Source organism: Solea senegalensis, linkage group LG8 (assembly GCF_019176455.1).
Source record: "Solea senegalensis isolate Sse05_10M linkage group LG8, IFAPA_SoseM_1, whole genome shotgun sequence".
Classification (NCBI taxonomy): Eukaryota; Metazoa; Chordata; class Actinopteri; order Pleuronectiformes; family Soleidae; genus Solea; species Solea senegalensis.
In genome coordinates, this window is record NC_058028.1 from 16,442,726 (window position 1) to 16,586,320 (window position 143,595).

At 40.6% G+C, this 143,595-nt stretch overlaps 8 protein-coding genes across 17 annotated transcripts in view; 3 read left to right on the forward strand and 5 right to left on the reverse strand.

Annotated features, from left to right (window-relative positions):
- The first annotated feature begins 1,929 nt into the window (after nt 1–1,929).
- LOC122773621 (protein FAM124B) lies at nt 1,930–8,304 on the forward strand. The gene is made up of 7 exons (XM_044032417.1): nt 1,930–2,136; nt 2,513–2,562; nt 2,821–3,030; nt 3,745–4,143; nt 4,318–4,514; nt 5,198–5,360; nt 6,198–8,304. Exons 1-7 carry the CDS (start codon nt 2,075–2,077, stop codon nt 6,791–6,793), a joined length of 1,677 nt encoding a protein of 558 aa, XP_043888352.1. The 5' UTR covers nt 1,930–2,074; the 3' UTR covers nt 6,794–8,304.
- mmp28 (matrix metallopeptidase 28) lies at nt 8,193–30,449 on the reverse strand. The gene is made up of 8 exons (XM_044032416.1): nt 30,194–30,449; nt 27,343–27,419; nt 24,897–25,084; nt 16,926–17,147; nt 16,327–16,572; nt 11,363–11,512; nt 10,522–10,689; nt 8,193–9,290 (listed from the first exon to the last, which is right to left on the reverse strand). The coding sequence occupies exons 1-8, from the start codon at nt 30,305–30,307 to the stop codon at nt 8,896–8,898; spliced, it is 1,560 nt and encodes a 519-aa protein (XP_043888351.1). The 5' UTR covers nt 30,308–30,449; the 3' UTR covers nt 8,193–8,895.
- A 236-nt stretch (nt 30,450–30,685) lies between these two features.
- taf15 (TAF15 RNA polymerase II, TATA box binding protein (TBP)-associated factor) lies at nt 30,686–39,431 on the reverse strand. 4 transcript variants are annotated; one of them, XM_044032064.1, is made up of 17 exons: nt 39,267–39,431; nt 38,562–38,598; nt 37,890–37,923; nt 37,749–37,794; nt 37,119–37,176; nt 36,133–36,428; nt 35,917–36,039; nt 35,811–35,877; nt 34,277–34,311; nt 33,697–33,729; nt 33,495–33,607; nt 32,915–33,044; nt 32,706–32,831; nt 32,547–32,616; nt 32,359–32,447; nt 32,063–32,204; nt 30,686–31,019 (listed from the first exon to the last, which is right to left on the reverse strand). In XM_044032064.1, the coding sequence occupies exons 1-17, from the start codon at nt 39,274–39,276 to the stop codon at nt 30,980–30,982; spliced, it is 1,449 nt and encodes a 482-aa protein (XP_043887999.1). In that variant the 5' UTR covers nt 39,277–39,431; the 3' UTR covers nt 30,686–30,979. The 4 variants fall into 4 exon arrangements, with proteins under 4 accessions (XP_043887999.1, XP_043888001.1, XP_043887998.1 ...); XM_044032066.1 differs by lacking the exon at nt 34,277–34,311; XM_044032063.1 differs by having other exon boundaries at nt 35,811–36,039; nt 39,267–39,430.
- Nucleotides 39,432–41,290: 1,859 nt separating this feature from the next.
- On the reverse strand, nt 41,291–58,798 carry porb (P450 (cytochrome) oxidoreductase b). Its single transcript, XM_044032107.1, has 16 exons — nt 58,668–58,798; nt 55,054–55,233; nt 49,651–49,699; nt 48,520–48,648; nt 47,740–47,892; nt 47,143–47,267; nt 46,700–46,789; nt 46,419–46,517; nt 45,735–45,851; nt 45,136–45,254; nt 44,624–44,805; nt 44,343–44,492; nt 43,936–44,203; nt 43,479–43,624; nt 43,216–43,301; nt 41,291–43,016 (listed from the first exon to the last, which is right to left on the reverse strand). The coding sequence occupies exons 2-16, from the start codon at nt 55,224–55,226 to the stop codon at nt 42,872–42,874; spliced, it is 2,031 nt and encodes a 676-aa protein (XP_043888042.1). The 5' UTR covers nt 55,227–55,233; nt 58,668–58,798; the 3' UTR covers nt 41,291–42,871.
- A 1,288-nt stretch (nt 58,799–60,086) lies between these two features.
- LOC122773120 (ion channel TACAN-like) lies at nt 60,087–63,781 on the reverse strand. The gene is made up of 12 exons (XM_044031519.1): nt 63,531–63,781; nt 63,285–63,394; nt 63,042–63,158; nt 62,852–62,911; nt 62,440–62,535; nt 62,215–62,304; nt 61,697–61,762; nt 61,524–61,585; nt 61,343–61,435; nt 61,105–61,169; nt 60,684–60,752; nt 60,087–60,372 (listed from the first exon to the last, which is right to left on the reverse strand). Exons 1-12 carry the CDS (start codon nt 63,597–63,599, stop codon nt 60,259–60,261), a joined length of 1,011 nt encoding a protein of 336 aa, XP_043887454.1. The 5' UTR covers nt 63,600–63,781; the 3' UTR covers nt 60,087–60,258.
- Nucleotides 63,782–65,543: 1,762 nt separating this feature from the next.
- Nucleotides 65,544–72,978, forward strand: gdpd1 (glycerophosphodiester phosphodiesterase domain containing 1). 3 transcript variants are annotated; one of them, XM_044033003.1, is made up of 11 exons: nt 65,544–65,574; nt 66,414–66,566; nt 66,800–66,842; nt 67,870–68,005; nt 68,851–68,896; nt 69,268–69,389; nt 69,655–69,744; nt 69,866–69,999; nt 70,689–70,748; nt 71,003–71,054; nt 71,353–72,978. In XM_044033003.1, exons 2-11 carry the CDS (start codon nt 66,431–66,433, stop codon nt 71,485–71,487), a joined length of 954 nt encoding a protein of 317 aa, XP_043888938.1. In that variant the 5' UTR covers nt 65,544–65,574; nt 66,414–66,430; the 3' UTR covers nt 71,488–72,978. The 3 variants fall into 3 exon arrangements, with proteins under 3 accessions (XP_043888938.1, XP_043888937.1, XP_043888936.1); XM_044033002.1 differs by having other exon boundaries at nt 65,557–65,718; XM_044033001.1 differs by having other exon boundaries at nt 65,557–65,718; nt 66,417–66,566.
- A 1,648-nt stretch (nt 72,979–74,626) lies between these two features.
- On the forward strand, nt 74,627–88,832 carry ypel2b (yippee-like 2b). Its single transcript, XM_044032693.1, has 5 exons — nt 74,627–74,744; nt 81,847–82,078; nt 83,115–83,158; nt 83,459–83,567; nt 86,424–88,832. Exons 2-5 carry the CDS (start codon nt 81,962–81,964, stop codon nt 86,511–86,513), a joined length of 360 nt encoding a protein of 119 aa, XP_043888628.1. The 5' UTR covers nt 74,627–74,744; nt 81,847–81,961; the 3' UTR covers nt 86,514–88,832.
- A 9,989-nt stretch (nt 88,833–98,821) lies between these two features.
- Nucleotides 98,822–143,595, reverse strand: part of hip1 (huntingtin interacting protein 1) — a 48,506-nt gene continuing 3,732 nt past the window's right edge. For 2 of the 5 annotated variants that reach the window (XM_044031731.1, XM_044031730.1), the window contains exons 2-32: nt 124,644–124,707; nt 123,368–123,510; nt 123,151–123,207; nt 121,597–121,677; nt 120,083–120,159; nt 118,931–118,992; nt 117,806–117,946; nt 116,820–116,877; nt 116,571–116,646; nt 115,048–115,191; nt 114,453–114,550; nt 114,285–114,357; nt 113,983–114,166; nt 113,770–113,858; nt 112,851–112,967; nt 112,503–112,604; nt 111,595–111,597; nt 111,036–111,230; nt 110,158–110,305; nt 109,980–110,066; nt 109,383–109,490; nt 108,548–108,684; nt 107,325–107,435; nt 107,089–107,147; nt 104,694–104,787; nt 104,149–104,249; nt 102,256–102,361; nt 101,760–101,883; nt 101,555–101,616; nt 101,341–101,458; nt 98,822–101,264 (exon numbers count right to left, since the gene is read on the reverse strand). In XM_044031731.1, the coding sequence (XP_043887666.1) occupies nt 101,254–101,264; nt 101,341–101,458; nt 101,555–101,616; nt 101,760–101,883; nt 102,256–102,361; nt 104,149–104,249; nt 104,694–104,787; nt 107,089–107,147; nt 107,325–107,435; nt 108,548–108,684; nt 109,383–109,490; nt 109,980–110,066; nt 110,158–110,305; nt 111,036–111,230; nt 111,595–111,597; nt 112,503–112,604; nt 112,851–112,967; nt 113,770–113,858; nt 113,983–114,166; nt 114,285–114,357; nt 114,453–114,550; nt 115,048–115,191; nt 116,571–116,646; nt 116,820–116,877; nt 117,806–117,946; nt 118,931–118,992; nt 120,083–120,159; nt 121,597–121,677; nt 123,151–123,207; nt 123,368–123,510; nt 124,644–124,707 (3,030 nt within the window). In that variant the 3' untranslated portion in view covers nt 98,822–101,253. Of the gene's footprint in view, nt 101,265–101,340; nt 101,459–101,554; nt 101,617–101,759; nt 101,884–102,255; nt 102,362–104,148; nt 104,250–104,693; nt 104,788–107,088; nt 107,148–107,324; nt 107,436–108,547; nt 108,685–109,382; nt 109,491–109,979; nt 110,067–110,157; nt 110,306–111,035; nt 111,231–111,594; nt 111,598–112,502; nt 112,605–112,850; nt 112,968–113,769; nt 113,859–113,982; nt 114,167–114,284; nt 114,358–114,452; nt 114,551–115,047; nt 115,192–116,570; nt 116,647–116,819; nt 116,878–117,805; nt 117,947–118,930; nt 118,993–120,082; nt 120,160–121,596; nt 121,678–123,150; nt 123,208–123,367; nt 123,511–124,643; nt 124,708–136,496; nt 136,997–143,595 lie in introns of those variants that run through there. The other 3 variants (XM_044031728.1, XM_044031726.1, XM_044031729.1) reach the window with 2 other exon arrangements.

Here is a 143,595-nt window from a genome sequence, read left to right on the forward strand (position 1 = left end):
GTGCTACAAATAGTGATTTTTATAAATGTATCTGCAACAATTCTGAACATATTCTTAGATTAGAAGTTTAATATGTTATTATCTCCAGGACAGAACAAAATATTCGTGAATGTTCTCAGTTTGAGGTTTTGGAAACGACGAACAGCAATTTGATAATCAAGAAAAATGACTAACAGCGGCACAGCAGCCACTTTGTCCAAAATGTCACAGTAGAAAAATCACTGGTGTAAATCAAACGGATGATGGCTGAATTCCATTTCACTTCCTCAGTTTCAGTTTTGCATGCTGGTTCACTGTCACACTGTCCTGACATGAACTGACCAGAGCCATCGTTAATGTGATCAGACACACCTGTGCTCCACCTGCTAAAATCTGTCCAAATGTCTGCTGTGACAATAATCATCAGTCACAGTTATGAAAATTCACTGTTGTGATTTGCTGCTGCAATAGCGAGCCGTCGAGATTTTAATGCTCTTAATGGGGCCTTAGCAAACAAGGGCCGGGAGGGGACAGCCCTTCTGGACTATCTCCTTTGTCTTCTCACAATGTTAGTCCCATGCCATCTGCTGAATGTCATTATAGGTGGATTTAGATTTAAAGCTGCACCACTTGTGCTCTGTTGGCCCCTTTCACCCACATATTAGTCCCTGCTCTGACTTTATTTAACACAGTGCAGCATGTGTAGAGTCCATCTTAAAGCTGAGGACATCCCATCCTCCACTTTGTTTGCATAACCTCACAGAATCTATATTTTATGGCATGTCGTGTTTATTTGATTAAATATTACTACCTGGAATTGAGATTACCGATATTATTACAATTTAATTTTCCACAAAGACAGTAATATTTGTACTGTATGTAATAAATATAGACAAGGCAGAATGAAGATTACTAATATCTTTCATTTGAGACCATCTTTAATCAAAATTTATTTGAAGTTAACTCAATTGTTACTATTTATAATTCCATTTTGAGATTCCCTCAGCATCATTTTGACAATACTTGATTTCAAACTAGTTTTAACTGGAATTATAAGTAGCCAGAATTATGTTCTACATTCTTTTTTTAAATTAAAGACTGACAAAATATACAGTGTGAAATTAACAAATACATATCAAAGACAAGGCAAACAGAGATGCCAGACTTCACCCCATTCACGCCTCTGTCGGCCTCTGTTGGTCATATTGGCAAGTGCAGAAACACAAACACACAGACAGAGCCACTAAAAACAAGTAATAATAACAGTAAATATAGAAAAATACATATGGATACAAAGAGAATTACCTAAACACGAATAAGCAGATAAAATCAAGCCATGGGTTACATCTACAGTCATAATATTAGTAATTAATACCAAAAAAAATCCTAAATTTGGATTTGTGTCGCCAAAAATATGATAAGATTGATTATAAAATACAAATTCTGAATTTAAACACATTTTAAATAACATTTTCAGCATAGGGATCACAGAAAGAGCATCTTAAGCAGCAAGGCTTGTGAAAAGCTTGATGAAGAGCATTTAAATCAGGTGCGTTGGAGCGGACAACATCTAAAACACAACCAGGACTGAGAAACACTGAGTTAAAACACCAACAGATGAGTCACTTTTATCAGTAGAACACATATAAATCCACATTATCTCAAACCACACTGCAATTATGGGTTTTCGTTGCACACATGTACAACATGAATGGAAAAAGTGACGTCATTTGTCCCAGGAAGAATGAAGTTATGGATATTTTAAAAGTGTTCATTTTTACAAAGCAATACAGACATAAAGTATGTATGTAATTTCAAACGTAAATTAAAAATGGACTGAATGATGAGTTCATTGTTAAAACAGTTTGCCAGAGAATGTTGGCTTAACGGTGCGAGGCTGTCTGATGACGTCAGCGTCCCAGCACAGACTTCAGGGTTTTTGTCCAGCAGCAGAAGCAGCAGCAGGAGGAGGAGGAGGAAGATGAGGAAGAAGCTGTGGAAACAAGTCGACCAGGATGAATTCACCCTCAGCCCCAAGTGTTGCTCCAAACACGCTTGAAATGTGTGGCCGAAATGTGAGAGTGTGAAGCGGGGGATGTTTCAGGGAGCGGGGCTGTTGAAGAGAGCCGACCATGAGAACGTGGACTCCGGGGCTGAGTAAGTCAACGAGCGTTAGCTTCGAGCTAAAGTGTTAGCTCAACGCTTTTTGAAGCGCTGCTGCCACAATAATGAAAATGAGTCAAGAGACGATAAAAAAAACAACTAAAAGCTTAACTGCAATTTTAAGTTTTATTTAAACTTATATAACTTATGTTGTTATCTCTGAACTCTTTGGTGCATTTTCCTCGTGAAGTGCCTTTTCTTCAGCTTAATGTTGTCAAGATAATGTGTTGTCATGGAGACCACAGTGAAAGGACAGGTTTCCAAACCACTCACCACAAGATGGAGACAGATTTTTGTCTTTTCTCAAGCAGCCAGTCTAAACCTAAGAAGTGTCTCCGTGGGCTAATGTATTTATCTTTGTGTTGTTTAGATCTGACTGCAGCAGGATGTCGTCATCATCGTCGTCTTCATCATCTGTCAGTAAGTTCAAAAAGGTCTATTATGCCACATTTACTCAAGACATATACATGTGAATTACATATACATGATGTATGAATCAAACAAAAAGTTTGCTATATATGACTTATATGACAAACATCATATAATAACATAAAAATCACTGTGTTGCATCAGCAAAGCCACTCTCTATGACTGTATTATAACTTCAGATTTCAGAAGTGCAATTTGTATCTTTCCCGTCAAGACAAACAAAGTTTTCATGTGTGTATGTTATCCCAGTTGAGCTCATGACCAAGCGGGTCAGGCCACAGCGACAGCCGCAGCTACTGCCCATGAATTTACATCTGCTGGCAAACCCAGGAGACTCGCTGCTGCTGCAGCACTCCCTGGATCGCCTGCTGCGCTGGCTCTGCCCGAGCCTCCGCATCTTCCATGTTTCAGAAAGGGCCTCGCCGTTCAGGAGTTACACCCGCCTCTGTCCTGTGGCAGGTAGGCATCCTTCCTGTTTAACACCCAGGTCTCTGTCGTTCACTCTAAGCTTTGTCTCACTTGTACATTTAAAGTGCGAGAGTGTTTTCTATAATGTACGTCCAAAACATTTCCAACATTCTTTCAATTCAAAGAAAAAGCATTTCTTTCAAGATAGGGGACCTTTTTGTTTGGGTCACGTTTTAATGACGTCAACCACTTTACCATCTCTGTGATTACTTCCTATGAAACGTTGGAGTGAGGAAGGAAGTATTCAGCACCACTATAATTAGCCGGTGTGTTGTCTTTTGTTCTTCCATTGTGTGTATTTGTCACTACTGGATCACAACTACTTTGATTGCCTTTGCTGCGAGTCCTAGGTTAACCAAATTTGACAACAATTCCCATGGCTTCCAGACATCAAACTAAATTTTTTGTTATTGTTTTGACTAAGAGACCTCTAGTGGCAGAAATGACATACTGTGTGTTGAATCTCATTCCACACCCAGTGATTTTAGTAATGATTTCCATTTGTGAAAAACGACATCAATTTACACCACTTAAACTTGCGCTTGTAGTTGTTTTGTTTATATTGTATTGTGCCTTTTAAATGAATACTGCATTTACTCTGTTTATAGTATCAGCACGTCATCCTGCAATGAGCTTCCCCCTGCCAGAGTTGTATCTGTTTTCATTTAAGGTTGATTGAGAATAGCTTTGCCAAATACGTTTCAGGCTCCCCTTCCTTGGCCATCACTTTCTTTCTCCATGAGGCCTACGGAGAGGAACGAATTCTCAAAGTTCTGGACTTCTTTCAAAGACCTCCCTGGCAGTATCATCACACTGAGAGCTGCGGCGGCCGAACAGGAGTTATTCACATTACTTCATCCACAAGCTCCACTGCCAATGCCCCGCTGCGGCCCTACCTCCTGCCCAGCAGAGACTTCTATAGTTTGGGTGCAGGGATGCCTGTGTGGGGTGTCAGACCAGTGCACTGTGGAGGAGAAATACTACGTGTGACACTGTACAGTGGATATGACAACTATGAGGATGCTGTTCGGCTGTATGAGATGGTGTTGCAGCGACAGGCAGAGGAGCAGAAGACAGGATTCTGCTGGTTCACACTTCACACAGGTAACTCTACAGGCTTGTTCTTGGTTTTCTTCATGAATCTAAAATCACTTTAGATTTCTGGCTGTTTTTTTTATGGTTCATGAGTAAATATCTCAATATAAAGACAATATTGCTTGTTTTTTATGTCCTCGGCTTTATTTTTGTCTGTCGCTTTCATGTCTCCTACCCACACAGAGCCAGGGTTGTGCCTACAGCTGGCTTTGAAGCAGTTGACTCCAGGGGTTCGGGTGGAGCCTTGTAGCTCTGCCGTGCTACAGTTTAGTGTGGATGAAATTGGCCAACTGGTCCCACTGCTGCCTAACCCCTGCACACCCATCAGCAGTACACGCTGGCAGACAGAAGACCTGGATGGCAACAAGGTTCTCTTCCAGGTAAATTCAGCAATACATGCTTGTGACAGGATGCTGCAAAGCAATATTTTCTCTTTGTGGTGTCTCAAGTCCTTTAGATTTAGTTTGATCTTTTTACACTTGAGGGTGAGGTGGAAAATAAAAGTTTGATGTAAAGGAGGACAGTGGAAATGTTTTTTTGCAAATGTCTCTCCTACTTCCTTATTATGTTGTACTGGGAAAAATAGTGGAAATGGTGGATACAGTGGGCGAGAAAGGGAACGTGACCTTCAGGAGAAACCACAACATTCCTCTACTTAATATAAGAAGCAGTTATTGCTATAATAAACTGATGCAGGAACAAAACCTGACCATAAATCAACAGCTGTTGGTGACCTGACTTATGTCACGGTTCTTCATATTTCTTTCTTTTACACAAACCAACATGTGGCCCAACAAAATCCTAAAAAAATCTTGCCAAGTGGACGGGGAAGCCATGATAACTGGGGTCATTTCAAAAACAGAAAGGGAAAAATACTTGGCAAATAGTAATACATTCAAAGAAGCATGTTATCGCTGTCTATCACAGACTTAAGTCAAAGCTGTCACAAAGCCATATGTTAGGTGCGTGTACGTTAATGCAGTCAAAGTTACTTAACATGCTGAAATCTCTCTCACCGTGGTGTAAATCATAATCCCTCTCCGTCTGTCTTTCTGTACCGCAGGTGAAAACCCCAGCTCAGCCTCAGCGACCTCTGACCTGTGCTTTCCCCCTGACCTGCCCCAGTGTATCCCCTCGGGGAATGCAGCTAAGGAGCTTGGGTTACGGCCACAGCCCATCGCCCTGCAGCCTCACTACTCCCCTGCCTTGGCAAACACACAAGCAAGGTATGCACACATGAGGAAATTATGGTTCTGGTGTAAAGACACTATATTCTTTTTCTTATTTTCTCCACCATTCACAGACAGCCAGTCTGTTAGATGATCATCTTTATGTGGGAGGTTGTAAAACTGAAATCATACAGTAACAACTCATAATGAATGAAACATAAAAAGAAATTCTTGGCTAAGTGTGAAGTCTTAATATTAGAATTGAATAACTATCGCTATGTTCAGGCCAAGTAATTAAAAAAGCCATTAAGCAGCATTGCCTTGCATTTTATTAAAATAGATCAGTCTTCTGTGACAAGGTTATACAACTTTTTCCTCAAAAGACTTTTATTATCTAATCTTTATTCAGTCTGAATCACAATTTATTTATTTATTTATATATTTATCAATTAATTTAAATGTAACTGACAGATGGCAAAGGACGCAGTATTTTGATTGCTCTATGACAGCTCATAAAATATAACATATATCTTGGAAACAATTAATATCTTCAACATCTCATTCTGACATTAAAGCACAGCATGCTTTTAATTTATTACATACTGAATATCCAACCAAAGCTTTAATAAAATTTCACTGCAAATCAATCTGTCAGAGAAATTGCAATTTGATATTTTTCCCAAATCGTTGAGCCCTAATAAGGAGGCACGAAAAGATAATTAAAAACAACTGATTTATTAAAACATATCAAACACATTCTATTGCATTGAGAAACCTGTTTTTTTGTCTGCATAAATTGACACTTACAACAAATAGCCCTCACTAAATAATTACATTTATGTTTATTTCATTAGACCAGTTGAACTATTTGAAGTGTCTTTGGTTTGTTTTTAGCTCACAAACTGGAGAAGCTCCATGGAGGAGTGGGAGGAGGTGGAGCAGAGAGCTTTGGATCAGGGAGCTGCTGCAGCACGCCTCCAGGCAGCTCATGTTACTCATCCCAGCACAGTAGCCCCGCCCCACCTTCATCCTCCAATCAACCCGACTCTCCTCTGCACCCCTCCATTGCCCATTCTCTCTCCTGTCTCCTTCTGGAAGAGGACGAGGAGGAGCCAGAGACCAACGTGGACACAGGAGTTCCCGTTTCGCCTTGTTCTAACACGACAGTCAAAGCAATCACTCGCTCTTCCTCCACAGACCTTTTAATGACTTTCCAGTCTGAGAGAGCCGCAGCTGTTGGCACGTCAGCTGTTGAGAGTCTGGCCAAGGAGTTGAGAGAGTGTCTGCCACGGACTCACACACAGTCTCTGGGCCTCCCCAGGACGTGGGGCGCTGCTTGTCATACAGATAAAGCTGGGGAGCGCCGTGGCAACAGGACTGTGGCCGCAGGACAGAGCCTGTCCAAAGGTTCAGTAGTAGAGAGGACTACCACTGACCTGCTGTCAACATACACAAACAACCAGGAGCCAGCAGATGAGTTCTTCATCTGAACTCCTGCCCCTGTGCCACAGACTCTGCTAAAAAAAATCTAAAACATATCATGAAGAAGAGAAAAGGTGGACATGTAGTGTGACAAAAGAGCAGTGCTCTGAAACATGGAGGAAACCAAAGTTCATCAGCAGGAGACACTTTTCACTTAAGTGTATTCATTCTCACTGGTTTGACTACACAGTAAACAGTTCAATCCTGTAAAGAAAGCAGCACAAGGTGAGTGATGTATAAGATAAGATGCAGGTAATAACGGTGTTGAATGTCCAAATTTACTTTATAATATTAAGATCACACTAATGATTTGTGCAGCTATTAATGAAGTTAACATGTAGCCCTGTGAATAGCACACATGGAGGTAATGTATTGTATGTACGTGTTACTGTCAGGACTCTGATGCCAGTCTTGGTTCCTGTAGCATTACTCAGCTAGGAAAACTAATATTTGATTTTTAGATAGATGATGAAGGAAGCCTTTGATTGTGATTAGAAATCTGCCAAATATCCACTGCAGCACTGTCAATTTGTTACAGAGCTACAATTGGATAGTAAAGTAAGTAATAGTAAACATATAGTCTTTTGATTGCATTTGTTTAATGCACTTCAAATTAACTTGTGTTCTAATATTTAAATGCTGTAAAGTAGAAGTGGTGGACTAGATCTGGCCAATTTACTGTATTAAAGAAAACTGAATTTTCTCAGATGGTTATTTTCTCCTGTTGACAGGGTTTCCTAAAGAACCTTTCAAGGGAATATGTGGCAAATTAACCGCTCTTATGTCTGTTTCTCAAACGGCCCAAACAGAAGTGATAGTTACGGTAGAGGCTACAGTAAGATAACAGAATCAGTTGATCCAAGTGAAAACAGTAAATCCAGTATTGGATGGATCACTTACAGCAGATTGTAGCCAAACACTATAAAATATAAGATAATGTTGTATGAGGTAAATGGAAAAATGTAATAATTAAATGTCACTCTTTTGCCTTTTCATAAAAATGCTCAGTATGACATGACAGTACAGTAACAACATGGAAATAGTATGGTAATCATTTTGTAATAGGGATGATATATTATGAGCATCTGGTTTCTAATGCAGCATCCCAGCTGTTTGTGCTGCATAATTGAAAACATATTTGATCTCACATGTCTTCCATTGCTCTTCCCAATTTCTAAATGATTAACATATTGTTCCTGTACTGCAATATGAAGTGTTACCACATGTACAACAGGTGACCCACAATGTGACTATTCACTTGTGCTGGATGTGGTTTGCTTGATCAAACGCATGTGATTTAAGGTGATACAGTACATACTGGTCAACATGCAGGGCAGCTCGAAGATGAACGACTTTGTTAAACTGTTTACTGTTAATGTGTGTTAACTGGAAAAAAAAGGAAGTTTGTTAGTCTGGAAGCTTTAGCTTTGACATTTAATATTTTCAAACTGTTCAGTGATGCAGAGAAATGTCTTCAAACGTAGTATCTAAAAACACTTGAATAAAATGGTTAATGCTGTTTTCATATTATAAAGTGTATTCTGACGTCACATTACAAAGGTTTAGGGTTCACTCGTATTTTCATGTAGATTTTTATGTAAAAAAAACAAAAAACAAAACTAATGGTAATGTACCGACGGGCTGAAAAGCTCAGAGGTTTGTGATGTTTAATCACACGGCTATCCGTCACAGTCACTATCCATCACACTTCATCACTCACCTTCCGACGGACTCATCATATTCAACTGTTGAATCCTCAGTGATGAAGATTTCAGGAGAGCAGACAGTCACAGGCTAATATTAATTATTTATACAATATCTTACATACAGTATTTTAGTGACAATGTGGAAGAGCTGATAAAATCTTTTGGTTTCTCTCTGTGTGCAACTACACCACCTTTGTGGTTTCATCCCGACCTAAAACAGTTCTTAATCCCTGTTGTCTAAACTGGATTAAAATAGCCACATTTGCACTTTTGCATACAGTAATATTAATTGCTCTGCATTATAAATACAATATAAATGAGTTTGCATCTGCAAGTACTTACATAATGTGGGTTTCAGGCTACAAAAAATTGCACTTTATCAAGCTGACGACTCCATCTGCTGGTCAAAGGATGTTGTTGTTCTGAGGTGTGTTGCTGCAACCAGTCCAGCTCAGATCCTTAGCCCACCGACCCTCTCTGGTGACTCGCACCTTGACCGGGTCAAACGTCCAGAAGCGATGTTCTCTGAACAAGTAGAGGTGTCCGCCTGGACGGGTCAGTGCCCCATTGGTCCCCTGTGGCACGCCAGTCCAGTCTGTGAGCCTGCGCGGGTAGTAGGGCTCTTGGTGCAGGGTCCTGAGGTTCAGCACATAGTAGCGTGAGCCTTTGAAGAGGACCATGTGACCCAGAGGAGAGTAGTAGAAGGCGCTGTCGGGGTGGTTCGGCAGCCCCGACTCACTGCTTTTCCTGGGGAAGCCAGAGTCCAGCACGCTGTCCGTGTAACGCCACATCCGCTTCCCTGCCGAGCACGAGAGGAGAGGGAGTTACACAAACCTGAACCTGATGGTGGCCAACAGAGTCGACACTGACACAAACTTTAATTGTATAGCACCAGATCGTCAGAGAGAGAGAAAAGGGACGATGAGGGTTGAGGTGGAGACAGGAGAGTAAGAATTGTTGTAAAGACAGCAGTAATATTTTTATATAGTAATAGTGTTACTTATACTAGTGGCACAAAAAATGGGGTTAAAAAAAATTGTCCTGATATCAAATTTGATCGTAACGTAACAACAGTTACTCAAATCCTCTCACAATGCAGCCTCACGACATGATGAAGGGTCAAAGTGAATTTGTGTCAAGTGACGTGGTGACTCACAAATGTTAAGATACACTTAGATTTCTATCAAAACTTACTGTCTCCACTTAAAGTTCAAGTGTGTGACACTGAGTGACATGTAGTGGTGAGACTGCAGATTAAATTAAACTAAGAATAGCAGAAAATATGTTTTGCGTAGTCAAAACTTGGGATGGCACGATACGACTTTTCCATGTCCGATACCGACGTCACAAACTTGAGATATCAGTCTGATAATGTTCTTTTTAAACAATGAAGCTGTTAGCAACACATTTGTGCTGAGTCATTTTAAGCTATTTCAAGAAAGACACAATTATCCATAAACAATAAACAGCCCACAACATGACTCAGCTAAAATGCTGTTGCTGATTTCTGTTGACGTTTCTACAGTCTGTGCATCATGTAGCCTGTGATATATAGGATTTAAACTGATCCAGTGATTTTGACCAATACTGAGTATCCCATCTTCTCATCCCCAGTTAAAAAGCAAACCCCTGTTTCTTCGGTCTGGTAACACCACTGTGCCAGATTTTGTCCATGTTCACAAAATGTCTCTCGTAGTTAGTTTCTCAAGTCATCAATCAGCTATTAAATTCCTTGGAAGGAAACAGTGCAGTTATTATAATGAAAAGGTTCTGAGTTCATTCTTAGTCAGCCTATGAACAGCACACCCTCAGAAGTTTTATGCTCATTTCATTAGCTTCTAACACAAAGGTGAAACTTCGTAACTTCTAAGTGCAGTATAATGTCTTCCAATAGAAACCTGCTCCTTAAAGGGCACACTTAAGTCTATTTTCGGCTTTAACAAATACATGCAAATTAAGTTAGCCAGAAGGTTAGAGGATGTCTTTAACAGGGAGCGTGAGTCGCGTTAATGAGCTCAGTGAAGCAGTACCTTTGAAAAAATACCACTTGGAGTCCAGTGGGGAGAAGGCAGCGGCCTCGATGGCAGGCGGGAGGTCAGACCAGCGCTGGCGGAGATGCAGAGGACCAGTGACTCTGCCCTCAGCCGACACTGTCCAATACACACTGCCCCGAAACACCAGCACCGTGTCGTTCTGGTCTGAACGTGTGGATTAAAAGCACAAAGGTAAACACATGAGTGCAGCACCAAAGACGGAGACAGACTGATTAAATGTCACACAAGTGCAGCGGCTAGCATTGTTGCCTCACAGGGAAGAAGGTCACCGGTTTGGTTTGAATCCCGGTTCAGGGGCCTTTCAGTGTGGAGTTTACACGTTCTCTGTGGGTTCTCCACTTTCCTCCCACTGTCCATAATCATGCAGTTGTTTATAGCACACTCTAAATTGACCGTAGGTGTGAGAGGGAGAGTGAATGGTTGTTCTTCTCTGTGTGGGTTTTTTTGCCCTGTGATGGACGATGGACTGGAGACCTGTCAAAGGTCTCCAGTCCATCGGTGAGACCCACATGTTGAGGATAAAGCTGTAGTATTTTGTTTGAAAAGATGACCACAACAAAATTCTCCACACATGAACACATGTCTTTCAGATATGATATTTAAAAATGTAATATGCAACATTTCTACATTAACCTATCAACAAATGCTATTTGATGCATGTTCTGCTCATGAAGTTCTCCCTGTAAAATACAAATACACAGATAAACCAAACAGAAGAACAAATCCCATGATCCCTCAAGGCCTCCTGACATCAAACTGAGTCTCTGGTTATTGTGCTTTATGAACTACATACAGTACATTTAATATGGAGCTTTACCCATAGTGATGGCATCAAAGACACCATGGCAGTAGAAAGGCTGGTCTGTGCTTTTATGTCTGTCGTGAAGCTCTCTGAACTCCCACTCCTGCAGCGCAGCGTGTAAAACCTGACCCGGCAGCCTCATGGCGCGGTCTCCTGACGGTTTACCTGAGCAAAACACAAAAGCAAGAACCCTGTGAAATAAAAGCCACCACACAAGGTGATTATAAAACACTAGCGAAGTCGTCTTTCAACTTGAACGTCGTGGGTTCGGTTGTGCCGGCAGCGTGTGAATGTGTATGAAAGATGAAGTGATAGAACAACGCGCTGCACATACATGCACTGCATGAACGTGTGAGTGAATGGCAAAACTGTAGTGCCAAGCAGCTTCGAGTGGTCATCAAGACTAAAAAAAACGCTATATAAATACAGACCATTTACTAAATTATTATTTAAAACACACAAACCAGTCTAATTTCCCATGCATGTCAAAAACAAAAACTGAACCCTTTAAGTATTTTTCCAAAGTGAACAATTTAAACAGTGTAGACTTCTCCCAAAGCTAATGTTATGATAACGTAAACATTTGCAGTAAATGGTCCTTTACAGGATGTGGCTGAGTTGATGTATACTGATGGATGACGACAACGGCGCAGGAAATAAACAAAAATCCACTGAGCTTTCGACACTAAACCAGCAGCAAACCTTTTCATCATTCATTTATTATTGCTGTTGCATTATTATTATTATTGTTATTGTTATATATATAATGGACTGTGCAGACTCCTGACTCACAGAACAATGAAAACAAAAACAAGACATAAAATGATGCCACTTTAGACATGACTATACACATTTTGTTAGCAACGCTGAACAAACATTTGTGTAGGAGGAGGATAAAATCAGCAAACCCAGGAACAGGAGGAAAATACTGTAGATACACAGACCACAGTGTGTGTGTTATAAGATAAGAGCTGGATGTCTGTCTTCATGTTCCCTATTGAAAAATCATTGGTATTCAGATAATAATAATCTCAAACATGTGAGTATCTTTAACCAAATGTTCATTTGTATATGGTTTATGGTTAATGGTATGCATCTGGACAATGTTTTTCTCCTCTTGAAGTGAAGTTGGTGAAAAACCAGCGATGAATTCCCTTTTTCCTCTCATTCCAAACCAATGCCAAGTCATATCATTTCTCAAGACAAACATTTTTAGAAGCACTAAAATCTAAATTGCAAGAGGTTTATCTTGTTTTTTTCTACAATTTGACATTAACTTAAGTGGGTCACCTGATAAGGGAGCCATTGAAAAAACAGGTGGTTGTTTTTCTTCAGACATTTAATCAGTTTTGTTATTCAATTGAACAAAAGAGAACATTTCCTGACATAGACCACACACACATTCCTCCACAGCACATGGTGCCTTTTCCCTCTAAAGTCACTAAATCTGTAGCATTTGTATTTGTATGAATATTCCAATAAAATAGAGAGTTTTACCTTATTTGTCTAATCTCGGATAGGATTTGTAGTCAGAGGGTTACAAGGTATAGAAAACTATTGAAAATAATATCAGTCATTTTTATTGATGGCCCCTATCTGCAAGGACTGTAATGGAGAGAATGTCATTATTACTTTTGGCAAAGTATCTGAATATATCTTCATACATAGAAAATGTGAATACTTGCTTCACCACACTGCACTCCCTGAACATACATTATTTCACGAGATAAAACACATGAATGTTTTTAATTTGTGGAGTTTCTTGTCACTGGAATCAGCTCTTTCTCTGGAGACTGACATATTCGGGCTGCCTCACATCTGCTTCTTATCAGCTCACAGTGCCAACACACACACACACACGCACGCGCACACACACGCACGCACACACACGCACACATGCTTCCTAAAGCTCATATCTTTACACAGATGTAACCTCACAGCGCCTGCAGTCCTGTCAGTTGTACTTCTTGTCCACGTCTGTCTCTGGAGCTGTTTGACATTTACATGTGAGCAGCTTCTCTCTGCAGAGATCATCGCCACAGGGTAGAGGAAGGGTAGTTTCTTTAAAAATATGCTGCACTGCAATCCTGGACGACCCTTCTTTGTGAAGCGATGAAACAAGTTTTCGGGGTTCAATTTTCACTCAAATTAAAGCTGAATAATCAACCACATTCTTGGTGGTGATTACTGCTCAGTAATGCCAGTTTACTTTCAAAACATTATCTGTGGTAACATTATAAATCAAAATTGCAATAAGTGCTGCAGTTAGTGTAACTGTGTGTAATTGTGTGGTCAGGCCAGAGTAAACGAGGCAGGCTCTGAGGAGCTGAGGCCTGGATAGACGAGCCCCGTCAGCAAAACTTCTACCCTGCTCCATCTCAGGTTTAAATGATCAAAATGAGTGTGAGTCTGTCCTGCAGCCATGCAAACATTCCTTTGGAAGGCACTCGGCCCATTGTAGTTGCTTTACACCTGTGTCTCAGGGTCACAGCGGGGGAAAAGCACTTTGTGTACGGTGACTGCATCTCATAGATTCAAAAGCATGTCAGGTGATCCTGTGGCTGCTTTTAGACTGAACATGAAGAGGACAACAACAACTGTAGCAGTGAAAGCAGGTACTTAGTGGCAGAAGGAACTCTGCAGAGGCACATGTGGAAACCTGCCTAACACATGCCGGGAGGGACCAGACACTCGAACTATTGTATTTCATGTATGCGATGATCCCACACTAATAATCAATCACAACAGAGTCAACACAACCTAACACTGAGCGTGTGTGAGTGCGTGTTTGTGTGTGATGTTGACATTCACACCACCTCCTCTTCTTCCCTCACATCCAAACCTCGCTATCTCAGCAGCTATATTGACAGAACTAATCTAACATTCTTCCTACTGTTGAGGATGGAGCTAAATCACTGCCAAAACCCAACAAACGAACAATGTTTCACAAACACAAAGAAGATTACCTCAAGGACACAAATACATAATACAGACATTCCATACACAACTGCAAACCCCAGTCACACACGGTGTCCCCCAAGGCTCAGGGCTTGGTCCCCTACTTTTTCCATTCTGTACATGCTACCCCTTGATCACATCATTCGACAACACAGACTGCATTTCCAAGGTTACACCAATGATTCCCAGCTGTACCCGTCTACCAGATCCATCACTTCTGCCACTCTGTCTCCACTCTCACAGACTGCCTCACTGAAATAAAAGCCTGGATGAACTACAATTTCCTCACACTAAATTGCAATAAATCAGAAATCCCACTCTCTCCTTCAGACCACACATCAAACATATCACAAAAACTGATCCACGCCTTCATAACCTCCAGACTTGATTACTGCAACAGCAGCATCCTTTACGGCCTTCCGTCCACTGACCTTCAAAAACTTCAGTACGTTCAACACTCAGCTGCCAGGCTGATGACTCACTCCTACTCCAGAGACCACATCACACCTCTCCTACAGAAACTACGCCGGCTTCCAATAGAGTTCCAGATCAAATTTAAGGTTCTTCTCATCACCTGCAAAGCCCTGAACAATCTTGCTCCTCGGTACATCACCGACCTCCTCCGACATCACTCCCCATGTGAACCTCCAAACATCCGCATCCTGAAATCACCCAACTCAAAACCAACCTAAACAACCTTTGTTTGTTTGTTTGTTTGTAAGGTGACTTTGAGCACTATAAAAGTCTTATGCGTTACTATAATTATTAATACAATACAGTAAGCACAGTGTCATCATGTTTTGTTGTACTTAAACCTACTGTATTCTTGTTTGAGGGTGGTGAAGAAATAAAATCTATTCATTTGTGTACGGTATTTTAGATTTGTCTGTGAATTGTAAGACATTTTGTAAAAACATGAGGCTCCATGGTTTGATCATGGTCGCCAAGGACACAGTGAAATATAAAGTCACTGCAAATCACATTAATGGATGTAACTGGTGAGGATACATCAACTTTCTGGATCATTCAGTCATTTAGTCACAGCCAGGTTTAAATGACCAGCTGGCACTTTCACTCCAGATTTTGCTGTTCTACACATTTCTATTCCGCGTGTGCAGCTGGTGTCTTTGGGGGCTGCCTCTTAGGCCTTTTCACAGCTCGGTGCTATAACTCTGGATTTAATGGGCCACAGAGCAAAAATGACTCCTGTGTTTCTTCAAAGTCTGGAATTCATGTAATTGGTTCTGTGTATTATTTCAATAATAGCTCAGTCTGACTAAGTGCAGCCTCATTTAAACCCAGTGGTCCTGGACCAGACATTTATCACAGTAAGTGTTTTTATTTTCAGTTCAGTTTTTTCCCCACAAATTAAGAGTAAACTTAAAACAATTATGACGCTGCTGTGTTTGTTGAATTCACATCCTATGACAGAGTTTGATTACATTTTACTGTATTTTTTCAGATATTTTACAGAAACACAGTGAAGAGCAGTGTCTGGTTTTTATTGTCTTTGAAGACAGTCATTTAGACTTCTACCTTTTGTCAGTTTTATTTATTTTATTTATACTTCTTCTGTTATGAGACATGTATCTCAGATCCACTGTCTGATGATCAAATAACACATTTTTCTATATTTTTTTCTATATAAGTAGGCCTTTAAGGTCCAGCTTATTGGCAAAAATTGAATATACCATCATGAGTATGTTTTTTCTACATCAATAACTGCTTCCAAATAAAAACTGTTGGGGTTTAAAATATTTTAGATGTACTTTAGACAAGGGCATTACTTTACATGGGCCACCATTTTGGACCACAAGGCTTCTACAAAAGCCTGGATGGACAAACCAGCCAGAGAGCACATTGTGCAATCTTAAAGTGTGCACATACTGTGCAAACCAAGAAGAAAGAATACGAAGGCCACTGCAGTTACACACTGGACCTTTAAAATAGTATAGTTTGAACACAGGTCCAGACAACTTGAGTCTTAAAACATAAACTCAAACAGATCGATGTCCTCTCACCATACAGCTGCTGCACTGCAATGATGTCGTCCCAGCTCGGCACCAGGTTGCGTCCCAGTTTCCTGTAATAAGGCGACATAAGGGCGTGGCGCACCGGGGAGTGCTCCAGTCCCAGTGTGTGTCCGATCTCGTGGGCAGTCACCATGAAAAGGTTGTGTCCTTTGTGTCCGTTTAGCGTCCACCTTTCCGCCTTGTCGAAGTGGGCCTCGCCCCGGCGCGGCAGGAAGGCGTGAGCCAGAGTTCCCCCTGACGATCAGAGCAGAAGAAGACGGGTGACATGTGATCAAACTACTGCTTAAATCTGATGACAACCAGGTATTGTGGTTATAATCAGGTTATTGTGTTTAGTTTTTAAGCTTTAATTACTCAGTGTCTGTGGGAGTAAGATCTTTATGGTATCAACTTAAACTGCATCACCTAATACTGGCATTCCATTTTAAATTCCAGCACCTAAATAGATAGTCTCATCAGTGTGGAAAATTTCAATCACTACCCAGCCCTTATCATACCCAGATACCAGATACACATTTACTCCATCATCTAAATAATTACCGTCTTGCTTAGATATGTAGTCTTGAATCTGTGTGATTGAGCCTGACCTGGTCCATCAAAGGCATTGTTGACGCCATCATTGTGGTCTCCCTCGTAAAAAGCCAGCCGGATATCTGCAGGTCCTTCAGGGGCGTCCTGGAACACCAGGCCCGACACGTTGCTCCACAGCTGGAAAGCCGCGTGCACCACCAGACGCACCGAGCCCAGGGACAGATGACGAGGCCAGTTCACGATCTGATAAGTCAGGTGGCGTTTGTACCATTTCTCCACTGGAGATCATGTGCACACACAGACAGGGAGAGAAACGGACAGAGAGAGAGAGATTAGACACACAGGTATTAGATCGTCATCTCATTTATGACATTTTTATGTCAGCAGAATAGATCCACTGCTCATCAATAAAAAACACAAATATAGTTCAATCTTTAAAGGTTAGGGAGTATTTTCTTCTCTGGCACAGAGATTACAATTATACTTAAATTATGAACCTAATCAATAAACAAATTCATTCATTTTTCATAAGGAGATGGAAGGAAAAACATCATGGATCCTCCACTATGACCTCATTTTAAACTTGAATACCACAAGTGAAAGAAATGACTTTATTTTTCCCTGCAGAGCCACTACATCACGTTAAAAAGCAGAACTGAGACTGTACAGTGTGTACTGTACTTCTACTTAAGTAGGATTGGCAGAAATATGTCCTCCACTGAGTGCCACTGCTGTTTCCTCTGTGATTGAATGTTCAGTGAGTCATACAGGCGGAGTTTTAAATCAACCTTTGTGCTGTCAGGTAAAAAAAAAACAGCCCAGTGAACATAAGAGCAAACAGTTGCAACATTTTTACATTAAAAAAAAATCAAAAAATACTTCAAACAAATGCAGAGAGGCAATGTCATTTCTGTTAGAGCTGCAATGAATAATAACAGTTAGAATTTTTAACCATTAATACCAAAGGTGCTCGTTGACAATTGACAATTTGTGACTTGAGGCCTGATTTGTTTACTTTCAAATAATCTAACTTTACCCTAACCCTGTCATATAAAGTACAAAATATAAATAACTTGACTTTTTTTATTGAGCCTTCATGCTCGGTGTTCCTCTTTGGTTTGTCACGTTAACATTTACAGTGTTTACATTTGTACAACGCTGGTCATAATATTTCCAAACACTTTATATCCTGTATTATAAATGTGGGATATCTCATGACATTAGACGTGAAGCCGCTCCAAGATGACAGGATGTTAACCGTGTTCAAGCACAGCTGGGTAAACTATCAAGCAACTGTTTATACCTTCACACACGTGTGGTTTCTCAGCTTAGACATAATTACACGTGTCGCAAACTTCAGAAACTCCCATTTGTTCGGGGATCCAGAGATGGGGGTGGGGGGGGGGGCTGTAAAACCGGCCCCTCTTTTAATTTAAAATACTCTAATCTCTCCACATATATACACAGGATTACACAGCATAGCAATCTAGAAACAAAGCAAACATACAAGCTCTAAAACATGCAGCAGGCATTCACAACAAGCAGACAGAGAGGCTGCCTCACAGGAAACAATCATTAGATAATATGGACCTTTAAGGAGAGGCAGCTGCAGAGACTGGACACTTGCTCAGACTGAGTGTGTAAGACCCGACAGAGCTGAAGACAGAACTGGGGAAAAACATTTTAAAACTATGTGTGGAGTTCAATATAATAATCATCTATTCTGAATCACCTCTGCAAGTATTCAACTCAAACCTGGTGTCTACACGCTGCTGTGGTAACAAATACTTTCATATTGTATGGGAGTACTTACAAATATGATAAAGAACATATTCAGATACATGTGTCAGTACCTCTGACAATCACAGTTAAAAAAAACTATATACCGTTCCAGAATGTAAACAATTAGAGAGTAAACTTAAGTGTTTACCCACTGGCCACTTTATTGTGTGTGTGTTCTTCTGCTGCTGTAGCACATGTGCATCAAGGTTTGATGTGTTTTGCATTTAGAGAAGATCTTCTGCATATTTTCTTCAGTTACTGTTGCATTTCTATCATTTCAAAGCGGGCAAAAATAATGTACTAGTTTGACGGTTCAAGAAGGATGAGACACAGAGTGTTGACATCAAATTCAGGAGAAATTGTCCTTGTGCAGTCTCATGTGAGACGACCTGGTACAAGAGTGTTTTGGTTTTTTTGGGTTTACACATACTTTCACATTTGAGTCTTAACCGTAAAGTGGCATCATCAATCACACACACTCTCCGTTGTCAAAATATTTAAAAACGGAGTCGCCGTATGTCTTTCTTGACAGGCCGAATGTGAGAGGGAGGTCTGTTAACACTCGAGGTAGAATTACACACAACAATCCTACACAGTATGCTGCACTTGCCACTTTAGTCAAATTTGAGCTGCTTTGATGCCGTTTGCAGCTAAATAATACAGAGCAACGAGTCATGTGAAAGGTGAGCGTGATAAAAAGAGGTATGCACTACATACTGTCACTGGGTTTGGCAATGACATCAGTGTGTGTTTCTGTGGGAGCAACTACACAGTAACACAAAGTGGGTTTCCATCAGCCTGTCTTTATGCCCTGAATGGAACACAGAACACTTGAAAACCATCTTGGAATAAGGAAAAAAAAAAAGGAAACATGACTCGAGCTTGGAAAAATGGCTGAATCAGTGGACGAGAGGAGGAATGTGTGGACCGATGAGGAAACATTCCTCGACTTAAGCTGGAGACACATTACATAACCTTCACAGTTGTAACTGATTTTGAAAAGACTTGGAGTACACACTGACCGACTGCAGGGATCACAGACTTGTCAAACCAACTGAAGACAACTGATTAAACTGTTGCGCAAACCCTTGTGAGAGCAACCATTTCTATGAGAGCGACAGTTTTGATATTCCTGCTCCTGTTTGTTACCCTCACACACTAACAGATTTCTGCGGCCAAATAACCGGGCTGACTGTCCCCAATGAGTGTCGGCTGCTGAAGACTGTGCTCAACCGTAAATCGTGAGTAAAATCGCCAGCTTTAGTGCAACAAGCAAAAATTACTAAAATGAAAGATGGGAAGCAGCAATAAAACACTTTTTGATCACATGTGCTATTTACGTCCTCTCATAACTCTTTCTTTCACAGAATTTTCAAAAACCTCAGTGAAATAGTTTTATTTTTGTGTACACCAGGCTCTGGATTGATCCTTGATTTGTGTCACACACTTCACTTGAATTGTATCTGGGGAAATAAGTTATCCCACTGATTCACATTCATTAAAGAAAAGAAAGAAAAGAAAGAAAGGAAAGAAAAGATAATTAAGTCTCCAGGAGTTATGCAAGACCAAATTTAAAACTTTCTAACATTCTCACATAGATGAACTGTAGATTAAGCCTGTTGTCATGTGACACGAGTAGATGAGAAAGAGCTCGGGCGCCTTCTCTCTGTCCCAGACCTCCACAGAGTAATAGGTCCCCGAAGACGGCAGGGGAAGCCAGGAAGTCCAATTCACACAAGACATTCCTCCACTTCCCTTATGGAAGCAATTAACATGACGTCCTCCGTAGCAGCAGTGTAGGGAGGGAGGGTTATCACAGACATTAGGAAGTGACTAAGATCATGTGATAGCCAAAGTTATTGTTTGTGGTCGTGCAAAGAGATTCTGTCACTGGTGTCGAGGAACCCATTTGCCACACACACACACACACGCACAGATGTTTCTACTGGCAAAGATAGAAATGTGTCATTATATATATATATATATATATATATATATATATATACATATGTATATATATACTGATTATTACTTATTGATTAATCAGCCAATTGATTAATCAGTCTACAGCAAGAACTGAATCTAGCCAGCTAAAGTTGCAACCAGATGAAGATGATGACACGAAACCATAAGATATTGATTCAGTCACAACTCATCCTGAGGGTCGGGACCAGATTACAGCCCACAGAGTGATGTAAAGACAGTGGAGAGATGAGCACTGAAATGTCATCACAATCTCCCAGAGACCACGTTCACATAATCATACGGACAAACACTCTGAAAATCAAACCTAATACCTTTTCTCTATTTCATATCATTTTAGACTATCACATTTGAGAAGATGGAACTATACGATTCAGGCATTTTGTGCTCAAAAGACAAATGAAAATAATCTGCAGACAATTGAGTGTTTAAGTGTTGATGATTTAATCAGCTAAGATTTCAGGCAAGATTATGAATGATTGCAATACAATGTGAAAGCTATTAAATAGTATATACATATATATGTGCATACCTTTAAAACACACATGTACACACACACACTTTGCACTGTAGGGCGGTGGAATGTCAGTTCTGTAAATATCTATGGGAACGACCATGAGATTCGAAGTCAAGGTCTGTTTTCAGCTTTCATGAAGCTGAGAGGCAGCGATGTTAGCGCATCACACCACAGCTGCAGGTTAATAAACAGCAGCAGCAGCAGCAGCAGCAGCAGCGTCTGGTGTCAAGGACAAACGGCTCAAACTATTAAGCTCACAGTTAACGAAGGCTCGTCTCATCGAGGAGAGAAGGTAGACTGATGTGTCATAATATTACTGGTACTTGAAATATCAACATACAGATAATAATAATAATGACAATATATTTTATTAATAGGCGCCTTACAGGACACTCAAGGTCACCAAGTATAAAGACAGTACAAGATGTCAAATAAAATACAAGAAACAACATAAAAACACACCAAAATGTTAAAGATGATAATATAAAGTATATGAAATGTAAAGTCTATGAAAGTGAATAAGCTGACATAAATCACAAGGGTTCACCAGCTGATTACAGTCAAACCTAAGGCTGAGGTGGAGTCACCAGTTAACCTGCACATCTCTGGAATGTGGAAGAGAGAAAACACAGGCGTTTGCTAACCGCAGCAGTAGTGATGGCTTGATGCCACTGTTTTTGTGTCAAATACTGATGTGACCTTGGGAAGCCGTGGGGGTGGCATGAGATTGTTCATGGTAATATCAGATAATATCATGGTATTGCAGTTTCAGTTTAAACATGCCACTTCCTTCAGCCATTATACCATCAAAAACTCCTCTGACTGACGACCCGCACCAACCTGCAGGGGGGATGATCGTGTTACACTGCACACACAACCTGATGTCAACACTGTTTTTGACAAGTCTCTGGGTACAGCCCACTCCTCGTTCACGGTGCAACACAAAACTTCAGTGGTTTTGATACAATGACTTTTAAAGTCATTTCAAACGTTTAAACAAAACAACTAAGCTGTGTCACATTTTGTGCTGATGCATTTACCACATGCATGACTCACATGGTCACATGGTGGCAATGGCACACATCTCTCTTAAGCCAATGTAAAGCATTAATGTGATATTTAAGTTATGTTTCCCAATATCAGATCTGCTAATAGCAATGGAGTACATGACACATGGGTTTCTTCTAAATTAGCTGCTTTAAATACTTATTTACCAGGTATACTGTTATACTGGACAGGTCACCAGTCCCATCACAGGGCCACATAGTGACAAACAACCATCCACTCTCACACTCACGCCTACGGTCAATTTAGAGCAGGCATGTCCAAAGTCCCTCGGTGAGATTTTTTACATCCCACAGTTTTGGTTTTATAATGTATTATTTATGGCCAGGGAGGGACTTGGACAGAGAATCGGCTTCACTCGCAAGGCGTTGCTCTGTGAAACCAGAGTCCTGGGTTTGAAACCCACCTGTGACAGACAGCTATATTCACTCATCTCATATTACGTTATGTTATTTGACGCCAGATGTGAAAGAAAGGCGCTTCCTGCGTGGCTTATATTTGGCTCCATTTTCATTTAAAAATCATAGTTGTGACAATGAAATTTTGGTCTGAAGTGACCATAGGCCCCCGGAAATCTTCACATTATCAAATCTGGATACCCCTGATTTAGCGTGTCCAATTTACCTAATCCCAAGATCTGCATGTTTTTGGACTGTGGGAGAAAACTGGAGAACCTGGAGAAAACCCATGCACACACGGGGAGAACAGGCAAACTCCATGCAGAAAGGCTCTTGTTCCAAACGGGTCGCAAACCCGGCCTTCTTGCTGCAAAGGCAAGAGCGCTAACCACTACGCCAACCGTGTGGACGAGATGAATCATTAATCTCTGGAGGAAAGAGGTGGACTGAAAATAAGAAGCTTTCAAATTAACCTTTACTGCACAGGATGTACACAGCATTTCTATTTAACCAGAAAATGCAGATACTTTAAGTTTTGCCAAATGTTAGTTAAAACGTCTGAACCATGGATGAAACTCTTCCAGTCAGCATTCTTCCAGCTGCAAGCAGAAACATATCAGCTGCTTCTGGAGCACAACACAACATGAGAAGAAGTAATTAGACTAATTAAATCCATCAGTGGATAAATGAAGGCAGATCTTTAAGTGGTTTAACAAGAGGATGTTCATTAATGCCAATCTGAGTGATAATGCTACGGTGTGTTATGTGAGTCATGTCAGGAACTAACATAATGACAGAGAGTTGCTTTCTTACACCAGAACAGACCATAATCCTGCTCATCACTCAGCGAGGAAACCCACTCATCAGCCTGTAGACAAATCTGGCCACAGAGAATCAGCCTCAGCTTCAGCCTGGCAAACAATGTAATCCACTCAGTCAGTTATGGATGTGTTTACCAGAGGGAACATGTCAGGTACTGACACGAAGAGGCAAACGTCAGCCATAACTGCATTCCCTGAACATTAGCCAACCTCGTCAGTGACACGTAGGAATGCAGAGGCTTCACACACACCATGAGGCTGGAGGCAAAAGCCGTGAGCAGGAGAGAAGTCTCCTTCCACTGGTGCTGATGTCCAGCTGCTGCAGCTGCTGCTGCTCACAGAGTGGATGTGATGAACAACAGCAACAGAGACATTTACACATCGTACCAACAACCTGCCTCTAAAGGTACAGTTCAGGATGCAACTGTATAACATGATGCTGAAAATGTAAAAAATAACAATGTAGTGTTTTGTATAAGGAATTAGTTATTAGTGCTCATCTTCAGCGCACACACACACACACACACACACACACACACACACAGTCATATACTGTATACTCCCCATTCATGTTAATTAAAGCACAGTAATATACTACCACATGCACAGTGAGGGGCTGTGTGCAATATTTCAGTGGTTGACGTAAGAAGTTTTGTCCAATTTAATGTAGCATTTACTCTACATATACAAAACACAGAAATGTAGTTTGTAATTTCAGGTGTTTTCTGTAACACAGCCAGGACTGTGTGCTCAGTAAGTTCTCAGGTTCTGTGAGAAACTCGGCTGAGCTCAGCAACAATGTTAACCACCGTTAAACACTTTAAGTACTGCAGCGTGATCAAACCTCACTGATCTGCTCACAAGCAAAGCCTTTTATTGCTGTTATTACTGTTAGATGTGAAAATTACAGCACATTTTTACTTCTAAAGAACAATCAAATACTAGGTCTGCAAGCAGCAGCTGTGGATGTGCAATGGCAGAGGATAGCAAATGTAAAGCTTGTAAAGGTAATTAAAGGTGGATTTCCTGTTGCCAGTAGGTGGCACAATGATCATCGTTGACCAACTGGCGACCAACTAAAACGAAGATGAAAAAGAATAGAGATGGGGTTGAAGCTGCGTGCTAATATACTATTGGCCACTACCATGGTTGCCGCGGTAAGAAAGGTGAGAGTAGTGTCTGTCTGGCTAGTGGGAACCCAAAACCATCCAGACTGACACGTGCAACACGGACACGCCAACACCTTTAATTACACCACTGAGCTCTATCTGGTGCTTTAGTTTACAAAAGGTGGAGCCTCCCAGTTAACTGTTGCCTCTTTATGACCACTCCACAATAGGACACACAAAAGCTACACTTACAAGGCAGTGGATTATATCAGCCGTTTCTTTACACAGCTCTTAGGACGTCATTCACACCCTAAAGCAGAAACAAACACACGTAAAAACATGGTATCAGTACCTTGTGTGACAGAGCGTTTCCTGCGTCCTGCCGTGACTCTCTTTCCAGTAAAGATGCCGTTCACCCTCAGAGCCCAGATCTGGTGGCTGCCCTCATCCGACACTCCACAGCGAGGCTCCGCCATCTGCCTCAGGGTGGCGCTGTCAAGTTCACCTGTGACAGGAAGCCGGGACAGCCACTGGAACTCGCTGCAGAAAGAGGAAAACGATTGTCTGAATGCTTTCCTGAGTAGACATGTGGCTTTTCAATCACACCAAACAATGCATAAACCAACAGGAATTTAAATGTTACCCGATACTTCCTGTCTGAGACACTCAGAAAAACATGGCTGTGACCATGGACAGGAAAACAGACTTCAGTTACTAAACAATAGAATTCAGCAAATTAAATTCAAGTGTATGCTATCTTAAAAAGATGTCCACTGCATTACATTGCCATTCCACAGCTTTTTCCAAAAAGAAACTGAAGTACAACAATTTCACTATACAAAACACAGGTGTTGTTGGGCTACGTCCACTGCCTCATCACTAAAATCAGTGATGTGTGTGAAAAACACAAAATTATGTCACAGAGACAAACTAACAGCAACTCCCGAATTCTTTTTTCATACAACCTCATTTCAAATAAGAGGGAAGAAGAAAGTACTGAAACATTGAAACTGTAGTGTGTCATTTAAACACACTTAAATGTAAACAAATGCCCCTTAAATTCAAACCACTGTCAAATTAGCCCACATAAGATCTGCTTTTCTCAGTATGCATGCAAACAGGTAGGAGTATGACTGAAAACACACAATATCATCCATGAGAAGTTTCAGCAGTGAATTCTACTGCTCAACAACCTGGCTTTTTGACAGTTTGGAGGGACAAATGCTTCTTGCCCCCGCCCGCCCCTGCACTGCCAGTGTATACACACAAACGCCTGTTTTCACATAAAGGAATGTTATATTACATTGAATGTTACATTGTTACTGTTCATGTAAACTAATCAGAGGCAGAATAATAACATAACATTGCCACGGCCATAAAACACCATCATACAATTAACAATCCCACCTCAAAAATATCCCTTTAATCTCAAACTCATATTACCTGGCAGCCACCGAGTGTCTAGTCTGGCCAGTAGTCGACTGATCAAGTGAAAAAAAAGTCCAAGTTTTTGAGAAAAGTAAATAATATTTAAAATATTAATGATGGTATTTCACATATTTTCAAAATAAAAGTGTTGTTTTCATATGGAACGATAAATAGTTCACAATATAAACATATTTAGGATGCAAAATTAATGAATTAATTATGAATTAAAGTGGATGTGAGTTTGAGACCTCAGCTTTAAAGTAATACTGTACCAAACACTGGACAGTTGACTGAGTTTAACGAGGTTTAACACAACACAGCAGAATACAGATACTCAATGTGATTTCTTGTAACCAGTGTTGTAATAAAATGAAGAATGAAGTACAAAATTCACATATATCTGTACTTTACTTAATTTATATTTCTAGCAACTTTTACTTTCACTCCACTACATTTCCTCTAACTATCTTTGTTACTCGTTACTACCAAATTAAATCAGAAGAAGAAGGAGTTGGTAATGGTCTGTATTTATATAGTCTTGATGAGCTGCTTTATTCACACATCTTTCATACCCATTCATACACTTCAACATGGAGTAAAGTGTCTTGCTCAAGGACACATATGAAAGATAACTCACCCTAACACTGAATCATTACTACTCTAATTTTAATCAGGAAATACTTAAGTAGAGTAAATGTCATATACTTTAAGACTTTTACTTAAGTGATAGTTTAAAGTGACTTCAACTTCTACCAAAGTCTGGTAAGAAGGCACTTTAAGGCACTTTATACAAGACTGCTTGTAATCACCACCACCTCATATAAGAGAGGAGAACCTGCAACGTTTAGCAGTTGTAGTCAACAGTAGCCTCATGATGGTGCAACATTAAGTATACGAGGGGCTTAAGACCTTTATTCACTTCAGTATCTAATCATCAGAGACATCAATGACTCCTGTGTGAGGGAAATTTGAGCAGATGCCTTGATGAAGGTGAAGAAATAACATTTTAGAAGACGTTGTATGACAAATGTCAAACACACGGTTGACTAACCCAACAGAGCTTAGCTTTTCAATCAGTATTCATTATAGAGCAGTGGTATATGGGCCAGAGGGCGAGGTTCTTTAAATTCCTGCCTGGTTCAGAGAGGGTTCAGCAGAGGTTTCCCTCTGCAGAGGTGAGGGTGTGTTTTATTGCCCTGCACGGACGTACAGCCCCACGGGCTGGTCCACCAGCCACCACCACTATTACCTTCCCCCTGACGAAAACACACTTAACGCTGCATCAAAGAAAAAGAGCAAAAACAAATAATCCATACCACACCTTTTTCTCATTACAACATCACAACAATTTGTTTTTAAAAATCACATACCGAACGGCTGACTTCACCTCTACTGCATTGTGGATATGGTCGTCCTGATGGAGGTAGCCGTACTTTTCCAGAAAAACCTGCAAATATGATATTTTAAATAGAGCATCAGAAAACCAGCAAGGAAAACACACTTCTTTTATAAGTTCTTCTTTTTTAAGTGCCTACTACAAATATCTAATCAGCCAATTATATGACAGCAATTAAATGTACTTATACATGGTCAACATGGTTGTTACTGGCAAACAGGCTGGTCTGACTCTTTACAAGCGGGATTTTCAGACACAACTACCTCTAGGGCTATAGAGAGGCAGCATTAACTCAAATAAAAAAAAAACACACCAATGAAGGCGCAACATGTCGAACCTTGAAGCAAAAGGACTGCTAAACATAAAACCACACTGGGTGCCACTCCTGCCACTTTATTAGGTACAGAAGAGCTAATAAAATGAATGCAAACACCAAAACTAAAGTTGTCCTGAGTGGTGTGTCTGGTAAGTGTAAAAACATGCTGTGGTAAATCCCCAGATTCCCCAATAAGGAAAATGAGCAGTTATAAAAGTGAAGTGATAATTTTCCCATTTGTACTGTATGTGTTGTAGGTTGCCAGGAAAGGATGTATACATCTGGACCACCCTGCATAAGACAAAGAAACCCTTGGGGGTGTCATTGAAAATTCATAGTTATTATTGCTCAAGAATTTCATGTCAACATGCAAGTGTCTCTACACTTGAAATGAACGCCCGTAGATAAAAAATAAAAACAGGCCTCATGACAACAGGTTGTTGTCGTGTTGTAGTTGTGTTCATAACAGCTTAATATGATCATCTTTCAGTCATGACTCTTTGTGTGTATGTAGCACGTTTCATGTTCAGACAACAAGCGCAGCTATGATTACAGATGTGGTGAAGGTGGGATGGAAAAATAAAACTGAGCAGAGGACAGCTGTGCTTTGCCAAAAAGGAATGTGCAACAAAAAAATGTCCCTTTGTCCCAGTGCAGACACTGGAATATGCCAGAGGGCTTTGTTTTATCTAAGAACAGTAGAGAGGAGCTGTGGAAACACATGTAATGAAATGATGCTAACGCTTAAAGAGTTTTGATGAAGACAGAAGTCAAATTTATCTCAGACCACAGAGAGGCAATTAAGTGTAAAATCTGAGACATACACACATATAATTGTTACTATTTAAAGTGGGTTTGGTCCCTTGTTTTCCACTATGTAAAGCTACTGTATTAGTCTGACATGGGCATATTACATATCAACAAAGACAACAGACTTAAAAGGCAGTTTTCAACACAGCAAGCTATATAAAGCTACATTTCCCAATATCTCAGTAGCTCTGGTTTATTTATTATTCTAAATGACATTGGCTTTAGGGCCACACGGTGGAGCATTTGGCTCGCACTGTTGCCTCACAGCAAGAAGGTTCGTCGTTTCACTCCTATGCCAGCTGGGAACGGCACCAGCATGTTTTCTCTAAAAGGGACACGTTTTGGTTCCCATAGACTCAGCCTATTCAAATGGTGGCCCAAAAGCAGCCCAAAGCAGCCTCTATTTCACTGTCCTTCAAAGACTCCAACATAAATTCCTACAGCGGAACCAACCATGAATGCAGCACTCCAGGTAGCCTAATAGGTTTGATTGTATTAATAGTCCCTTCGTATTCTGTTAAATGTGCCTGGGTCATATACGACATCCATGCATCTTCTACCTGGTGTAATACACCTTTTTCACAGCTTTATTTTTATTTATTTTTTATCTAAATAGGACAAACACAGACTGTACTAATAACATTAATTACAGTTCCCATCCAGGTTTTTTTTTTTTTATTCTGTTGTTCAAGTATATAAGTGTAGATCACATGAAATACCTGACACTTTAACTGTAAAGTCATTATAGCATTGTTAGAACAACAAATCTATTAGTGGCCTAAGACACTTGCACAGTGCACACTGTATATGACACTGATATATTAAATGATCCTGTAATGATTACACATGCACCAAAGCCAGTAATTAAACTACAAGAAAACCTATATAAAATATACCCATATCAATACAGTATACATTGTACATAATATACACAATATGAATGTACACATTACATACATTACTTTAGTTTTTGCTCTCATTTTCAAAGAATTTTGCTGACAAATTTGTTAAAAATCTGTATGAGAGAGTGAAAGACGCTCAATAAAGAGCACGATTACTGCACGATAAGCGAGCCTTCGACTGGCATTTTATTGTTGGTACATTTTAGAGACGCCTTTACTGTGACCAGTCCAAAGTGCAATCACCTGTGCAATAATCCCGCTCTTTAATCAGCATCTTGATATGCATCACCTGTGTCATTACAGTAAAAGGTGCAGTACATGTGTAGTAGTCTAAAAGTGGCTCATGCACATGTTAGACCCCAAACAGCAGCAATACAAAGTGGCTCATTTGACAGTCAGGAAAAGTATAAAGCAGCGATCAATATAGACGCACGTAAAGTGATGGAAAACACTAATGAGACTAAAGGCAATGTCTTTTTGTAAGGGTTTTCAAATGTGCAGATGTTCCCGCTTTCAGTGTAGTTGGGATTAATGTACGTTACACATTTCTCGTCTACTCTTAAAACGTCAGAAACTGTTCCCAAACTAAAAGTTTAAGACATTTAATTTCAACATTTCACCTAGGGTATCATTTTTTTTTTTTTTATTATCAATTATTTGGACGACAAAACAAAGCACAAAAACAAAGTTTTTGTTCTCCAATATAAGCCGCATATCGTTGATATTACGGAGACTCACATCCAATAAATGCTAACTTTAGGCTACATGTGTGTGAACATGTCCGTGTGTTGTTGTACCTCAGGCTGTGGGAGCAGCGGTGATCCTCCGGTGGAGTGAGCGCTCATGAGGGTAGTGACGGTGAGGATCCAGGCGGCCCTTAGGTCCCACTGCTGGGGAGATCTGCGGATCATTGCGGGACAAACACACTCTCAACACCACACTGTGCATTTCCGTACAGCTCCAATTAATTGACTCGCAGCGGAGTTCCCTCGCTGACACTGACAGAGAGCAAACTGCCGCTGTCGTATTCGCCCGACATCCCCATCCCTGCGAGGATTGAGTGGTTTCAGCCCTGTGGAGTGTTTCAGGGGAGGGAGAGCACCGCCCCTCTGTGCCCGCCCGCACAGCAGCTCAGGGCAAAACACCGGCGCACACAATGCTTTAAAACTACCTTAAAGTGGCGACATCTTTACTTTCTCAATGTCGCAACTGATCCATTATAAACTCACAGGACACTCAGGGAAAAGATCACAGTTTTTTTAATATTGTTTTGAAAAAAAAAAAAGAACCCAAGTAAAACATTTTATTTGTTCATACAAAACAATGATACGAAGTCTATCTCACAAAACATCTGTAGCTACAATCCAAGGAAATTAAAAGGATGTACATAGAAATAAAACAAAAAAAAAAACATGCCAACAGTGCCAATCAGTCCCTTCACATTAGCTCAACACACCCACTCAGATGAAAATAGTTGAGATGCACTGTTCAAATTCAGAAGATCTGACCGATGCCAGTTTTCCCAAACTAAACCGTCCCCTCTGCTGTTAACTGAAGGGCTGGAATGGCTTCCATCTGAACAATTAGTATGGCCGGTCTCTTCTGTCGTCTCTGCGGTCACCTCTGTAGCGGAAACACAAAGACAAAAGACGTCTGTTGCTGGGCTGTATCTTTTTTCAAGTCTAACATCCATCCTCCTTTTGACATTGAATGAACAGTTATGACATTAAAATATGGTGGCTGCCACTTCAGCCTCCTTTTAAAATCAGTAAATTGGTCATTTCCTTTCAGTAAAGCAGACTGTCCTTCCTTTACTAACACTTTTATTAAGGGAGAATTTCACCTTCAGTGAGCATCCCCCATCCCAAAAAATTAGTAGTAATAGCAAGAATAGATTTTTCAATTTCAAAAATATTCTACATCTGGGCTTCTTGGTAGGCAGGGATTTAAAATGACACTTTAAAAACATCACTGGCCATTAACATGGCAAATAGTGTAAATGTGACTGTATTTTCTAGAGGCAAATTAATAAGTCTGCAGATTTGACATTTCAACAATAACCGACCTGACAATCATTCAATAAGTTGATTACTAATTTATACAACTTTACAAATTGTTCTTGGTAACTTCTGCTAAAAAGGCACGAAAACATTTCATCATCCACATTTGATTACTGGTTTAAACAGGACTTATGCATTTAAGTACAATTTGGAGTGATAGACCATCAGTATAAATGCTATTATTTTAACTCAACTATTAGTAGTACAACAGACAAATAGAAGTTATACTATGGTAACTATATAATGTTTTTCCAATGCTTCTCAGTGCACGTAATCATGCATTCTTATAATGGAAAAAAATTGATGGCTAAATAACACTACAAAGAAAAAATGAAGGTCACATGCTTGTTCATTTTGACAAACACCCATAATTTAAAGCCTGAAGATATAATACGACTATAAAACGCTGAATTACTGTTACCTTCCGAGATGAAACCAGGGCACAACATTTAAACCAAGCGAAAGACCAAAAATCTGTTTACTTGTCTCAGGCATCCAGCCCCCTCTTCTGGTCAAATATTAAAACTACAAACACTCTCAGCTCATAAAAGTGCCATTTTGCAGAAGGTCCAGTTAATTAGCAATATATTAAAAAGTGTCACAAACCTTCCTCCCATCTTGTAGCCACCCCCGAAACCACCACCGCCGCCACCTCCTCCATAGCCTCCACGGTCTCCCCCACGAAATCCACCACGACCTCTGAAGCCACCGCCTCGGTCACCGCCAAAACCTCCTCTGCCTCCACGGTCTACAAGGTAAGTTATTTTGCCAGGTAAGGTCATGTACTGATCACACACACACAACGCAATTAACCATTATCTTGTTCAGATGAACAGCTGAAGTATGAAGTATTAAAATCATGTAAAAAAAAAAATAATAATAATAAAAACATTTTTTTTTACCTCCACCTCCAAAACCTCCATCTCCTGGTCTAGGTGCACCACACTTGTTGCACTCCTGTCGCCGCGCAAAATTCATGTTGCCACAGGAGCTGAAGAAAGAGACCAGATAGATAGTTCAGTCATATAAACCAAGCTCCATTAATTGAGCCAAATGTTTTGGTTGCATGAATAACTTAGCTCCTCCTAACCTGTTTGGACAGGGCCAGTCTCCTCCCTTGATATCAAAGTTGGGTCCTCCACCACCACGTCCTCTGAAACCTTTACACACAAAAAAAAACACCATCAGTTTGAAAACTTGATATTTCTTACGTCTTGTCCCCCATCTGTGACTGGCACACATCACTCACCTCCACCTCCTCCGCCACCGCCTCCTCCTCCTCCTCCTCCACGTCCTCTTCCACCTCCCCTCTGTGTGAACTCAGCTCTACATGTGGCGAAGGATACTTTGAGGGCTTTTCCTTTGAACTCCTTGCCTAAAAACCAAACCAAAAAGTTAAAGATATAATGTCAGAGTTGAATACAAAAAAATTTAAAGAATAAAAGCCACTGTTCTCACCATTAAACCAATCAATAGCAGCCTTGGCAGAGGGTGGGTCATCATAAGATACTGTGGCTTCTCCTTTTGGCAGACCAGTGGCCTTATCATTGTAGAGTTTGATCATTGGCCGCCCAGTTTTCTTGTTCACCTAATAATAATATTCAGTAATCAGTGCTTGCCATTATACCACTTGCTTGATGACAGATATTGAAAAAGGTTTAATGTTCAACTTCAGGTCTCAGTGTGCAACATTGAGGGTTTATTGGCAGACATTAAAACACTTACATGTAAGAATGTTTCCAAGTGTATAATAACTTAAAAATAATTAGTGTTAGAATAAGCTTTCATATATACTTTGGGAAAGAGATGTGATTTTACCACTTCCACCATTTTCCAGTTGCCATGTCTCGACAGAATCCTGCTACGCTAACAAAGAACAGCTCACTATTTTTGACCTAGTATGACCTGGCATTTCACTTCATCAGCTTCAAACCCCACCCTTTCTGATGTGAAGGCCACTGTAGTTCCCCCACATGCCATTTGTTGCAATATCACCATAAGGTCACAAATTCTTACACTACTTATTTTGATTCAATACCTTGAGGACACCGATCTGCTTGAAGTAATCGCCGACTTCCTGTTCGGTGGAATCTTCTCCAAGTCCCTCAACAAAAATGGTGTTGTTGTCAGAGTTGTCCTGCTCTCCAGCAGCTGTAGAAGACAGATACCAGCCATGGTCTCAGAAGTGACTTTAGATGATTACACAAGATTAAAGTGATAGTAAAACATGCAAGACATACCTGGTTCATCCCTTGAGCCATAGTCTCGAGAGCCTGTGAACAGAGGAGAGGACGGGAGGGAAAACTTAAGAATCTTAACTGCCCATACTGTTTTGTTTTTTTCTATACACCAATTATTAACTTCATCCCTACCAATGCATTATGATAAAAGAAAACTGAATAAAAGTCCATGTTTAGAGCTCCCTGGTGGGTGTTACCGTGTTACCTTTGCATCACATACCAACACCAAGAACAAAACTGTTCTCTTTATAGAGCTTACACCAGAAATGAAAACCACCAAAATGTCTCCAGTTTTAGAAAGCTTTCCTTCTTCGTCCTGGGAACACCTCTGTCATTTATAATCAGCCCTTGCCCTTCATGCAACAATACCATTAGTTTACAACTCAGGCTCCATGTTCTTTATTTACCATATCTGAAGTGATTTATGAGAAATCCTGAGAAAGAATTATAGGTGGTGTCACTTGGGATCTGGACATGAAAATGGTGGCATTCACTGAGTTTCTTTTGTTTTAATCCCACTTTTTTGCTATCTCAAGTTCTTTTCTCCCCCACCGACACAGTTCTGATGCTCGTCACTTACCACCGTAATTTTTGTAGCCACCACGGTCACCACCTCTGCAGAGGAAAAATTGGAGATATGATGGCTTTTCCTTTGTCCCAACTGAGAGCTCAAAGCTCCCCTACATCCCCCATCAGTATGCACTCCTGCCAGGGTGTGCGACTATGGTGAAAATGTCTCACACGAGGAATGCGTTAGTCTTTGACATTAGAGATCATTGAACAGACGACTAGGCAGCTCTGATTGAACAATCAGGCAGATGAGTGAAGACAATTATCACATGTCACTGGGTCACCATTCACAAAGAAATTTGGAACTTTATTTAAACGACCAGATTGGATACCAAGAGCTGTAAAAACCAGCTGATGTTTTCTTATTTGTTAATTTCCTTTCAAGAAGCCAAATTAGTGTGAAGGGGTGTAGCCACTGATAAGCAATCTTCCACTGAGTGCATTAATGAGATCCTTTAACTGAGGTCCAACTTTAAGTTCATTCACTCTGAACACCTGTAGTATAAAATGTAGATCCATGTTAACACAACACACATGTTCGCCATTGTCAAATATACAAAACTTGCATGAACACCGCTTGAAGGCGTAGCAGCTGAAAATGTGGATCCAAGTCTAAAAGCATCATTCTCTGTCGCAATTCCATTGTTCAAACGCCAATATTTGGTTTGTGGAGGACACGACCACACCTGAAATTGGGGGGGGGTCAGTCATTTAAAAAAAAGGGGATGTTGGATATCTAACTTTAAAAAGGTATGGAAGTGAAACAAAAAAAAATCTACACTGTCAACATCAAGGTGAAATTAGTAAACTGATATGAAAACTTGTTGCCAGCAATACAAAGCTGTGGTTTAAGGATACATCTCAAATGGATGGGATGCCAAAAAGGGGGTGGGTCAGTTTATATTTGCGAAAAAAAAAAAGGTTTGTCGCAGCATAAACCAGGGTGTGGAGCAGTTTTTCCATGTTCATACAATCTTAATGGAGTGCAACAGCATTTTTTGATTCTATCAGCTTAGCAATACCATATTTCATCGAGTCTTTGAAACAGACTCATGGTGTGTCCCTTCATAATGTGTAGAAAAAATGTCTCCTGCTGAAGAGAGGACAAACCCTGTACCTGCGGTACCTTTACGGCTTCCTTTAAAGGCAAGTTCCATCTCCATTTACACAAGACCCCAAACATGAGTAGTACCTCTAACGACACCTATACACCCTATACACTTGAATAGGGATGCTTTTACTGGTTTAATGCAGGAAGTCTCATTTGTAAAAACTGAGTAAAGAAGTTTTTGTTGTGTTTTTTAAATATCCAACAAGGTTCAGGAACCTGTAGAAAAATGCAGACGAGCAGTAAATATGACCTAAAGAAGGTTCTCATTAGAGAAAACACAAAACTAGACTATGAAAATATTGGGCACAAAGCAGATGAGTAATATAAATAATGTGGATGGTTTGCAGTAGACGAGTGATGATGGGCTGAGAGGTAACGAGTCATAACATGTCATATAGAGGTACCTTGGGGGCAGTGGCACTGTGCAACTTACCCCATACCAGGAGGTCCGCCTCTTCCGCTTCGGTCGTATCCACCACTACCACTGCGGTCAAAGCCACCACGCTCGTATCCACCACTACCACTGCGGTCATAGCCACCACGCTCGTATCCACCACTACCACTGCGGTCATAGCTACCGCGGCCTCGGCCTCTGAAGGCCCCTCCTTCTGACCGGTCACCAGAATCGCGTCCAAACCTCCCACCCTGACCGCCACCTTCACCTAATATAAAGAAAGATTTATTAATATCTTAACCGGATTTCCAGAAACATTTGTTTTGCATTTATAAATACTCAAGATAAGAGTCCCTCATACCTTCACTCCATCTTCCATAGCCACCGCTGCTGGCTTCTTGTCCCTGGCTACCATAAGAACTCTGTTGTCCAAATCCTTCTCCTCCTGCACCTCCTGCACCTCCTCGGCCCTGGCCACCATATCCAGCACCACCACCTTGTTGTCCATAACTTTCTCCTCCTCGCCCCTGGCCTCCATATTGACTACCACCACCCTGTCCTTGGCTGCTATAAGAGCTTTGTTGACCATAACTTTCTCCCGCTTGTCCCTGGCCACCAAAGGAACCTGGCTGCTCAAAGGTCGACTTGTCACTGAACCTTTAAGTGTAAGAAAAATAATTACAGTCAGCCGAGGACCATAAATATTAGAAGCCACTAGTGAATTGAGGCAGGAAAGATGACGAGTATGATAACAATTTTTAGTCAATTAATACTATAATGCATAACAGGGCTAAACAATTAAGCTCTATTAAATAAAAAATTGCAACTTAAATCAATTAATAAATTGCAAGGATGCAATTAGGGGTGGTCAATATGAAACAAAAAGTTTGGGGGGCATTTTGACGATAACTAGTCGAAATCCTTTAAGAAACTGTCATGTCAATTGTGGCTTACCGATTATAGTTAATTATTTATCTGCTCAAAATGTAGGCTGCCATCTTATACAAATGATTACATCGTTTTATTTTTGAAGACAACAGAAAAAAAACGGAACCCGAATGGACGACAGGACCGTCACACAGCAAGCTTAAAACACACTAGATGTAGATGTTAACATTCACCCAGTTGTGAGTTGATGTGCCATCAAAATTGTCTTGGAGAAATTGTGTTGCTTTAATATTAGAAAACTATTCCATTGTGGCTGAAAACTCTCAAAAAGTTACACATTGGTAGAATGACTGGACTTGATTGATCAGTTCCTAGCAACAGTACATACATACTGTACACTTTACAGTCAGATAACAAAATTTAAGAAGGGTTCCTGAATAAAAAGACATGGGGACTTACCCAGATGATTCTTGCCCATAATTATTAAAGGTTTGGCTTTGAGGCTGGGTATACCCTTCTGAAAGGGAGGGAAACACAAACAAGTCAGAAGACGAGGACAAAGGGTTTAAAATACTATAAAACATTTTATTCCCATCTCAACTACGGACGGTTATCACTACTGTTTTATCAGTACTGTTCAGCCAGGTACTACATTTTACAAGGATTTTCTTTTTAAAAGTCAATCGGTAAAGATTTACTTTTTAATGGCTCATTCTGAACATTTGAGTATTGAAACAGTGATATTTGAAACCAGTTATTTTGAAATATAAGGAAATATTACAATAAAATATTTAACTTGTCGTCATTGGTTTGGACCAGCACAAGTAAATGGGGTAACAGATAAATGATACTAACCACACAACTGATAAGAAACTTGAAAAATGTTTAATGTATTTAATATTTAGCAAAGAATATATTTTTTATCAGATGTAGATTATTGAATGTAATTGGATTGCAATGCAGACAAAATGTAGATTGGAGAGGCAGACCATTACTGTGTTATAGAACTGGTTACACATCATTTTTATTTAACAGTGATATTTTATCTGGTGGGGAAAAAAATACAAATAACTGTACATAAATACACACCTGGTTGTGTGAAAGAGCCACTGCCATTATTTCCTTGACCATAACCCTGTAAACCAGAAAAGCTTTTAGACAAATTACAAACAAAGAACCTGTTGAAAAATGAGTATATCTAAAAGGGTTGGAGCTTGGGAGGGGCCTTACCTGTCCACCTTGCTGACCGCCATACGACCCATAGCTATAGAAAAATGACAAAATGATGTGGCTCAATTAGACAGTGCAGACAAATGTATTGATAAACTTTCTTGTAATTTTAAAGATATCATTACCCTTCAAATCTTAACTTCCACAAATAAATTTAGATTCAGATTAAATTTCCTCGGGATGTAGGCGATGGCCAAGGTAATTGTCAGATTTTGTGGTGGTCTGGATTCATTTGTGGTTTTATTTATTTACTATTAACAGTTATAGACAGGTGACATTGTGGGAAACTTGGCTGCCTTGACAAAAGGTTGGTTCTTTTCTCAGGTTTAAAGATACTATCATAATTGCCAATCACAAATAATCATCTAATAACCAAGTTGTAAACAAGAGTTTATTATGGCCCACGGTGTTAGGGAGTAACACAGGTTTGGAAACTGTGTTCTTGGCAGAGGTTAGCACTTACAATTTAAGGAAAACAAATGTTTTGCAAGAATACATTTATGTTAATAAAACTAAGGAACTTAGTTCAAGTTATGGCACACATACAAGCTCATAGTCACATTTTCCCAGTTCATCCACTCAAGAATGTTTTGATTGCTTCACCTATGCTTATTTTGGCAACACGAGTTGTCCGCTAAACATGAACATGAATAGCGACAGAAAGACGATTACCTTTGTGAGCCACCGCCATACTGACCGTAGCCTGAATCTGGGGAGGGGGATACACAAAGGCGATTATTGAAACAGAAAATGGGGAAAGATGATAGGTAACGACTAAGACACATGCGAGTAGGGCGACTGTTGGCTGTGGAAGAAATCTCGAGATTGCAATGGGACAGGCCCGTCACCACGCCAATCCAGGAAAATGGCGCTCATTTTGGTCGCGGCTGGGTGTAAATGGTGAAACGAAACTCACCATCATCACGATCTTAAATAGTCAAGCTTGCTCGATGATTTACACTTAAATCTCAAGTAAATGCGAATATAACTGCTATGTCATATCACTGAAATAATTCAGTTACAGCACAAACGTTGAGAAACGTAACCGTCGTTGTAAACAAAAGGAGCAGGCGTCTTGTTGACGGTGACGCGGTTATACTTAATCCACGTTATATCCACAATTTAACACTTAAAACGCAGTGAATTGCTGTTGAATTTACAAGTGATCATTAAGTACATTCTGGAAAAAAACAGTTGAACACATGCCCGGCGAAGCTAACTTGACCGTGCAGATGAAAAGACTCGCCATGTTATAGACGGAGCCCTGGCCTCGCGGTTAGCAGCTAATTTAGCTCCAGTGCTAATCGAAAGCACTTTTCATTAGCCAAACACAAACGCGCAAAACAACGGCAGACGAATCACAAACGCGTTACTCACCAGTGGCCATTGTGAAATGCTATGTTTGTTTAGTTTTAAAAAAGATCGAAGAAGCCTGATTGTTTGGAATTGCAGATAAAAGCCGCGTTGAACATATACGCAGCGGAGAACAGAGCCGAGAACACTGCGGCACTTCCTTTATTCACGTGCCCTGCCTCCTTCTTCTTCTTCCTCCTCCTTCTCTGATGGGTTTACTGGCTCTTGGCAAGGCGCACTACCGCCACCTAACGGAGATATGTTTTTATAATTCACATAATGCATGAATTTGCATGTCTTGCTTTTCGGCGTATATGATATGCAAAAACAGTTTCACCAAAAAAATATAAATGAAAATAATAGATTTAACTCTCATTGAGCCACGACATCAACTCTTCATTTCATCCGTTAAGTTTAATACAGTCTATTTAATACGTTTTTAACACACTTTGGACTTATAAAAGAAAAAAGAGTAAAAGATAAGCAAGACTGGCACATGAAAGGCACTTTTTCTGCTTGCATTCTGACACTGTAACTCACTGTAGTGACAGTCAGTACCTCTCAGTGTCTAGTTTAATAATTAAATTAGACTTATAATGTTACTACACCTGCTTTTTTGCATGTTATAGTAAAACACATTAATTTAAGAAAAGAAGCAAACATTGCCATCATATAGTGGGATGGGAAAATGTGACCACACTGAATAATGTTGCAGAGGAATTTGACTTTATTGAAAACAAGTTTTAGGGTTGCAATGATAACTCAAGAAATAAATCATATTTATTTATACATTTTTGAGTTTCAAACAAGAATCGTACACAAATGCAACCTCATAAACATGTGGCTCTCGAGCAGGGGTCGCCAACCTTTAGGATGAAATGAGCCTCTTTTTTTCCTCATATGTTAACAATTTGGATTCAAAGACGGACAGGACTGCCAATGTTTTTTTTATTACTGATGTAGCCTTAGGTTAGTAGGGTTAGGGTTATTTTACAATTCCACAACAACAGAGAAAGTTAGGATTTAAATTTTTTTTAAAAAATTGACTAAAATCGTCACTTCCTTCAAATAAAATAAAAGCCCTACTCTTCTCTTAAGTGTGTTTCAGTCAACACAGCAGCATCATATACGTTTAGTCAAGGCTTTTTAATATTGCATCTGACGTAGATATTGGATGTGATGCACAAAATATTACAACACTTCGTATTTATCGCCTTGATCTCTAAAGCCACATGCAGACCCCTTTTATAGCCATAATTAAACTGCTGACAATCTGGGGAGTCCTTCTGTCAATATACCAGTGCCCGAGCACTCACTGCCCAGTCATAGTCTTTAAATAGTGGAAAACCTATAAGCCCATTATGTGGGGAGTCCCCAAGTGGACCGAAAAACATGTTTCTTAAATAATCAATGTTTTTTGTAACCCCAAATAAAATCTATAAAAGTCTCCAGCTTCTTATAAACTTTGGTAAGGTTACCATTCTGATGGTGCGCACTCTGCCTCCTCAGAGCCTCCAACAGGTAGAAAGAAAGACCATTCAGTACAATCAGAAGAACCTTTCTGTGTGTCTAATGTCAAGACCGCTGCTTGTATGTTTTTATGACAGTCACCATGGAGAATATTCATCAAACGTCGCACACTGAAAAAACAGTTGTGTGTGAAACCAGACTGGTCAACATGAATGAATAACTGTTGCAACATGTCCACTCAGTCAAAGAGAGGAAAATTGACAGGATTGAGAGGATCAGGCGTAGATTTGTCCCATTGAGGGAGACTTTTTTCCAAACTGGAGACATTGAACAGTCTAGTAAAATGTTAGAATCTCCTGTAATCTAGATCATGATAAAATACATTTAAAGTACTGGAGTATATCTTAGTCAAATATGTAGAGAGTAATATTATTGTACATGAAGGAAATTAGAATGCAGCACCGGCACATGACATATTTGGCCTCATCAGACTCCACTGACAGTTATCTGGCCATCCTCTCCATGCAGTCATACTGTAGCATCAAGTTAATCTTATACAATCACAAAAAAAGACACCATGAAGAAAACAATGCAATTTTATTCATTAAAAAAAGCACGCTTTCATGCAATCAAATAATTACATCGTAACGTGGAATGACATAAAAGGACATCACTGGTCAAATAGAAATTATTATTTTTTTGAGATCAGAAACAGTTGAGCACAAAAAAAATACATTTATAAAGAAGACTGAAGCTACATGGTTTCAATGATTAATTATATATATATATATATATATATATATATATATATATATATATATGTATATATGTATGTAAGTAAGGCAGTGTAGAGTAAAGGCACAGGCTGCAGTTAAACTGTTTGACTGACCTCACCAAACGCCAGGCAGTTTGATATGGTTGGTCATCCTTTCCATGTAGTGATGCATAAGTGATTGGTCAAATCATAATAATATTAAAGTACAAATAATGCCAGCCAGCTGTGAAACCAATGCTCATCTCTCTGTTGCCCATCAGAAGCACATAAAACTAGATAAAGCACTCAGAGAGAACATTTTCTTCATACATCGCCCAAAATGACCTCAAAATCCATTCACGTCGTTTTGAGTTATGCTGCTCACTTCTCAAAGAAACGGATAAAAACACCACTCTCTTGGTGAAGGCAATAAACTATTATTATTGAGGAGGTTAGATCTGGTTTCAATTCAAATGTTCAAACACTTTACAACAACACAGGTTCCTACAAATTCATGTGCATTATGTTTAATGGCAGGGTTTATTTGAAAGATGACAAATGTTAATCATAATTTTCTTTTTCTTCTATAAATGGTGTTCCCTTTGCAAGTGTAGGTTACCGCTATCAATAAAAACAAACAGCAACTTGTGCATATAAGGTAAGATCCCTTGTCAAAAAACAAACGTCGAGATAAAAATGTACCAATGATGTCAGGCTGTCGTAGCAAATACTTTGCCTTTCACAAAGTTTTTAAAACTGTATTTTTAAGATGATAAAAGTAGGGCTAGATAATCTCTTGAGGATAAGTAACGAATGCTGAGACTGCAGGAAGGGGAGCAGACAACACTCGTATTCATCTAGATGCGTTATGATAATGAAAGTCATGAACGCTTCATGACGGCAAACTGAACAAGCATTAGAATTTTTCTGTTAAAATTGTCGTGTTCACAGTGGAATTAAGTTATGTACTGGCTCATACGAAAAAGGTGTCGAATCTAAACGTAATCTGAAACGACAGTGCCAATTGTCGTGATTTCACTCAAGCCAGCAGAGGTTTCCACATATGATTGGAAGGCCCAGAGTGTTCATCGAACAGCCAATTACACTTATTCACTAATTCACAAGCACCTCCATTTTGGGTTATTGTAGTTTGGTCTGTGACTATGGCTCAAGCAAGGACTCTAACAAACATTATGGTGGTGTGGTAAACAGAAAAATACAGATTGAAATTGCCCAATGGATTTATAACAACCTGCTGCTGAGGTAGGGTTTGCCTGATGGTATTCTGCTACCTGTGGCTTTCATGAACCAAAGTGTGTTTGTGTGTGTATACAACAGACATACAGTAAAAAAAGAAAAAAAGAACCCCACTTGAGCAAGTCAGAAAGAGGCCATTAAAGGCTCTTTAACTCCACACGTCTTGTGAGTAGCGTCCCTTGGCCATCAATTTTTTGACGTAATCTGTGGACTGGGTGCGTGTCATGCCTCCCATTTCTTCTGCGATCTCATAGAAGGCTGTCTGCACATCTCTAGCCATGTTCCTTGCATCCCTGAATCAGGAAAAAAAAGTCAATTAAATTAAAGTTTGTTCTTCTCACGATTGTAGTGTTTATAATAATAAGAATGTCAGATTTGAGGACAGTTTCATTTAAAGTCAAATTGAATTACATTTGCATCAGTCAGACTTTCATTGTTCCACTAAAAAGTAAAAAAAAGTATCAAATGGTCATTTTATCTAGTGGCACTTACCCGCAGATGTAGATGTGAGCGTTGTTTGTATGAATCAACTTCCAAAGGTGCTCCTTGCTTTTCTTCAAGAGATGCTGCACGTAAACCTGTATTTAAAAGAATGAGAGGACAACAAAAAACCTATTGTCAAAAACTTCAAAATGCTCATTTAAAAACACTAAGAAAGACCTGGGTTTCAACAGGTTCTCCTCTACCAAGCAATACAATTAGAGTAGTTTCATAAGTTTCATAAACGCAGCCTATCAGCAGATAGACAGTCATACTTTGTGCTCCTGATCCCTGGAGAAGGCGACGTTGAGCTGTGTTAGGACTCCAGTCTTCTCTGCTTCCTCCAGCTCCTCCTGGTACAGATAATCCTCATTCTTATGCCTGCAGCCAAAAAACATCACCGTCTCTCCAACCTCCTTTGCTATAAACAGAAGCAAAACAAAAGTGATTATTGATTTATTTGTTTTATTTTTTTACACACCAGATCTTCAATTCAGAATCCTCCACTATTCTTACCACATTCATTCATGTTATAAAAACAGCCAAACTCTTTACTCTGCAGCAGCAAAGTACATTTGTGCAATTTATCTGACTGGCTCATCGTGCATTAGTGAGTTCTGACCCACTCTCTCGGAATGAGTGCTCTATACAATGATAAGATGGTTAACATGTTTGGTGTTCTACTAATTATCCTTTCTTTGAGAAACAAACGTATGCGGCTTCTGTAAATACCTTGCTCCTTGAGCCAGGCCCTCTCCTGGATGAAGCCCATGAAGGGAGCGATTCCAGTCCCAGGACCAATCATGATGACAGGGTTGGTGGCTTTGAAGGGTAGGCGGAACTGAGATTTACGGATGAACATGGGAACAGTGGATTTGTGGCCGTTGTCAGTGATCTGTTTATTCTTCAGCCAGGTGGTGGCAACTCCTTTGTTAGTGCGGCCTGTCTTGGTCTTATACTCCACCACTACGGCACAAATGTGGATGCTGTTTGGGTGAACCTAAATAACAGAGGAGAGTTAATAATGGCCTCATCAATTTAACCCTTTTAGCAGTTTCAATGGAAAACAAATATAAAAGAAGTTAATTCAAAAATACGACTTGAATTTCTTTTCCACATGATTTAAAGCAACGGATTACCTTTGAGGAGGAGGCAATGGAGTAATAGCGAGCCTGGAGACGAGGCAGCAGTTCACACAGATGATCGATGGGAGGCCGCAAAGAAGGCATATCTTCCAGGATGGCAAGGATGTTTCTACTGGCGTCCAGCACCCAATTCTGGTAAAGTGCCTGTAGAGCGGTAGCAACAAAAAAAAAGAACATGATTAAAAAGTAGTAGAAAAAAAATGGACATTACAAAATCACAGTGCATGCATGACAACACTACTACCACTGGCAGGTCTTCATCACTCATCACTGACCTTGCCCTCGGGGGAGGAGGATGCCATCTTACGCATGTTCTCCTGGTCTTTGGGGTCAGAAGCATATTGTGCCATCTCGTAGAGGACGTTGGTGCGTGGAGGGTGTGTGATATCCAAGTAATGAGTGAGCGCAGTGCGGTAGGTGGTGGGACAGGGGAAAGGGTGTTTCTTGTTAGACTCATCTATAAAAAAACAAAAACGAAATTCATGTTTCCATGGTCAGTAAAGAAGTCACGTTTGAGATTAAACGTACAATTACAACTATTTCTGACAAAATGCCTCAGCCATTATCTATGAAACCACGGAGTACATCTGATGACTGACATAATGACAGTCATAAAATCTTGTTTAACTCTTCATGAAGAAGTCTATCTGTATATAAGAGCAATAAGATCTAACTGCAGTTTTGTTATATCAGTAATTCCCAGTCTACATATCAAGGGAGGATTTCATGAGATAATTTGGGGGACAAACTTGTGCATTCAAGGTGAGTGTGTCGTTCAATGCCATACCATCAAGGTTGTTGAGAGAGATAACCACATCAAGGTCCACTTCAAGGATTTTTCCCAGCTTGTTTACCAGTGCTGTGTCATTTGTAGGGAAAACAGCTACATGGTCTCCTGACTCGTATCTGAAAGCACAGAAAATTATTCGGACTTTGTCCTGCATTCATCAAGCCTGAGGAAATGAATCAGGGTTGTCACTTGGTCATAGGGTGTTATGATGGCTTGTGTCTGCCCTTTGGTGTGTTATCAGGTATGGTGTGTACCTGTGCCATGTCTGAGCACATGGACGCAGTGCTTAACAGGATATAAAGTTTTCAATGTGGCCCCATTTTCTCTGCCAGCATCAACACTTTTAAACCTTTATTTAGGCTTTAGTTTCCATGTAAGAAAATCCTATTCTATTATTATCACCCATATTAACACTACTGATGCGATTGACCTTACACACCTCATCTTTTGTTATTCATCCTTTTACCTTTTATTTTCTCAAGAAGTGTTTTTGGTTTTCTGCAGAGTTTTTTTTATAGTGTATGGGCCCATTTGTTAAGGCATAATGATTATTGTGAAAACCAATTGTTCAGCCACACAAGCACACGCAGCCTCACCTGATCTTGGAGCCTGTTATGTCCAGTTCCAGATGCATGAGATGTCTGTCACCAGCTTTGTTGAGTCTGCGATTGACGGTGACTGAGGCCAGAAAAGGGTTTTTCGAATCGAAGGGACTGTGTAAAAAAACAAAAAACAAATACACTTTAAGTAACACGATGTAGGATTTGTTCTCGTGTTCCCCCCCCACAGTTCGTAAACGGCATTGTTTGTCACAAATGTCATAAAATATATGCCATGGGATGGTGTCATGTGTATATTTTGACCAGCCAATGACACAAGTTACATAGCGCCAATGCAGATGATGCAGACCTGCTCAGGCTTTGACAGAGGTGACATTCACCCTGTTGTAAATTGATGTACCCTCAAAATAATCTTGCAGCCATTATTTGAAGGTTAGAATCCTACATTGTGTTGCTAAAAGATTAAACATAGATAACTAATAAAACTTAACAAATGTCAATTGTTCATTAAAAAAAAAAGTGTTTGATTTAAAAAGGAGTCATGCTGAAAAAGTCTTTCCATATCCACAAGGGGGCAGAAAGCCTCAGGTTTAGAATAACACTTGGGAAACAGCTGCAGTTGGATTGTAAGTGTAGATGAAATGTGAGCAGTGACTTAGCAAACAGCTCAAATGACGAATGAGTCCTGATGCCGAACACCATCTCAGATGCAGTACTTACGGTTTCTGAACCTCAAAACTCTTCAGACGACCGATCTCCCCTGTGTACACTTTGCTTGCGTTGATGTCAGGGTACTCTTTCAGCTCGTACTGACGTATGCTGTGGTGGAAACAACAAAACAGTCGGACTCTGCTTAAGGAATTGCAGCCTGCCTTATGAAAGCAAGTGCTTTCACAGTAGGGAGTGCAGATGTAATGTAGGCAATTTAAGATTATTACATGTTAAATATGACGTATATTTATATGACGCACTTTCAAATAAATTGTAAAATGTCTAAGTACCTTGAATCATCTCCTAAGGGTTCCACTCCGAAGTGCTCACAGACTGCCGGCCAGAACTGCTCTCTCCATGAAATGAAGTCCTCCTCCACACTGAAATAAAGAAACGGTTTGAATTTCTATGTTTGACTTAGGTCACTTACCTAACAAAATCGGACAAATACTTTAAAATAATAAGACATCCTTTCTTTACAGAGACTTGTTCAAATTGAAAATATTTTCTTAAAAGATGAAAATAAAATGTAACCCTTGTGGAGGATAAAGCGGTAGACAATGAATGAATGATATTACATGGAATGATATATAATGCTCTACATGTAAACGGTTAATACTCTACAGGGCATGTTGTTCACCAAATACAGATTACATGTTGTGTAATTTGTACTGTACCTTACAATAAACATGTCATTTGTTTAAAAGGCCCAGATGATTAATTGGTCACTTACTTGCCATCATCGTCTCCTAAACCAAGGTCAAAGATGCGCTTGGCTCCCAGTTCTTCAAGTCTTTTATCCACATATTTTCCCATGGCATTGTAGTGCTCATATGTCTTATTGCCCAAACCGAATACCTAGAGACAGGACAGGCTTAAATTAGAAACAAGTCGATTGACAGATATTACCTTAAATAATATTTAAGAACCAATGGTAGATACAGTACATACGAAATATCAAAGTAAACTAAATTCAATTTAATTCAACATTATAGACATGGAATGACACTAAAATGCTCTTCTCATTCTTTAATTAGAATTCTCATCTTTATCTTCTACTATTGATGAAGGCTGATGGTCCCTCACAAACATCTCTCCCAGGCATCTTGTGAGTGTTGGAGAATCTTGGAGAATCGTATACAAAATATGCAAATACAAAAGAAAAGATTCTTCTTTTGCTTGAACTATACTATACTATACTATACACTTGCTGTTTTATTGTGATTTGTTATTCATAAATGTGCAAGTAAAACACATGATCAAATAATGAAATAAATGACATTAGGGATGTATAAATTCCATGGAAGAATCCTGAATTTCAAAGACTCACGGTGTAGTTAAGCCCAGAGAAGTCTTCGTCATCATTTTCCTGCAGCCAGTCGTATAAGTCCTGGGCATTATCTGTTGGGTCTCCTTCGCCATAGGTGGCCATGCAAAATATGGCCAGGGAGTTTTCAATCTCACCCAAACGTGACAGTTCCGCCTGGAACACAAGACACAAAATGAACATTGTTAGAGTTACTTTGTCAGCAAACTAGTGAGTGATTGCATCTCATCTCTGCCTACACAGTACTGATGTACAACATTATGGATAAAACCTTGGGTCATTATTATACTGTGCACTACTAGCTTACACATTTGAACAGGAGTGTAATTAAATAAAGTCGTCTGTCTGCCTGTCTGTCTGTGTATGCTGTTCATGGCTATTGTTTAACTGCACAGTACATTATTTTTACATTAAGAAGAGACCAGAATGTTATTTTGAGAGTTACTTGGCTCATTTAGAACTGACTGTGGATTAATATGACCAATATCTGCTGGTACACTGCCATTACCTGTTGTGTTGGTTTATATATCAGCTTGCTATTGCAGTCAAGAATTTGAGGGACTGGTAGATTAAATTGCCTCTGGGCTAGTTATTAGTTATTTATTCTCTAGATCTAATTTCTACAAGATGGTTGTGGAGAAACAAAAAATACTCCAGATAAACATTTACTTAACAATTTAGACTATTATACACTCAACCTTTAAGATTGGATATTAGTGAGTGAATTTGTGAGCGTCAAAGTCACACAAGAGTGTGAAAATGTGTGGTTTGTATGTTGGTTACCATTTCATACTCCTCTGGATCAGCAGCCATTCCTTTCATGCCATAGCGCTGAGCATCTTTGGACAGTCTGTTGGCAAATTCCTCCGCTGTGCCCGTCTGCGAGCCGTAGAACACAATGACGTTCTTGCCCTGGTTATAGATCAGCAGAAAGTCATCCACATGCTACATGAACAAATGTTTCCACAACAACTTAAACATCTGAAGACTTCTTGGCTTGGTTCGATTGTGTGAAGCACATGTCCTTCAGGCTGTACACACACAGCAAGCACAGCAGGAACGCTGTGGTGGACTCAGTGACGCAGAGAAGAAGTGACGTTGATTCAAGTTTCCAAAAAGCATGCTCTTAGTGTATTAAACATTTGTTGAACAGATGGTTTGAGAAACAAATATGGTCCTTTAAGTAGTTACTTAAGTAGGTACATCATGTATATACATATACATATACATATATGTATGTATGTATGTGTATATATATATATATATATATATATATATATATATATATATATATATATATATATATATACATATACACACATACATACATACATACATATATATACACATATATATATCCAACATATCCAACCATAAAATGGTCGATGTAAAGGAGAATCATGAAATATTCTATCCTTCATTCTTCCCTATCCATAATAAAGAAAAACATGGAAGAAATCAAACAGAACCTGGTTGCCAAACTTCTGTTCTGCCTTCATCATGGTATATGAAGTATTTGCTGCGAAAACCACAACATTCAAAACCTAAGTCTTTTCTCAAGTCCAAATAAGACTTCCAAATTTAAAACTGCTCACATTAGCACAATTACATGTTGTGGTCTGAGCAGGGAGGATGGGAAAAATACTACGCAACCAAATTTTAACCTAAGCACTTTAGCATACTATTTTTTTTTTTAAAGAGAGAAGAAGAGAAAAAATGCTTAAGATGGAGAGTTGAATTTAAACAGAGGCTGTTGAACACTGTAAACTGCATTTACAATTGGAAGTCTAATATTTAGTCTGTACTTTTTTGACAAAAGTACAGACTAAATGACAAACTAGAAAAACTAAACTGTAGACACAACAGACAGAAAAGATGTGAGGGGAGAAGAAACAAGCTAAAAAACCCACTTACCGTTTTCTTCATTTTCTCAATAAAACTTGTATCCCTTGTGGTGGGTGTTCTGCATAAAAAGGAATTATCTTGTTATTACATAAATTCGGCATTTTTATATAACAAAATGTGTTCACCAACATGACACTGCTATTAAAAGGGCTCTCAAACATCTGCTATGGGGAAAACTCAAATGCATAAAAGAACTGTTTTGAAAAGCACATGTTTTTAAGTTGTTGGCCATTCCGCACTTCAGCAATCAGTAGAAAATGTTCAGGCAAGAACCTTTTATGACTCAAAAGTCCCAGTTTCATTCTAAGGACGTACTGACAAATGTGTCTGAATTTAAAACCATCATTAACAATTCACACATCAAAAAACTATATACGCAATATTCTACTATCTACTAACAACATTTAGACAGGATTTACTTACTAAGGGAAATTACATTGTGACAGTTATGACTTTTGGTCAATTTTCAAGTCAGTGAATATATAAATAAAAATGCAATGTTTTAATGAAAACGAAAAGCATGTTGCAGCCACACTGCCTACACCCTCACAACAAACCCCATTTTTAAATAATCAACATTCATAACAGGTAGTCGCAGAGTGGGTGAGTGCACAAGCAGGTACTGAGAATTTGTTAGACATTTTTTTTATGAAGTAGCAGATCTAGTCATTGCATATTAATTACAGCTTTACACCTCATGGTAATGAGGGCGAAAGGGTTCACACAAGAAGCAAAATCCATTATAGAGCAAAATAAAAAGCGAAGCCGCTTCATTCAGCATCAAAGCTCAGAGCAGACAGATGGCAATTCTGTCCAAACTGGAAAAAAAGACTGCTTGTGCTTGTGTGGAGGAATAATTTCCGAGCACACAAGATGAGCAAAATTGTATATTATATGAAAAATTCTTTAATTTATTTTAATGATGGATTTGACTGTTTTCTATCATGTAAAACTCACCAGGGATGTAATTAACTAAGGATGTCTGATTCCACTTAGTCTCTAATGCACCTTTAGTCAGTTTACAAGCTATGAAGCTGTGTGCAGGGGGCAGCCATGTGGGACTGATGCCTCACATGCAGTAAAAAAAACTACCGCCTGTCGTCATCTATGTTTAATATGGATTGCACTTATTCCATATGTGCAAACGTGTTTTGGCCCCAAGCACGAGCATTCCTCACAGCTTTGACAAAATCTGTCTGAACAGTTATCAGCACCATCTGTCTCACTGGCACCACAGTGACTCAACTTTGTGCATGATCACGGTGACAACAAATGCAAACGTCTCGAGTGCATCAAAACAGGTTTTGGTGGGATTTTGAACAAATGCAATATTACAAATAACTCCTCAAACTTTTGGTAACATCTGAGTAAATTAATTTGCTTATATTATTTCAAGTACATATTTGTAGCAGCCTGAAACTGACCAATGTCACTTCCAGTGACTTCCAAGTTGTGTTTGCAAATGACTGTTTTTGAAATTGATGTATTTACAGCACAAACATTTATCTAATAGTATTAGAATTAATTGAGTTGATGGAAGTCCTTAAAAGGCCAAATATCCTGTGAGAAGACTTTATATGCTCACAACACCCATGGAACTATCAATACAGATTTCTATAACTTTACAGAGAAAATTGGTCAAATTTACTATAATCAATGATGGCTTGTGTCTCACGGAAAACAAACAAAACATACAAACAAACAAACTCACATCTGCTGGTATTCAGTCACCGTTCAATGTTCAAGTTGCAGTTCATAGCATATTGTCTGTATCTATTGTCAAAATTAACTCTCTCTTCATTCATTCATCCATTTGTTTATTTATTTATTTATTTAAACAAGAACTTAACTTTTTAAACAAGCAAATTCAGTCACAGGCCCATTTGATGGGGACATGGGGTGATGACATGATGGCATCAGTAATAAACCTCATGATATATTTGACAGCTGAATACAATTGAACATTTTAAAATGTGCAAGGGTGGTCGGCGAGTTAAATCACTCAGCTTGTGAAAAAAAGGCAGAGAGAAAAAAACTGAAGACCCAATAATTAAATTGTGTTCTAACAGATTTTATCACCATCGCTTACATAACCTACTGGGAATATTTAATGGTGTCTGAAACAGTCTTCCGGGCTGTGACAGAAACCAGCAAGTACATTTTTGAAAACTTGTGCTCGAGGTGTGATCTGTTCCATTAAACACAAACTCAAACACATCAGGATTAAACAATGGCTGGAAGCGGTGAGTGTTTAACACAAACCCCAGGCATGCATCATTAAAAATGTCCTACTCTACCTTACTATGCAGTTAATCAAGCACTTCACTGACCTCTCAGCAGCATCTCTCCTGTCCTCAGGCAGGGAGAAGACGCAGCCCATGGCATGCAACCCTGTAGCTCAACAATACCTCCAGCACCACTGGCTAGGCCACTTCGGGAACCACCACACTCAAAATCAAAAACAGGACGCGGGACACTGTACATCCACACGAGATGGAAAAATAAAACAGTCCAGAAAGGCAGCAAGACATCGGCAGGTTTAGAAGAGGTGCCTGCTTTCACCTTGGAGGCTCCAACACAATCTGAACTCTGCCTCTTCCTGTGCTGCTCGCTGAAACCAGCGTCTGTTACACACATGCACAAATGCATAGAGACACACACACACACACACACACACAGAGCACAGCAGTCTACAAGCTCTGTCAGTGTCTGGCAACCACTGAGGACACAATGGTGGGAAACTGACTTTCCCATAAAATGTAGCTGAGCTGCAGACCCACACTTTTGACTCATGCAAACACACACTGAAATACTCTTGGGCTGAAAATGCCTTCCTCCTCATCCCCGCCCCTTTCCCTCTCTGGTCTGAAAGGTGTTCAGCACAAAAAAAGTCTACAAGATCCATTCTGAGAATTTGGCTAGCTATCAGAGCAACTCCTCAGTAGACTATTGAAAATGGGGGGGCTGTGAATGGTTGTTTTTTTCTGAAGTATCCCCCCGCCCCCATCTCACTGGAGGAGAGGGGGGAATGTCATTGCTATAGCAACCTCATTTATCATAAAAGGATTGCATTTGTGACATGGCTCGACTCCAAGAGCTGAGCAGCTCAGCCCACACAAGCACCCACACGCACACACACAAAAGAAAAACAGGGGAGTGGGGGAAGATTTTTTTTTTTAAAAAAGTAACTCAGAGCAAAGAAAGGGTTGCTTGTCTTTTGCCTCAACTTTCCAACCTTTACAGAGGACTCACAAATGGAGCTTGGCTCTCCCTCCTCATTTGTTCTCCAGGGAGCTTTCAAAATGGGTTCAGAGCCAAAAACAAAAGCACAGGAAAGACATGGAAGACTACGCCCCCTTCATAACAGTTAGGTAATCACTAGAGGGGAGGGGAGACCAGCTAGGCACTTATGTTGCTCTGTGTTCCCTTCCTGTATTCCCGCCCTCCACAGCTACACACGTTCCCCAAAGCAAAACATGTTCTCCATGGGTCTTTCCCCTATCGCCGAGCTCCTGTATTCACAGAGAAGGTCAGGATTTCCCTTACTCGGACAGAAAAACGCCATCCCCATCCACACAAACTAATGTAGAAGCTCAGCCACAGAGGGAGCAAGAGTGTTGCTGGCCCATGATTTTACTCTGGTGACCAAAGAAATTGTCTTGCGGTTGGGGAGGGACTAAAAATGTAGCCAGTCAAACGGGAGTTCAGAGAAGCCAAGCCTCCATCACTCCACAGATAAGTGATCAGAGGAGGGAACAGAGGAGAGAACAGAGGAGGGGAGGCACACAGGCATTGAAACCAGAGAGCAAAAGAAGCAACAAAGGTCGTGACTAGCTGAACATTTACAAGAGCCGTAATCAATGCACACTCTCACACTTGATTCAAGGTCAGTGCAGTGACAACTCGAACACAGAATTTGATGACTAGCCAACAGAAGTAAAACTTTTTACTGCTAATGTGTCGTAAGACACTGTCATTAGGATTTTCTATTATGAAATTGAGCGGGGACATTCATATGCAGCGTCTAGAACTGCATGAAAAATGGCATGGAAGAAGAGGTGTCCTGGGATCCTAGGAAATCCTGGGAGATGCTGAAATGACTGAAGTTTAGACAAAATCAAAAATCTAAACAAATATAATTATAAGAATTACTAGCTCCACAATTACATCATAACAGTTTTGTGCAATGTGTGCATAGAAAGAAAAGCATTTCTGGCCTTTGTGCCTGTTAATACACCAAAAACTTTAAAATTGAACACACACACTCTTGTACAGCATCCTTAGTCAGGACACTCAGGCACAATGCATGACCAAGCCCCTTACCCAAAACCACATCCTATTTCTAACCCTAAAACCAAGTCTTAACCCATTAACAAACCATTTAAGGGGTGACACAACGTGAGGACCAGCCAAATTGTCCTCACTTTCACAAAATTCACCTCCTGTGTTTTCCAATGTGCCCTTGGGCAAGACACTTAACCCCATGTTGCTCCTGACAGCTGTGCCGGCAGCATGTAAATGGGTATGAAAGGTGGGTGATACATAGGGCTGTAATCAACCAAATAAATTCTTGGTCGACTGAAGACCTGAAATTTTGGAAATCATGCGCTATGGGTTATTGAGTCACTAACACATAACGCATGATTTCTGAAAATATGCTACGCTATACTATACTACGTTGATACCAGCCCGATATCAACTGTTGAGGAATATTTCGATTATTTGTCTCTGTGCATGTCCTCGCACAGAGCGAGACTGAACATAGGAGCTCAGCTTCTCGGCTGAGACAAAAATAGATCGCTGCGTTGTTGCGGGAGAGTGTGCCTGCAGTTATAAAACATCAATGATTATTAGACTAAAACATCGAAATATGCCAAACGGTCAGAGGAACATAACGAAGACAAGTTAGCTGTTGCTGGCAAACTTTGCATTTGACTTCTTTATCGCCATCTACTTTTGTAAAATGCTGACACACTGCCGATGGAGGTTAGAGGAGGACTGACTGTTGCCTAAAATGAAACACTCAAAATAAAATAAAACCACCAAACTCCTGTGGGTTGGGCTAATCCAAAATACTGAAAACAAGTTCTCTGAAGACACGTTGTTACCTGTGGAACAGGGGTGTTCTGAAAACACCCCCATTAGCACTTGGTACATTCCTCCAGATGAAATCAAATTAACCAGAGACATATAAAATTAACACGGAAAAAAGTCGACTTATAAATCGACCAGTTGACTGGGACTTAGTGATAGAAAATGCGCTGCACAATCATACATGCGGTGTATGAATGTGTGAATGGCAAAACTGTAGTGTAAAGCAGCTTTGAGTGGTCATCAAGACTAGAAAAGCACTATAAGAACACGCACACGCACACACAAAGACTGATGTGTAGCCTGATGGATGATACTCACGATGCGGTTTCGAGCTTCTTGAATTCAGGTATGGGATCAGGCTTCTTACGGGACATGAACCAATAAATGAAGAGGCCAATGATTAATGTAAAGAGGAAGAGGTCCAGGTTGCTAAAAAGAGGCTCCTCTTCTTCTGGCATGGGTGTGGGGGTCTCAGTCTCCATGTCTGCCATGTTAACACTGTACATTGGGACAGAAAAAGCACTGATATTAGACATTAGTTTGACTAGATGAACTTAAGTGACTAATCCATCAAGTAAAAATAGTACACATATCATTTTGGTTTATAAACGGTTAAAATAGATTCAAATGTACCCATTGCACGTGTAAGCACCTGTACAGTGAGTAGGCCAACAGTCCAGTTAGTGGGTTAGTGACAAAGAGACAGATATGATTGTATGTCAGCATGTAACTACAACATGGATAGTATGAAGGGAACCTAATTACATTACATTACATTACATGTCATTTAGCAGACACTTTTATCCAAAGCGACTTACAATGGAATTGAGTACAATCAGCCAGGGGTGGAATCGAACTTGCGACCATGATGTCTTTCGCACACAGGGTAGGGTCTTAAACACTGAGCCACTCCACCCAATTAATCGTATATTCAATAAAATGGCTACTGGTAATGTTTCTAAACAGCAAGTTATGGAATATGTCAAGTATAAAGAAACAATTTATTCAGCTGAATGTGGTCAGAGTTAAATAGTTAGGGTAGACTTAATAAGCAGTTTGAATACATCAGTTTATCTCTGGAAGTAGACAAAAAACTACATTACTGAACTGTTGCTACGAGGCAACAGCTTGGAGCACATGTAACTACTTGTCCTAACACAGTCTTTTTTGCATATTTGTAGCCATTATTTCAAGTACATGTGCTCCAAGTCTACCACCTATGGGAACAACCTGACATAACATATAAAACTGATGGAGACGCTGCAATAAGCAATATTCTTAATTTTTCTACCATACAATGACAGCTTTTGTGCACACTTAATTGGACAATTGGCCTTACCACTGTGCTCAGCATAACTATAGCACTGAAACCTGAGGCTTTCCTTTACAGGGGGAATCTCTTTTCTCACTTGAGCACAAGCAGACCTCGTGTTCTCAGCTTTCAGGTTACAGTGCTTGAGGGGCAAAAACTTTGAGATTAAGTCTACACAGATCCTGTGAGCCGGATCTTCACAATTCCATTGCAGTCTGACTGACATCATTCTCTCACCTAAGTACACACTCAACATGAATGCTGACTCACTGATATCAAGCCCTTGAATAAGCATGTACAGAGGTAACTGTGTCCCAACAAAGTAGGTACAGAAGTGACATGGACACAAAGGCCTGCAATAAAGCATACTGCAGTAACTCCCATATCAAATATTCTAATAACATTTTTAAACTTAAAGTATTTTAAAACATTTTACACTAGAAACATAATACTGTATCAATAAAGCACATTTCGCTAACATTAGCCACATTGGGTAATACAAAAAGGTTGTAGTCATAGGATCAGCTATATAAATGATTTTCGAACTGATCTGTTAATATTATACTCACTCTCAACTTACTGTGTCCTTATAACTATTAGCCAACCAGTACTAGATTTTAAGGCAAGAGCTAATATTAAAAATGTGTTTAGTTAAAAAAACAGATCTGCTTCGACTGCTTAAGAGAGGTGTCGATTTAGCTCTATGGTCTTTTTGGATCATTGCATTTTGCTGTGCTGTATGCTGTGTTAGAACGGTGTTCAATTCATTTGTCAATTGCAATAATAAATTCAATGTAGACTTAAAAGCAGGAAAACCTCTCTATATTACGAAATACAGAACAATCACACCACAAGCTACAGTTTTATTTAGACATACCTAACGTATGAAGCTGTAAGTATTGGTCTTACTTTACAACACTAATTACTTTTCAGTGTCTCTCAGTCCATTGTGGTATCGTTTCCATGTCGACTACTCTCTCCCTACAGGATATGCAGCTCAAACTGAAAACACAAGTGTATTGTGTCATTTATAATGCGTCAGTGGTTGATTACAGGAAAACTTCACATAGCAACGGAGGTCGTTTCTACTAGCTACCACAGTAATTACATTATTCTTACAGTCATGTCAAAGACATAGCATGAGTGAAAAAAAGGAAACTACAAGGCTACAAAAATTAGTAAGGATGACCAAACAAAATCCCCCAAAAGAAAACTATTTTGATAAATAGTTCAGCACTTTCATTTTAAAATACAAAATTATTAGTTTTTGCTTATTACTCATGAAAGTTACATAGTAGTACTGGATTTAGTATAGTATAGTATATAGTATAGTACTCTGCATAAGCACTCTATTGGCTTATGCAGAGTATGCATTGTCACACTATATTGCATGTTGCTCACTCTTAATTTGGATACAGTGTCTCAATTTGCAATTCCATGAGCTCTCGTGGCCACTGTACAGATACTTCTGACACCATAAATAAAGTTGCACAAAATGTCAAAGTTTGCCTGCTAACACATTTTGTATCCAAAGTCGAGTAAAAAAAGAAACTTCAGTAGCTGCTGCCAATGGGGGTTGAAAGGTCAATGGGACTGATAGGGACAGGGATTACTGCAGTTCATCCTGAGCTGCACTAAATCATAGAATTCTTGAACTACATCTTGAGCTGTGTCATCTGATTTTCAAGAGATAAACAACACTTATAGTATTTATAAACGACACATTGAACATGTATGAGAGAGTACAGAAAGTGAAAAAAACATTTTACACACAAAGGAAACTTTAACTTAAAACTACAGAGCTTATTAAATCACCTTACATTTATAAAGATTATGCATTACTATATTCATAACATTGATAGATAATATTGTAGTAATCAGTGGTTGGTGAAATATTATCAGTTGTGTGGTGTACTACAGCACAAAAACTAAACTACACTAATTGTGGTTCATGTATTAATCAGAAATTTTATATGCTACCCATAAGTATGTTTGTATCAGTGTATATAATCTGCATTATATATAAACTGTGTTGAGGCAGCCTGACACACTACATAAGCACAATCAATTATTGACCAAATTTGTTTTAATATCAGTTTCCTACATATTCCTTCTGAAGTGAGCTTGCACCTAAATGTATAACATAATGAATACAGCACATGAGTGACTGACAGCTCAGAGTCAACTATTAACCCAGATGTTGAATGTGTTCAACTCGGTGCAACTAGGAGAAATGTGGAGACCGGTACATGTAAAGCACCGGGCAGCGGTTCAACAAGCTTCAAACGGTGATGACAGAAAGTCGATGAGGTTTTACTCGTTTTAAATAAAACGACTATTTTGTTTAAACCCATTTCGATGACCATGCTAACCAACGGGACTGAACTTGGGGCCGAGGCTATTCCCCGGCTGGTGTTTTCAAAAGTTAGCCTTTGCGTAACACACGAGTCAGCGCCGTACGCTTGTTTGTTTAACTGAAAATGCTTCATATTTCCACTGTGTTTTTAGTTCCCGGCTTCGAGTTGAAACTATTATGTTATTATATACGTTTCCCACCTACTGCCATGGACAAAAGATCGCTGTGAATCTTATTAAGCAAGTTAAATGACTACACACTCACCTTCGCCTCTCCTCTTCTTGTCAAGCTCACACTGCGGTTCACACGGAAGGAAACTTTACGCCACGTAGGAACAAACCAACTGCAGCCGACGGCGGGGGAGCTCCTTCGTGCTTACACAACCTTAAATAATAGTTCTTTGCAAGGGGTTTCAGTCTTTAATAATGCTTGGACTGGTTTTGAAGCACCGCCCATGCTGTCATGGATTCACTCGCGTTGATTTTCACTTGCTACCAGATGCGTTTTGTGTTGGACTCGTCTGTACGTACAGTACCTTCTGTCAACGTGAACATGTGAGCGTTTTTTAATAGTGGGGGTGCTCCAGGCAAAGGGTCACGGTTATGTAATTCAGCTTGCCAGTAGTTCAGACACCGTCTGCGTGTGTCTGTGCGTCCTCCACAGCTTAAAGTCTGTTGATGTTCACATCACCAAGGACACACATGGTAGATAGACAATCCCTGTGTGCTTACACCTTACACTGAAGTGGCAACATCACAGTTTCAAAATCAATTTATCAATCAATAGCACTTTTTCATTCACATAAAACATAACACAAAGTGCCTCTCATAAAAACATAAAGAAACATGCCTGACAAACATTCAACAAACTCAGTATTTCACACATACAAAGGCTGTTAATTGTATGTTATTTAATGTTAATATTAAGAAATGTTAATAAAAAAGGACCAGAGTTGTCTCACCAGCAAATGACACAACGCCAGAGACAGCAATAAAACAATACATAAATACTGATAAAACCCCTGAAGAGAGAATAGTGTGGTTGTTAAAATTGAGTAACATTAAATTAAAAAATAAATGTCCTGATGTAATTGGCATTACAGTGGTACAGCAGATAAAACTTAATGAAAAAGATAAAACGGACTCATTGAAGAACCTTGGGGGGAAAAAAAACACATTTAGACACAAACCTTTGCTATGGCCACTCAGTTTCATTTTGGCCTTAAACCATATCATATATTGTATTACTTTTAAATGAAGAATACACATGAGATGTAAATAAAAGTAAATAAAATGTGGAATGAGTAAAGACTCAGGTCAAAAGAGTAACAACTTTTCAGGTTAAAAAGTCACTGACCTTTGCCCTCAGTTTGGCAGTATTTTGTACAGTTAGAAAAACACAGAGAACATTTTACAATTACATTTAAGCATTTAGTAGACACCTTTATTCAAAGCGACTTACAAAAGCTATAACTTTCTCTTGTCAGACTTTACATACCCACATTTAATTGAAGCAGAAAACAGACATGTATGCACATATATAGGCATGTGTCCAAAAACCAGTCATAGAGGTAAGTATGTTGTAAAACTAATTGGAGAATTCTTTTATGCTGGAGGGTATTTGTCTTCTCTCCTGGGAACATCTCATGTAACAGTCACACATAAGAACACAGAGGCATTGAAGGACAGTTACACGTTTAATAGAAATTGATTAATAGTAGCACATTATATTATATTTACATATCTACTGTACATATTTTATAATGGCCAGCAGTTGCATCGTTACTTGATTTCAGTGATGATATGTAATTTTGAGCGGGACATTTGACACAGCATTTCTTTTTAAGCATGACACATCACAGACTCTTTGGGCTCTGGTTCCTGCTTTTGAGCTTCTGACGGAACACAGCAAGAGTGGTGAAAAAATTCCCCATGAACAGAATGAGGAAGCAGAGACCACACATCAAAACCTGGCATCAGACACACAAAAAAACAACACAAAATATGTGAGCAAAATATCTTTGACGACTCTTATTTTTTTCATTGTCAAGGTGAATTATTCAAAGTATGCTTATTCAACACTAAATATAATGAAAACTAAAAACTACATTTAACAATATTTATAAGGATGACACTGTTGTAGCTATACCAATAACGGACCCGCCTCGGGTTGTAAAGGCACACTGTGATCAAATAATGTGTTTTGATGTCACAAAAACATAGATTATGGTGGGTAGTAAAGGGTGAATCAGTGAAATGTAGTGACTGTGAAAGCACTGACCTGCCATTCTTTGCAGTCTGGGAGCTGAGCCATCCTGAAGAGTGAGAGGCCATTGAAGAGCTGCCAGAACTACAGGACAAAACATGAGGACTTCATGAGGTTTCTGGTGATTTATAATGAATGGGTGTACACATTACAAACAGAGAGAGTGCAAGCAGAGACTGTTGTGGCCATAAACATAAACATTGTCTAAAATCATTCCTAAATGTCCAGGATAGTAATATTAGTATAGAATGACACTATAATGTATTAAAAGGCATTGTGTGTTTTTGTTTTTCAGGATTAAACCATGACAAAGCTTGTTTTGTTTTTCTTCTTTTTCTCTCTTTTTCTCATTGCAAACCAGGCGGTCACATGTAGTAAGAGGAAATTACTTACTATTTAGTTGCACACTAATGTCATCGTTACTGACTGTACTCACATGACCAAAAAAGAGGAAAGGCAAAAGAAACGTCAGCCCTTTCCACATCCATGACTGAAATCCCTCTGAAACCAGAAAGCAGACAAGGTGACGCTGCTTTCTTTGCTTCACTCCCACGTTTAGTTTATCACAGCAGGTGATACACAGACATCCACTTTTTTTTCTTTTTGTAAAAAAAAAGATACGCTCATCTGAGAGCACCTGCTCTTCATGTCCTTGACATTACAGTGCAGCTTACCCACAGTCAGATCCATGTTATGTCTTTCTCCCAGGGTTCGTAATCTGTACAGGCAACCACTCTGATAATAGCACTGCAGACACTGAACAAAACCTGCACATTCCAGATAGAAGACATGGTTAGATTTTTTGTAAAATCGAATTATTATTATTTTTTTAATTCTTTTGATACTTTGACCTACTTTGGTAGAGGGAGTAGGCAAGAAACTGGTTCCTGAATATCTTGTACAGGTTTCCATCAGGCCTTAGGTGTGAAAGGGATTAATTTAAACGTTATCGTCAAAGTAAATGGACTAAAACAGTGTTTCATTGTTTCCTAATCTGAAATTTAGATTTTTAGATTTTTAGCACTCACCATGTTAACATCACACCGGACAAATAAGCTGAGACGTAGTGATGGAAAACCCACCAGCCTTTGATTCTGTGATGCATGACAACATTAGAGCACAATTAACTGCAGTACTATGCAAAAGTCTCAGGCCACCACCAGCTCTGTTGTTTTTATGCCTGTAAAATGTTGCGATCATTGACATTTGCAATGGAATGATGTGAGTAAATAATGCTCATAGACCTTTATACAGATTTTAACAACAATATTAATAAGGGTTCCACTTTAGGTTTAAGAGTTATTTTATATTCACAGACAACTATCTTTTGTGTATGTCTTCCAATAAAGTGACAGAGAAATAATTATACCGTAATGTATGGTCACTATAGTGTTGCGTATAACAAATCTAATGGTGGTCTAAGGCTTTTGCACAGGACTGGTGAGTAGTTAGATACTCTGAGAAAGCAATGTACATTATGCATAAAATTATACATACAAAATATGATCATGAAAGGCTTGAGTGAATACAGAGAATAAGGCCTGACCTGGAGCCATTACTGGTGAGGATACTTTCCCTGATAGTTAATGTGCAGTAGTACCACACCAACAGGAAATTGAGGATTGCATCCAGAAATCTAAAGTCATAAACATAGGACAAATGCTGGATTTAAAGGTGCAGCACATGTTCTGTCCAAAAGAGCCAATGATGTCATTGTAACGTCAAAAGACGGACCAGCTGTGGTGTGTGATAAACTGACGCACACACATACCTGTAGCTCACAAAGAAATAGCATATGAAGGACAACAACAGCAGGATGACCGTGGTGCACAGCTTGAACTTCTCGTATTCGTCTTTGTAGGCAAATCTGGAAAATATTCAGGACCTAAGTATCAGGCCTTTCAGGAGTAAAGCAATAATTCAATACAATTCATCAGCTAGGGAAATGCTCTGTCATGTCATAATGTAGGCTTTTAGTATTACTTGTGCCTATTGAGCTACTGGAGCATCACTGACTGAATTATGATACTGTGATGAATCCTATCAGGCTTATAAAATAAAACAGTACACAGATATTACAGTATATAAAAAGGTTGTGACTGAAACAAATGCACAAATGTTACAACTACAGAACTAAAAATGAACATTCACTTCCTGTGTTGTCTTTTAAAGTCATTTCTTACTTTGACTGTTTGCTGAGAAGAGTAACATTCACATTTCCAAGGACCAGACTGAGATATAGTCTGCAATAAAAATGATCATGTTAACTTTATTTGATGTCATGCAGTGTCATTTTGGATGTAATTAATCACTTTGCATGCATTGTTTTCCATGACATCCACAATGATTTTGTGAGTAAAATGTGGTTGTCACCCATTTTTCTTGGGAAGAAAAGCTTCCATCTCAGAAAAAGCATTCAGCCGTGTCTTGATATTGTCTTTTATCTCATCCACGTTTTTAGAATCTTCCTCTGAGGATTCTGTGCTGCATCTGATGGACGGCATAAGAGGTAGCATTTCAGGTAGCATTTCATTTTGTTATTGTACCATCATTTATATCTATTAATGTTACTATAGATAGGTGTCCATGCACATTTGTGGATGTGTGGACTCTTACTTTTTCGACATCTCCGTCAGCCTCCTTCGCTGCCGGAAAATGGAGGAAGAGCAGCTGCTTTGTAATTTAGAAATTTCATCCAGTTTCTGTAAGTAGATTCGGTGTGTCTCCTGGAGGACAAAAGAACAGAGATTTGTCCATAATGCACTTCTTGATTATTGTCCACTACCACTAAGGTACATAAAAGAATTAATCATACATGACAGTTTTGTGCTTCGGGGAAGATTATCTAAGTCAATTTCTTACCTGAAGTTGTTTATATTCTTCATCCATGTATTTCCATTCATCCCGAATGTTTGTCAAACCTTGAGGCATTTTCTTCGAAGTTGTTTGTCACTTAATTATACATACACAAAACCCTCACCCGCTGTATATTAGAACCAAGCAACAGATTCTACCGATTTAAGCAACAAGAAATTACTTGGATATAGTGCCATATGAATTCTCTTCAAGGTGTGGATTACATCTCTGTGGAGCGCTTCTTGCATAATGTGAACTTTGACTGGTACAAATGTGCAAGATTACCATTTGGACATTGTTCTGTGGACATTCTTTGGTTATCACAATCAGTTATCAGTAATAAAAGCATCAGGTTATTATCATTTTTTTTCACAGTGCATTTACCACAGTATATCTCTGGTCAGCGATATTGCTTTGTGCATTTACCGTTCAGCATATATTTTACTCCTACAGCTGTACATCACAGTAACGTCATCTGGCGTATTCAGCTCACTTTATAAATTAGGTCAGAGTCCAGTTCATTTTGGCTGCTGTAAATTTGGTTGCAAACATGAAACAATTCTTCTAGAATGTACAGTGTACCCTTGATAGAATGACCATAGCCAGTTAGATTTAGTGTCTGGACACAACAAAATGCAGAGCCGGACAGTAACAGAGTACATTTACTTGAGTACAGTACTTAAGTACAATTATGAGGGATCTTGACTTTACGCGAGTATCATTTTTGGGGAGTACTCATGACTTTACTCAAGTACATTTGAGAGGCAAATATTGAGTAAAAAAAAATCTCGGAAACCCTCAATTTGTTGTTTCCCTCTCAAACGTGATTGGATTGTGTAGGCGCCACTGATTTGGACAGCCTATCAGCAATCACCTTCAGCTTTCCGTCAAAGTGAACTCCATGCTCAGATAATGATTTAGATAAGAGACGAAACCAGACTATTTCAATTTTCTGAACAACTTAATGATAGTTTCCGCTTCAAGCGTTTGCTGTGTTTACCAAAACAGAACTTCATCACAGCCTACAAAAAATCATCCTCCACCAACCAAAAGATGAAAATGACTTGATTTTACTTTCAATTCCTTTTACATTCTCCAAGGTATTAACATTAAAATTTTTCATAACTCCATGTAGGACATTTCTGTACATAAATGTAAGCACTGTGGCAGTAGTAATGCAATATTTAGAAAATGTACTCTTGTACTCTTGATATTCAAGTACTAAAAACAAGTACTTCAGTACTTTTACTCAAGTAGACATCTGACTGTAGTACTTTTACTTCTACTTGAGTAAAATTTAGCAAGGGGTATGTGTACTTTTCCCTAAGCAATGAAGCTGTGTACTCTGTCCGCCTCTGAACAAAAGTTCCCCTTTCTCCAGTTTATTTGAAGTGTGTGAGACAAATAAACTGGAGAAATTAGAGTATTTACCTAGGGTGTTCACCACTCCAATAAAAAAGTCAGTTGAAGCGCAACCTTTATTTACACTTAAAAACAGCCATGGAGAAGATTAATTTATACAAAAAACAACAACTCAGAAACGTACATTCAAACGTGCCAACATCAAACAGGTCTTTTCTGCTTATCCTGTTGATGTCCTTTTGTGCTTTCTTTATTTGCATGTGTTGTCTGCTGAACCACATCAAGATACCATCAAAATATTAACTTATACTATGTTTACATTAGACTAAAAACAGAACAATTCCACAGTGGCCTTTATAATTTGCTAATTGTGCTATTTCACTACACACTTTTATTTTGAAATCTGCGATATATCATTACAACACATATCTGTGTTGGAATATTGTTATATAATTTAAGCTCCCATTGCCCACCTCTACTAAACAGTTGCTTTTTTTCTATAGTTAAATTTACTGGTCCCCTCCTGACCAGACTAGATGGTCAGTAGTCCCAAGCTTACATAAGTTTGAGACACCTGCATATAATGTTCACCATTGGTCAAAGTGCCCCTTTTATTTTGAAATATGTGAGCGGAAACGAATTGTTTACCACACACATGCGCAGACAACTGACAGCCTGCCGACAGCTGGTTAGTCTGACTGTTTCTCCCCTTTTTACTCCCTACAAAGTACCTTTTCTCACAGGTTCACAGAAATTAAATAACTTTTACCGCGACTACCCAAGTTATTCGAGACAAAAATACAAAGACTACCAAATTGCTTTAATGACAAAGGTAAGATTTCGACCTCATCACAGCAAACGAGCGTAACACAGCTCGGAAGCTACCAAAGGCATTGTCATGTAGCAGTTGTGACTGTGGTGTTTGGTGGTCAGAACCGATGTTTCATTTCACGTTTTATAATGTTTTACATAATTCTTCTCCAAAAGTTACGTACTTGTAATCTTGACATGTTCACAATCTTTTCTAGTTTGTCAAGTATTGTTTCTAAACACTGGCTTTAAGCAGTTATGTACATGCTTTTTCCCATTTATAACATATTGAATTCTTCAGGATATCAAAGGAATGAATACTTGAATCTAAAATAAACAGAACACTAAGCTGCACAAACAGCTTTTGTTATCAACTAGGTTTCAATTCATAACTTATTAATTATATATAATAATTGTTGTTGTAATAATAATATGTTAATTATAAATATCTCTGGGTCAGAGTATGTGAGGGGTTGTCTGACTTTGTACATGGCCATTCATCTATTTACAACATTTATGTTTGGTTGTGTTTATTTGTCTATTTGTTATATTTAGGGTTGTAGAATATGGTGTTTGGTGTTTTCATTAATAGGAAAATACCTTTTACACTCCTCTCAGTATTTCTCAGTTTGGACACAGATTAACACTGTCTGCCTTTGTGTTACTGAAGTACATTTTTGCTCCAGTGTAGATGTTAACTGGTTTGTGTTTGTCTAGCAGCAGTGTGAAGGAAAATGTGTGCTGCCGTGTATGTCCTGTCGACAGTAACGGGCTACGTGCTCACCTCTGCCCTGCTGCTGAAATGCCCGAGTCTTCTGCATCGGAGGAAGCGAGAGACTTTCATCAGCAGACACATTTCCCACCGTGGAGGTGAGACGGTGGCTCTGACTCATTCAAGCTCACCCACACATTTTCAATTTGTCCTTTTGTTCACTGACATATAACCTGTTTGTTAGTTGTTAGCGTAATTGTTGTCCAGAAAAGTGGTTTTGTGTATGAGAATGATACACAGGACTACAATTTAAACGTTTATCTCATCAGTGTATTTGAATACTTTCGGGTTTTGAAACCCTTGTAGTGAAAATGTTATTTTTGCATTGCAGGGGCAGGTGAAAACCTGGAAAACACCATGGCAGCCTTCAAGCAGTGAGTGCAACTTATGCTTGTTCCTACATAATTACTTTTATGTGTGACGTAACTACACTGCAGGCAGTGTGGGTTATCTGGTCAATATTTCCACTCACAAAAAAAGATTCTCGGGGTAGGGGTATTTGTGATTGGTCTATTTCTTGGCTCCCTGTCCTAATTTGTTAACCAATGTTTTAACACATGGGCATTGATACCCCAGGTCATGTTTAAGCAAACATGAGCAATATATAGCCCAAGGCCTGGATCCTGCCTGGCATGTTTTCAGACATGCTTGGAAACACTTGAGGGATGTTTGTTTTTCCTGCAAACAAATGTTGTCTGTGATACATTTTTATATTTAAATTAAGGATAAACATTTGTCTCCTTTGCTGAGTGTTTGAGGTCTTATAAATTGAGGTGACTGCCTCGGTTGTCCAGGGAGTGGCACACAGCAGTTTGGCCAATTTCACTTAACATAAGATGAGAAGATGGGTAGAGCACCATGTTTAGTCAGTCCAAATGCAAACTGAATATTTCGGTTCCCACTGCTGTGCCATCCTGGCTAAACACAGCTTGACATTATGTTCACTGGCTACCTTTAAAAAGTGTCAGAATTGCAAAAAGGCTACTGCCCACCACAGCTTATTTGTAACACACATCACTTTGCTTATAATCGGGTTTCCCCCGTTCTGTTTTCATCTCAGATGTGGATGTTTAGTTATTTCTGTTTGATACAGGTAGCTAGTTTACATTTAAAAATACATATATTGTTTGCATGTTGCAAAATAGGATGAGGTAAATTAGAATTATAGATTCATTGGAGGTTGGAAAACTTGATAATTCAATTACTTTACTATGTCTGTAAAGACGTTGTCCACCTCTGTTTTAAAGGCTGACAGTATATAGTATTTATGTTAAAGATGATACACTGCTGTTATATGTGATTCATATATTAATGGACTACAAAGAAGACTGGTTTATGATGTAACTAAGTGTATTATTATGATAAATACAGTTTGCGTGTACTGGGTTCTGATTCATACAGTGCTGTGGATCTCGGCACAGACATGTTGGAGTTGGACTGTCAACTGACAAAGGATGAACAGGTGGTGGTTTCACATGATGCCAACTTGAAGAGGGCGACTGGAATCAATGCCCAAATCTCTGATTTCACTTATGCTGTGAGTTATCATCTCCATACAAATAAATAACTACCGTTTAATTATTTTAAAGCCACAATTAGCTTCATATGTTTGCTCTCTCTAGACAAAGACTTGGCGGTCAAGAGATTCACATATATTTGATTTTCAACACCAATAAGTGAGAAAACTTGTGACTAGACTTGTGTAAGTGTGGTAACAGCATTGATTCATCGTGTGAGTTGATCAGATGAGGTCTGTACTGTCACTGAGGATTTGAGCCATTCCCACATGTACCCCTACAACAAAAGCTGATTTTGGATTTGCTGTAATTCTCTACCTCAGAGTTTTTATGTCATTTATCATAAAGCCACTGTAAGGATATGAAAATCTATTGTAAAGCTGAATAATGACAATCTCCTAACAAACAGAAATATTATGCAAATTAAAAATAATTCCCATACAGCACTAACATCATACTTTAATTTAAAGAAAAAGGGTGCTGTTGTTCTTGACTCATGATAAGTAAAATTAATATTACTAAATATATTGATGTATCTCTCAGTAATGGTAGGTTTGCATCTGCATTCAAATGGAATCTTTAAACAAATCTGAAACTAATAAAATTCTCTTAAACAACATATTGCTTCGTGAACAAATGTTAAAAAACTGACCACACATCTGCATTTTTAATATGTAACAAAACAACTTTGATTTGCCCAAAGACCTTAATAGAATTCACAACAATATTCATGGAACATTTGCTATGTCCTTACACTCAGTGATTGTTCATATTGTTGTGAACGCCTTCAGCCACTCACACCTGCCTGGACTGTACAGGCTCTGACTGTAAGTTTTATGCACTGACACCCGTGTGCTCTTTGCAGGAGCTGCCTCCATACCTCTGCAAGCTGGGTGTAACTTTTCAGAGGGGTGAGCATCACATAACCACAACTGAAATAAGTATTGTACTAGGCATTTAGAGCAGACAACAGATGTGAGATGCATGCATGTATGTTTTGCCAGGATGTGAATGTCTGTTTCTGAATGTTAATAAAAAATAAATTATAAAAAAAATAAGAATAAATAAATAAATAAGTATTGTAAACAGAAAGATTGTTTTTATTTAGAATAAAATTGCCATTGTCACTTTTGGTCATTATACATTGTCTATTTGATCCTGGTATTTCTTTAATCTTATCTTCTTGTTATGTTGTGTGTTATGCACCAAACACCAAAGCAAATCCCTTGTATGTTTAAACTCTACCTGACTGTGTTTGATTTGTCTTCAACTGTGTTTTCAGAGTGTTTCTGTGAGGGAGGAGAGGACAAGCGCATTCCTCTCCTCAGGGACGTTTTTGAAGCCTTTCCCGAAACACCAGTCAACGTTGACATCAAGGTCAACAACGACACGCTCATCAAAAAGGTGTGTGTGTGTGTTTTCGTTTCTTGTCAACCAATGTGTCTGTTCAAGTCCATGTCCATGATTGATTGATTTTATAATTTGAACGTTTTTATAAACAACATTGATCACTTTACTTTGTTGTATATTGTATGTTTGAATGTCATTTCATTGTCCTTTTGTTGGATTTGCATTTGTGCATAGTGTCACAAGTCGTTTGGCAATAAGGACTGGAGAATGGCAACATGACATTTTATAAGTCAAACTAATGAGCTTTTAATCCTTGTAGATCTCTGAGCTGGTTGTTCAGTACAACAGAGAACATCTGACTGTGTGGGGAAACGCCAGCAACCAGATTGTCAAGAAGTGTTATAAAGAGGTGCTTTATATATGTATAAGTGTATTTCAGCTGCTTTTAGAGTTAATATTTTGTGTTTTTTCTGTAATCAATGAATCACACGGCAAATGAGCCTCAGCTTGTTTGTGTGGTTGTTGTGCAGAACCCTCGAATTCCAGTGTTCTTCAGCTTATCCAGAGTATTGCAGCTGCTGGGCCTCTTCTACACTGGCCTCCTGCCATTTGTTCCCCTTAAGGAGCAGTTCCTAGAGATTCCTCTGCCCTCCATCATTACCAAGTAAGCTCACACAAAAATAAAAACTGAATTGAATTCTACTGTTTGTTTAAAAAAAAACAACTGAGTCCATGCACCTATGTAGGCCATGAGATGTGATTAAAAAACCCTAGAAATGTTCCACTATATGGACAAAGACACTCATATTTATATGATGCTGAGGATTTAAAAGCTGCCTTTATTGATTCAACTGTGATTCCTCAAAGTTTAATTTAGGTTTTAAAAAGAGTTCAAAGGTACCTGTGGTTCTGAGGTCAGATGTACTCTCCGCTCTCATTTAGCTGCTTGACTGTTTGCAGTATGTCCTGCTACAGTGCTGCTTGACAACCAACTAGTAACTCTATCACACACTGTAAATATCATCAATCTCTCACATTAAATGTGCTCTACAAGTTATGTGATTATGAATTGCTGTTTGACATTTGCTTTGAACATTTTGCTTCAACCTGTGACATTTATGTCTACTTTAGTTAATGATTTCCTTCATTTTCCTCGAACCAATGTCCGCAGTTCCCAGAACATGTCTTGAGCTTGTTCCGTTCAGCTGTTGTTGGCTGTGTTTGACGCGAGTAAATATAGCAGTATGTTATTAATGTGTGTGCCACATTGCTTGGGATGCGTTAATGAACGATCGCCGATTGGTTACTTGAAAATGTTTTCGTGGCAACAGTGTTACCATTGTGTTTCTGCAGATTAAAAGATCCAAACAGATTAACTCAGAGTCAGAGATTCGTCACCTGGCTGGCAGACACGTAAGTCACTCATTTTGTTTGATTATTTAAAAGCCCTCACTCGTTGACATTTTAATTTCCACCTTTTTATTCGTTATCTGTGAGTGCTTCTTTTTCTCTCTGTGGAAACATTACATTTTTGAGAAATGCTAATACTTTTTGGCTAAGGAAAGTACACACACATACTGTCACTGTGTAACAATATTCAAAGCTCTCCCACTAACCCTCTACTTGCACGTCTGTCCTAGTGTTGAGTATTTATTTTTCTCTTTCAGTTTGCTGATGAGGAAAACTCTCTTTAAGCATCTCACTGCCAGGGGGATACAGGTAAAACTGCTACCATCTATTGACAACTTGTCCTCCATTATGTTCTAAATATGACTGAAATACTTTACACAGTGTTAAACAGTCTGCATGCGTGGAGCTGTTTGTTGAAGCAGCTGTTTTATGCTGCAGTTAAAAACAGTTACTGGGAAATGACTGAGGTCACAACAAAAACAAGACCAAATAGGCTGGTGAAGGCTGGCTACTGTGACCTTAGTTCTCCCACATGCACGCACACACACACCCAGTACACACTGTGCACTGGGTGCATTTTAAGTGGACGAGTCTCCTCTGGTTTCAGGTGTACATATGGGTGCTGAATGACGAGGAGGACTTCCAGAGGGCGTTTGAGTTGGGAGCCACAGGAGTTATGACTGATTTTCCCACCCGGCTTAAAGACTTCATGGACAGGAATGATATTTCTAAGCCCCAGTGACCTGCTGAAATCTAACTTGCCCCATTCTGTACACACACACACACACACACCGCACACACATGCACTTCAAACTGACCTGTCAAAATAGCCTCCCATGACACACATGCACACTTTCCCTGCATGCATTCCAGCAGCGTTACCACTTTCACACTGTGTTTTATTTAATGTTGTACTGTTAATGCACTCTCTTGTATTTTCTGTCACATAGAATACACAGAGGAGAACACGTGATGTCATATCTGCTGTTGAGGTCCAGTTGTGGTCCTTGCACATTATTTATTCCCTCACCACTACAAAATGCACATTTCCTCTTTTTAAAGTTATCTATTGAATAGGACAACATGGCCATTGAAATATGCCATTTGCCAGTCTTGACATCCATGACATTTTACTGAAAAGTTGTCTTTGTTTTACTGATGTAAAACGATTTTATTTAAGCTTTTCTACGGCCTTCAAGTAAGTGACAGTTTGCAGTATTTCTACGTTGCATATTGTGCTTGTAAAAACACCAGCAGATGCAGCTTCATGACGAACTGTAATGTTGATTTGACAGTTTTTCACAATCTGATCACATTCTGTCACATGCTGATCTTAGCCATCGTGAGATATTTTAAGCATGGACACACATTTCATCCAGATGTATTTATACAGTATGCACCAGATGCAAACAAAAAGGTGACATTAATACCTGGGTGTTAACGCACAAGTCCTCAGCTCCAGTGAGTTTTAGTATCACATTTACAGTATGTTTGAACTGTTGATTGTTCTGTAAAGAAACAGTTCTTTGTTTTTGTAAAGACAATGGGTTGTATGTTTGTAACTGAGTGTTATTGAGTACCACAAGACATTTCTGTCAGTCAAATGGAATCAAATGTATCACTTAATTGTTAATTGATGTATCTGAGACGGACATTTTGCACAAATTAAAGAACTTCATCGTTACTACATATGTATACCTCTTCCACATGTGTGTAATATGACGATTGACAAAACTATATCTCAGAAACATCAATGGATGGGCTTTAAAGTGCACTGACGAGGTACGCTAGTCATGTAAAACTAGAAACAGTGATTTAATACAGCACTGTGAGTTCATCTGTGCAAATACAGAGTTTCACACATGTGAGCATGCAGTGAGGGTCGGTAAATGAATGTAGTATTGTCTGAATGTACTGTGTTGTTCGGTATTTTACTGTCAAATCATTATTTCGGTGGTTCTTTTTTTTCTCTTTATTGTCTCAAAATTCTGCTCTGCTGAAAAAAAGAGCAAAGGTTTCAGTGAAAGTTGTGATCTGCCAAATTGTGTTGCAGATCTTATGTAAATAAACGGAACTTTGTATTTGTTTTGCATATTTGAATGAATATCTGACACACTGTTGAATATGTTATGAGTTTGAACCATAGGCAATATCTAAAGACTACAATCTCACATGGTATATGGTAGAAATGATTACAATTTGCCAATATTAATAAAAACATTTAAAAATGAAACAGTGATACTGTGCATGTTTAATTGAGAAATTGATTTTCAGCTACAACTGACAGATTACATGTTGCGTGCTAGTGGTAAGTACCTATAGATTGACAGCAGGGGGCAGTGCAGACCAGAGAGATATAGTTTCCACAGCAGTTCAGAGAAAGAATAAAGATGGACACAATTTTCTAGTCAGAAAATTGCAGTTGTTTCTAATATAACTACCCTCAAAGTAGCTGCTGCTGTGTTTTCTAGAAAATGGTCTGTTAAATAAAAGTCCAGTGTTATTAGTGGTTACTTTGCTCCTACATTTTGACCAATCAGCACGGTGTTGCTATGCTGTATCTGTGTGTTGATTGGCTAATGCTGCTGTCACTCATTCACTGAAGCTCAGCCGCCTGTCAAGATGGTTCCTACTGTGAGTGTGAACTTTATTGACTACATTAAGAGTGCAGGCTCAAGTGGGCCACATCAGATCATTATAATCATCATTATCATTATTAGTATTGTTATTATTATCATTATTATTATTTATTTCATGGCAGTGTGAACAGCATAGCAACATGACATCTGACCTCACATACAAAAGTTACCTGAATCTAAAACTCTTGAAAAAAAAACATTATCTATCTCACTGTCCACTTTATTAGGTAGACTTAATTTAGGACACCAAATAAATTGGCAGGACTGGCACCCAGTGAGGTCTTCTGCTTTCACTTTCACAGTTCGGCCTTATCATGTCATTTATGTCTGGTCATTCTACTCTGACCTCTGGCATCAACAAGGCATTTTCATTTTCACAACTCCTGCTCACTGGATATTCTGTCTTGTTGAACACTTTCTAGAACCCCAGAACTTTCTGTGCATAAAATTCCCAGTAAATCAGCAGTTCTTTTGAAATACTGTATTCCGGCAACAGTGCTGCAGTTTATATGTCACCTCCTTCTACTTCTGGGTCAAAGACTGGGGAGGAAATGTTGGTGCATGCACAGAACACTAAGTCCCGACTAAGCATATACATGCCGGAGTAATCAAACTATGAATCGCTTTATCAAGGTATGTTAGTCTGATTAAGACGAGCTTGGTTTTACATGACATCAAGAAAACCAAATTATTTGTCTTAGTCTGACCAAAAATCTGACTTTTAACAAGCTTTTCATTTGGTAAGAGCCTTAGGCAAGGACTTTGTTTGTGCTGCCATGTTTTGCACAAAAAAAGAAGAATGACATCCTTTCTGATATGCCAAGGGTCAGTGTCACTGTTAAATGTCACTAATTCTCACACACTGCACCTTTAAACTTGAACGTGATGTTAGGTATTTATTGCTACAAATATGGATATGGCCCACGTGTCTCATACGACATTGAACAGATTATTGTTGAAAAAAACAAGCTCCTGATCGTGCAAAAATAAAACTTAAAAATAAAAGAGATGGTACATCTCCAAACTGTGAGGACAGGAACCATCCTAACTGTACGACGGGTCTCATGCGAACACGGACATACACAGCAGGGAATGCTCTCACTCCTGCAGGCTCTCTCTCTGTCTCTCTCTGCCTCTCTCTCTCTCTCCCTCTCTCCTGTAAACTGTGCTGGGCTTTGACGCGCGTCAAAACATTGCGTCTCTTCCAGACTTGGCTGCATCGCTGAAGAGAGGAGGAAATCTTTTCCTGGGAAGTAAAGTATGCTCCGCGGTGCTTAGGATTGGCTCTGCCACGAGGGAAAACGAGAAGGTGCGACATTTTCTCTGCTACGTGGAGATTCGCAGTTTCTTCCCCTCAAAGGTAAAAAAACATTGTTGTGTTGTCACGCACGATTTTCACTTAAAGCTCATTTATTGTGTTGTCATGCACACACACACACACACACACACACACAGAGCAGCCTCTCGACACTTTTACGTCGAGGCAACTTCGACGCAGATGTGCAGGTACACGTTTATAACATGACAACAAAAACACACAAGTGTGTACTTGAGTGTTTTTGAATAACACGCTTTAGTAAGTGTGTGTGGACTGACGCTCAGTGCGTGGACTTGCTGCAGAAGTGGAGCCCACACAGTAGCTGCTTGTGGCTGTTGTTATGATTGGGACGCGCGTGCTATTTGTGGTGGTGGCAGTCAGGCACGTAGATGCGCCATCGTCGGCGTGCGCGCGCCTGGCCGCGCGTGTGTGCGCGTCAGCCCGTGATCAATGCGGTTATATATCCCCGCAATGATGTGATCATGAACTCTTGCGGCAGTCGCCCGATTCTCGTCGATATGTCAAAGTCATTGATCGCGTGGAGGCTTTGCGGAGTGGCGGATAATTGCGCGTGCACGTGCGCGGCGTGCGTGCGTTTCCAGCAGTGCTTAGCTGAGGTATCCCCACCATCTGTGGCCTAGATACATTTCAACACTGACCACTGACTGCTGTGACATCATTCATCCCAGTAATAACACACACACACGCGCGCGCGCACTGTTGACTGTGTTACCTTTGATGGTGATGATGACTCACAAGTTGGTTAGTCACTTTAATTCCATTCAGTTAGATTCAATTCAAACTTTATTTCAGACTCGCAAGAGGATCAATATCAGGTAAATAATAATAAGATAAGTTCTGCAAACAGCTCTATGATGTTGTTATAGATAGAGAGATTCATGTTTCCTGCAGATTCATGCAACATAAAAACCACGGTCAGTTTCACCGTTTCTGCAGCATCTGCAGCATGATGAGTGAAGGGGAGCAGCTTCAAGCATCCTCTTCATTTTCATCACTTCTGCAAACAAACATGTCGTCATCCACCAACTTAAGATGCAACTCATGCACAAATTAGTCACTAGTGTTTTCATCAACGCAGTCATCAGTAAAACAACTGTCAGTTTGTTTCTTTTTAGATACATGGTCCACGATACCAATAATATCACGATACAGCGGTTCTGTGATAATCCATATATTGCAAGACAGTCATCTGTACATCACGATATCTGTCTCTAACTGAAGAAAACAAAACGTCTGTGAAAAGTTAAAAGTGTAGGATTTGTCTATTTATTCTCAACATAGAGAAGAAAGTCTATGTATTGAACGTGGATGGAGCATCCCTTAACGTAGCTTTCTCCGCCATTATCCCGCTGTGATCTTCCTCTTCTTCAGCCAGGTAACTTCCGCCCAAGTTTCCCTCATTCATTTCAGCAGCGCCACCAGGAGGAGGCATGAAGTAGTGACGCCCGGCGAGTGAAACTGGCAGCGACTGTTTACTTTAGAGTGCCTTCATTTGTTAATTACAACATCGATATTTGCCCTGGCTTATCGATTGTCATATTGCACGGGGAAGGACGAGGATATATCACTAAATCGATATTTTAACCCACCTCCAAAGCCCATCCCGGTGACACCCCTGTGACACCCCTGTGACATCCCTGTTTTTATGTTTATTTATTTTGCTCATTGAGGAAAAGGTATATCTACATCTGCGGCGACATGAGTATCGAAGTCACTTTTCTGTGTCAGTTATTGGCCCAAGCAGTCCCGAAATATCGGATATTGGCAAAAAGTCCAATATCGTGCATCCCTACTTTTTACGACATTTTAAGAAATGACCTATAAATATATATATATTGGTCTATATAAATAAACAAAATAATAACCAGTCAATGTTGGAGAGGGAGGAGAATGAAGTGATGAACTTTTATAGTTCCACCCCTCATCAACAATTTTCTCAATTGTCCCACTTGTTAAATTGTGTCACAATAAGCTTATTAAGCATAATAGTGATGTACACTGGCCCATCCCATGTTATCTCTGTTTTTGAGAGGAAATGTAAAGGCTCGTTAAAACTGCCTTCCTCTTTTCACTGTACCAACAGAAGGCGAGAACAAAGTCCACATAAGACATAGCAACCAGAACCACACACACACACACGTGCACCTGGGACGCAGAGGCGTCGCCTCGTCAGTGAGATTTAATACGAGCGGGGAGGCACAGAGGAGGGTTTTTATTTGTGTACCATTCTCTAGTCAGTGACGTCATGCTGCTGTTACTCGTGGTGCAACAGTGAATGGAGAGCGGAGAGCGGGATGAAAGTACATGAAGTACAAAACATTGTTTGTCAGTGCAGGTGTGGGCAGCGTAATATGCCCGACTCATCCAACACTGGAGGGACGAGTGCTGCTTCTGTCCGTCTTCTCATTCGGTTTTTGCAAACTCCCCGTCCTCATGTGACTCTCATCCATCTCACCTCGTATCGCTTCTTCCCCTCTGTTTTTCTCGTGCTCACAGTCATTGTTAGACAGCTACAGCAGCAGCAGCAGCAGCAGCAGCAGCAGCAGCAGCAGCAGCATCAGTGCGTTGCATAACAAAGGTTTTTTTGTTCATATACAAGGGCCCTTTTGGCTCACAGCTCGTAACCTTTTGTGATGACACCCAGAAATGACCAGAATGGACAGCTTGGCGACCTCGAACGACCCACAGCAGTGCTGATGAATAGTCAAGAGTGGCAGCAGCAAAATGAATAGAGAAATATGTAGAAAGGCAGCTGAAGAGAGAAGACACGGATTGAAAGATAAACTGATAAAGGGCGGACAAATAGTGAAGACACTCACTGAGGTTATGCAGACAGTCTGTGTCTTGACGTGTCTGGTTTGATAATCCTTTCTGCTGCTGCTGGAGCCAGACTGGACCTCAGCAATCACTGTCTCCATCGTCATCTGATCATTTTGTCATTCTGTCAGAACTTCATTTAGTACAAAGCAGCGTGGATTGACTCTCTTGCGTCAGCACTTTTACAAACCAACAGACAGTGTTTTCGGCATTAAATGATTTCGACGCATGTTCACCCACCAAGACGACTGCTGTGATGAAGACATTTGTCATAAATGTCAAACAGCATCACGGTCCTGCTTTGAGCCGGTCCAGGACAGTTAACTGCTGCTCAGTCACATCACTGTCGTGTCTCCATTTGTCTGTGTTATGATTCTTTCATCGTGAAGTTTGTGTGTGAGAAACCGACATCCCCTCTGAATCAGTGAGGTTTTGTTTTATCTGTAATCTGATTTGGTCAACAATTGTTTTATAAAATAAGGATCAACACTTACATACATCCCCAAAAAATGTAATCCAAATCTCTGAAAAAATAAAACATCCTTGGCAAAAGTTATAAAATGAAATTGTTCAGCAGATTAGAAAGACACAGGGGAGACATCAACAGCAAAAGGAATTTTCTGTTGTTAAACTGAATAATCTGACAAACGTTTTCGTACAAACGTGTCACTTAGAGCTCAAAGCCCCTTGTAAGCCTCGTGCTGTTTGTCTGGAAAGACGTGATGAAGTGATAAATCAGAGGGCGACTGCAGACTCTTGAGAAGACACTGCAATACTCCTCTGCTGTTGGAACATCGCTTCGTTAAAGCCACATCATTAGCACATTGTGGGAGAAACACTATATTGACACGCTGACAGCTAAATGTAACAGCATCTCATAGAGCAGTTACTTTGAGTAAACATCACGTCCGCCCTGTCACCCCCGCCCCCCCACTGTAATGATATCACATTTACATTGAAGACATTGTGCCTCCTTCAAAGAAGACGCTTCAAATAACGTTATAAAATCTGGCCTATTTTAAAAACTAATAACCGCACTGTAATTAAAAACTGCTGTTTGATGGATATCCCAAAGAGGAACTATTATATTCATTGTTATTGTTTGGTTATAACGGTGTCATCGATGACCTGCGATCTGAAAATATCAATATTCTGTCCAAACAATAGAAGAAAAATCCAAATGTGTTCAGTCTACAGTGATATGAAACAAAGCAAGATATGTCATTACTTACAAACACCTCTTTGCGAAAATAGTTTCCAATAGCAATTACATTCTTATAAGGATACGGCATCTAAATTTAAGCAGGAAAAGGTTTGCATAAATAGGTGACGGCAGCTTTGATATTATTATGATTGTATTATAACCGTTTTAACAAGTCTTGAACATAGACTGTATAGTAAATGTGGATGTAGTTTTCTGGTTTGCTGGGTGAAGCTAATCAGGAAGTAAGCACATACTGAATAGCCACCAGGTGGCGACTCCACTGGTTGTTTGGAACTTTGTTTGAATCCAAGTCTTTGTCTCTAAGTCGACTTCTCTCCTGATTTGTAAAAGTAAGTTTATTGTCTCAGTCGCTATTTTCAGGTGAATTATGTGGAAAATAGACCATAAATAAAACATGGCATAATATGAGTGATCGCCAGTGTGATTGACAGCTAGTGTCATCCAACAGGTGCCTGCTTCCAGACGATATCTACAACACGCCAACACGGCACTGATCGAGCTGTGAAACTCCAGGCTTTAAAAGCAATATTCTAATCAGTGACGTCGCGACCGGTTGTCACTTGGTCTTGTGGGACTGGAAGCCGTGGAAGTTTATCCTTGTCCTCACTCCCGAAATGATAGAGAGGATAAAACGCGCTTTGGGTTAAACATCGTCTTTTGTGTGTGCGTGTGTCGGGTGAGGTGGGGGTGTGGGGGTCAGCTGTGACAGCTGTACTGAGCGTGTCTTTGTGCCTCAATCCCACGCCGCTGGCATGGAGTCAGAGGAGAGAAAACAAGGGCATGTCTCACTGCTTTATATATTTATATGCCCCGGTCCTTCTCATTAGCACTGGAGCTTTTATCGGCCTGTGTCGGACACTAAAAACATACAGCAGGGCAGTAAAATGAAGAGACCGCTCTGTCTCTGTCTCCCTGTTGTTTGTCCTGAACTCACAGAGGCCTCCTGCTCCCATTCAGTATTTTATTAGTTTTACCAGATGGTTAAGTGAAGAGAGACGGGAAGGAGAGAAGACAGAACGGGACAACATATTGTGAAACCACTCCAAAACACAATAACACAATTTTAATATTGGGAGTCAAAACCTTCCGACTAATATTTTTATTTTGTTTTATTTAGTTTATTTAGAAATTTAACCCAGTATTGAACTGTATATTACTGAGGTGACACGAGTCATAGAGGACCCAGTCAAGTGAAATTTTATTAATTGTTGTTGGGCAATGTGAACTTAAAATTATAGCACGATATTCCGTCATGATATCACAATGATAGATATTTCAAAAATAAAAGTGTCTTTGTTGATATAGAACGATATATAGTTCACATTAATAATGCGTTAATGATGCATTATTAATGTGACTAATCAAAAACCAAAACATACAGGAATAACTCCATTATAACTTGATATTAAGTGGTGGGCCACATGAAATCGATTGGAGGGTTTCTTTGCAGTGTAGGGAGTTTGTTTGTGTATCCAGCACCAGAAAGGACCTCTACGCAGATCTCTCTGAACTGTCCTGTGATTGACCATCGCCTCCTGTCACATTACAGATTTGACTTGTGAGGCTGCAAACAGAGCAGAAAAAGGGACAGAAGACCATTCTCTCTCAGATCACGTGATTCATTTATATTATGCTTAAAAATAATCCCCCAAAAAATCCTGCCTAATACTTGATACGTAAAGTTGCATTCAGCAATGAAAGCACACTGACAATGGATGTGCCACAAGGTAGAGAGCAATGGCCTTTAACTACGTATTGGTTTTTCCTGTACAGTTGGTCAGAGTGAACTCCTGTCCTCCTGGCTCCAAGCCTTTGGGATGGGTTCCCAGGCCAGCTTGCTAATCTTCTCAGTCACCAGGGCATACCAGCAGAAGTATTTTAAGGGCTCGGCCTATTTGGATATCATGGAGAGGGCATAGCACGATCCGCGCAGTTGTGCTAGGCTAAGCAGATTATCTCTGCAGCCTCATAGACATAAACACAGTATGTGAGCGAGCTGTGACACCTATGTGTACTGACAACTCAGTGCAGAGTGGCGACGACTGCACAAGAATCTCAAGTGTCTAAAACTGGACTGTCGTCACAAAACCTGTCTGAATAACTGATGAATTGCTTCATTTATGGAATTTCCCCCCCGAAGATAGTGAAATGTGTTGATTATGGCATTGTCCATTGTCCGACCAACAGCCCCCAAACTAAAAGTTGTGCAGTATTAAAACTGGAGCAGAGGAGTAAGCATTCATCCTGGAAAATATGTTGGATTGTAGTTTAAACCAGATTAAGTCCACAGCCTTGTGAGGCTGTATTTAGGCCGAGCAAGATAACATTAGCAAAGGTCCAACGTGTTTCTTAGCAGGAGTGGAATAAATATGAGTGTATAATGGTATAATTGCTTTAAAGTAAAGATCATTTGGTTTTTCTCTACCTTACAACAAAGCCTTTTGGATGTACTTTAGACAAGGGCCTTGCTTTATAGAGACTGCCATCTTGTGCCACCATATCAACATCAAACATTTTAACATTTTAAAGTAGAATGTCGCTACATCATATTCTGGTATGAAACGTTCCCCGACACGCTTGAGAAAGGGAGCAGTGAGCGGAGGTGGGATCCTTTGTTTTTTGCAACAGGATGCTGACATAATTTATTTTTCTAATTCGTAGTATTAGCACTGAACATGACTCAAATCTGCAAGAATTTAGTCATAACCAAACCTGTTTATTTTGGCTGTTCATGCCTTGGCGGCAAAACTAGTCTCTTCACTGACTGGTTTTGTGTACTCTGTGTAAATAGATTTGGTGTGGTAGAGCTAATTCAGCATTTTCAGCTTGAAGATGTTGTTGTTGAAGCTCAGTGACTCAGCCGGAGACACAGGCGTATTAATAATGCACAGTGTCTCAGCACCTCGCTGCATTTTGAGGTTTTAGAAGTCTCAGAGATGCAATGAGATCTGGAAAATGATCTGAACCAGCAGAGCAGACTGTAATCCCATCAGCAAGTATGTACCTGCGGCTCAGTTTGCAACATCAGCTGTTACACAACCACGTAACCACGGGCTGCTCTGTTATTCTTCCTGTGCTCAGGTGTTCGCCTCCCGACCCACCGCCCACCACGGCCCTCACCTGTGTGTTGCGGTGCTTCCCTTGTGAGCCGACCTGGGCTGGCAGTCCCTTCTTGCACCGCCCGCCAACCCCGCCCATGGTCAGAATGACGCGCTCCAAGACCTTCCAGGCTTACCTGCCGAGCTGCCACCGAACCTACAGCTGCATCCACTGCCGAGCTCACCTGGCCAACCATGACGAGCTCATCTCCAAGGTAACTGACAGTTCCAGGGATTTGACCCTTCTTATTTATGGTGGTTAAACCATAAATAAGACCCCCTTGTCCCAAACCATTGGGATGAGTGTGTAGGAGTTCAGATTGCAAACAAATGGACAGCTTGTAGAACGACCCTCTCTAGGACCAGTGTTTGGCTTGTTCATTATGAGCTACTGCAGAACCATGGCACCCCAACACGGTGGACTCATGGAAAGGACAACACAACAGTTACACTAATGCAAGTTTATAGATTTTTGTTGTCAGAAACAGTGAGAAAATGCTGCTCAGACCACTGTAACTTCATTACTTCATCTAAATGTGTAGATTACAAAGTTTAGGTTTTTGTTGACCTGTTTCATACGTTTAATAAAATGTAATAAAATATTTATACTTCAGTGACTGAGAGACTGACCAGACCATTAGTGTTTATTGAAGTTAAGCAATTGTATTATATTTCATCAGATGGAGACAAAAAGGCCATCCATTCTTTTCCCCACTTGGTCTAATGAAGAATAAACTTAAAAGCGTTATGATGCTTCAGTGTTTGTTTCATTTGACCAAATAGGACCAGTTTTTATTTATTTATTTCTTTACTGACAGAGACACAGTAAAGAGCAGTGTAGGGTTTTTATTTTCTTTAAAGGAAGTGACTTTGACGAGGACTTTTTGTCAATTGTATTTTTATTCAATCCCACTCTTCCTCTGCTGTTGTGGTGAACAAGACATGTATCTCAGATCCACTGTGATGCGAATAAGTAAAAAAAATGTATATTTTTGGGTGAAGTGGATTGATACTAGCCATAGAAAACCCACATTGATCTACCTCTAGATTATACACCAATAGAAACAGGATTACGACTATTATAGCCCACTTTTTATTTTATTTAAATGGCCTAAAATGTGGACCTGTAAAATGTCTGTCTCAAATCAACATGCAGGCATTTTTATAAAGCGAAAGAATACAGCACAACATGTACCAAAGATGAACGTCTTGTTGCAACTGTTAAGTATTTGTCTCATCTTGTCTCTGCAGTCATTCCAGGGCAGCCAGGGCAGAGCCTACCTGTTCAACTCTGTGTGAGTATTTCTCCTGCTTCATTTCAACCCACCTGCAGTTTTATGTGTAAATAAAAACAACACATGGTATACGTACAGTAACGATCTAACGTATGCAGGTGTTAGAAGATGAGATGTAGAAGTAGATGGGGCTCACCTGTGTGTCATTATCAACCTGAAGTGAGTGTGAAACTGTATGAATGTATCGTGTGTTCCACAGCAGGGGTGACTCAAGCCACTTTCACAAGAGTTTATCTTTTATTACTTGTCTTACCATGTCTCTGCTCGTGTCTCCCTTCCTCCCCACTATCCCTCTCTCAGGGTGAACGTCGGGTGTGGCCCTGCAGAGGAGAGAGTTTTGCTCACAGGCCTGCATGCTGTAGCAGATATCTACTGTGAGAACTGCAAGACGACCCTGGGCTGGAAATATGTAAGTGTCCTCGGCTGATTTGATTCACAGCGCCACCCAAACTGCATCCAAGGATAGAGGCCGATAAACTGGGAGGTTGCGTTTATAGCACAACTGTTTTGGGTCCTAATTATTTGTGGACTTCCTCCTCAGTCAGGGTCAGTGCTGTGGTACAGCTGTTACAAATTAGTAATTGGACTTCTCAGAATTAATCAGGATTTGAGGTCTCTCAGGCTTGATTTTAGCACTTAGGGGTTAAAACTAGAGGATGCAACCATGTAATACAGTTGAGTTCATTTCTGTTCATCACATTAGCCATTATCACACATTGAGAAGGGTACCAAAATAACCAATCTGTACTGTCCCCATTTTTGGCACCCTTCTGTTGGGGTATAAATCACAGTGGTCCGGGTGCCACGGGGCAGAGCTACACACACTCTGCATTCCGTCGACGGCTCGACAGAGAATTGTCACTTACTTGTGACGATTGGGGAAAAATAGCTGTGTTTTGTGTTTGCACCCCGCAGTCGTTGTTGCACTTTGTTTGTTTCCTATGTCACGTCCATCTCCTTTGTAAGAATGTAATGACGAGCTGCACCGCGTTGCCACGTCACGCTGCGTTACATAGCTACACAATTTTATTATCCTGCCCACACACGCACCCTGCAGTCAGCAAGTCAGATCAAGGCTTGGTGGAAACGAGGCTTAAAGAGCACAGACCTCCATCAAGGTTAATAATTAGGGCCCGAGCACGAATGTGCCAGGGGCCAATTTAAATGCTAAATTCTAGATTTTTTCTATCGTGTCTAAGTAGCACATAGTTGTTCCGATTTTAACCAAACTTGGTGCAGTTGTTGCTCTCATGATACCAAACAAATTTCTAATGTACTTCCATTAGCTCCACCCACTCAGAAGTCGGCCATTTTCGAAAAACAAGAATGGCTAGAATGGCGCGCATTTGAAAGAACTCGTCCTAGCACGTTTGCGCTAGCCGCATCAAACTCGGTCCATATGTTCTAAACAAGTTAATAATTAAAATCTATCAAAGGATTTTCTGTTCGTCAAAAGGCGTGGCCTCAGCGCTCCGACAAAGCTGAATGGCAGGAAGACTACATTAAAATTCCACTTTTTGAAAGCTTTAACGTAAACAGAACTACATGACTTTTCTGTTGCATGAGACGAGGGCCCTATCATGACTGTTAGTCCTACAAGCGGTCCCAGTTGAATCTGGATCCATATCTGGATCACTATCAATATCTTTTAACTTCATCCTTGATCAATTACCTTTGTCCCATTGTTAACTTTCTGAGTTATACTGCTCAAGGACAAACAATAAGCGAAAACTTCCATGATGAAGATGGAACTTAAACAGCGTCACTGTGTTGCTCTGTCTAATGTTAGAGTCTCGTCAAAGTCACTCTCAAGCATTAATATAGCACATTAGAATACACATACAGTATGTATTTAGAACAGATTAATGGTCCGCTGTCAGGGCGATGGAACAGGATCCACACATGTTAGTTGTCCTCATATATCAACAGAGCTGAACACGTGCAGCTGTCACTGTGGTGAACCCTGTCACCGTGGAGGTGAGCATTTATATTATAAGACACGTGACTGTATCCTAAAGAAGTTAATTCACACTCACTCACTTAAATATGAGAAGGCTCCATTGACCAGCTCTCCTCGTCTTACCCTATGATGGAAACGTCCCTAACCTTAAACCTGATTCTTTAACCCCCTCTGCCTAAAAATAAACCATTTTCCTCACGGTGGCTTATAAACACCTGGTAAACCAATGTCAAAAGTAGCTACTTTTCTGTGTAGTTTCTAATCCTGTCATGACCGCACAAGGCAAAGAAAACATCACGTGCGCTCACAAACACCAGATACAGGAGGAGCACTCGATGGACGACTGCCATTAGAATCAGTTGCAGCAGTGTTGATTTCCTGCACTCATCAAAGTTTTAGTGAGAGGCTCGACCCAATGCTCTGCTACTGTGAGGAATGTGATCTGAAGAAATTAACCAAGATAGCAAAACACCAAACGAGTCACAGCCAAGACGGTTCACTGAGGCTGCAGCGTGTGACATCGTTTTAAAGGGAGGTTTACAGAGAACGAGTGGGATTTAAGGGTCATTTAAGAGGAAATACTACAAATATGTATGTTTGCGTGAGAGTACAGTTACATTTAAATAAAAATGATCTGGTTTGTTGCCTTAGTATAAGCCTTTTACATGTAATTTAGGTAAGAACCTTGCTATACAGAGGCTGCCATCTTGTGCCGCCACTTTTCTACAGCGGCCTGAAGACAAAGACAAAGCAGTCAGAACACGCGTGGAAACTTATGATGCAAACAGAAAAGAACGACATCCACTTTATTTTTCCTGCTGAGTTTGGGAATGGAGTTCTGCAATGGAGCTCTGCTTCCTCTAAAATGTCCTCACATATGTACTGTGTTGTATTTATATTTCAATACTACATGCAAGTTAGAACGCGATTAGAACGTGTCACGAGTTCCTTCAGAATCAGCTGTTTATCACGGATGAGAGGGTCAAAAATGTCACTTCCAGGGAAGCTCAGCTTCTCTCGGGAGTCAATGGAGCAGTGGGCGGCTGCGCTTCTGCATGACGATCATGATTGGAGGAACGAGTTTTTGATTGACAGCGTTGCAGAAACAGACATGACAACGGAGCCTTTTCTGCCTCAGTCCTGTGTGGATTTTACGAGGGAAGTCTGTAGACAAACAGCTGGTCATTATTATGTGTTATTTGTAAATAAAAACACCACTTTGCTCCTTGCATCTCCCCCGACACGATCCTACGCTCTGTCAAAGTTCTAAATATCCTCTGTGTCTGTCTCTGCCACACCCTCCAGGAACATGCCTTTGAGAGCAGTCAGAAGTATAAAGAGGGCAAGTTCATCATTGAACTGGCCCATATGATCAAGGACAACGGCTGGGACTGATGGACAAGCACCCGGGACAGGACCGCCACAGTGTAGAAGAGGAGGGGGAGGGACCACGGGGTGGCGGGATGGATGGACAAATGAAAGGAGGAGGGGCAGCGGGGTGGGACGCCTGTGGTGGGTGAGTGTGTGACCATTAACCCTTGTAACTCTCCCTCCCTACCATGCCTCTTGATGTAGACACACACACAAACACATGCATACATCAAGAGCGCAGACATCCCAGCTTGACAGAGAGAATGGACGAGGCAGGCTCGTAATGCAGCTGGCAGGGCTCGGTGACTGGCCGTGGCCGGCAGTAGTAGACGTTTTTTTCTGAAACTTTGATTTGATATCTCCTAAAAATGTGTTAACACTCCTCCTGTACCTGCTAGGAAACATCAGTCATGTTAGAACGATTAGTTCACAGGCAACTCAACTCTTAATTTCACTCAGAAAGAAAGCAGGCGCTACAGCCACATTCAGTCTGTCCGTATCATGAATGAGATGATGTTAAATCCAGCTGATTAGAGCCAGCTGGGCTGGTGATGACGCTGGGCACGGAGGCCCGAGCATATGGGCGTTGGATTTTGGGGGAGCTCACTCAGCTGCACCTGCTGGGAAAAGAGAAGATTCTGATCCCGTTTTTTTAGCGGCTTTAATGGCCTGTGGCTGGGATCCATCGAGTGACCTGGGAGTGATGCAGCTTAGGATGAGCCAACAGTAAACAGTAAACAAACAGACAACAGTGTGTGCAAAACTCGCAGCAGAGCAGAGCAGCTCCTGGAGTTTTATTCAGCGTCCGATACACAGTCATGTGAAGTGATCTGATCGCCTGGTGTCGGCAGACACGTCGCTCCGTCCACCTCCATTTCTCAGCCAGATAGAATAAAAAAAAAAAACGACACACGAGTGTCTCCGGTGAGCGACTTTGACTGTGTTTCCCAAAGGTTTGTGAGCATCTCTCTGCTGATGCAGCTCGATGAGCAGATGTGACACAGCTGTGATCGGTCTGACACAAACACACTTTCATCATGTAAACTGCAGGCCTCTATGTAGCCTGAGTTTAACTAAAGGCGGAAATAGCCAGTGCATGTCTGGGACTCAAGGGAAATGCAAATGATAGTCATTTAAATTTAGCTCTATTGTTCTTGAAGTTATGATGACAGATGTGTGTAATCCAGATGTATGAAAAGGTAATATATCTATTTCTCTTAGGCTCTCTTTCAGTCTGGGATGACTGTTTAACTGCTGTTACACTGACCTTCACTAACTTTCCCTCATAAAACAAAACAATCATTCTGGAATTATTGGAACACATTATCCTCTTGGACTATGTTTTCCCACCTGAGCTTACTCATGCATTATGAGAAAACATTACTGGAAGCATTGTTCAGGTACCTTGATGCTAAACTTTCTTCTCCAATGCCAGGATCATAGTAAATGTGCTGGATGTGCAAGTTCTCCCCCCGATGGAAATGCATTCTTTTCAGAGAAGAGAACCCATTTCTGCTGCTTCCATCTCTTGGGAATGCAACGATCCAGTGCGTGCATGATCTAGAATTCTAACCAGTTCTGTTTCCGGTCCTCTTCACTGAAAAACTTGTGCTGTAATACAACATCAGTAATCAGTCGCATCACAGTCCGTTTGAGCTGTGAGATCCCTCTGCAATAGCACGCACTGTTTGTTTTATTACATACAAATGAGTTCCCCTGTCACATATAGTTTCCTGTTGTTTTGTACATTGTTCTTGTGTTTACTCAAATCTCAGCAGCTGACTCACGCTCAATCCCAGGTTTGACATTAAACCCAGCACAACCAAAGAACCCACCCACATCAACAATAAGTTGACCAAACAGAAAAATATAATTATTTTTATTTTTTGCTTGGGCAAAATGTTGCAAAACGAGGGTGTGTGTGCGTGTGTGTGCGTGTGCGTGTGCGTGTGTGTGTATAGCTGAAAGCCAAGGTTGCGGATAACCTTTCTCTGTGATATACTGAAATAATGCATTATGACTTTGTAAACAAAAAGATCTTAATATATGAATATATTCTATTTACTGTATTCACCGTGAGGATTACCATTAATGTCGGCCTCTGTGTTACAGATTGTAAATAGTTTTAATGTATTGTGTTTTCTCGATGATCCACAGGATGATGAATGAATATGATGTAGGTCATGTCATGCTTTCTCTCCCGTATCACACATTGGCTGTTCGATACGACTTTTGTACTGAAAATATTTCAATTTTAATGTCAATTTTGTAAAGGAGGATGCTGATGTCGACCACAATATCATTGGATCTTCATCTAATAAAAAGAGCACCTTGATATCTGTATGAACATAGTGTGTGTCTTCATGTGGGAGGAATGCACTTTAAACGAGGATTTCAATAGTGTCCAAAAATCAAACGTGTTTAAGTTGTTTGTCCTCTTTGTCTAATAAACGCACATGTCTTTCAAACACCCACAAGTTCCTAATGTAGACGTTTGTTTTAGCCTACATTTCAATTTCAAAATAACATTAATAATAATAAGCACCGGTTTGCACAGATCAGTGCCGCAGGTGCACCCTTGGTGAATTGTGGTGGGAATAATACACAACTCCTTATATGGACATCCTGGGTGTGTCTGTGTGTATAGATCACATCTTCAGGCTTTAAAAAAAAAATGTTCGTGTTCTTATGTGTTGCCAAGTCAAAAGTTTGAGCTTTTAAATGTGACTTATTTCCAAATTTCACAAATTCAATTTGCTTTAAAAAACAAACAAACATACATTTGAGTACTTTTTGCTCAGGTGTTTATATAGTTTCATCAGATTGTCTATAGGTTGTGCTGAAAAAAAGGATGTAAGACACTCCATATTGCACATTTTAATGTGTATAAGTTTTAATATGGTAATGGAAAAAAGCAGCCTAAAAGGATATTAAATAGTCCCGATTCAAAAAATCTCCCTTAATCAGCATCATGCACAGTTGCACAGGCCCTTTAAGACATTATTTAATCCATTAAAAGCAGTTTTGACATATTATAACATTGGGTCAACACAGTGACAAGAACAGCAAACAATAATGGTGAAAAAATGATGAGGTGGAAGATGATGTCAATTGTAGGGATGGCATGACACGACAACCTTGAAGTCCAATACGGTCGGGTTTACATATTTGTCACCAAAACATAACTGTGTTTAACTGTAACGGATCTTTTTTATATAAATAAACAGCCCACAAGTTTACAAACGCTGCATTTACGTGAAAAGTCGGAATAGTATTGGATTTCTTTTCGTGATATGTGATCCGGTGATTTTGACTGTTACATAACGTGAATATGGTGTCTGCTCGTTCCTTGTAAATTGACCAGGCGTCATCATCATCATCATCGTCAGAGGAATGTGGGCACATTTTACATCAGCTGTTACTGTGAGAGAAAACAAACAAGAGTAACAGCAGCAGCATCTGCAGCAGCTTGGTCGCTCTTGCACCAGTTCTCATCTCATCTCACTCAAACATGAAACATGGGGACAGTTGCTGTGTTTGTGTGTGTGTACTTGTGGGGACCTAAATCTGTATACACAGTCACATGATGGGGGCTTGTCTTCCTTATGGGGACAAAAATAATCAAGTTCCCATAAAGTAAATGACATTTAAAGGCATTTTAAGGTGAGGACTGAGGTCGGGGTCAGGGTTAGGTCAATAGTAATTATGATTAAGTCTCCAGGAAATGAATGGAAGCCAATGCAATGTCCTCTGAAGTGTGTGTGTGTGTGTGTGTGTAGGAGGGTTGTGAGTGGGTAGTGTAAGAGTCACACACCTGTTAGTCAAACATTAATCACACTCCTCATCATACTTCCTTTTCCTCCCTTCATTCCCTGTCCCTCCATATCTTGCTTTTCTCTGCTACATGTCTTCTTTTATTACAGACCTTCCTCTCTTTCTCTTTTCTCTCCTCCCACTCTCTCTCTCTCTCCCTGTGGGGTTGTTTTCAATGATCCCTCTGGGTTGATTTCTCTCGGTCTGTCTGACTTGGCTAACCCACTCCAAATCTCACTGCAGCAGATGGTGCTGTGTTTGCATTGAGCCAGGTTTCCTAGCAACCCTCGCTCTCCTTCTCTTTCTCTCTCTCTTTCTCTCTCTCTCTCACTCTTTCTCTCCTTATCTATGTCTCTTCTTTCCCAGTGCAGGGCAGAGGAGGAGGAGGAGGAGTTGGTGTCCTGCCAGCCCTCATCTGTCTCTCTGTTGAGGTCTGTGTTTATGTCTGTGTCTGCCACATGTACAGTAAGTAGGGCAGGGGGTTGACTGGATGATGGCTCCACATGTGTAATGATTCGATGTGATGTGCAGAACGGACAAAAGCAGGACACGGCGTCCGACGAGATCTGTGACCCCGCGCGACCTCGACGTGCGATGATGTCAGGGGACACGCTCACATCTGGGTCGTGCTGGGTCTCACTTCCCCCTAAAGTCTGTAAATGTGCAGGTGTTCATCGTGTGTGTGCCACTCCGTCACGTCTGCTACACGTAGAGACACACAGGTCTGTAATCTGCTCTGCCGAGACACACACACACTCACACACGCTCACACATGCTCACACTGCACAAAGACAAGAGGGCAGCCAAGGACTGACATGGCATCGGATACTTCACACTGACTCTGGACTCACAATCCTATTTGCACAAATAAGGGCCGCGGAGTATCTGAATATCACCCCATTTCTTCTGCCCATCTCAGCTTTATTTCAGATTGTCAAATGAATATAAGTAGTAGTATTTACTGCAGCTAGAAGCATATAATATATAAGGTTCAAGGTCAATTTATTGTCACTGAATAATAACAGAGTAATAATAGAGGTCAGTAGGAGCACAGATACTTGTGCCTACATATGCATTTAAAATATCACTAAATAATGTTTACAAAGCAGAAAAGTCAGTAATCTGAACACCCCTCAGTATCTACTTCTCTACACTCAGAGAGCACAAACGTCCACCGAGGCCCCGTCACTTCCACTCAGTGTAAATAATCATCCTCTTTCTAATCTGTATCACTTTCACCACCTAAATGTAATTATTTCTTCCTTGAGCCGCAAACTACATTCCCAGAAAAGGCTCTTCTATCTCATGAGGCTATAATTGTTTTATAAAATAAGTATGTTCTTCGCTGGGCTGTGACTTACATCCCCGGAAGATTTCAAATAAATCAGTGCTTTACTTTTTGAGTGACGTTGCTCACAGACAGACAAAGAGACAGAAAACCAAACCTCCAGGGCAGATAAATGTAAAGAGACAGCAGCAAACAGCTGGAACAAAGTAATTAGGAAAGAACTTCAAGGAAGATAAATGTTTATCGAGGTTTATCTTATTATAGCTCATCGCTTCCATCTGTACAAATTGTGCTCAGACATGTGTTAATGATGTTATTCAGTGTTTTTATCGGTCCTCACAAACATGGAAGTTGACATGAACACCGAAGAAGACACAGAAGCCTCAAAGTCTCTAATGGTTCTAAAGTGATCTTCGAGCCAAACCACCACAGTGACACTTTAGTACTGCTGAGACAAAGACGCGGGATAAATGGCTTCCACCAGTCACATGATCATGTCTGTGTCCCCTATCTATTGCTTTAATTTAATTATTCAGCTGCAACATGGAGACGACACAAACACTTTATGACCATTACACAAAGAACAAACTATCTCATTCCTAATGCAATTTCCAGCTTTAAAAATGAGGTAATACTCCAGTAAAACCATCAAAGTATTAGCTGTTACCAGGTGATTACCATACTATTACTAAATAGTCACAGTATTAGTGTTACAGAAAGTGTCATAAAAGCTTTTTCAGCACATGACAATATAATTAGCATTGTGCAGGCCCTCCGCCAGCAGGTGGCGCTATGCCCTTGACTTACTTTTCATGTGTTGATGATTTCATCTTTGATGTGTCTGGTACAAATTGACACAATTTTCTTTTATCCTGGTACGATTATCTGCTCAGACGAGTTTGTTCATTTACAAAATTTGCAAATATGTAAAATGGTCGACTTCCTGTTGAGTTGAGGCCATGGTCCTGATGGGCTTTTTTGTTCGTCTTGGGCTGTAACATGTTTACACCACATTTCGGGAAATTTTTACGTGAAATAACCCTCTTTCTGCTTTGTCCTACCGGGTTTCACCTGTGGGGGCACTACTGAGCCATTTCTGCACCACTTTTACGTATTTCCATTATTTCATAAAACATTTTTGCCAGTTCTGATTTGTGTGCCAATTTTCGGCCGCTTTCACCAACATTTAGTGCCTCAAAATATTCTATGAATTCACTGTGTGAATGCTCGGGCCCTGAAGATGTGCTAGCTCTTTTCTAAAAGGTTCACTTTTAGAAGTGGCACCAAATATTGACAATCAGTAAGAATCTATGAAATGTCTCCAAGGAATGGTTTGTGTCGGCATATAAACGCTGCCGATGTGACTCTTCATGAGGGAAGAAAAGAGCCCCCAGCTTGTTTGTGTCCGCAGACGTCATCAGCAGAGAAGGAGAGGGTTTTCCTCCTCAGCCTGTGACATCATATCTGTGTCAGGAGCTCAAAATCAGGCCGAGGCCAGCGAGGAAACAGTGCAACACAGATCACAAGCACAAAGCAGGACTTTCATAGTGTCAGTGAGGACAGCCTCAGTCATTTATGGATAAAAACGTCCATAAACAATGTTTTTTTAAAGAGTTCCCCATCAGGTTTTCTTCATCCCGATGTTAGTCGTGCTATGATTCTCCATCTGGGCTCATGTCACACTCCATATAACCTGTAACAGGAGGTTTATCATGTGTGAGAATAATCCCACTGGATTTTGTTCAAATTTAACTCTTTTAATTGTCTGTGACTCAGCAGCTGGTGGCGTTGCCATGGAGATAAGGTAGAGGGTGAGTGCAGCCCTCGAGACTCGAAGCACTGATGTGTTCTTGGAACATTTTTGCATTTTTCACTCTCGATGGCACAGGTTTGTCAAAGTGGATGGAACTTTTCTGCCTGATACACTTGATTTTAGTTTGTTTATCATAACTCTCTTTTCCTCTCATCAGTCTTATCCTGCCTTATTGATTTTTAAAGTAGAATGAAGAGAGAAGTTACTGTAACCTGCAGTTGCTTTAAGCAATTGTCAAATGTCCACTGAAATATTGTTGCTTTGTTCTTCAGCTTTATTTTTAGGGCCCATGCACTCACACAGTTGGTGTGAGGACCTTTTTTTATTCCCAAAGAATCGCATTTTTCAGGCACTAAATGTTGGTAAAACATGGCACGCAATTCAGAACTGGCGGAAAATTTTATAAAATTAGGGAAACATGTGAAAGCGGTGCAAAATGGCTCAGTAGTGCCCCCAAAGGTGAAACCCGGTAGTACAAAGCCGACACTAAGTTTCACCAAATTTCACGAAACTTGGTAGAAACATGTCACAGCCCAAGATGAACAAAAAAGTCCATTAGGCAGTTATGTAGTTATGTCTTTATTTAGTTATAAGTAGATTGAGTTGTTCTGCTTTGTATGAAAGGTGCATACTATATAAATCAAGTCTGATTTATTGAGAATAAAAAACGAACCTGTACCTGTCAGTGTATTTACGGCATGTATACAGTAGATATACTGTAGTTTATGTCAAGTCGGTCAGGTGCTGCTGCTGCTGCTGCTGCCAGGAGACGACATGCTGTGGTGCAGCCCAGCTTAGAACTGCAGAGACTATAAATAGCTCAGTCGGCCTTTTTCTGGTGAGCACCACCCACCACATTACCCATGTGATTAAAGACCGGCCTCAGAACAAAACAACACAGCAGCACCGTACCATGTTTTAATCACATCAGAGGAAACAAACTCACTGCTGAACAAGGACAATAAGTGACGAGCCGAGCCAAGCCAAGCCAGTGAGGGAGCCGTGCACAGAATGTGTAAAGACACGAGACTACACTAACACTACAGTTTCTATTCTTGCATTAAAATAAAACACATATTATGGTTTGTAATGATAATTTGAAAACATTCAAAAAGATTGATTTATCTAATAATATATAAGTAGAACCTGCCAATATATCACTTTCAGTACAAACATAATGCTCCATGACCTTTAAACTAATAATAGCTGTCTCAGTGAAAACTGATTTTCTTTTTGAAGTGTTTAATCAGAAAAGAACCAATTAATCCACTTTGAAAAGGATTAGTTGCATTTTTGCTTTATGTCACTGTTCTATAATTGGTTCAGGGTGTTTTTGTGCTTGTCTGTTGTAGGCTGTGAGGACAATTTTGATTCAACCGTGTATTTGTGAGGACATTTAGGTTGGTCAATAAACCTTTTAAGGGTTAAGACTTGGTTTTAGGGTTAGTGTTAGACTTTGGTTTATGTTAAGGTTGGGGTCAGACTTTGAGAGGCAAGATCAGGGGGACAGCTAGGGCCAGGGGAGGACGTTAGGGGATGTTGGGCAGCGTGTTGGGGAGCGGTCAGGGGAGGGAAACATGGTTTAGGGTTGGGGTTAGGTACAGAAGAGGAGGAGTGGTTAAGGTCAGGGTCAATAGTCTGGGCAGGACCTCGACGCAATCTAGCTCATGGGATGCGCCGTGGGAGTCCCGGTCGTAAACCACTAGAGGTAAGACAAGACCACACATGCCCAGGTGGATGTGTTGGGGTCCCAAATCTGGTCAATCCTCCGACCGCCTCCTGGAATCAAGATTGGAATGGTGGATATTACTTGTAAGCCGAGGCTGGTGCTGATGTTGGTTTATAAGCCGTCTATGTCTGTAGTAAAGAGGTAAGTGTGGTTGGGGACAGCCATGGATCCGATTGTGTCGTGAAAGTGGTCGGTGTCCTTGATGTAACTTAGGTGTGTGGTGGAGAGGGGGCCTAGAAAATGATCAACATATTGTGTGACGTGATGTCAGTGGCACTGTTGCAGTCAGAGACGATGGGTCTGACGGGAGGAACTTCAGAGGGAATGGTTTGAGGTTCTTTATGGATTTTTGGTAACAGGTAGAAGAAGCAGGGCCGAGGGTGTTCAGGTCCAAACAGGTAGTCTCTTTGTTTTGCTGTGATGTATTTTTTACTGTAGTCAGACCCGGAGTTCAGTCTGGGTCTGAGGTTGCATGGTGGCATCTAGCAGTTTGTAGAAAGTGGTGTTGTGCAGTTGGCTGTGGGCAGTCCGGGCAGGGCCTCGAAACAATCTAGCTTGTGGAATGGATCTGGGAATCCCAGTTGTAAACCACCACAGGTGAGACAAGACTGCACATGCCCAGGTGCATATGTTGGGGGTCTCAAATCTCCGACCTCTTCCTGTACCCAGAACCGGACAAGATTGAGTCAGTTTATGTTTATATCTTGCTTTTTGCAATGCCTGTGGCTCATAATGAGACAACTTCTTTAATCACCCCAGTGATTTTCATATTCATTTGCATCCACTTCCTCACAGAGAAGGAGATCATTTGGGGTTTGATAAAAGCTGTAAAAAATGTTTACTTGAAGTGACCCTTTTGTTGTGTTTGTTCACTGACTTGAGAATGGTGTACGGCCTTGTTACAGCTTAAAATAGGTCTTTTCCAATTTACAGTATTAGTGTTCATACTTTGACCAGGAATAGGTGCTCGTTGTAGAGACATCATATGTCCTTCATATGATCTTCTCTTTTTCAAAGATCACGACAAGTCACTAGAAAGATAATGGATGAGACAAGTTAAGAATGGTGTGAAAATCGGTTATAAAAAATAGGAAATTCACAAGATGTCGGCACTGGGTGAGCTAAGCAAATTGACACCTACCCTTATTTTCTATTTGGGGGAGTGGTTTTTAGAAAAACCTTGTATTTTCAGAGTTGACTATTAAGAAATGGGCCACATGGTGGTTTAGTGGTTAGCACTCTCGCCTTGCAGCGAGAAGACCCAGGTGGAACAAGGGCCTTTCTGCATGGAGTTTGCATGTTCTCCCCGTGTGTGCGTGGGTTCTCTCCGGGTACTCCGGCTTCCTCCCACAGTCCAAAAACATGCAGTGTGGGGATTAGGTAAATTGGACACTCTAAATTGACCGTAGGAGTGAGTGTGAGAGTGAATGGTTGTTTGTCTCTAGTTGTGTGTGGCCCTGCGATGGACTGGCGAACTGTCCAGGGTGTACCCCGCCTATCGCCCGATGTAGCTGAGATTGGCACAGCACCCCCCGCGACCCTCTGGTGGAGGATAAAGCGGTTAGATGATGACTGACTGACTGACTGACTATTAAGAAATGTCAAGTAAAACACAAAATAACCATCAACTCAGAAGACAATTTCTAGGTAGGGACCAAAATTGGCCGTCTAGTTCCTCCAAAAGCACGGGTGAAACACTTGAGTCGCATGTAAAACCCAATACAAAGCAGAGGGGTAAATAAGGCACTCGGTAAGTTTTAAAGCGTAGCACATTTGGCTGTTAGGGGAGAACAGACAGTAAAACGAGTATGAAAGCCCCCCCACGGAGTGACTGAGATACAGTATGTGTTAAAAGTTAAGGCACAAGATTAAAAAAGTTTGAGTCAAGAAAACAAAGTTGTTAGTACACAATAATTAATCAGTAAAATCATGTCAAATCTCAATAACAAGTGAGCACCACCAGGTCTTAATGTTTCACCAAACCCTTGGCTTCATCAGAGGGGAATAGTCCATGGTAAGTGCAAATCAGAGATACCCGCCCCCAAATCCCTGTCATCCAATCACAACAAGAGGACACGCCCCCAGAGCACCTGATCCTGATCTCCAATCAATGACCTCAGTGTCTGTTCAGGACTGTGGGTGAGGTTAAGGGTTAAGCTAAGACATTTGTGATTTTTAAGGTTAGGGCAAGAGACTGGAGGCATGCATTATGTCCATGAGCGTCCTCACCTCAAATAGTGTTCAAGAACGTATGTGAGAGAGAGAGAGACATCAATCATCAACATGTACTGCTCTAACATCTGCTGTATCGACTTTTGTAAAAGCAACTTATATTTTTTTAAACCTAATATTATTTATTTCACAGTAAAATAACTGTTACACAGATATAATTCACTCACACAGGTCATCTAACGTCTTTTGACTGAATCTGCTCAATCTATAGACTGAGTTTTATATTTCTGTTAGCATTGATAAATTGTGGAAGAGACAAATTACACATTGTGTGTGTGTTTAGGACCAGTTACTGAAACAACAAAGAAAACAACCCTAACCCAGAGCACTAAAGTCTGAATGATCCCCAAACCCCTCATCACGACAGTTGGCAGACTTTCTGCTTCAACAGTTTTACTTCTTGTTGCTGTTGTTGTTGTTGCTGCTGCTGTTGCTGCTCAAACACTGGCGCGCCGGCCCACAGTCCTGCTTATATCCTGATGTATGTAACGAGACACACCTGCTGTGTGTGAACCTGACACCAGGTGTGGGTCATTAACTGATGCAGGAGCATCTGTCCAACAACAGAGAAAACCAACTCAGTATTCAAAAACATTTGCACTTCACTGTTATTGCCTAGGTTTTCAGACTTAGCAGGCCTCCAAGCTTAATTAAAGTTTGAAATAAACACAAGAGAATTGTAATTTAAAAAATAGTGATATAACCGAGGAAACACTGACTGTTGGAAGTAGCTGTAATTTCTCTGTGTTAAGAGTCTCAGTTGTGTTGTTGCAGCTACGAGGAAATAAGAGTCTTATCTGATGTGCTTGATCCTGGAGCACACTTTAGCCCAGATTATGGATTTCTGTAATCTCAGCACAGTGGTTTCAGATGACATTGAATCATTTACGCTCAAATCTTGCAATGCTTAACAACTGTGTGTGTGAGAGGGGGGCGAGCGGATCTGTTGCATATTTCTTTTTCCAAGCAACAGATCATGCAAAGTTATTCATTTGGATCTGATTTGACATTTATTTATTTTCCATTCAGTGCTGACCGAGCACTTAAAATTGCATGCGTCAATGCTTTTACTGGAAAAGATCTCACTCCCCAAAATAAAATCAATTAGGTGCATTAGGATTTTAGCTGTGCTGTGATGTAGATGCGAGGTTACTGCCCCCGTGAAGCACAATTACAGAGCTCACACGCACACTTTTCTTCCATTCACTCTCACACACAAGCACTCTGATGTTTGTGCTGAAAACACCGTTATTAACGGCATAATTCTGCAAATTATATCCTTCAACAAAAAAACCCAGCTAATGATGCAATTACTTAACTTCTAAGAAACGCTTAAGTCAGAAGATTTGTACAGCAGCGGTGGAATAAATCACGATAATCTCAATTCTCGCAGCTGCTTTGTCTCACTTTGTGGAAAAAAACAAAAACAAAAAAACAAACCGTTCCACACTCGTGTGTATTAACAAGTTGAAATATTTATTTAAAAACTGAAAAAATAAAAACAAACCCACCAACAAAGTTTTAGTATATCATACAAAGACATATTTCACTGTTGCTATGTGAGTATTTGTTTCTCTTTGACTACAGTGTGAGGCAGTTTGAAAGGCTGGCTGAGCTGGTACGACTACAGACACAGACCCCAGAGTGAGAGAGAGAGGGAGGTTAATACAGAAGACATGGGCAAGAAAAACTAAATACAACTACTTAAGTCCCTCAAGGTGCAGTTATCTTTCAAGACACTTAAAAATACACGAAACAAAAGTGGACGAATCCTCCTTTGTTTCGTCTTCCAATTTCTCAAATCAAATGTTGTGCTCATGTGAGGTTAAAGTAACAGAACTCTAAAATCAGGATTGAAAATGATTATACACAGACGTGGAGCCAACAGTATGTGTTTGTTTGAACCTGGTTGGTGCAGCAGATGAATGTTGTTGCATTGGAAGAAAGAAAACACTTCCGTGACCAACTGCTGCTCCATTTGTTTGACCAGTGTCTGTTAAATACCCAGAGTCGCAACTTTCGCAGCTGATGTGGAGCGTCAAAACGAAGTATGTTAACACAGACGGAAAGAGAAACTTTAAGAGAATCACAATCGCTGCGGTCAAACAGGAAGGAGAAATAAGGAGGCCAGGTTTCAAAATGGATGTCCGCTCATCTGGTGGTTTTTACACAAAGGCATGGTCCGTCTTCTTGCAGTCCGCGTTTAAAGTCAGGTTATCAGTCTCAGTACAAAAATCTGTTAAATAACGACGCCGTGTGGAAGAAATAATGACTTACATTAGTCAACAGTCACTGTTTTCTATCTCTAATTCAACTGTACGGAATCTTTAGATGCAAAAACGGATGCCATGTGAAGAAAGCAAGGGATTATTTCCAACAGTAAAAGGCTCATAGTTTTTATATACACAGCTACTTGGTCTCGAGGAAGCTAATGAGAACGCTGCAGTCTGTGTGCTGCATACGTCACGGTCCACTGTGGCACTGGCTGTTAGAGAAGGATTTAGAAAACAGTTTTTTTAGTTTAAAGAGGCAGGTGAATCTTTGACATTTCAATGATCGAGGTTTGTGCAGTGGGGCTCCTTCAAATCCAACAATGACAAACTTTTAAGGATTTACTTTTTCCTCTTGTGCAGATTTATCAGACCTGTCTCCTGCAGTTGCCCTGAAAGGATTATAATCCTCACCAGGAGAACAGTCATCATCCTGCTGGCGCCGTCATGACGTCTCTAGTTGGAGCAGATGCTTGCAACGCTGCGACAAACAACGCTGGATCCCGGCTCTACATCCAGAGCTGCTGCCGCTGTGACAGGAACCGAGGCGGGATCTTGAAATGTATTCAAACTTTCTGTGTTTGTTGCCAGATGTGAAGCAGCAGAAGAGCAGACTTTCCTCCCACTGCCCCCTTCTACTAACTTAAATGTCTAAAAAATGACCCCACGTCATTAGTGTTTTCAGCGACAACTGTTGACCTTCCCAGGATGCACTGCCACATCCAACCTCCGATGATGTAGCGCGAAGTAATTGGCAGTCTCACAGCTCATCAGGAGCAAGGCCAGTTTGTGTGCTATAGTTCCCTGTTTTGTTTTAAAGGTTTCCAGACAAACATCTGTTCAAATATAAACAGTCACAGTTGTTACAATGATGAGGAGGTGAAAGGCAAAAAGTCCAGTGAACCAGCACCTGCAGTGGTGTGGACTTAATAAGGTGATAATGTCACAGTGAGAAAAGACGAGAAAGGAAGCGAAGGTCAAACTGAGCAGCTCAGCTCCCTCGGCTTCAGAAGCTCGCCACCAACACACACATACACACACACACATGTTACACAGGAGCGCATGTGTGACAGAGACATGGTTTAGTGCCGGAGCAGACAGACAGCCACTCATCTCCTCTCTTTCTGCTGAGAGCTTGTTCTATGTGCGGTCAGTCCTGGGGGTTTCTTGAGAAGACCTTGTGCTTGTATCGTCTCTGCTGTGATTCCTCAATAAAAGAAGAAGAAACGGAAAAAGATGACAGAGGAGGAGGAGGACAATAAATACTCTGAAAAACTGAAAGCGCCACTTTCCACCAACACAGTCCAGGGCGAGAGGCAGAGGGAACATGAGGCTGTGAAGTCGGGCTGCACTCTCGGCTTTTCTCCCCACTTCTCGCATCCATTTCTTTCCTACTTCCATCAAACCCCGCCCTCCGCAGGGCCCTTCAGTGCCATCCGTCAATGGAAGCTTCCGGACATGGGTGGAGGAGCAGGTTCAGAGAAGAAGCACCTTTTTGTTTGGCTTGGATCACAAACAAACAAAAAAGAGAAGAGGAAAAACAAAAAGGAGAGAGACTGAAGACAGAAGCCGGTCTTTTGGCAGAGGAAGGGGGGGCGAGGTGGAGTGGAGGAAAGGTCTCAACCTGTGCCTGTGGAAAAGACAGATTGAAGTCTTTTTTTTTTTTTCTTTCCTTAATGTAAAGTATTATTGCTCTTTATGCTCACCCTCATCACTCTCGCCCCAGCCTTCTGCTGCTCCGGCCAGCTCATAATGCTTCTTCCTCAGTTCACCGAGACGCTCTCGCTCTTTCTGCAGACGAGTCTCCAGCTCCAGAACTAGGACCTGGGTAGGCGCAGGGAGCGGGGATCACGCATGGAAATGCAAAACAACTTTTCTGTATGATAACATTTCTTAAGATTTACGAGGGACGTTGCTTACCTGTGCATCCATCTCCTGTCGTTTAATCTGTGTGAGAGTCATGCTGGAGAAGTCCATTGTGTCTGGAACCACAAACCAAAGAAGCAAAACGTTGACAACATTTAAGATTATCTACAGTAAGTCTGAAAGGAGAGCAAGTGGTCATTTTGTATTATGATTAAATAAAACATTAATACTCTAGTATTGTCAAGCAAAACTCACTCACCTTTTTCTTCAATCTGGGACTTCCCAGACTTGGTGGAGGCCACGACGCCGGCAGTGGCCTGTGTGACGCCACGGGACGCCTGCTGCAGGCGTCGCAGGTTGCTGCTGTCTTTGTCTGCTTTAACCTGAAGAGTAAGTAAGTAAGTAGGTAAACATATTCACCATGGAATTGTTACTTATATCTGTATTCGTCCAACAGTGCTAGTTCAACAAATAGCAAACCATGTAAAAATCAGGGTGTTCCTGCATGTTGTAGAAGTTGTCCTGCTCCAGCACACCTGATTCAAATGCTCAGCTGATTAGCAAGCACTGCAGAAGCCTGATAACGACCCAATCATTGGAATCAGGTGTGTTAGAGCAAGGACTGCGTTTCACCAAGACCAGGATTGAGAAATGCTGATTTTAAATAATCCCGTCGTAGTCTTCTTGTACAAAACAGCAGTTTTGACCCAAAAAGACTCCACAGACAAACTACTAGTTATATATTCCTTGCTTACCTTAGAGGCAGCTACTAGCTGTGCTGTGCTGGCAGCTATTTCATGTGAACACACCATCAACTCCTCATATTTCCCTTTGCCCTGCACCACCAGATCAGCAGCATCCCTGGAAAGACACCACACAGTGCAAAAATGAAGTGCTGCAGTGTAAATACAAATATTTCTCAGTCTGGCTTCGTGGAGATCGCATGCGGCTCGGAGACATTCCGGAGCTGCACACAGGAAGTAACGGGAAACGACAGCATCACTGCACACACAGTAAACCGAGGCGGCCGCAGAAAGCACAAAGAAACATCCACCGAACGTTTCAGAATTCTACTTGTTCAGCACGCTGATGGTACACAGCGCTGTATACACACAAATGCTCCCTCTGTAAAAAAAAAGTTACATACTGTAGATTTAAGCTGTTTTTTTTTTTTAATGTTGTTGAGTTAACTTTGATCTTGACCTAACAAACTTTGTCCTGAATTATACAGTTGTGTGCAAAGGTGTTTGCCCCCTTCCTGAATTCTTATTGTTTAGCATGTTTGTCACACTTAAATGTTTCAGCTCATCAAACTTTAAAATTTAAATATTAGTCAAAGACAACACAAGTTAACACAATGTGTTTTTTAAATGAAGGTTTTTATTATTAAGGGAGGGAAAACAAATCTAAACCTACATGGTCCTGTGTGAAAAAGTGTTTGCCCCCTAAACCTAATAACCCGTTGGGCCACCGTTTGCAGCAACAGCTGCAATCAAGCGTTTGCGATAACTTGCAATGAGTCTTTTACAACGCTGTGGAGGAATTTTGGCCCACTCATCTTTGCAGAATTGTTGTAACTCAGCCACATAAGAGGGGTTATTCTGGGTTCTTTTGTGACCTCTTAGATGAGTCGTCGCTGCGCTATTGGGGTAATTCTAGTCGGCTGGCCACTGGTCCATGTTTTCTCCATTTGTGAATAATGGCCCTCACCGTGGTTCTCTGGAGTCCCAAAGCTTTAGAAAGGTCTTTGTAACCTTTTCCACACCGATAGATGTCAATTACTTTGTTTCTCATTTGTTCCTGAATTGCTTTAGATCGCGGGCATGATGTCTTCCTTTTTTGGGATCTTTTGGCTGACAGGTTCAATTTAAGCGGTCTCTTCATTCAATAGGTCTGGCAGTCATTTTGTGTTAACTTGTGTTGTCTTTGTCTAATATTTAAATTTTTTTGATAATCTGAAACATTTAAGTGTGACAAACATGATAAAAAATAAGAAATCAGGAAACACTTTTGCACACTGAGCAGTCCTTAATTCGTACGTCATAATGTAAAACCCTTTAGCACCGTGTGGGCCTTGGAGGTATTGCAGGTGTTGTTGGCCTCTGAAGTTTGACGGGCTCTGCTTTAGCTATCAGGACCCAAGCAAATAATAAGAAAGGGAAAAAGCTGTAAATGGCTCATTATTTCAGAGCTGGGTAAAAACGACACCTTTGGTTAGAATATAAATATAAACTGATAAAGAAGGTAGAAAAAGACAGCGAGCAGACGTTGTGATGGCGCAACAGAAATATGTTGTCACTTTCATTTGGACACTATTTTAATGCTTGAATGATTCTCCCTGTATCAGTGGAACAGCAGACATTAGATAAGGTTACTGGAGATTTCAACTTTTTATGCTGATATCCTCAGACAAGACAGATTTGTGTTAAGTGTCTTTTTCTTTGTCTTTAAGTGTGTGTTCAGTTTAGATGTGTGTTGATTTTCTCCCCCTTTCCTCCTCTACTACACTGAGTGGGAATCATGTTTTTTGTACTGTGGAAATATGATAAGTAATAAACAAGAAAAGCTTGGATCAGTGTTTTTGTTTACTTGATAAAGAACACACTGCAGTGAGTGGGAGGTACTCTCGTGTTAGGACTGGGACTTACACCATGACTGTTGCTCCCCATCCCACTGCTTTGGAGGCAGAGATCAGGCCCTCAGTCCAGCGGGAATTCTTGGCATAAAATTCCTTCATGGAGGCTGCCCCCTGGTGGACGAGAGAATGAATATATAACAACAACTGTTATATGACCCACTTTTGACCCACACAGTTAATGTGCCAGTCATATCACAGTGTTTAGACACCTATCCTAAAAATGTAGGCTCACTAGCACACAGCATCGGACCTCAGAGGCCCTCAATGTACTGTCAAAGTAAATAGATTTGGTTCTAATCTATCTCATGAAAAAAAACAAACACTTGAGATGATTAAATCTTAGGAAAATAAAAAATTATCACACCAGAGAAGCTGGAACAATCATCACAAAATACTGGTGTCAGCTCCAGTCGTTCACACAGAATCTGTTCCTCAAACTGTAATTAAACACTACACATGCAATAAATACATAAATACTGACACATCTACAACACGACTGGAGGGAAAACTGTCAGTTATGAACTACAGGAAGAACGAGCAGCCGTAATAACGCACCCTGCCGCTCTCCACAATGTCTCTTTGCAGCTCTTTGGAAGACAGGACGAGCTCCTTGATCGCCTGCATCAGTTCTGTGCACGAGGCCAAGATCCTGCAGGGGGCGACAGAGCAGAGGAAATGCACACACGGTCCTGCTGTAACTCTCCATGGAAGCTGATGATTATAAATCTCTCATTTAGCTCAGAACAGAGTCTGATCTGCTGCGTCTGTGCCGATGTCCTTCAGCTATTGAGACTTTAACCACAATAAAAATGCCATCAAACCAAATGTGCAACAGTTATGTTTGAAACAGAGCAAAACAGAGAGCAGTCTCGTCTCCTCTCAGTCCAACGATTACATGGCCCATGCACCACTGACCTAAATTCTCAAAGCAGTGTTTGTAGCTGCAGCTTTGTTTCCATTCATAATTGTCTCTCGCAGCATTGGTACGGCGGTAATTGAGAAAACAGCACTTTATATCAATAATTAACTTGGTGAGAGAGAGCGCCGTTTTAATTTACTGAGAGTCGTCACACGGCCTTTATGTGTAACACACAAATAACACATGAGTGTGAACATAGTAAATGTAGGAAAATTCCTGCAACAGCGGATGTGTTTAAGCCTCTGCAGCTATTAACAGCACACTGTACAGTGACCCTTAATAGACTTAAAGTGGACATATTATACCCTATTTCCCCCATTAAAATAGTTCCCTGGTGTCCTAATGAACATGTCAGTGACATGCTTTGGTCAAAATACCATAAGGATGAAGAATCATAGTAGTTCAATAACCCTGCTAAACCCGCCCCTTTCAGAACGCTCGGTTTTCGTGCAAGGTCCCTTTATATGCAAATGAGACACAGGCAAACACACACCCACTTCTTCCAGGGGGTTTCTGATTTGTCCTCTTTACAGCGCTTTACAGCTCTATTCGTCTCCCCCTCCCTCCACTAGTTCTCTGACAATATCAACATGGCAGCGTGCGCAGAAAACAGCGAGAGTGCCGTCACAGGAAGAGACGTCCTACATAAGGATCGAGCCGAACAGTGCCGAACTGTAAATCTGTTAAAAACACTTATGACTGCTGATCACCACCGCTGATCGCCAGCGGCGCGCTGAATAAACTGTATGTTGCTGTATCAGACCGGAGACTGTGCTCCGGAGACCTCACCACCGCTGACCACCTCCGGTGCTCCGGCGAGCTGGCGATCACCGTGTAACGCGCTACCGCTGTATCAGACAGTCTCCGGTCTGATACAGCAACATACAGTTTATTCAGCACGCCGCAGTTTAGGCTATCGGTGACACAGAGAGTGCAGCACCGCTGCACAGAGAGTGCAGCACCGCTGATCTGCATAAACAGCTGCTTTATGTGATTGTATCAGACTGAGTCTGTGCTCCGGTCATGGAGGACGTACTGAACAAATATGTTTAATTAGGACGTGTCAGAATGGTCAGTTATGAGCTCTATGTGATCTTTTCTTATCAATGTGTGTGTTTGTACTTCGGTGAAATACGTCCCCTGACTAAATACGGCGACCACTGGCCGCAGTCTGATGCGAAGTGGTGCGAACACAAGTTTGCTGACTTTGTCCGGCACATTAGCTTCATATATAAAATCCTCTGTAAAACACTGTGCTCCACTGTGCAGCCACCAACAGCACACTTGTCCCTCCACGTTGACATAATACCGCTCTTCCTCCCTTCGCCTGCACTCTCGCAGGGACAAGGTGGAGCTAAGGTGGAGCTTGCGAAGTAAACGTACTGGTGGGGCGGTAACATTCGCGGTGAAATGCGCATGCTGACGTCATAAGCGCAGGGAATTCAACATCGAGCGTTTTATCGCCTATACTTACACTAAGCGGAACCACGAAAACATGACTGAGTATTGTTTTTCCACACTTTGGCGACTGGTAGGGCCCCCAGAGTCCCAAATATCAGTATTAAAATGGTTAAAAATTTGATTTTGCATAATATGTCCCCTTTAAGTCATTTTTAACTTGCACTTAACAGTTTGTAAAAATACTACAGAAATAAATCCTGCAGGTTCAGACTTGTCAGAAATGTCATGTGACCACTTGGCGGCTAATGTTTGCCTCTGATTAACTGTGTGATCAGCTTTTTCATAAAAAAAACAAGAGCTGGAGAATAATCACTTCCACAATCTTCAGATTTCTTCTCTTTTTTGTTTCGTTTGTTGCAAAGAAAGTTATTGCTGTTCTGCATTTTAGCCACTGCTGGTTTCATATGAAACCGTTTCTTCTTAACCACAAAAAAGCAATCAAATAACAGAAAGGATTGTTTTGGGGTGAACCGAGTTTCTATTTTAGTGAAGTGTGATGTTCTTGAAAGTGTAATAATGGTGGATTATGTTTGAAATGAAGTCACATCCCAACTCTAATCTGCATTTTACCTCTCGTTGACTTCCATCTTGACTCCTGTATCAACTGCTCGAGACTTGTTTAGCATTTCCTGTTGGAGGACACAGAGACACAGAGACACAGGGGAGGAATTGAAGTGGTCAGTGTTGCAAAGTGAAAACGGGGGCAATGTTTTCACACAGCACGCAAAGACCGAGCAAGAACATTTAAATATACATCTTCCATCAGGTGATTACGCCCTCACACACAAATACACACACTTAAGCACCTCTATCCTGGCAGCAGCCGATTCCACAGCAGCAGATGTGGCAGCCATTTCCTGCTCCACAAGGTCTCCCAGCTCCCCCTGCTGCAGCTCCAAACCACGAGGACGCAGTTTCTGAGAGAGTGGAACCAGGAGAGGGACATTATTGAAATATAACAAAAGTAGAGAATATCACACAGCAACTGCAGCTACAGTGTGAGCATGTTTTACAAGGGCTAGGGTTTCAAATCTACCCTGACAAAAATGGAAATGTGAGATGTCATGAGTGGTCTCTGATGGCTTTTGAGTAATGTGAAGGCCTGTTGTCCTAATTGCACTCATTTAGATCACCTGTGCCGAGTGAGTCTTCTTAAGGAGCGCTGTGATCACACACACACACTCTCTCTGCTCTCTTTTATGTTTGGTCTGGTTTAGTAGCCTACTTTCTAGATCTTCTTTTATACCTTATAACACTCCCACGCCCACGTTTCACCCACTCGCCATATCTCATCTTTGTAGTATTAGTTCTTAATGAGTTTTGATTTAGTTCAAATCGGGTTCAATAAATAAAATCATTTGTTACCACTTGCTGTGTTTATTCTTTTTTGTTGTGACCTCCTGAGCCGGGGTTATCATAACAGTGAGCAGATCCAACATGTTTATGTAGGAAATTCAACACGCCATTGCTAAAAAACAAAACATGCCATTGTCAAGGCAGCAGCATTAGCCTCTTTATATTCTATTATTCTGGGAAATAGTTCAGAACACTCTGCTGAAAGTGTGAATTGTGTGCCAGTTAGCCGTTTTGACTTTAGTTACACCTTGGTGTTCTACCTCACCAAGAAATGGAGACATCCCACACCTACGAGCAGGTGTGCAAAATGAAGGGTTCACACCTGGTATTAACATCCGTCCTCAGTGATCCGATCACATGCATACAGCCCGAAGTAGGACTGTCAACACTGACATCAAATGCGTCCCACATAGGGTTGAATCTGATAACCACGCCCTTTATTTAAATCCACACTGACTTCAATGGATCTTATTGTAAAGAATGAGTCTGCTGTCACCATGGTTGTGTGTGTCTTTCTCAGGGTTGATATTGTAGCAGTGGCTGCATATTAATGTATGTATCTAGCCATGATCAGATCTCCCAGGACAGATGATAATCCAGGGTTTGAACAGGGTCTGAGTGGCAGGTGCAAGGGGCGAAATGGGATTGGTGATTTGTGTGTCACAGTCCAAACCTCTGCAGTGGCGTGGATGGCCTCCAGAGCTGCCTTCAGTTTGCTGTCGTCAGCTGCAGCCAGGTCATCCTGCTGCTTCATCTGTTCCAGCAGAGACAGCGCCTCGGCCCCACACTTCTTTACACTTTCTGTCAGAGCTGACAGGGACACAGACAAGGACAGAAGGGAGGACAGTGGTGTTATCACCCACGTATCTTAATTATAAACAACCAAACACATCTGTCCTTGTTCTAAATATGATTTATGCCCAGTTTGATATGAAAATAGCATAAATGTGTCCTCTGTAACCTGGCAGCTGCAGCTGTAGAGATAATTATACCAACGTCCCCTCAAGCCAAGTGTCGACTCACAGCCTCTCTTACTGGATAAAGAGGGAAACTGAAACTCCCTATACAGCAGCTGTGGAACTGTGTTTTTAGATACAGGACAACCATCTGATTTGCATCTAAGCTGTACACAAACATTTAAATACAATAGCTCAAGCGCTCTTTAGATATTTTTGCAAAGTGGGAATATTTCGGGTCAGTGCAAATCACTCCCTGACCAGAGCGTCATCTTATTTGGGCATGTTTAGACCTACCCAGGCTGCTAACATCTCCCGAGAGAGTAAATTCTGCAAACATTACTTCTGTATGAAGTCAGCAAACACTCTAATGGTGCATGTTTTGGCTGAACTTCTGTTGCGGGGACTATTTAAAGAGCATTTTTTTCATTGCAGTGGAAATGCTGCAGCAGGACATTCCCAGTAACTGAGATTACACTGCTCAAGTTCACTGTCCATGTGCAACACATCAAGACAAATGGACTTCACCTGAACATACACACACACACTTACCATCACCTTGCTCCACAGGCACCATGTGTGAGGTGGCACTCCCCTGAACGATGGTGTCTCCCACCAGATGGCCACACTGTGTCACCACTCGCAGCAGCTCGCACACACCTGGACAAAACAATACAAATTAAAGTGAAAGTAAATACACACACACTTGTTGAATTATTCATTTTCTCGGTCTTTGTGTTACTGTACCTTCTGGAACTGGACCGAACAAAAAGCTAAATCAGCACAGGGGTGTGGGGGGGGTTCTATTTATTTCACCTTAACCATAAACAGTTACTGCCTAACCCCAACCTTAACCTTAACCTTAACCTAACCAGGAGCAGGACAGCTTCTGTTATTATCATTTATCTTAAAGATGTCCCATCTTCAACTTGAACAGTGATCTATGAAAGCGTACTCCATTTACCTAAACAAACAAATCAGCTCTGTTTTTCTGAATTCATTCTAAATAGAATTGAATTTGAACCAAACAGGTGACAATGACAACTTCCCTGTCACTAGAATAAGAATAAATTACCCAAACAAAGCAGTAGCTGAATATGTAGTCATTTTTCACATGTCATTAAATGCACAGAGCTAAACTCCTCCCACCTGTGCTGTCTGTCATGAAGGCCTCTCTGGCCGAATGGAGTCGATCCATACAGTCTAAAGAGGCCTGACACCTGGACGCTAGGTAGTCTGCAGAGATGAAGGAAACATGTGTACACAGCACTGGTCAGTGGTTCTTCACAGGTCACAGCAGCATCCTTGTATATTTAAAGCCGCCTACCGGCAGAGCTGGTGCAGCTGATGTGTGCCGGGTCGTCGATCTGAGCCAGCGAGTCCCGGATGATTTTCTCTGCCTCTTCCACAGCTCCCTGCAGACTGGACCAGCGAGCTGCAACCAGCTGGCTCTCCAACGTCTGCTCCCTGCTCTCCTGTGGACGCAAAACAAGCACCGACCACGTTAATTATCCACTTGGATCAGATATTGGACAGAAAAATATAAATAGTAATCAGCAAAAAGCCTTTTAGCACAAATGTGTTGTTCAGAAATGGTCTAAAATGACTGTATCGGACCACTATCGGAGATACTCGAGTTTGTGATATTGGTATCAGACACAAAAAACTGGTATCGTACCATCCATAAAAATAAAGATATTTGTCAGGACACAATGCATGTTGGTGCTGAAACCTCAGTTAACAGTCCAGTGTGTAAGAATTAAGAAATAAGGAAGGTTTGTTGGCAGAAATTGAAAATACTCCCCATAAGTATGTATGTATAAGTGTTTATTTAATTTTAAATAAAAATAGCTTGGTTTTCAGAGCCTTAGAATAAGTTATATCTTGTAGAACTTTGGGCAAGGGCCTTTTGCAGCCATGTTTTTCCAGCAGCCCCGAATGGACAAACCAGCCAGAGGGTGTGTCCTGCATTTTGAAGCTGGAACTTAGAATGCAAACACAGGAGAACGGCTCCACCAACATAAACACACGCTTTATGTGAAGAAAACTATAGAGCACAAGGAGGAGTGGAAGATGTGAAAGAGATCTATACATCCTTTCTAATATGAGAAGGCCACTGTAGGTGTAGGGGTCTCACAGTCTCACCGTTAGAGGTCACGCTGGACACAACCTGGACCTTTAAATCACAAAAAGACAACCCTTCACCTTCTCATTGAGCTGATTCTGCAGGGACTCCGCTGTCTTCACCCCACTCTCCCTCTCAGTCACCAGCGAGCTTTGGACCCGCTCTAGCTCCTGCCCCTGGGCCACCAACTCCGCCTCCACCTTTGACAGGGACTGCACCAGCTCGGCCTTCTCAGACTGCAGGGTGGCAAGCTCGGTGCCGAGTGCTTCGCTTGACTGCATGAAAGAAACAAAAGACACAGGGTTAAAGCAATAAAGACGGGGAAGGAAAAGGGACAAAGACGACACTGTGGCTGTCGTGTCAGGATGTGGTATGATAATAATCATCTTCAGCTACTTATTACAACAACACTGGCTCCATTTAAGTCTCCAAAGAGGTTTGGGTTGAGGTCAAGTTCACAATTAAAGCAACTTGTGGTTGCACAACTGGGCTGTAAAGCAACAACCATTAATTATGGTGACAGAGTGAAGTGACATCACATCCTGTGCACTCAGGGTTTGTGAGATGAAGTAATTAATCTATTGTAGCTCATCTATAGCTATATAGTTCTATAATGAGAAAGGCAGGTGAGAGACTTACAGCCTGAGAGCCAGCAGATTCCACACAGAGAGGAGGGGGGGAGTGTTGAGCGAGGAAAGAGAAACAGGAATGTTAAAAATTTGATTTCTGTGACAGGAACGAGTGAGAGGCAGACACTGGGGAATGAGATGGGAGAGATGGGAAAGTGGGCTGCTCTATGTGAAGGGCTATTGAAATTAGAGGGATGGAGGAGGACAGGGGGAGTGACAGGGCTGATGTGTAGTAGCTACGAAAATAGGACTGAGGAGTGGGAGGCTGAGAGACACAGAAGAGGAACAAGGAAGTATGCGCAGGGAGATAATGGAAAAATGTGAAACCTTAGGGAAAAGACAATCAGGATTTATTAGTTTATCATTCCATGTTAAAAATATTCCATGTTTGTAATTTTTTTTTCTATTGCTCTTGCAATAGAAAATCCTCCTCCACTGAGGCAGAACATGAGGGACCAAACATCAAAATTTAAACAATGAATTAGAAAAAGGTGAAATGCATGAACTGAACAGAAGCACAGTTGTTTTCTACGACGACAGCCCATGACCAGAGGTGTGTGCAAATATAAGCCATCGTAATTCGACTATAACAGCCAGAATCTGGGATCTGTTGCTGTCGTCATCAAAATGTGTTCTCGGAAAATCTGATCCCACATACAGAATTGTATTCTCTTTTAATGTGTGTCCAACTTCCTTCGTAGGAGAAGGAAGAGGATTCTGACACATCTGATTCATGTGGAAAATAATGCGGCAAAAGCGGGGTGTGAACGAGATCAATCGAGTAATTGATGACTAGAAAAGGAGTGTTGTTATTATTATTAGAACACTTCATAACTTTAATCGTTTCTTTTTAGGATGACATCAAATTTGGACCCTTGTGTATAAGTTCAGCAAGATCTACACAGAGATGAGAGTGACCTGCTGTGACGAGGCCACGGTCGACTTCAGGGCGTCCAGCTCCGCCCGGCTGGACACCAGTTCCCTCTGAATCTCCTGAAGATGCTCCAGCTGTTCCCTTTCCTAAGCAAGAAAAGACCAGGGCTCACTTCAGACAGCTGAAATTCACTCAGTTTGGAAACACTGCGATAGCATTTTGAGCACTGAAAGCAAGTATTCCTGAATTTGTATTAAAGTGCCTTGTTATATTAGCTCTGTATACATGCAAGACTGGAGTCTTACAGTTCAATCACTGAGATGAAAATACAGGTATAAACACAGGTGGTATAAGTGTTTAGCTGTGATTAAGAACAGGTCATTCATCCTCACCTGTCTGTCTGCAGCCTCCTGAGCCGTTTTCACCTTCTCCTGCATCTCTTTCCTCACCGTCTCCACCTCATCCTGTGCTGCCCGAGCCACCGTCACCTGCCGGGTCACCTCCGCGTTCTACAGACACAAAGGACACAGATGCACACGTGCAGAAAAAATAATTAGCACAAGGCTGTGTCCACAAAACAAAAGGACACTGAGAGGAGAACTGAGAGGGTCAATCATACTGAAGCCACTTTTTCAAAAGTCTTCACAGTCAGCATTACCATGAAATAAGCTGATTTGTACAGAGCCCCAGACACGACATGTGGGGGACACGGGACTCCAGTAATTTGTGGCCACGAAATAGGTATAACATGTGCACAAAATACTAATTCATAATATTAATATCATTCCTATGAATTACCTTGAGAGCTGTGTAAGCAAAAAGGGACACAAGAGGACTGAATCTGCACAATGGACAGAGAAAGTGTAATTGAGTTTCATTTTAGACTGGGAACGAATTACAAAGATTGCAAGGAATCATTTTTACAGAATTATTACACAAATTAATATTTTGTGTTCACGTTATACTTATTTTGTGGCCACGAAGTAGAGTTTTCTTTTCCCTAATGTCATGTCTGGGGCTCCGTAGATTTGAGCAAAACATTACAATGATGCACTCATAACACAGTAACACTAACAACATCGAGCATCACATCAACGACAAACTTTACCTTTTTAAGAAATGTGAATCTGTAGGTTAGCATAATTCATTTTTAAATGTTTTGATGCAACAAGAATACAAAACAAAATGCAGCAAAAAACCATTCTGACATTCTGAGTGTGACTAATGCATGTTAGCAAAAAAAGTATAATTGAACTTAGGGTTTTGTGGATTTATGAGCATGAACAAGTAAGTCTGTCTCGTCTTCCTCACCTTCCTCAACAGGTCTGCGTGACTCTGAACCAACTCTGTGTACTTCTCCTTCAGTTTGGTGTAGCGCTGCTCATTGGCCTGAGCTTTTTCTGGTGACACACATGAAGACAGACGGAGACAAACGCCGTCACTTTTAACTGCAACACGGTCATAATTTCACACACAATGTGACAAAGTGAAAGCAAAAGAGCATCGACTGCTCCATCAATTTACTCTCTATCTCCGTCAGACTCCGCTGCTCCTTTTCCGTGTCCTCTCTGACCCTCCTCAGGTCGTCCAGCTCGGCCTTCAAGAACTCGCTCTCTCCAAGAGCCTGCAGCCTCAGGTGGCTCTGTTCGGCAAGCTCCGCCTCCAACTCGCTGATACGCCCCCTCAGCACCTGACACAACCGACCGCTCTGTTGACAGATGGAGAGAGAAAAGACGAAAAGTGCATAAATGTCTCAGTAGGTTTGTGTTCTTTTGTTTTCTTCTGTGTGAGACAACGGGGTTAAACAAGGCTGTTGGATTCTTTACCTCCAGTCTGAAAGACTCCAGCTCGTCTTTGAGGGCCTGGATCTCCCTTGTCAACTGTTCAATCAGTCGATCTCTGACGGACACAGAAATGTACATGAATTCTTCACTGTGTTTGTCATTTTCTGTATAGTTACAGTCTTTAAATAAAAGAGAGATTTAGCATCTCACTTGTCGTCCTTGCGCATGCCGTTCTGACTGTTGAAGTTGAACGGGTCTATAGCAGCCGATGTGCCGAACAGGTCGTCGAACTTGGTCTCCACAGGAGCCTGGAGGTTTAAAACAAGAGATTTTAGAGGACCATAAAGAAGAATTCAATGAAATATGTGCGATAAAACTGAGACTGTTTTGATCTTTCCCTTGTTATTATTTGAGTAACTTATTATTATTATTATTATTGTTAGTTACTTATTATTATTTTAGGAAACACAGTCACGTTATACATCCGCCAGTTTCTACGAAGCAAGAATAAGAATGTCATTATCAGCCACATCGTACTGCTCCTGCACCAGGTGCTTTGCAGCTGAAGTGTGGATTGAAAATTATCTCATTATATCAAATTCCTCAAGAAGGAAAAATATGTTTTTTCTCAAGATCCTGTCCACAGCCAGCTGACATTCCAGTTTAAAAATAAACCAGATGTTGAGAGCAATTTTACAAATCATTTGTATTTCATCACTGAACGCACTCATGATGAGACAAGAAGCTTCACAGTTACAAAACAAACCGATAAGAACACTGAGGGACACTTGTCTTGTGTAGTTACCGGCAGTGAGGGAACATCTGTGTCCACCAGGTCGTCCGTCTCTGCCATGTGCTCGGACTCGGGGGAGGAAGATTCGGCAGGGATCACAACCACGGGGCTGATGTGCTCTGACAGAGCTGACGCACGCAGGAAGTTAGGAGGGTTCTGTGAGGATGACAAACAATCCAAGTCTAATCATCGCGATATTCAAAATAACACTCTTTAAATAACTTCTGAAAACACAAAAGCATTTTAGGAATTTTACCACGTCTTATTTCTTAAAAGTTTTTTTTATTATTTTTACTCTACCATTATTATAATTTTTTTATTTGATATTATTTATGTGTCTTATACTTGAATTGCAATATCTTGCTGTTTTAAATCGAGTAACTTTGCTTTGAAAAAGTCTTGTAAACTGCTTTTCTTTAATTATTCTTCTATAATATATTAAATTATTCTTTAATATATTATAATTAGTCACTCATTCACTCTTTATCCTCCATATGAGGGTCGCAGGGGGCGCTGGTGCCAGTTAATTAAAACTATTTGTTCAGTACTTCCTCCATGACTCCGTCTGACACAGTCACTGCACTAAAATACAGCGGCAGGGTTTGTGATGCCTGGGTCGCTATCAGCAGTGCTGTCGCTAAATACAGCAGACTGCTCTGATTTCCCTGGTAATTGTTGGAGATGAACCCATGTTTTTAGGAGTGTTAAGTCTTTTTAACTGATCTACATTTCAGCATTGTTCGGCTGCCGGACGTCACTTCCTGTGACGGCCACTGATTGGTCAGTCTGGCGACATCACGCATAGCATCACCTCAGCTCGCTTGGAAGCTCGCCAGAGATACTGGTACCTGGTCCAGGTACTATGCTAGTGGAAACGCAAATTAACCAATTTAGAGTGTTCAATTTTCTTTAATTACTATTATTACTATCATTATTATTAGTAGTAGTAGTATTGTATGTAGCAGCCAGAGTTGGGGGATTTGAGTCACATGACTCGACTCAAGTCAGAAAATGTGATTTGACTAACACTGACAAATGTCACATCTTGACTTTGACTTCTTATTCATGACTTATGAGGTAACTAACTAAATAGACAGAATTCTATATTATTTTTTAAACATTGCAACTTGATTCATACCTACATTCTAAAGTGCAAGCTGCAACTGTTCATGCCATGACCACCATCTTTGAACTGATTTAAGTGAGGAAACTTAGCGAGATCATGACAATTTCACAGAACTTAACTTATGACGAGTTTGATTCTCACAACAGTGTCTTGGGACTTGGGATTTGCACATGGGACATTCTCCCACCTCTGGTATCAGTGTGTATAACCAGACAGTAAACACTGGCAGAGCAGATTAGTAAGATAATTCAGGGTCTTGTGGTTAAGTAACTAGTACACAAAGTAAAAAATATCAAAAGGTGGACCTTTGTTTTGGAAATGAATGAAATCATTGATCGGAGACCTAAAACCAGCTTGTGTTGCATGTGAAAAATATTATTATTATGTTATTAGTGAGGGCAGTCCTCACCTCAGGCAACTGTGGGATCTGAATCAGCCTCTTGAAATACTGCAAGTTACTAGAGCGATAGAACAGACTCTTTAACCTGAAAGAGAGAGAGTAAGGAAGAGAGGGATGAGAACAGGCAGAAGGAAAATCAGAGAGAAAATTCATTCAACACAGCTCAATACTATGAGCTCAGTGTTGGAGGGTCACACTCAGTGAGAGAGCACTGCACGGTGACAGCCTGGTTTTCTGCAGAGATGTGAACTTTCGTACTTTTTAAACTGCTCCTGGAAACGATCTCTGTGGCCCTGGAGAGTGTCAGCTGGAAGGCCTGCAGGTGCACACAAAACACAAACGTCGTCAGTGCTCAGCCACGCGAACTGCCCGGACACATGTTGTGATTCGTGTGAAAGCGCTCCTGTTCCTACTTTATCTGCTTCATCAGCTGGCTCTTTTAAAGTTTCACAGACTCAAAGTTCTTCATCTCCAAGAAAAATGTGCCACGTCTTTAAGTCTTTACAGAAATGTCGCGCCAAGTTTAATTGTTGACACCCGTGTTTCTGTCGCACAGGCTGTTCAAGATGTAGATGTAAAACTGGAAAATATTCAATGAGTATTTGCAACATTTATTGATGCAGCTGCTTTGGAAAATAGAAATAAACTAAATACCCCACACTATGCTCTTGCTCAGCATCACAATTGATTCATTTAAGAAGTGTGAGATATTTAGTTCCTACTGCAGGAATCTCAACTCAAATGCTGCTCAAAGGCTCAGGGCCTTGTGCAAGAGCCACAAACAGATTTGTTCATCAGTGGCACAGATTCAAAAGAACTTGGAACAATCATATTTGTGTTTTGAGGGCGGAGCTTTGACATGAGAGCAGACAGGAAGGGGTGGGGTCACTGATGTGGGGTGTATTGATTACATCTTCCAGGCTTTTCTTTTCTTTTCTCTTCCTTCTCCCAGACAACTATATTTATTGATGCCTATCTGAATGTAAAGAGGATATCAACCAATAATAATAATAAACACAGAGAGAGTTGTATATAGCTGTTAGGCTAGACTGTGTGTACTCATTTTGACAATAATTAGACTGTAACTGACATTTCTTTAGGGCTGCGATAATTCATCGATTCATGATAAACTAAATTACTACTAAACTACTATTATTACTAAATATTTACTTTGCATTATTTCACCTTTTTGAGAGTGAGAGAGAAACAGAGACAGAGAGCGATAAGGTGTGTGTGTGACTCACAGGAGTGCAGCTTAAACAGTAGCTTTACAGTGTAATCATACAGGTGGCTGGAGTCCAGGATGACTTGAATAAGTGGAGCCAGACGACACTGACCCGCTGCCGTTACCGAAACCGATCGAGACATGTCCAGGGAACTGAATACTGGGAGAGGAAAAACACACACACGCACACACATAAGATCAATAAATGCATTCATAAAGATCAACACACACACACACACACACAGAGACTTGTGTGAGCTCAACAGATTAGCTCATACTGAGGCTCATCAGTAATCAGTCAGGTGCTGCTGTGCCAGTTGTTCTCTGTTCAATTCCCTGTGGCTAAATTTAGCTTATGAACAAAAATGAAAGCAATACACAACTCAGTTTTGCCTTGAAAAAGGAGTTTAAAGTGGAGTGGAAAAGGAGCCGCAACCTGAGACACTGAGAGGATTGTCTCACGCTCCCTCTGCCTCCATCATTACACCCCTCTTTCATTTCCCTGCTGTGCTGCTCACACTAGCGCCACAGCCAGACCCTGAGAGCCTCTGTGCACTGCAGAGGTGTGGTTTCCTGCACAGCTAGACAACACACACACACCTAAGGCATGGTCCCTGATGTAATGCTTTTAAAATACCCAAGACAAGCGGAGGAAGCTGATGTAAGCGTTGAGATTTTAAAGTACATGATTTAATCTCAGAAAGAAACAGCAATGTTAAGAAATATGAAGTCGTATATGGAAAGGTTGTCCTGAGAACGAAAGCAGAGAAGTATTCTCTGCTTGAGGAAGCGGAGGGGAGGAGGGGGAGATAATATTGTGATTAGGAAGCAGAATGAAGGGCATGATAAACAGAAACCAGAATTTAATTTCCTCCCCCTCAGCTAGAAATAGGTGCATGCAGTTTTTCCAGTGTTTCTTCTGGACTCCTGGTCAAATCCCAGCCATCTATTTTTAGGTCGGCCCATTCTCTGGGACACATTAACCTGAGATGACTCACTCAGACAACAACAGGGGCGGAGCACAGTATGAAATCACAAACAGCCGTCACACACACACACACACACACACAAGCAGACGGATGATGACATCCAGCCATGTCTATTTGTCTGTACATCTACTAGACCCTAGATTAGAATAACTTACCACCCAGGAAGAGGTTGAGCTCACACTCCAGGTAGTCAAACATTTCTACAGTCAACTGGAAGCTACAGAGAGAAAGAGAGAGATATTATTGTCCAAACTTAAATATACTGGTCTGTTTAAGGGTATTTTATGTTTTACATATACTTTAGGCAAAAGCCTTGCTTTACGGAAGCCAGCATCTTGCGTCGCCGTGTTTCTACCGTGGTCTGAACAAACCAGCCAGGGCCTGCATTACACATTTTGAACTCAAGGCTAATTATACAAATGAAGATGAACTATGTCCTTTTGTTGTGCGTGGGACACCGTAGTTCTCTGATGCACTTGTATAATATAATAAAGTAGTGAGCGGAGGAGTCTCATCATCAGAGATCACTCATGCTTTAACACTAGACCTTTAAGTCAACAGCAGCAACGTTATAGATGTTCTGTTTATTTTCACTTACACTTTATATCAATGCAGAGCTGCAGAGCTACTCACGAGATAAGAAATGTTCTCTGTAAAGCACAGTGATTCTTAACATGAAGGTCCAGAAGTTGATTCAAATTGTTGAAAAAGAAAAACACCGTATTCTTTTGAAATACCAGATCATTTCACCTCTGCAGGGCTCAGAAAATCCAAAGGAGATCAATGACGTGACATTAAATGTTGCACGATTTACACAAATGAATTTCAACAGAAGCGCACACTGGATAACACTTTTGACATTTACTTATGACTTTCATCCAACACAAAGAAAATGTGAATACACAGAAATCATAAACTGCGATGAAATATCATCACCACGACGACTGAACAAAGCAGAACAATAAATAAACTGAATCATATTGGATGAGTTGTTTTACTTCGTCCTTTTAAAATAATGAGCCATATCACTCGATTAAAATGATCAAAACCCTAAAAATGTTTTCTCTTTTTAATTCATACACTAATCTTGTTTCAGAATAAACCCCTGGGGCCTGTTCAAGACTTATTTATGACTATGAATGGCTTCATTTAACTGATTTCATATGTGAGTGGCAGATGTGATGCATTGCAATTAAAGTGTTCCCGCACTTTGATTGCATGCGGTTACAGAAAAAACAGCGTAACTCGTTGACACGGAGGATCCTGCAAACAACAGCGACAAAGAAGAAGCCACGCGTCACACTCACAAGTTGTTAACGTCGTTCTCGCCCGCCTCATCGAGCTGTCTGTTTGACATCTGCAGGTTGCCGGGGAAACGAGGGTTCTGAGGGAGAAGACAAACAGGAGACGCTTTAAACTCAAATCACACACTTCGGCAGTTCAGGTGGTTTTCCAGAGATGGTAGAGTACAGTGGTTGGTTTATTTATTTATTTTTCTGAAAGAAGGTGAACCAAACCTGACCGTCACTATAAAGCAACTTATTTCACACACAATTAAGTCATGTGATCGAATTCTAAGATTTCTTATTTTATTTATTTACTTAAGGAAAGGGATAGCGCATTTTAATAAGTAATACAATGTAAAATATGCCAGGCTGTAGCCTGAGGCTACTTTCCACCTGTAGTCCCTCGGCAGGTCGATTAAAGCGAGACCTGAACGCTTCTAACACCAGTGACGGCAGAGCCTCTTTAATCCCTCAGGTTATTTCATTGTTTTGATAGTTGCTGCTGACAAACTCTGTCCCTGCAGACTGACACACTGTACATCCACTGTGACCGCTAATCCCCTGCCGTTAAACACGGGTTAAAACTGCATCACTGAAGTTTAACAGACAATATCGCTATTCGAGGTCCTGTGATTAAGGCCACGTTGACACCTGGCATGTGCACACATGTAAATTAATGCCCTCCTCACACTGAAAAGGCTTTTATTTTTTATTTTTAGATAATATGGCAATCAGAGTTAATATTGTGGCGGTGACAGCGGACAAATGCTGTGAAACTGCCGCTGGTCAGAAGACGTCAGCTGACTCAATTAAGTGGACAAATGTGTCCTCAAACCACCTCCATGTCTGTTTTTTTGTGATCAGATATGAGGATACAGTGGGGACACATTAGCATGACCTGACTGTGATCAGATCACTGAGGACAGATGTGAACACATTTGATTCCGGAAGTTGAAATAAGATAACATGCAGACTTTGATTACTTGTAACATGTGGGTGACTGTTGATTGACTGACCTTTATCAAATGTGGGATAAGGGGATTTTCATTTCTGCCCGTGTGAGCTCAATTATTTGAAAAGAATCCTCAAAACTGGTCAAACTACATATTGAAATATCACTCTTGTACATGCTTCCACACAGTTAGCAAACACTGGTAGGAGAATTGTGAAGTAAAAGCAGATCAGACTGGGTTTAAGAATTAACTTCCAGTCCTTCGCAGAGCAATGACTAACCACATCTTACTGTGATGACATCAATGCTGCCTTTTGGTCCATGCACTATCCTAGTCAGCTGTCTCAAAAAAAGCTACATTACAGAATCTTGAGAGGCCATTAGTGTTAAAAGCCAGAATTTTCTATGAAGCTGCCCTTCCCTTCCCTTCCCTTCCCTTCCCTCTCCTCTCCTCTCCTCTCCTCTCCTCTCCTCTCCTCCACCACCCGCAGAGCCAAGCTGGCACTAAAAGGAGAGTCTGAGACAAAGATAATGAGCGATGAGGGAGACCGGCGCTGGGTTTTTATAGGCCGCACTGACTCACTTTGATGTGAAATTCCATTTTGGTGATGAGCATTTTGAGGTAGATGCTGCACAGCTTCCCATAGCCTTCGCTCAGGTGTCCCTGGGGATGAGACAAGACATTTAGAGGAATGAAGTGGGATGTGATCAAAGTCTTCTTTTGGGAAGACGTGTGACATGTGGAGATTTTTTTGGCACAACAAAACTGTTCTTACTGCCGGACTAACAACGCCACAGCACTTTTTTTTACTGCAAAAACACTGGTTGAGCTCCTGTTTGGGAGGGTCTATGTAGCAACAAGAGTCTTCTGTGACAAAGTTGAATATGCCCCAATATTCTGCCAATTGCTCTCACTTCCTTTTTCCTTGAGCCGAGGAGCTCGAGTGGTTGTGACACAAGAGGAAAGAGAGGCCACAACCTCGAATCACAGAGACTAAGCTTCCTGTATCCTCCTGCCTCGAGACATCAGCAACAAAACTGAGTGATTTAAGAAAACAGCAAGAAGTCTGTTTATCTCCTAAAGAATCAGTGGTGCGACACAGACCACCAGGGAGTCTTTGTTCTGAATTTGTGGCTTAATTAAATGCAGTCTAAAAGAGACCTGTGCTCACTTTGAGCAAACATTATCACCAATATGACCATGATTCATCTTTGTCAGAATAAATCTGTGACATGACACGACACACGACAGTGTTGGGCAGTAATGTATTACTGTAATATTAAGTAATATTCTAACCTTTTAGTAATATGTAATAGGTAACTTATTTCTGTGTAACATGACCAACACCAGGCATACTGTATGCCTAAAAATATGACCACTCGGGTACAGTGCTGCGTAAACCGGAAGCTGATTCTCTTTATCTCTCTCCTCTGCTGTCGTTTGCATGATTTCAGATTTTGTTCTGCTGACGAGGAACAACAACGGTGAGAAGTCCAACGACACAGTGAAACCGAGTGTTCACAGGGCTTTTCATTCACAGATGTGAACGCGTCATCATTGTTTCCAATGTTCTCCTTCTCGCCCTTCCAGATTAAAATGCCGAACAGTTTTCAGACTAAAATGGAAGCAGCAGCTTTTTTTAATCTACACATATATATATATATATATATATATATATATATATATATAATCTATATATATATATAAACGTATATATATATGTACATACATTTTATTTTATTTTATTTTTTCCTTTTGGGGGGCAAAAACAACACTGGGGTTGTTTGAACAGAAGGCATTTTTGGAGCCAAAATTATGTGTGTTACTGATGTGACCGTCGTCACAACACCATGCTGGCAGGTGACACCACTGACATTCAGATTCTCTGTTTTTACACTAGCGTTTGACACAGGCCACGTTGTCTGTCATCTCCCTGGGTGTCACTTATCCTGTATGTCTGCAGAGATTTTATGTATGAAATACAAGCAATCACAGGAGAACTAGCAGACTGATTTGAGCAGTGATTGTCCCCCTGGCAGAGAGACAGGTGAGATAAAAGTCCCATCTGATTAAATGTTCCATATCCCTGCATGCTGTGACATGACTAGAGTAATGCAATAATATCAGTGTCCTTACCCACATCCTGCTCATATCAGTCAAATCAGCCTTGTTTCTCATGGAGTCCTTTATCACCTGGAGGAATGAGAGCAGAGACAGAGCAGCAGAACACGGATTAGGGAAAACAAAAACATCAAATGTAAAGTATTTTGTGTGACAGTGTGCTAGTGTGTGTGCGGACACTAAGAATGCAGATTGTGTTATTTTTCTGTCGTGAGATTGTAACATCACGTACGTTGGGGTGTCCGTCTCGCAGCAGCTTGTGGAAGACATGGCAGAATTTCCAGCAGAGCACTGCGTTACTGGAGAGAGGAAGCCGGTTGACTGCTGCCCAGAAGGTGTGGGCGCCTTTCTCATGATGCGTTCCCAGGATGCAGGGTGAAGGGGACAGTCAAGGAGCACGGGGATGTTCATCACGTGACATTAATCTGACTCATGACTTGTGTCACATCACTCTTTTTCTCCTCTCTAAACAAAGATTAGACTCTGATACACCGTCACACTTAAAAACACACATTTATCACTTAACTGTGACTTTATAAGATATTAACTAGAACTTCATATCTTTTTACTAATTCGGCTGTCAATTTTATCCCTGTGCCACAGGTGCAACCCCGGTAAATTACTATGGGAATAATACACAACTCCTTATATGGACATCCTGGGCGTGTGTGTTTATAGGTCACATATTCAAGCTTTAAAAAATGTGGTGTTTTTTCATCTTCGTGCAGAAGTCACAAAATTAGACCGTTTTTCTTTGAACTTGTGAACTTTGAACTGTGAGGTATTTCCAAATTTCACAAATTCAATCCGATTTTTTTTCCATTTTTATTACTTTTTGCTCAGGTGTGTTTATGTAGTTGGTGAAAATGAAGATTGCCTAGGTCGTGCTGGAAAAAAAAAGGATATAAGACACTCTATATTGCATATTTGTATACCCTATGTATATACTGTAAGTTTAAACATAGTAATGGGAAAAAGCAGCCGAAATGCTCTGTGTTCTAAGTGTTAACTAATGTTACAGCTCTCCTCTTTCCTTACAAAACATTTTATACTTGGGCTGGCCAAAAATATTATCACCCTTTATTTCCCCCCAAAATTGTCTGATATGGACAATTGTCATGATAAATGTCAGATAATAATGGCCAATAATTCAGCAACAATATACCTTTCTTCAATCGTAGTTCTAAAAGCTGAGGTAAATCTCAAAGTGTGTTTGTACAATGCATAGCCATTATTTTTGATAAATTGAGCAATAGTAATGTTGTAACATGACAAAACTATATTGTGATAATTACCATTATTGACTAATTGCCCAGTGCGTGGTGAAGCAGAAATGGGAAACAACTAAGTCTGTTTCACACATGGCTACGTGACGGGGTTACATTAAGTTAGTTGTTGTGCTCTTGCACTAACATAACCCTCCAGTCACAGCGGACGGCCTCCTCACACACACACACACACACACACACACACACACACAGATGCAGACACAGACAATATGAGGATATTCCTGGCATGTTTCTCTTTGACAGCAACCTCCTGTGTGTTGATGGCCTTATTGATGCTGACAGCCTGTGAAGAGGAGGAAAGGAAAAGGGGAGAGAATGAGAAATGCAGAACACAAATCAGTCCACAGCTTGTATTTTTTACACTCACAGCAAAAACACAAAAACAGTTTCATGTTCCATTGAAACGTACAACCGCAAAAACACACACACACCTGATTTTCCCTTTTTTATTATAACCATGTGGGAATGGGAAGCGGTTAAGTTTTTATTAAAGAGCGATTGACCCATTTTCAGCAGAATTGGTATTCAAGGCAGCAGCTGAGTAGCCCGAGTGACTCTCGGCTTTTTGAAAGCGCAGCAGCCTCAGAGGCAAACAGCTGCACTAGCGAATGACACATATTTCAGATTACATCTCTCTATTACATCTCACGTTCCACCTGCAACAATCGCTCACAGTTTCAAATCGGAGAGAGGTGGAAGAAAGAGAAGACTTCACAAAGAAAACAGCTTTGTTACTAGGCTGAAATTGAGAAAACGTGATTGTAAAGAAATATGGCCGTTTACACATTACTGACACAAACACACCTGTGCTGTTTCATAGCCAGACTGATAAAAATAATAGTAAATACTACAAGTAAAACAGTAAATGCACCAAAAGGTTCTAAAAGGACAGAGAGTGATCTGGATCAGACAAAGCAAGCATTCTTTTCCTCAGTCTTCTGGAGTGAAGAAGTGAGTGTGTTCACTTCTTCATTACTCTTCATAACCCAACATTTAAAAAAAATTAATTCCAAATGACACCGATTCAAGAAACACACAGCGATTTCCACAAGAAACTGACTGATGAGTAACAATAGTGTTGTTCAAGGGAAAAGCAAAGTCATCAGGGTTCTGCGTCAGGGGACAAACAACCTGTACAAACACACGACAATCTGTTTGATAATTAATAGACATTTTTGTAACCTTCTTTGAATTATTTGGACTCCAATGTATCTTCCATTTTGTTACAGGGATTTCCTGAAAGACCATAAAGAGAGGGCATATTGTAGTACATCTGTTCCTTATTCATTTACTTAATTCCTTTTTTTCTTTAACTTGGAGACTATATGTGTGTGTAAATGATTTTCGGTTTATTTGCTTGAGCTGTTGTAAAAGGAACAATTAATGAAAACATTTATTAAAAAAACCAAAAACAACGGCAAAGAGCAGTCTAAATATTTCAGTCCAGATCACATGAGCAAACTGAACAACCACATTAAAACACCCCTTGTGAACCACTTGTTGCTGCTGTGATACTCAACCCCGCCCCCCCCCATCAACGACATGTTACAGTGCCAAACAGGAAAACCATGAAATAAATCCTACAAGTGTTTCCTGCATTGTTTGACGAGGTGTTCTTGAGCAGCTGGCTCACACGTCACATCACACATGAGGGAAATCAAATCAAGATCACCACGACTCTCTAAACGAGAACCTCCAGGTGTGCACGACACAACAACGACAACGAAGCCACTGAAAATAAAATGTGCATTTTGTCATTTTTTTGCTTGCACGGCATCATGAAGTGAGCGCGGCAGCTCAGGTGAACAGAGGACGGGAGGCCAGGTTCATAATCTCACTTCCCACAGATGTCCTGAGTCTGCTTCTCCTCTTCCAGTATTTCAGCTATCAAGTTCACCATGAGGAAACACCAAAGAAGGAGGAGGGGAGGGAATCAACAGCTTCTGTGCTTTTACACCAAAACACACAATACAACAAATAAGTCACCAAGTGTGTCCCAGAATTCTGAATGAAGTGTTTTCAACACCTGAGTCTAAACTCCATGTCATCCGTCCGCCCTTCCTGGCGATTACGAGAAGTCACCACAATATGTCGTAAAGACAATGGCTAAGTCCAAGTCTGCTACACGCCTGCAATTTAACAAGACTCAACAGGAGCATCGAAGCATACAAGTCCATCACCTGTCCTGTTGCATCAGCAGCACGATCTGAGCCAAGACTCAGGCTGTGTGTGAGTGTGTGTAAGAGAGTGAGCCCGCTGTAAAAGGTCAAACACAGCATGGTTTACACCATCCTGTCCAGGCTTTGCAAAGCTGAGCTGAATCAAGTCAAACCTCTGTTCGGGAGCACAGGCGAAAGGTCACTGCTTTCAAACAACTTCCTGCTTATGAATATAATATAATATAATATAATATAATATATATATATAATATAATATATAATATAAAAACCCTAGACTAAACTCAAGGTCAACTTGCTCCTTTTAACCAGAGCTTTCAACATAATTAAGGAACTTGGATGTGGTCATTGCTCAGTTGTCAGAAAGTAAAGCTAAGATTATTTTGTCAAAGTATTATTTCCAAGATCAACAATAACAAGAAATCAAAAATCAGCATCAACATGGACAGTGTTCATCTGAGTGTTTCCATAAACTGCATTTGAGAATTGACTCCTCCTCTTCTTTAGTTTGATTAACACAATTAAGTCACAGTAGGAAACATGGTGTTCACACGCACTCGCACCACTTAAGTGGAACCCAAGTTCCACCACCCTACATCTACATCATCAATGGTGGATTGTTGCTCAATGCACGATGTGAGCGGCAGCAAACACAACAGAGGCAAGGTGGTGGAATTCAGGGGATGCCACAATTGCTACCACATGCAGTATATTTCTCCTGTGGACACCACTGGTGCCTTCAGACTGGACTTGTGAACTTGTGTGTGAGACATAAGAGGGCATTTAAAATCAACAACTTACACACCACTAACTTTTTAAAAGAGGGGTGTTCAAACGGACTCATCTCGTACACATGGTCAACACAACAGCATATTAAAGAGGACATAGCCTGGAAGTGCCAATTAACACTGCGTTTTTGTGTGTACCTTGTTTATGAAGCCCTAAAAGTCCGTAACAATCAGTTCAGCCACTGCTGAGGTCACAGGGTTTGATTGTTTTCCTGAGCTCCACGAAGCGGAACTGCACTTCCGTTGACTAGTATAATATAAAGCAGGACACAGCACCAAACTTCACCTAAAGCAGCGCAAACAATACGTATATAACTGTCTTTGTGTGCTTGTTTTGTCGTTTAGCATTAGCGATAGCCGGCTACAGGCTAAGCTACACACTACACGCAGAGCGTCAGTGATGAGACATTTACATCGGCTCGTTTGTAGCGACTAGAACGTTTTTGACCATAAAAGCGACTTCATGTTTGTAAGTACACCTCCATATCTCACATATAAGTGAGATAGGACCATGCTATGGCCTCTTTAAGTCACCCACTGAATTAACCAACTAAACTGAACAGTAACAGTAACACCTGTGCTTTTGCTGCCAAAACATCTGCCCAACATGAGAACATTTCCAACTCTAGAACATAAGACTTTTCTGGCACTTTCAGTACAAAGACTGCACATTTTAAAAAAAATTAAATCCTTTGTTCCCTCAGTATTGAGATGATGTTTTCAAAACTGTTAACTGCCTCACAGGAAAAGCAAAGAGGGAAGTGACTCTGGTTGTTGATGTGTCACAGCAGATGGTGGCGACATCAGCTTGCATTGTCATCGGAACGAGGGAAACCACAGTGAACGACACATGAGGCAATACCTGAAATGTTTTAATGAGGTTAATGCCCCATTGAAAACAGTATCAATGTCATTATTTTTTTTACAAGTTGTTTAGTATCAACTTGTTTTCCATCTCAAACACACACATAGAAAATAGGCACGGCACAATACTACTCCTTCATGTCCGATTACGATATATGTTTATATTTATCTAAAGAAGAAATAAACGGCCCACAACATGACTCGGATACTCGGATACTGAGTATCGCATGGGTTCATTTCTAATAGGAAATAAAGTAATGACTGAGTAAATCCCTGTGCAACTAGTTCCCACATGAAGATGGCCCAATTAGGCCACAGTGAGACTTTGTACTTTGTGTTTGGGGTTGAATTAAAGTGCCAGCTGCTAAAGATTGGCATTAACTGAGGTGGTTCACTGGCATCAGTGGGCTATTAGCTTCTTGCGGTGAACCAGCGAACAGTGAACTGAAATGATGAGGTGAGAAGAGAGTGATTACGAGGACATAAAAGCAAAGTAGGACCAGAGGGAGTACAGGACATTAGTCAGAGTCACAGTGTCCCTCAACTACATTCATCAGTCCGTGCTACTGAACGTCCACTTGACAAAGCTCATCTTTGCATCATACCATATTCAGAAACATATTTGTCATGTCCACAGCTTTGCTTTCGAACAAAGTTTTATTGATACAGTGTTGAAAGCATGGTAAGTTCAGCCTGGCAAGGCCCAATCAGCCGTTCAGTAGAAAGCAGGGCATTGATATGCTGATCGCAGCCTGGCTGTGTCCGGTGAAGGGCTGGTGCAGAGCCCAGAGAGAGAGGAAGCATCTTCTGCCTGCTAAGTCAAATGACCCGTACTTATTGACTCGCTTCCTCATCCTCTGCCTCACTTCTTAGCGACTCCACTGGCAAATTTGTAAACTAAAAAAAATTGACTAATGTAGCCCATGGCAATTTTGACTTCCATGTAAGCCCAAAAGACATGTAAGTCCACGGCATCATTGTCACTCCATGATAGTGAAAGAGAAACGATGCTCTGCTGTGGCACAAACCTGCAGCCAGTGATGTTCACTCATGAGTAAATGATTGTGGAATGTCTCACCAGATTCAAATGAAAGAGTGAATTTAGTAACACTTGTTGTCTCTGGATTTAAAGTCTTTCAGACGAGGAGGTTGAGGTGGTTTTCTTGAGTGACTGTAATGATTTAGTTCGACAGTGGAATGATGAAACTTGGTTACAGTACTATGATTATCTGACCCCAGTCAATTAGGTTTACAAGTATTGCTCTTTGATAGTACTGTACTGTGATTTTATTTTCCAGTTTTTTTGAACTGATACATTTAGCTGCCTCTGCTAATAATACAAAAATACAACCAGACCAAGTGGAAAACATACACTTGTTGTCACTGTTCTCTGGTGCTGTGTCCAATAAGACAGGACACAGCACAAAGCTGAGCCTTCAGTGTAACATTAACAAGCTTTAGCTTAAAAATTGTCTTTTCAAAACCCTGGACTGAAGGTAACACTGAACATGGAATACTTTCTGAGGTAAACTGGCAACAGGTTTTTTCTTTTAGCTGTTTCTGTTCAACAAGCCAGGCTGAAATACCAGGATTGTGGAGGAGAGAAAACGATTATTATAAACAATTTGTTTGATTTATTCCCCCCACTCCTACTGAAAAGCTTCGCACATTTAATCAACTCATCATTTGTCTGAGTCTTTTTTTTCTTGTCTGAGTCACTGCACATTTATGCTGCAGAGCATGCAGTATTTTAGTCAGAAATGAACCCCAAATCAAGACCTTTATTGGGGTGATTGCAATTGAGATAAACATTATGCTACAGATGGAGTTAAGTGATATTCCTGCATGTTTAATACATGGCTGAAGGTTTTTTTTCCCCACCATCATTGTCAGTGGTATTTGGATACTGGTAAAATGAACATATGTCAATATATGCCAATGGATTTCTACCATTTTCTAAATAAGGCAAGAACAAGGAAGAGCCATGCTGTTATCCTGATCACAGCATTTCTTTTAAGTTCTCTACATAATAGCTTGTTTCATGACTCGTGTCCTGACAATTGTACTTCACAGTCCTATCTGACTCCATGAGAGTTCAGCTGAGTGCAATTTTACATGGCAAAACTGAGACCTGCAACCGAGCTGTACAGAAGGAGAGAAAACAGCAGCAAGATGGAGGGAGGACTAAAAACAGGAAACACTTGTTTGTGAAATACAGTGGCACTGTAATGCTGAGGGGCAGCAGTGGAGATACGGTCATTGTGGCTGATGTACTGGGGGTGGAGGTAGTGTTGGTGGCGGTACTGGTGTGGTACTGATGGTGGAGGTGGGGTTACAGACACCCAGTCAGGCTTCCTGTCTTGGCACACCCTGCATTGGCCATTTCCTTCCTGCCTTCTGAAAATGCCCAGCTCTACCCTCCCAACCCCTGTCCAACTTAAAAAACATGCTCAGTCAACCCAGACAGGCAGCGGCTGGGACAGTCACTCAGGCCAAACTCTTCATTCTTTCACAGCTCTCACATTTCCTGCCAGACGTTTCCAGGTATACTTAAAGGAAAACTACACTCTATAATAACATCAGTGTTTGTATTTCAGGTTGCTAAAGTCAACACCGCTACACTACACACCTTCCCGCTCAGCTGATGTGCCGCATCCATAGTTTCATTTGAAAACGCATCAATTTCGATCCAAAAACAGTTGTCATCCGTACTTCCCCAGCGTTTTAGACACCCCAAGGTGGATTCATTTAAAGGCTGGCTCCAATTTCGTTAGAAATCTCTGGGAATGTGTTTGGAAGCCTTTGGAAATGATGAGGCAGAAACCTGCATTTACTTACTGATTGGTTCTTATCAGCCATGACTCATCAATCAGCTATGAACGAAAAGCTTTCAGTTACATTTGCACCATGTCGTCATCAATCTCGTTCTACTTTTAACCCCAGTTTTTTCTCGTGGAAACAACAATTACTTTTAAGAAGCTTAAACAACCAGAAATCTTGTTTTAATCATGAAAAAAGCTTCAAACCGATGAATCGATGATCAAAATAGTTGCTGTCGATTAATAATCTATTCATTGTTTCAGCTCTAATTACAACATTTCTAAATCAGACCAAGCCACTTTTTCTCCACCAAGTTGAACTAATACATCTGTGAGTGGGCAATATTCTAGCTCCCTTGATTTGATGATGATGATGATGACCAAAAATAAGCACTTGAAACTGAAAGCTTGCCGCAACACAGCGCATTTCACACAAACACACACCCTTCTTCTTACCACAGGTTACAACAGCACGAAAGTGAACTTTTTGTAAATACTTACAAAAAAACCCAGATAATAAATGGAAAAGCCTTTTCAAACCGAAACAAGTTACTCCACCCTACTTGAAAGGTCACTGCTCTAAACAGAGCCCTCAGTGTTGCTTGTTTAAGGTCCTTTTTATGTGTTGCATATGACATAAACATCAGCTCTCACAGAGCAGTCACTCCACACCTCTAAAGAGCGAGTCTGATTGGCACTGAGGAGAGGAAAGAGGAATGAAAAGGGTGGCCTTCATTAGAACCGCTAATTTTTATCTGAAATTCAGTTCAGGAAAAGACCTGACCGGGCTATATGAGGGGAAATTACAAACTTGATCATGAATCATGTACACCACTGTCAACTCATTAAACAGAAACATTGCAATTGATATTTTTTTTTACAAGTGATGCTGAAGCTGGATTACCTCAGCATGCACCACTCCAAGCATAATCAACAGTCTGAAAGCTGACGGGCTGAAATGATTTCTCAGTCATATTCAAGTCTCTCAGACTTTAACTGGGAGCATGTTTTCCTCCGAATAAACTGAGCTGCCTCCATCCCATAAATAACAGAGCAGAGAAGCCCCCGTGGGACGGTGATGTCTCTTAAGAGCCCATTAAAAAGCATGAAAACATTGAGGTCCTGGACATTTGCAGTGTGTGATCTCAAAGCACTGAGCTCCTGTTCCTGGTAGCAGCAGCTGGTTAAAGTCACACACAAACACACACCTCGGTGGCAGGTTTATGAGCCTCTACGAACATGTAAGCTTTCTGCGGCTTTGTGTGAAGTAGCCTCGGCTTCCTGTAGGACTGATGATGTCAAACAGCTCAGCGCTGCTCTTCAGCCCACTTGATTATTGCTATACAACACTGAAGACAAACTTCACACAGCTCCAAACAGACTTCTTCTTTCAGTTTCTCCCTTTAGGGGTCGCCACAGCAGATCGCCTGTCCCCATCTTTCCCTATCACTTGTGTGCTCTTCTGTTATACAACATCCATGAACCTTCTCTGTGGTCTTCCTCTGTTCCTTCTGTCTGGCAGCTCCATCTTAAAATACCCATTGTCCAGTATATTCACGCTCACCTCATTTGCACATGATTTAATTTATCTCCACACTGATTAACCTGAGCTGTACCGCAAATATGCTCATTTCTAATCCTGTCCATCCTGGTCAGTCCCAAAGAAAAGCCTTGTATCTTCAGCTCTGCCCCCTCTGGCTCCACCTCCTGTCTTTTAAACAGTGCCACCATCATCAAGCCATACATCATAGCAGGTCTCATTTCCATCTTGGAAGAGCTTCAGAATCAGAATCAGAATCAGCTTTATTGGCCAAGTATGTAACACATACAAGGAATTCGACTCCGGTTTTTCAAACACATGCTGTACATAAAACATAGACATCAACATAACTTAACATACATTTGACAAGAGTGAATAAAAAAGGTGACCAGAGGTCCGGTTTATTTTTAAATATATATATAAACTTCTGTCACACATCACCCCTGACACTTGTCTCCACCCACTCCTCCCTCTTGTGCACTGTCCATTGCTTTGGATGGTTGACCACAGGTATTTAAACTCATCCACATTCTACTTGTACCCTTGCATCTTCACATAATGGCCATATTTATTGATTTTACCCTTAATGGTACATTTTTGTTCAAACTGTTATTCAGTCAGTCATGTAGATGAAATATAATGGGAATTCTTAAGTCCATATATTCCATTTATATATTTCCAAATATATCTTAAAATGTCCAAAACTTACAAATATATTTATTTACAACACCAAATAATCGGTCAAAGAACCATTGGACGTTTGTCTTGTTTGTTTTGAGTGAGGGAAGCACTGTACCGTCACTAACTTCTGATATAAGCTCAAGTGTTCACTTCATATGACTGTGGGAAATTCTGAGAACCACCCAAGCACCGAGTCTGTTCCTAGACCCTGATAGTGTAAACATCTACTTGTGGAAAATTCAACACACAACAAAGCAACTGCAACACAATCTATATTGGTCAGAATGTCACCGAGAATTATCGCCTGGTATCAGTAAACACTTTAACATCATGCATGTCTGATCAAGTTTCCCAGTCCTCTCAGGTCCATTGAGTTCTTCTGTGGATTGCAAACTTTTCTGCAGTGTGGGAAAGTAAAGTTCCTTGCTGGGCGACTTGCATCTATCTGGACTTTGTTTTCATACCACCGAGTCTCACTACATGCCAAAAAACCCAAACAGAGGAGGAGGAGGAGGAGCACTTTACCATGGAGGGCAGCCTTGAAAACTCCTGTTTTCGGCGGCATTACAGTAATATTGCGAGATCATTTTTAAAGATCATCTGGTGGACAATTTCCTTCACCACACCTACACCATGTCTGCGCTTGCATGCCCCGACTGACTTTGTGTGGGCAGCTCTATTTTTCAAACTAGAGACTGAAATCTGGTGCTTCTGTGACCTGTCTTTTATTTCCTCAGACTGTCCCTTGGCTGGGGGAATCTTTGGGGAAAAAAAGGGAATCTGGGTGTGCTTTTAGTGACACCCACCCTCCCCCACACCTACAAAAGTACAACCATCCAACCATGTTGGCAGTGAAAGGCTGGTCTTGGTTTATGTGCACCTGCTCCAGGACACTTTGTACACTTACACTAGCCATGTCATTAAACACAATGTGAGAATAAAGCAGAATCTAATGTTTGGCCTATGGATGTTTAACAACACACAGCTTATGACAAGACACAATGCGCCACCTTATGACGTTAAAATTCACACCCGGTGCCTCTTTAATATGCGTAAAAGCAACACAGTGTGCCTTCAGGTTGGCTGGCCTCTGACATCAATGCAATCTGTAATTGACATTCATGGCACATTGAGGCTGCTGAACTTTTTTTCCACTAATCTGCAGCTGCAGACTGAGCCATGTGAAACGTAGAACACTGTGGCCGACAGAGGAAAACATCTCAGACATCATCATGTCCTGGACCCCAAAATAGACTCAATTAAATCTGCAAAACCTCATTAATACCCAGTCTTCAACAAAAGATGGACTTGGCTGCAGCTGGTTTATTATAGCAATAGCTGGATATTACACTTTTACGTCTCATACTGATATCACCAGGTATTTACTGATACTTATATCAGTCTAACACTGTCTTTTAAAAAACAAACAAACAAAAATCAAGATATATAACCAGCCATATCTAAAACATAACACTGCAACTGGGAAACAAATATTCTGCTCCCAAAAAGGAAGAAATAAACAGGCCACAGCTTGACTCCGTGAAAATGCTCCTGCTGCTTTTTATTTATAGTTATTCGCTGAAGCAAATGACACATTTTCATGTAATGATAACTTAAGTGTGCTGGCACATCAACTTAGTAAGGCATTTAATAAGGCATTTACATGACTCATGGCATCTGAAGGCTGGAGATAAACAAAAAGAAATGGGGAAATGATATAAGATCCATTTGTAAGTATACAGTGCATTATGACATGATTCAAGGCCTTTTTTTAAACGTAATTCAAGCTCAGTGTTTACAGTGTAACACTCTTCTACATTGAACTACACTGTATCACACTTTTATGATGTTACACTATTTACACAGCTGACTTGGTTGCAATTTGTTCATTCATCCATCTTCTACCGCCTCCACATAAGGGCCACATAAGGGCCACATAGGGCGAAAGGCAGGGGTACACCCTGGACAGGTCACCAGTCCACCACAGGGACACATACAGAGACAAACAATCATTCACTCTCACACTCACACCTATGGTTAATATAGCGTGACCAATTTTCCTAATCCCCAAATTTGCATGTTTTTGAACTGTGGGAGGAAACCGGAGAACCCGGAGAAAACCCCCCCACACACACACACACACGGGGAGAATGATTTTGATTTATTTTTTTTAAGTCAGCTTCAGTAATCAATTTGAAATGTGACAGAGCATTAAAATATCATTAACCATATAAAATATAAATGGTCTCTATTTATACAGCACTTTTCTACACTACAGTTTGGTCACTGTCGGCACAGCAACGTGTGGATGAGTGTCTTGCCCAAGGACACATCAGCATGTGGACTAGAGAAGCCGGGAATCGAACCCCAAAGCTTTGCGTTGAAAGAAGACTCACTCTACCACTGAGCTAACTTCAGCCTTAACAAATTTGTGTTCTCCTCCTTGCAGTAGAGCATAAAAATAAGGTTTTATATATAGCAAGTATCCTAAATTGCCACTATTGGAATTTGGTAATTGCATTGTTTCAATTGATTCTTCTTTGATTTGAAAATGATCAGTTGTTCTGCTCTACGCTGTGGTTCTTAGATGCAGTGCTTTAATCGGTATCATCAGCTCATCCTTAGTTTAACATATAAACCTATATACATATATATACATATATATACATATATATGTATATATATATATATATATATATATATATATATATATATATATATATATATATATATATATATATATATATATATATGTATACACATATATATATAGTAAATAAACACACCCACGAAGAGAAATGTGTGATCATATCCACTAAATTAAAAGTGGATTAAAATAGAGTAGCAGGGACCAGCACGAGATCCCCTGGTGCTGAGCCTGAACCTCAGACTGAAAACCACAGGAATAAAAACTTGAGAGACAGTGTGTTCAGACCTTCATGCCTCATGATACCACAACAAAAAAACACAAAACTTCCCAGAGCCACGTTTAACAGACAACAAGTCCCTGCTTGTATTGAACATAACTTGCATGTACGCACACAAACAGCTCCGGTGTGTGCGTGTGTGTGTGTGTGCGCGCGCTACAGGACTTCTTCTTGGACACCACCCCCACCTTCAAAAACACATGAAGACCCCTCGATGTATCTGTCGCAGATTGTATTCCTGAAATAAATAAACAAAATCTACTGTGTCTCACTTACAATTTTACTGAGATCCATGATGAGCGTGGACCCTCGGAGCCGAAGAGGAGGAGTAGAAGATCCGCTCGCTTGGTCCTGACGCGGAGTAATTAGTAACGGGAAAGCGATTGAGGCAACAAATGCATTTGGGAGGAGAAGAGGGGGGGAGGTGGAGCGGGCTGTTAGCTCAACATGTGTCCCGATTTGGTATTAAAATGCTGCCTCCGTCCTTCCTTCCTCCCCTACTTTCTTCCTTCCGCGTCCCTTCTCCTTTCTCTGCGGGCCCAACGAGCTCCCCGACCGGCGAGGACTCCCAGCATCAGACCGCCGAGGAGCCGAGGCAGTGAGAGGGAAAACAGAGGCTGGAGAAACGTTGTTAAAATCTGCTGCTGCTGCTGCTGCTGCTGCACAGCCTAACCTGCATGTGTATGTATGCAGCAGCACACACAGAGGCTGACACCAGGACAGCAGGAGGAAACCTTTATTTTGCAAATAACCCGCTCTCTTGGTAGACAATAGTAGCATGGAGCCCGCGGAGTGGGACGGCTGAAACCCACGGTGGTTCCAAAGCTGGGGTGCGGGGACCTCCAGGGGTCATGGTAGATGAGCGGGTGGGGATGGTTGGTGTCACCGATGCTCGTTTTCGTTAGGGTTAGGGTGCTAACAATTTTGGTAATAGTCTGGTATAAATGTATGTAATGCGGGCGTATTAATATGGTAATATTCTTATTTGTATGGTAATCAAATTAGAATAGTTTTCTACAGTTTGCACTGTGCAAACACATCACGCAACGATAGCTGCATTGTTTGTGTTTGTATAAGGAATAGTACCTATAAGGAATAGTAGTAAAATAAGAGAGCAGTTTGTTGTTACTAGATGGTTGTGCATCAAACACAGTTCCTGTTTCATATACATACATACCACAAGAATCTTTTTCTTGTTTACCTTGATGACTTTCACCATTTTGTGAATTGTCTTTACTGATTTTGTTTGCTGATGATGCCAAATTTAATACTATTTGCAGGGAAGGACAGGAGGTATTTCTCAAGTCTCAAACTCATTTCTTAAATTTCCTAGTTGATGATAAACTGAACTGATTATTATTTTTAATATTGATTGATCTGTCTTTTTATTTTGCCTAGTTAACAACAGACTGACTAAACCATAACTCCAGAAAGGCTAAATGACATTGTTTCAAAGTTAAATATTGTTTTATTGATGATCAAAAACAACAGGAGGAGGCACATAGCAACAGCTGTGTGAGACTCACATCTCTTCTTTTGTCTCCATTATCTTGGCCAATTATATGTGCACTAAGCTTCAACCTGGAAATACCCAACTGAGAGGGCTGAGCTCCCTTACAACCCATTGTGGCTCCAGGGCCAGGGGTGATGTCTTCTTCAGCCAACAGTCTAAAACCCAGAGGTATTCAGTAGTGCTGCAACAATTAATCAAATAATCATTTTGATCATGGATTTCTTTGGTTTCTTTGCTTCTCTAAAACATTATACTTCATGTATTTTATTGGTGGACAGACCAATGCATTTTGAAGGTCTAACTAATAACAGATTCACTGATGATAAAAATAAATCTCCATCCATCCATACATCCATTTTCTACCACATTATCCTCCACATGAGGGTCATGGGGGGAGCTGTGCCAATCTCAGCTGACATAAGGTGATAGGTGATTTACACCCTGGACAGTTCCACATAGAGACAAACAACCATCCACTCTCACACCTATAGTCAATTTAGAGTCCAATTTACCTAATCCCCATATTGCATGTTTTTGGACTGTGGGAGGAAACTGGAGAACCCAGGGAAAACCCCCACACACACAGAGAACATGCAAACTATCTACATAATAAATACAAAATAAGTTGTTGCTGCTCTAATATTCAGTTTAGTGTGACATAAAAGTCAATTTAAGTCATTCTGCTACATACAGGGCATGGAGATGAACGTGCAAAACACACTACAAATGAGTCATGAATAGTGCAAAACTCACATAACACAATACAGACAGTGCAAGACAATAACAGCTGAGAATCGCCTGGGCAGCAGGGCAGAGACTACAGAGGAGTGCAGTGCATGGACAGGGTAAATTAGGCTAACCAAGAGTTACAGTCACAGTTGTCTATTTCAGTCTGAAGTGCAAGTGCACAGTCAGGTGTGTGTTACAGTATGGAAGTGTATGTGTGTGTGGTCAAGGCTCTGAGTCTGACAGATAGAAGCACGAGAGTCAGAGAATGTTTGGTTTCAAAAACAGAAAAAAAATCACTAAGTTATTGATCAAAAAGGATGCCTGTCATACGGTAATTGATAAACTATTGTCAGAAGTGAGAAAGGAGCATAAAAGCCCAGTGTCCACCATGAGAGCTATTCTAGGTATGTGGTGCCCCCATCTGGTTTCTGTGAGAGTGTCACCCAATAGGTTCAATGTGAGGGGTTGTATATTGTGAGTGTTTTAATGCTACGAGCTCTGTCACAGCACACAGTGTGTGGCCACAGGGCCACCATAAGTGTTATTACAGTGTTATAACATCAAGGTTTCATACCCCATTAACATACACTGAGAGACCACTTTATTAAGCACACCTGCAAGCTTCCAGTACAATGGCAAAGCCATGTGCTGCACCTTCCAGCCACAGTATTAGACACAAAGGAGACAAAATGACAGTAGTGAGAGCTACTGTGTCTTTTTCTGTAGCGGTAGACCATCTGCCTCAAGGTGTGAAGCGTGTTTAAAGATGGGCTAACTATTTTAAATGGTTATTTGAATAATTGTAGCCTGTTCTGACCCAGTCTGGCCATTCTCCTCTGGCCTCTGGCATCAACAAGGCATTTTAAACCAGAGAACTGCTACTCTGCATAGTTTCTCTTTATCAAACTGTCCTCAGTGAACCTGAGAGATAGTTGAGAGTGAAAATCCCAGTTCATCAACACTTTCTGAAATGCTCAGACCAGCCCGCCAGGCACCAACAACCATGTCCGGTTTAAGTCACTTAAACCACCTTTCTTCTCCATTCTGATGCTCAGTTTGAACTTCAGCATGTCTTCATGCCTAAATGCCTTAGGTCGCTGCCATTTGATTTGCAGATATTTAATAAGCAGATGGAAAGATGTACTTAATATATTGAACTGTGAGTGAACAAAGACATATCATGCCAACATTTTCCAGTATTTGCTGTTTTTAACCATAATTATTCCACTTCTGTCACAACATATATAAATAGATTGATAGAAGTGAAATAATTATGGTCAAAAACAGCAAATGCTGGAAAATGTTGGCATGATATGCCGGCCTCACATGGTCAGATGATGTGCAATGATGGTATAAGTCACAACTTATATAAATAGACTGATTTATACCATCATTGCACATCATCTGACCATGCGAGGCCGGGCCAGGCAGCCACAAAAATCAATATGCTACTCATTACACAATCGGCTGCACGTTATATACCTTCAGGCTGTTCAGCATAAACAGTCTGTCTCCAGACAATGCCGGCTCTTTTCCAACAAGTCTCTTCACTTCCTGGTACGGCGTGGGCCCTTCGCTGAGAGCAGCGACACAGAGCATTTCTCACACACAACAGTCCCACTCTGTCAGGGCCTGAATTTTCACTCAACCACTAAAGAACACTCCCACTTTTTCGCCACCGCCAACCCTCCTTAATTAAAGGACCGTATTTCTGAGTCCCACTTCTTGTCCTAAGTTATTCATAAACAACATAAACTGCTGAAAACAACAAGAGTTTATTTGTGACCTCATTGTCCATCTATGAAATATTCTCTGTACCATTAAGATGAGAGATAAGGAAGGGCAACTAGTGTACATGGTTGGTAATTAGGGTTGAAAATAACCTGGACATTTAACACTCAACTCCAACACAAAAACCTTTGTGTACCGTTACAGTCATTTCATGCATTTAAATGCAGATTGTGTTAGTGTTAGTTATATCTATACAGATATTAACTATATTGAAAAATAGTTGATATAGCTGATGACATTTTAAAGACTGCTTGAACTGCAACAAAAGTAGATCTGTGTGGCCACAAATAATACATTAGTTTTAGTTTTCTCTGCGGCCTGACACACTTTACTCTGCTTAAATCCCTCCTCTCACACTGCCTGACACACAACCTCATACCTCAACTACTTAGTGAGCACAGAAACAAAACATTTCATTTCACTTCATTTATTCATTTCAACAAACCAGGTAGTGATGGATGTTGTTGTTCTGAAAAGCAGAAATGTTTTCCAGGGGCGTAGTAGGATGTCACATTTGTTTTCAATGAAATCATCTTTGAATTGGAAATGATGCATTTCATATATTTATTTTCACTGCACACTCAATTATTTGTTTATTTATCACTCACCGCAATATTCAGTAGTGTTTTTCTGTTAGCTGTCACTTCAGAAGTGCAGTTACCATTATAACAGTGACTCACATAATGACCTTTATATTGCTTCCATTAAACTGTGAACCCAAAATATGGTCAGTGTTAAGCAAACAGAGGCCAAAGTCCTCTCACGTCCCTGAGTCAATGACTTAATGTTTGAAAATCTGATCAAGCAAATAGTTCAAAGGAGAATGTCTGTATTGTGTGAGTGGTGTTTACAACAACATGCCCGTAACTGTATATTAACTGTTTAGTGCCTGCATGACTATGACTGAAAACTACCTTTTCATTACATGTATATTTGAGCATAATTTAACGGTGCCAGAAAATTGTGAATTTGAACTTGTGCCCTTTGTTTAAGGAATCAATAAGCTTTTAACTTTGCAATAATTAACAATCCTTGTGATATAGCACAGTCAGCACAAGGGCCGGTCAATAATTATAACTGCAGTCAGTGCACATCTTACACCCAAACATTACAACCGCTAACTAGCTTTTATACTGTGGATCATCTGTAAACATCTGTTTCCTGTTTTAAATTTTGAACATTCTTCTCATATCATATTAGCTTGTTACATCACTGAGGAGAGTACTGCATTCAGTACTCTAGATAAGACCACTCGTGTTGGGGCAGACATCAATGATGCAGGTCTCAGGTTGACTTCTGACCTCCGCTGTATGAGAAACAAACAACCACAAAGGCCGAAGCTCAGTCTTTCCGCTTTACTGTGCTGTAAAAGACGGACCAGAACTCCAAAAGCAATCTGTAAATCAAAGCCATTGTCGGTGCACTCAGTTCCCCTTACTGACCCGTCACTCATGTCCAGCCCTATTGTTCTACTTTACAGCCAGTCAGTGCAATGAGGCCACAAACCACCGCCTGCTGTTTCTGCTGTTTCAGTGCTTTTAATGGCCGAGTTTTCATGTCTACATGCTTGTCTGTTCGTGTGCACTGCTTGTACTGTATATCCCTCCATTACTTCAGCATTTTAAATTGCAGGATGAAAAAGAAGTCGAGGAAAGAACAAAGAGGCAAAGATAAAGACAAAAGACAAAGAAGAGAGAGAGAGAGAGAGAGAGGCAGAGGGACGGGGGACTAAAAAAAGGCTCGTCCACATCTGCAATGCCGAGTCCCGCTGTGTCTGAGGTCCACGGCTACGCTCCTCCTCTGAATTCCGCAGCTGCCTAGGCATCGAACAACACTGGAACAGAGTGCAGAGCGATGAGGGCTGTCCATTAGAGCAGGCCCAAACATACTACACACCAGTGATTCATAACCGGCAATGATTAAGCAGGATTTGGGCGTATGGATTCAACTATTTGTCTCTATAAAAAAAGTGTTACTGGATGAGCAGAGCAATAGAAACAGGTAGAGGTATTGCGATTCTGAAATGGAAACCAAAACTGTGATGTCTGCAGTCAACTGGATGACAGAAATGCAACACTCTAAGATTGTTTTTTATGCAACAAAACTCAACACTGAAGTGTACAAACGTGAGCACACCTCTAGTTTGAGTCAATGCCAATGGTGCATGCTCCATGCAGCACAACACTGACTATGGTCCAGTTGGTGGCATGCTCTTCTTTCGCTCAAAAGAAACAGGGAAGAAGTCAGCAATCACAGGCACTCTTTTTGCAGTCCACTGGTAACCACACGTGTACAACTCAGTGCTCAAAGAAAATACAATTCCTAGCAAGAAACCATCACAACTAACATGGAATTTGAAATCCAGTACACATGCGGAGAACCCTAGATGACGTGGATCCCTGTTTATTGCAAACATAATCACTAATTTGACGACGTCAATCACGATTGCCCCATCGCATCTGTGGTAAAAGTTGAGCGAGTGAAATTAACTTGACATGGATAACACTGGACTGTAAATCATTAAAGTTTTAACGAGTTTTAACGAGCTTCATATAAACAAAGAGCTTCATTTAAACAAAGAAGTCATTAAAAGTGAATAATTCTTGAGGTTTGAAAAAACTGCCCAACATTTTTCAACATTTAATGGACCAAATAATTACTCAATAGTGAATAGTTGGTGAATGGTGAATAGTTGTACTCTTGGTGCTGGTTCCATGCAATGGCCAGATAAATGGCCTCTCCATTTATCCGGGCATTAGGAGGGAGCATCGAGTATAAATTCAATGCCAAATCATCCATACAGATAGGAAAGATATTGGAGGCAAAAATCTGCTGCGATGACCCCTGATAAGGTGCAGCAGAAAGAAGATTATTACTCAAACATGAGGGCCAGCAAACATCTTCAAGGGCATCTCAAGACTGAGTCTGCCAAAGTGAAAAGTAAGCATTCTTCAGATATGAAGCACACAAATCTCCCTGTGTAAACTGTTCAGTGTAACTGATAGCGTTGGTGTTATCGAGAGTTTATGACACTGTGGGAAAACTTCCAGGTTGCAGCAAAACACACTCACTCAAACACAGATACAAACATAGGAGGGTGCCATGTAAACAAGTACAGAGGAAACGGGGAGGCTCGCAGTCTAATTTAAAAAGCCTTCATTATGTAACTGTATGGTGTCACTCTGTGGCTCACAGCTGAGGAGCTGCTGCTCCAGATGTTTTCTCCAAGCACTAATTATGGTTCCTATTGGTCCAAAGATGACAATCTAAACCTACACCAGCTTTCAAATGAAAAACCTCTTCTGGCTCCAAAACTGCTGCTCACACACTGTTTTGCAATCG

Coding starts and splice junctions, on each gene's coding strand:
- taf15 (XM_044032063.1), bottom strand. Junction 37,795..37,889: donor GCGGTCAGCAAGGTGGACAG/GTAAGGCCCCTC, acceptor TCTGGTTTACAG/GGTTATGGTCAAGGAAATAA. Junction 33,608..33,696: donor TGGCTCAAGGGATGAACCAG/GTATGTCTTGCA, acceptor TGTCTTCTACAG/CTGCTGGAGAGCAGGACAAC.
- gdpd1 (XM_044033003.1), top strand. CDS start 66,431: ATGTGTGCTGCCGTGTATGTCCTGTCGACAGTAACGGGCTACGTGCTC. Junction 66,567..66,799: donor ACACATTTCCCACCGTGGAG/GTGAGACGGTGG, acceptor TTTGCATTGCAG/GGGCAGGTGAAAACCTGGAA. Junction 69,390..69,654: donor ACGACACGCTCATCAAAAAG/GTGTGTGTGTGT, acceptor TAATCCTTGTAG/ATCTCTGAGCTGGTTGTTCA.
- LOC122773621 (XM_044032417.1), top strand. CDS start 2,075: ATGTTTCAGGGAGCGGGGCTGTTGAAGAGAGCCGACCATGAGAACGTG. Junction 2,137..2,512: donor AACGTGGACTCCGGGGCTGA/GTAAGTCAACGA, acceptor TGTGTTGTTTAG/ATCTGACTGCAGCAGGATGT. Junction 4,144..4,317: donor CTGGTTCACACTTCACACAG/GTAACTCTACAG, acceptor CTACCCACACAG/AGCCAGGGTTGTGCCTACAG.
- mmp28 (XM_044032416.1), bottom strand. CDS start 30,307: ATGATCCGCAGATCTCCCCAGCAGTGGGACCTAAGGGCCGCCTGGATC. Junction 11,513..16,326: donor TGCAGTGCAGCAGCTGTATG/GTGAGAGGACAT, acceptor TGTTTTGCTCAG/GTAAACCGTCAGGAGACCGC. Junction 9,291..10,521: donor CAAGTGGTATTTTTTCAAAG/GTACTGCTTCAC, acceptor CGTGCTCGGCAG/GGAAGCGGATGTGGCGTTAC.
- ypel2b (XM_044032693.1), top strand. CDS start 81,962: ATGGTCAGAATGACGCGCTCCAAGACCTTCCAGGCTTACCTGCCGAGC. Junction 82,079..83,114: donor ATGACGAGCTCATCTCCAAG/GTAACTGACAGT, acceptor TTGTCTCTGCAG/TCATTCCAGGGCAGCCAGGG. Junction 83,159..83,458: donor GCCTACCTGTTCAACTCTGT/GTGAGTATTTCT, acceptor TCCCTCTCTCAG/GGTGAACGTCGGGTGTGGCC.
- porb (XM_044032107.1), bottom strand. CDS start 55,226: ATGGCAGACATGGAGACTGAGACCCCCACACCCATGCCAGAAGAAGAG. Junction 43,625..43,935: donor GGCCTGGCTCAAGGAGCAAG/GTATTTACAGAA, acceptor TTCTGTTTATAG/CAAAGGAGGTTGGAGAGACG. Junction 43,302..43,478: donor CCAGGGATCAGGAGCACAAA/GTATGACTGTCT, acceptor TTTTAAATACAG/GTTTACGTGCAGCATCTCTT.
- LOC122773120 (XM_044031519.1), bottom strand. CDS start 63,599: ATGCCTCAAGGTTTGACAAACATTCGGGATGAATGGAAATACATGGAT. Junction 62,536..62,851: donor CTTCTCAGCAAACAGTCAAA/GTAAGAAATGAC, acceptor AATATTTTCCAG/ATTTGCCTACAAAGACGAAT. Junction 61,170..61,342: donor TAACATGGATCTGACTGTGG/GTAAGCTGCACT, acceptor TTCTGGTTTCAG/AGGGATTTCAGTCATGGATG.